The sequence below is a fragment of the Manduca sexta genome, chromosome 6 (genome assembly GCF_014839805.1).
Source record: "Manduca sexta isolate Smith_Timp_Sample1 chromosome 6, JHU_Msex_v1.0, whole genome shotgun sequence".
Taxonomy (NCBI): Eukaryota; Metazoa; Arthropoda; class Insecta; order Lepidoptera; family Sphingidae; genus Manduca; species Manduca sexta.
This window is the reverse complement of record NC_051120.1, coordinates 11,201,378-11,345,556: the sequence shown is the minus strand read 5'-3', so window position 1 is coordinate 11,345,556 and position 144,179 is coordinate 11,201,378. Positions and strand designations below refer to the sequence as shown.

Below are 144,179 nucleotides of genomic sequence, written 5' to 3'. Positions count from 1 at the left end.
GTCTGGAGCTCTAAACTTACTATACGGTGCGGCGGCGTCACTTTGACTTGCCCTTGTAATCAAAGTTATACAGGGTGTTTTAAATTACGTAAACAAATTAATCTACATATTCGTCTTTACCTCTGTTAATATTGTGCCGAAAATTTTGTTCGAATCTTGTTTTTTTTTATTTTACGTTTCGAATAACTTATTGTAAAGTTTTATTTTCAAGATAAGTATGGGGTTTTATTAAGCAATGCAATGACCAAAATGACCCTGTATATGAGTAGTTCTACTATTTACACATTTGCCACCAGGAGAGCGTCTTGCTCTCATCTATTAAAAACTATTCATTTTTAGACTCTATGAGTAGTTAATAAATTCCCACCAAATACAAGAAAGTGAAAAGGAAAAGGAACCGTAAATTAAAATACTTTTTCAAATAACAATACAATTAAGTATAATTGCTGTCAGTTTACTAAGAAACAAACCGTTCCGTGACTTGACATCGCGTGCTCAAACATTACCGAATTGACTTATTATTTTGATACGCATATAAATTATTCAATATATACATTTTGGTAACATGAAATCTCGTGGAGCTGTGTGTGAAGGATATAAATAATATGTGAATAAAGCTTTGGATGTTGCGCACAGAAGCGTGTGAGATTTTGCATAATTAAAGTTCATATAGAGGAGGGCAGTAAGTCGACTCGTCGTTTAAAAAAAAAAGAAAAAAAATTGAATGTCGACTAGTCTAGTAAGGGTGCTGTTGGATGAGTTGATGTTGATTTATTTAATTCGTTTTTCTGGAAAGTATTAATTTTCTCGTCGTATTGAATTGACAATAGTTTAAGGAGCATTAAATAAGCTCTTTGGATTTATAACAGACTTCGTAATCGTGAAAATTTCGTTTATAAAACTAGATTAAAACTTCTGAATTTTCAATCGGATTAAAGTAAACATCCATTTTTATAGTTCCTGTTTAAGAAGAAATTCAAGGTATATTCACTGCCAGTCTCAAAAGAAAGGTGATAAGATTGGAAGATCAATATCTGAGCCTCCGGATATTATCAGTAAAATATTTTACATATAAAGCAAAAGTAAAAATTGAACATGTCACCCAACGATTCCAAGAAATCATTTAATAGTGAAAGCGCTATTATGAAACGCGTTGAGACACTGTAAGTCATCACAATCTTCCTTACTCACGAGGCTCTGAAGATGACGGATATCACAAGTGACTCAACGGTAGAATTTAACTATATTATTGTATAAGCGTCTCTTCATATTATTTGAGTAAATCTTAATCGTAAAATATAATAAAGGGCGACCATTTGATCAATAAATACAAATGTGAAGCTCCTAAATAAATGGGAAACAAAATAGCACATTCAGTATGTCTTATACGTGTAGGACAATATTGTATTTTCTAAAACATTCGAAAACAGGCCCGTAGACATACTAACAGTATCAACGAATATTCACAATACCAAAGGAATAAATACATTAAAAAAATATATCATAATAATATTTACTAGAACATTCTGAAACAGGCCTGTAGTGATACTAACAATATCAATGAATATCCACAATGCCGAAGGAAGAAATCCATAAAAAATATATATCAGAAGTTCGGTAGATAGGCTATCTTTTGTGCAAGAAATAATCAAATTAGCTGAAGGGTCTGATCTAATTCTAAACGACTAAAATCACCTGGGAAGCATACTAAGCGAAATAAGGTGTTGCTTATTCAATGTGGTATAAAGTGGTTTGGGAGTTGAAGGGAGCTGTTGCGAAATACGTGACGTCATCTTGGCTTGGCTAGAAAATTAGGATGAACTGCCAATGTTCTTTGGCAAGTGAACAAGAAGCCTTCATCATTTTAAATGAACCAATATAAGCCATTAAATGTCTAGTAAAGTAGTTTTATCGCTAACTTGAGAGGTCGCAATGCGTGTTGTTTAGAAAAAAAATACCTTTTCGTATACTTTAGTTGCAGCTTTTCTTACCGCATTTTTTTGCCATAATTGGTTACATTATTATCCGAAAAGTCTGCCATTCGAAGTCCACTCGGAATTAAATAATTGATTACCTCCTCGTATATTTTAATTGCAGCTTTGCCTACTGCATCTTTTTGCCAAAATTGGTTGCATTATTATGCAAAAATTCTGCCATTCCAAATCTTCTAAAATTGATTGATTTCGATAATCGGTGGAAACAATTTTTAAAACTCATTTGGTAAACCCCTTTTTATGTAAACACATATCAAATTGTAGGCTAAGTTATGTCTTACGAAAACAATCAGAGCCGAGAGCGAAATCAACTTATATTTCGCGTGCAAAAAATTACCTAAACACCTATCGATAACAGGTAATAACTAACAATTTACATGAAATGAGTCGCGTCCACTTTCGAGCGGGCATTGACCCGATGAGAAAGTCGCGCGGCTGTCCCTGACCGACGCGGGTTGTCATTGTTTCTGAGGTCGTAGTCAATGAAATTCGGACTCTATATAATAGTAATCATAAAGTCTGTGTTCCTGAAAGGGATAGGGGTGTAAAGTATCCCGAAATTATTTGGGTGGCTATAATATTCATAGTCAATGAAGTTCAAACTGATGATGATGTTTTCCTAGCCTGTAGAACCTGGACAGGCATATTTAACTAACACTAAGACTGGGTACCCTTTAGTCGTGCTTCTGCTGTTTGATTCGCTCTTACGTGACTTATATAGCCATATTTTGATTTCTGATATACAGGTAATGCTCTACGGTTTTATTTTGCGACTTGAAGTAACACTTATATTGGACAGATCACGTGTTTTAAAAAAAATATTAAAAGTAGTTTGTAACTATCTAAATTCCCTGTAAAAGTTTCAAACTCACCGCGGTATAAATTAACGGTAAAACATAAACATATTATGATTTCCTTCCTCAGCAAATAAGAGTTAGAGATTTATTAAAACAGTTGCAACATTTTCTTCCTTACATCAACTGAATCTATCAGTGTTACAACCGTAAACAACATAAAGGATCTACTAATATGTATAGATGCGGTCTGCAAATCGTATAACATTAGATTTTACATAAGTTACAAAAGGGAAGCCGGCAGGCATCGGGCTATATGGACCTTTATCCACTGGTCTATAGGGATATTTAAACTGTGATTCAAATAAAAGATTTAAAACTTAATATATTGAAGAATTTTGTAACAATTGCCATGTCTATACCTTGATAAAGATTCTTCAACAATGCAGGTGCGCGGACACCAGTCGCGTGCTCGTCCTACTATTCCGTTTGCTGCCCAAATTCGACCGCATTGGATCACACGATCGACTCCGATAACAATAAACTAGTTTTTTTAAACGTTAATATTAATGTTCGGATGTAAAAGACTTCTTATTACATTTAGAATATGTGTATTCGTATTTAGAAGTGAGTCTTTAGTAACAGGATACGTTAATTTCAAATGGTCTTTCTATTCTTTAGAATTAGAAAAGCCAAATAATTAATGTTTACATATTTGAAAGCCAAAAATAAGTTATCGTAATTGGATCGACAGCAAAATTATTCGAATCATAACTAAGATATATGATATTTTTAAAGGTCTGGTTATAAGTACTCTGAACGGGCGGGATTGCATGAGGATATCGATAAAGGTGGAGGAAGCGATGTGTGCGAGAACGAGCAAAGTAGCAATCATTGATCTCTGTCTACCCCTATGGGATAAAGATACTATGAATGTATATAAAAGTAAGATTTGACTTCGTAGTTAGGGATTAGAATCATGTATCGGAATCGGTCGGTGGGTCTCGTCCTTAGCCAGTTCGGGCGCTGAGTGCGGGGCGCGGTGTCGGCCGCCGTTTCGGGCTCACGCACGCATGGACTTTCGTTTTCGGCGCGGCGCGATTTCACCGACACTCGCCACTACTCGCATTAGGTCATCGGGTAACGGTTGTACGCTTGTACTGCATGCAGGCCACGTCATGAGCGAAAGCGATTGGAATTTTACTAGTCATGTTTTTTAAAATTTTGTGTCCAGTTTTCATGGCTTGGGTAAGTTCGGAGTGTTACGTCTGCAAAAATATGTGTAACAAAATATTAATGGAAAACTTGAAAAAAAAATTTATAAGAAAAAAAATTTCCGCTCAGTCCTTAAAGTCAACTCACTAATTCGATTGCTGAATAGTAACCGTCTAATGACCGCAAGAAACAGTTCTTCTAGATTTCTTATGTTACAGCGAATGTTAGACATTAAAATAAAAAATAGACAATCACATGAATCTCTAGAAGAACTTTGAAATAAAACTATTAAACGGATTTTATCGCGGTTAATTATATTATTATCTTCAAATTGCAATCAATTTGAAATCTGTCTTTTAATATCACACGCCATCTCTCACAACTTACGCTCAAATCTGTTTTCCTTTCATTTGTCTCAGACTAATTCTGTGTCAGTGGTGTGAGGTCGCCTGAGGGGCCGTGCGGGAGCGGGAGGGGCACCGGAGGGCCGCGCGCTAACGGCACTCCGAGTTTTAGACCAGGGAGGAATGCCGTCGCACCACTTCGGGATGTTGAATAACAGTGTTGTTCATTATAATCCTAATGAGTTTGAATAATTTTGTATTAGAGCGGACTCTTTATAAGGATGATTTTGTACAAGGTTTTTAATTTTTGTGGTGTTCCATTCATGTTGCATTGGATAATTTGAGTTAGGTATATTGTACGTAATGCAAATCATTCTGCTTAATCTATGTTCCGTGGATAAGACTAGACTAGGGTTAAATTAGCTATTTTGAGTACCAAATTTGTCGTAATGCAAATCCATGTCTTCTTGTTATTATGTTAGGTGGATGCTGAGAGAGTTGTCCACTCGTATAGGAATTTAAAGAAATATTTATGGTACTCATTTATTTTGTTAGCATTAGAGCATCTAAACAATAATTACGAACTAATTGTCTTTTTTCTATGTCATGCACTGTAGTTAAACCCTAAACTCATTTTGAAAAGAGCAACTTGACTACTACACTATAGAGTTTCTTGCCCGTTCTTCTCTGGCGAGAACTGCTTTTCGAAGTGATGGTGACTGCCTCGGTGGCGTAGTTGTACTGCATGCGCGGTACTGCTGCGATCTATGGTCTTGGGTGCGATACCGGGTCGGGCAAAATGATGTTTGGGCTTTTCTGCTTAATATCAGCCCGGAGTCTGGAATTTGTGCCCAACATGGCGATAGGCTCGCGCTGTCACATTATGGGACAGAACACACTTGGTTGCGTTATAGCATACTCTTTCGGTGATAAATGCGTGATGTGTGCTAGAGTTTATATTGATGGATTCTAAATTATGAATTTTTCGGAATTGTATTTTGATTATTAAAAAGGCAAAATGAACCATGGCTTAACTATGGTATTCGACAATTCCATTAAATAACAGTATTTCGCAAGATTCGTGTACAAGGTACCTAACTCCACGCCGCGTCGCTCGTCTAGCGAACAAAATGAATGTCGAATGTAAATAAGCCGATACATTCCTACGCGCTCGTGTGAGGAAGTACTTTCTTTCCGATATTTTACTACAAATAGTTTGTGACTGTCATTGTTATGCTGCGTACGTATGCGAGAAGGTAGAAAAGATTTTGATTTGTTAGCGTTGTCTTCATTATTTATTGTATATTTAGCTATAATAACAGTAATTAGAATCATTATATTCTCAAACATACGTTAAAAAGGTGTTTGACAATATTGATTGAATGTCGTCGCATGATGCAGTCTCTTATTAATTAGTCAGTATTATTTTGCTGGCGGTAGGATATATTTTATATCCGCCCGGATAGCGACCATCGTACACAAGGTGTTAAAACCCGTCATAGTAGCCTACGTAAGCGTGTCGCGTTTCGGGATCAACCTGTGTATATCCTGTGCCAACAGGCCGGCATATTTGAGTCGACTGCCGAGAAGTAATGACCTCTTGTCAATCGACTTACTACACTGTCATCAACTTAGAACATTCATTTATGAAACTCATCGCTCTTAAATATCATTTGTTTTTATAAAATCCATTAAGTGTATACTTGGCAATGATGTCCTTCAACCTAGAACAATAATGCTCGCTATGCTATTTTAGGACAAAAAAATGTAGATAACCTTATTTAGACGAAATATATTATTAATTTTACGAATTAATGATTACGGTTTAATCCGATTTTAGGCTGAAAGGCCTTTGTCCCTTAATATTCCAGTGATTCATTGAGACTTTCTTCAATTCATAGCTTAAATGCTAATTTGTCTTACGTAGACATTATTGATATATCATCTTAAACCTTATATATTTTTTTTTTAGAATATTATATAAAGTAGTATCCATCCTTGTTTCTATCCAAGCATCCTTGTTTAATTCAACCTCATCTAAAATTATAAAAGTTTTAATTAACTTTGACGCTAATTATAATGTTTCTTGTTTCAGTCATTTTATAAGTAGGTACTTGAATGAAATAAAATAATAATTTTCAACAATTTTTCCCACATCTTGTTAGCCCTTGCAAGTCATTAGATTAACATAATTTGATAACTTTTTGGCTACAGAATGGTTTTGTCTCGTTGCTTTTGGCGTCGTAGCCAAAATAATATTACTCTGTGCCAAATTTGTATTTATCGAATATGGAATGGCGCCATCATTCTGCTGAAGCGGTTTCAATTGACCGGTGTACACAAATTTAAAATATATTCCGTAAATCTAACCAAAGTTAGGATATGGATACAAAAAAAAATAATTTGTATTAAACGATTACATGTCAGCTTTTGGGAGACAATGTGGCCAGATTTTATAATAAACCAAATATAATGAGTATACTTTTAAATAAGGACATAGAATTAGTGATAGCCTAATTTGAAGTTGAATGGACTGCCATGACGAATTTCCGCAGGTTCAAAACCTAAGAGCACACACTTCTGACTTTTAAACTTATGTGTATTATTTGTGAATTATTGCTTGCTTTAACTGTAAAGGAAAACATTGTGAGGAAACCTGTAAACCTGAGAAGTTCTTTATAAGAATTTCGAAGGTATATAAGTCTGTTAACCCGCACTACGCCAGTAAGAGTGTGTTAATTAATCGTTCTCGCTTCAGGTCTGCTGGACAGCATGTCGGACCAGGTGGTGACGAAGGAGTGTCCCGGGGTGTGCGTGCATCCACTCACATCCTTCGTGTGCACCAACGTCATAGCCGAGGGGAAATGCCCCACTGAGATGGTGTGCTGTGGTATGTACACATACTTTGTTGTTTGTATAGCAGTGGCGGAGGGTGAAATCTTTTAAAAGGTAACCCGAGGCAAAAAAAAAATGTTTTAGATCGTATCTATCGCGGCCAATTTAACTATAAAACTAAGCCAACTTAAATAAAGCTAAATGGGAAGCTGGTGGGAATCTGGTTGTATAGACGCTTCGCCACTGTTGTATAGAAAGATGTAGACTTGACTTGTTTTTTCGGCAAAGGAAACTCACCCTTATAGTAAGGTTTAATATAATATCGACGGTAGAAAAGCTAATCGACTTAAGCGACATTTTTTTCGAAATATTTTAATCAGATTAAAAAAACAGAAAAAAGTGCTGATTTCAAATATGTATAACTTAGTGCCGCAATAAAATGCCGCTTATGTCAGTAAGCCTTTTAACCGTTGTTATCTTTGGAGAAGTAAGGACGGTGTATTCCAAACTTAAATTAATGTTTCCCTGAACGGCCGCTAAAATGATGCTGGTTTGTATTAGATTGGAGTATAGTTTTTTGATACGGGCACGGAGAGTGACCACACTGCACCTGATGCTAAACGGAGTGGCGTCCAAATAGAATGTCAACTGACGAGAGATGATTACCCCGTCAGTTAATACAATTACCTATGCCGGCCTGTTTGAACCGCATATTAACTCTGTAAGTCAAAATATAGATATCTGGTTATCGCTATACAGGGTTATGTCGACATTGCGTTACCAACATCGATATATGTGTACTGTTACTAAATGAAACCACATACTTATCTTTTGGAAAATAAAATTTTACTGTTACTTAAACCATAGATATAAATTAAAATATTCGCGCTAAAGAACGAAATGACCTAAAAATCTAAAAAGTAAAACTGGGATTTTTATAGAAATATTCATTATTCATGACTTTCGGTACAATGTTAGCAGAGGTAAAGATGAGTAAGTGGTTTAATTTATTAACTCGCTGTAAACATGACTTTGTATAGTCGGGAACAACAGTATACTAATGTATTACGTACAGTATGTGGTACAATATACTATTTATTACCAGACCACAGCCTAGAGCATAGTTAAAAATGGAACGAAAATAATATTGTGAATTAAGTAACACGGTTTTCAATTTGAAAACAAGGCAGTGGGCTATTTAAGTCCGGAACAAATTGCTCAAATGACACATGCGCATTACGGACACGCCTTTTCGATGTTTCTTTTTTAAATAAGCCGTTTAAAAACTGAGACGGATGCTGCTAAACTTGATTGCTGAGAAAAATCTTTAGACGGTACTAAATATTTTTATGTATGGATTTAGGCCGCTAAGTATGGACGAGAAGAGCATGTAGCTCGTTTGATGTATCTAGTATCTACTATGCTTAGTGTTTGTGAGTTATTGCCTACAATAAAACCGTATCTATTTGTTAAAATATTATAGTGTTACATGTGATTTCTTATTACAATATTTATAAAAGGTCATAGAAAAGATATGTCAATAACAATTACTGGTGGTAGGTCTCTCATATGTGAGAGTCCGCCTGGGTAGTTACCACTGCAATATCTATTTCTGCTGCCAAGCAGCAGTGTGTAGTCACTGTTGTGTTCCGAATTAAACGAAATTTTAGCTAGTGTAAATACTAAACATAATAAGACTTAACATTTCATATCTCAGGATGGCGAGCGCAGTGGAATGCCAAACAATACTTTGTAATTCAAAGTGTTGAATGGTATTTCTACTGTTTATGGGCGGTCGTATCTCTTATCCTCAGGCGAATGTCAAGCGCGTCTCGTCATTCAAAGCAATAAGAAAAAAAACTTACTTATGTTCTGTTCCAAAAGAACTTGCATAAAAATACAAGATTATATTCAGTATTATTTAATTTCCAGGCAACGACACACTCCCCACCACTGAGGAGCCGACCACCACGGACTCGTACGAGGAGGAGGACGAGGAGCCCACCACAAATACCCTCGACTACCCATATCACAAAAACAGTGGTAATTATTAGGTATACCCTTGTAAATATTAGGATAATGTTACCGATTTTGGTTTAATGTGACAGGCAGTTGGTAGAGCGTTTATATGAAATGTGTGAATTTGAATGATGCTTCTCATATAAGTAGGAATCAAAACAAAACAGCGAATTCAACACAGCGTTATATGAGGCTGAATGAAGTTTTGAAGTCTATTAAGGATTAGGGAAGGAAATTTAGACCTAAAATTTTGTGAGATTTAAGAGAGTACACGAAAAGAAATGCATTAATAATACTTTGGCTTCATTTCACTTTTATGGCGTTGCATTACTTTTATTATGTATTAGATGAATAATAATATGTTGCCGCATATTAACTATATGAAAATAAGCATAAATATAGTACCTACCGTATTCGTTGCCAATTTTAACTAAATTATATTTCAACTCCTACGGACATGTTATTAACTATTGCAACTTAAATTAAGAGTGCTAGGCATACCGAGCTTCAAAAACCCCTACAATGTACCTCTCGCCCGTTCTAGGAATTGTTTCCAGGCCCTCCCAACTCACTTCCATACGTAGCCACTAATCCAGAAATACCTCAAACCTTAAGGTATTAAAATAATTTTAATAAATTGTATGAACACTATACCATTCCAGGGTACAAGAACTGCACCGGCGTGTGCGTGAAGCCGCAACACGCTCAGTATTGTCAGGCGTATCTGACCAGCTCCAACCTGTGCCCCGGCGACATGCGCTGCTGCGTCACCGAGGAGGGGTACGGGAACAGACGCCCGCCCGACCTGGTCGTGCCGAACGAGCTCAAGAATGCTACCAAGAGCCCCAGTCATAGTAATAAGGTATACAGGCTCATTTTGAGAGAATGTTGATTCTAAGTCTGAATGAAAATTAAAAATTATAGTTTCATTCACATTTTTTTAACATAACTAATAAAACTAAGTATGAAAATGCTACATATAAATAAAATGGATATGTGTGTATGTATTTCGAAATACAAGTTTTTGTCTAAGCTCCTGTAGGCGTAATAAATCCTAGGTTAGTTGTTACGAAAATCTAAATGCAGTTGTTAAAAATTTTCTGTTTTGTCCATTTGTCTAAATCGGTTGTACCACTATTTAAACTATTTTTGGTGGCAGTTTAAAAAAAAAAACTTCCACATTTTTTTTTACTTAAAAGGTTCTTTTTATACGTGCATGGCAATGTGACCCCACTACACCTGATGGTAAGTGGAGTGAGGTCCAATAGAATAACTAATAAAGCGATTAACGAGAGTTGATTACCCCTCGACAGTCGACACAATTATGCCGGCCTGTTGGAACCAGATATACACAGGCTGATCCCGGAACGCGACACACTTACGTGGGCTACACTACGGGTTTTAACACCTTGAGTACAGTGGTCGCTATCCAGGCGGATATAAAGTATATCCTACCACCAAAATGACGCGAACCGAACTATGAATCAAACCTACTGTGTTTAAGACATAGCAGGTAGGTTAGCTAGGTTAGGGCTCATGTCCTCGCCGGTGAGGATCGCGACGCGTTATCCTTCTATTTCTCCCTACCTGCCAGCCCGAGCTGGTTACTTCAGTTTGTACCTTGTTTTCATTATAAATGTTATCCCTAATTTAAAATGTCCATAGTTATATAAGTAATTTTAATAGTTGTTTAGAAATAATAATAATTATTCTTATGCTTTGTTTTGACGTATCATAAGTGCAACTTTGTTCGCCTACGTGATAAATAAAGTATTTTATTTTATTTTTATTTTTATACGCCCATTTATGCTAATTTAATATATTTCCAGCAACACAAACATAAGTGCAAGGGCCACTGCGCCAGCCAGTACATGTGGCTGATGTGCTCGTCCGTGGACCACGACGCGTACTGCCCCAAGGGCAAGACGTGCTGCAACGACACCCAGTTCACCACCGCACGGCCCACCACGCCGCGACCCACCACGCAACGACCTACCACTTATGTAAGTGCTATAGGTGTCCAAGTATTCAGTAAGCCTTCCTGACATGGTGGGTTTGGTTTCAGTTATAGTTGCCGACTAGATGTCAATATTTTGTTCCATGTTATAACTCACAAATAACAGTACAGTAAGAGTGATTAAAGTAATAACAACTACAGTAAGAGCAATTCAATTTTGGGTGTTTTCGTTTTCTATAGGAATCATTTGTAAAAATACTTTATTTATAGTGGAAAAAATGTAGAAGTAACTTAATAGTTGATCACGAGTCTGATAGATTTTGTTCAGTTACAAAAAATGTCGACGAATTATTGTAGAGAGCGAATACTACAGTACTCATGCTATTAGTTAAGTATATAATAACTTAGTCGAAAACAACACGGTTTTACTCACGTTAAAAAGTAGTCGGAATCGCCGACCAGTTTCGACCTATTAAGTAGGTCATCCTCAGGGGCGAGTGCTAAGAGGACGTCGCGGAGGCCTCTGGATCACTGACTTGCTTACTTACTTTACTTTTTAACGTGAGTAAAACCGTGTTGTTTTCGACTAATTTAATGTCTCGCGTGTTTTAATAATATTATATAAAACTAGTTGTGCGATCATCAATAATTGAATTGTGTGTTGCACAGGCGCCGCTGCCGCGGTGTCCAGGGCGGTGCGTGATGCCCACTTTCGCGGTGTTCACCTGCTCGGCGCCTATCCTGGAGCGCACGCAGTGCAACCGAGAGGGATACGTGTGTTGCGACGAATCCAGGTACAATACATTATAGTAGAAACTTGACAGTCTTGACGAAGTTGTTCATTGAAGTCCAATGCTGACCAGAGATAGCACCTGATCAGTTCGTAACATTAATTATTTATATCACATTTTATTTTATGTTTTGTCACTTCTTATTATGTTTTATCCCTTTTGTTTGTTATTCTAAATAATATTAGTTACAAATATTATTATTTTTGCCACTAAAATTAATTTATATTTGCCTTAAAATAGACGTTCTATACTTATTTAAGTAACATCTCGTAAAAAAAATCATTTGTTTTATTTTTATCCCTAGCATTAAATTAAATGTTTGGGCAGGGAGGTTACATTGAAAAAGTATTTAGCGTTGAATATCCTATTGATCTATTTTATGATATATTATGTAATTTGTGTTTAAAAATAGTAGAAAACAAAGCTACACTTGTTCTAGATATAACACATATTTATGTTTGTCCAGGATGCCCCCACCAGTAGTGCACCGCCCCCCTCCCACCACGACCACGACCACCACCACGACAACGACGACGCCCGCGCCGGTCGACCCTCGGCCGGACTGTCCCGGCTCGTGCATCGTCTCAATATTATCCTTTACTTGTTTCCGTAAGTAGTCGCCATTTGCTTCTTTTGTGTTTTTATTAGTTCGACAGAACTTAAGATATTGTACAATATGGAGAAAATAAAGTGGGTGATGTAGATGTCGGATACAGTAAGGAAGCTTATCTGATTCAACTGATCTTCCATAAGTAAATATCTAGCGAAATAATTTACGTTGAACGAAAAATTCATGAAGCAAAAAAACTTCTGTTTCTTGCTAAGTACAAATTGATTCCGTAAAGAAACCTTTTGGAAGGAACTATTAGTTTTAATTGAACTCCAACGTCTACGTCATAAACAAGTCAGATCTTAAACTTATCAGGTAACGCGGAGATGACAGACGTGTTCAAGTGCAAAAAGACCGGCACCCAGTGCTGCGCGCCCAAGTCCAAGGTGCAGGAGATCCTCGGGCGCGTGGAGCGCAACGACACGTACCCGCTCGCGCCGCACGCGCCGCCGCCGCACCAGCTGCCGCACCACGCGCACCCCGCGCACTACACGCACTACGCGCCCGCCGCCGCGCCCGCCACCGGCCCCGCGCACACCACGCCTCTATGTGAGTTTCTTTAAAGATTGTTAATCAGATTTGGACCTTCAGTCTTCAATTCAGAGGATAAGTTCAGCACGAGGTCTTACTGGTGGTAGTTCTCTCATATGTCAGAGTCCGTTTGTGTAGGTACCACCGCAAAGTCTTTTTTTCTCGCCAAGCAGCAGTACACACTGCTAGTCAGTCTAGTAACTAGTCACTGTTGTGTTCCAGTTTGAAGGACGTTATAGCCAGTGTAACTACTGGACATAATAAGATTTAAAATCTCATGTCTCAGGATGGCAAGCGCAGTGGAATATCACACAATACTTTTTAATTCAAGGTGTTGGATGGTGTTTGTAATGTTAATGACCGGTCGAATCTCTTACCATCAGGCGAATGGCAAGTTCGTCTAGTGAATTAAAGCAATAAAAAATAACAGATTTCCTATATAACACATGAATTTACTTTGTAGAAATAGTAATGAGGCGTGGCGTAAAGTTATGTGATGTAATTTAATTAACATCTTCAATTTTATTTAAACTGTATTATATCGTTCCAGCACCCTACGAGCCTAACTATGTGTCTACATTAAAATCAACTGAAAAACACAACAAATACGTGTGTGGTGTCAAAGGTAAGATAACAAAACTATAACTTGAAATTAAACATCAATCGAGTCATTTGTACGAATAGACCTTCTAATCGTGTAATCTGTAACTTCCGACCGTAATAAAAACTGTTCTTACACTATTATCTCCGCATTGTCTGTCTAATCATGTGGGATTGCCGTTTAAACGAACTATGAGAGTGAAGGAACAGAGAAGCACCTGTATTTCGCACACACTTGTGCACTATAACGTCTCCTGTATACCTGGTTGATTTCCGTTAAGATTGGACGTCGTGGCCGAAATTCAGTTAGGAAAGAAGCAATCAACCACCTCAGCAGTACTTGAAAGATGCTGATCAGCCATCAGTCTTTTAAGGGACTCGGTACAATGCTCGCTTGGATGATGCAATACTCCCGAATGTCGACATTGGGCCGTAAGACCGGTGAAACCAACATAACCGTTCCACTCACTCTCCAAGTGATGGTAGCGATAACGCGTTTTTTTCCCGCGAGAAAAAAAGCTGTACATTCTCCTTACTTATTCCTCAGGCACATCAGCACGTTCTGCGCGGCGCATGGGTCGCGTGATGGGCGGCGAGGACGGCGAGCGCGGCGAGTGGTGCTGGCAGGTGGCGCTCATCAACTCGCTCAACCAGTACCTGTGCGGCGCCGCGCTCATCGGCACGCAGTGGGTCCTCACCGCCGCGCACTGCGTCACCAAGTACGAACTCTACACTATTATGCAGATATCAACAGAACTTTATTCTAGTACTAGCTGACCCGACAGACGCTGTTCTCTCTTAGCTATGAATATTCGATACGAACTGCTTTTGGTTTCTACTCAAAAGCATTTTTGGAACTGCACATTGCAATTTGCTGAGCAGTTTTCTTAATTTGGTTTTTTTATAAGAACTTTCTACAAAGTAATAGAAAACTTATAAATATATAAATTAAATTTAAGTCGTTCTCAAGTTATGGAGTGACGAAGGGAAAAGATTCGTATACAGGTGTATAACTACACCAACAGATCAAAGTATGGCATAAACTGAACAAATTATACCAACGGCGGTTTGGGTTACTTGATAGTCTATGGTCGCCAAATGTTTTACTAATATTATTTACTCATGTTTTTGCTGAGTACTAAACACGGCTTGTCCTATCGACCTACTATAGTTTAGTTCTATCAGGAGTAAAACGTCCAGTCAACAATGCCCTAGTTTTAATGTCATATATAACCTGATCTTTTAGTTCAACAACTGCATCGCTTATTACATAGTCTAGTTAAAGAAAAATATGGTTTTTCATATTTCTAATGCATCCGATTTTATTTCTCTCCAGTATCGTGCGATCAGGCGACGCGATGTACGTGCGAGTAGGCGACCACGACCTCACCAGGAAATATGGCTCGCCGGGCGCACAGACTCTGCGAGTCGCCACCACCTACATACACCACAACCACAACAGCCAGACCCTGGACAATGATATAGCGTTACTCAAGCTTCATGGCAAGGCGGAGCTTAAGGAAGGTTGGTATCAGATGAATATGAGATTTTAATATATCCCATATCAGGCTTATTACTTTTCCCGTATTTCTTACACTTAGGATAATAGTATAAATGGTGTAAGTTATTAGGTATAGAAAAACATTTTATATAATATCAAGTAACGTTGCATTTTTATTCACTTTTTTACCAGTTACTCCTATTGTCTTATAATTTTAGACAAAGAATACTTACCTAACACAAATTTTTTAGTCTGTTTATGAACAAAGTTTGGTTTAAAAACCTTTTGCAAATTAATGTTGCGTTTTACTGTCTCATTTAATACATCTTGAATATTTTTGGTCCTTCAAGCCGGATTTTACTTTTCCAGGTGTTTGCCTGGTGTGTCTTCCCGCGCGAGGAGTCAGCCATGCAGCTGGTAAGAGGTGTACTGTCACCGGATACGGATACATGGGAGAAAGTAAGTACCTATTTTATATTTATTGTTTTAAAGTCAAACCAGGTCTGGTTTTGTATAAAATGTTGCCAAGCTATCATCAACTGTTATATAGAATTGTATTTATGTATGAGTACATTAGTTCAATATTATATTGGGTTTAAACAAATATACTGACAATTCTATGGTGTTTCAGTTTTTTTTCAAACCCTCATAAGACAAACTATTTCTTCCATTTCCAGCGGGCCCAATCCCCCTCCGAGTACGGGAGGCCGAGCTACCAATAGTAAGCGACGCGGAGTGCATCCGGAAAGTGAACACCGTCACCGACAAGATCTTCATCCTGCCCGCCAGCTCCTTCTGCGCCGGAGGAGAGGAGGGGAACGATGCTTGCCAGGTTTGATACTTTATTATGGTAGAATGTTAGAAATGAGCTGGTAATTTAACAGCATCCATAAACAGGTAGAAATAGTAAGAGTGTTGGTAGGCGAAGTTTAGAAGAGATGTTTTTTTTAATTTTCAGTAATCCCTAGTAGGCATGCGGTGGATGATTCAACTCAAAGATAATATATTTATTCAGCGCTATTTGTTTTGAGATAATTTTTGAGTTAAATATTTGGGGAAATTATACTTGTCACCAGATCCAGTGTAGTCTTTTTGATAAACCAAATAAACTTCGAAATTTTGTTTACATTTAAATATTTTTTTCTTTATAATATATTAAACATAATGTAAGATTAAATTGAGGGAAACGAGACACAGAATTCCTCCAAATAACTATAGAGTTACATGGTCGTTTTATTAAATTGAATTCCATATTCCAGGGTGATGGTGGAGGTCCACTAGTATGCCAGGACGACGGTTTCTACGAGCTGGCGGGGCTGGTGTCCTGGGGCTTCGGCTGCGGGCGGCGCGACGTGCCCGGGGTCTACGTCAAGGTGTCCTCCTTCATCGGATGGATCAACCAAATCATATCCGTCAATAACCAATAACAATAGCTCTAAAGGAGGATATTGGGTTGAGATATTTTTGTGGAAATAGATAAAAATGAAAAAATTTAATCAGTCGACAGCTAAATGCAAAAGATAATTTTGAAGCTGTTCGTCTTTATCTATCGAAACGGTTTGTGTGGTGTGACGTCACCGTTCACGATTCGTTCGAAATTCAAATTCCCCTAATTGAGTAATTTAAAAAATAGCCTCATAATTGTTGGGCATTTATTTGCACAAATCAATATCCCTATTTAGGTATAAAATATTGTCCTGAGTTATGTGAATTGACAGCCAAATTTAAAGGATTTTAAAATTTACTACACATATTATTTTGTGTAAATTTTGGAGTCAGGTTGACCTTGATAAGTTATTTCTAACCAGTTTATGGTTGATAATAATGTCATAAGATGATATTTATTGTTAATAGCAATGTTAGGTGGTGTGTTTCAGGTGCTATGAAAACAATAATTTTACAGTAAATGACATTTTTAAATTCCTTTATAATCTCAATAACATTACAACCATTTTGACATACTAGAAAAAAAATGCAAGTATTTCTTGCAATATTTTTATATGAATAACTATAGGATTCTGTAAATATTACATATTATCATGTATTCCATGTAATATTTTTTAAGGTTAGCTCAAAATTACCTATTTTTTCTTTAATTCTTTATTAGCCAGATAATAAAATGTAAATAAAATATTTATTTTTAGCCTAGATCTAAGTTATTTATTCTAGTTTTTTTCATTAATTTATTAATTTATGACGGCATTTATATTCTCCCACCATTTTTATTTGCTTTTTTTTAATCTGACGATTTGACTACAGTTAATTTGTTTATTTTTGTTTAGATTTAAATATTTCTTATTGCTCAAGTATGATCTGTTTTAAAGGTTTTATTTCATATATTAAATAATGCGTACGGCCAGAAATTTCTTCGCATTTATATTATTTGTATTTAAATTATCATATTCATAAGAAAAAGCAGCTATTTAGTTTTAGAGTGAAAACCAAACAACTATTATATTTTTATTTATTTTCTCAACGTGTCATTGTCGTACTGACTTATTTCAGATAGTAGAACTATGGATTTGTGAGATTTGGCATGTGTTTGTGACAATTTTATAAACATCAAGCGAAAACTTAAGGCTGTATGTAGGTACGTCAAAAATGTCCATGTTGAGAATTTATTTGTAAATTATTTATTGTAGTATTAAATATTTTGATATGTCCATCTCAGAACTTAATGAATGTTCGCAAATTAATTGGAATATTTTCGATTTATGACATAATGAATCGTTAAATTAAAAGAAATATTAACGATTTTACGGATTACACGTGGGACATATCTTAACGTTTAAATCTATTTTATTTATTAATGAAGGCTATGTTTTGAGGACACTGAAGAGTTTATCGTCAAGTTTCAAGCCATAATTATGACGACAGTTGACATTAGAACATTCTAGTATGTTGCTCTCTTTGTGGAGAGATGTAAATAGACCATGAGCTTACCAGACTGACTTCTGTAGTGTCCTTTTACTAGAAAAAAATTATACAAATTTTTACACTTTTTTGTTTTATTTTGAATTTTTAAAGTTGAACATGAGAACATTTCTTTTGCATTTTTTGGTATTCTTTAATAAAAATGTAGGCGTTTTTTATATTTGTCGACTACGGAAGTCAGTATGTGTAATATTCTATGTAAATGTAAGTATATTTTATCTGTTTTTATAATAAAATTTTAAAATATATTTTTATTTTATTTATAGTTAGATATAATAAAAAATATACATATAAACGAGTGAAGTGAGAGATCAATAAATAAACGTTATTAATATTTCAAAATTAATCATTAGACAGCACTACTTTTGTGAGTAGCACTAAAAATTTCAATTTTAAGTAAGGCTGTATTGAATTTAGCACCTTTTTTTTTTAAAGAAACGACTCAACTCAACACATATAGTAGACGTTATAATCTATTTTCTTCTAGTCTAGTACTTAACAAATGTAAACAAAAATCGAATATAAAAGGGGCCTAAATTTTGAAATTATAACTCTTTTTTTTATATTAGTCTGGGAATTTTGAACACAAAGAATAATAATATAAGCCAATCATATAAATATTATGTAAGCTTTGATATGATAACACGATATCTTTCTTAGTTCTTGTTGCAAATCTATCTTTTGAATTTTGTAATGGAAGGATCATTCGTGCAATTTCTTTCGCGAATTTCCGACCACCCTACAAATTTTTTAGTCTCAAAATCATTTGGAACACCTTTCGTGACTGGCGTTGGCCATGTTTTGCGTGATTTGTAGGATTTTCAAATAAAATATGGTTAAGGGATGAAAATGAAACGTAACATAGTGCTATAAGTATGTTTATTAAACTAACATATCAATATGAACAATACATAATGCAACATACAAAACTTATAAAACTATAAAATAATTCGAATTAGTTTAGACCTCTAGGGTCAAATAGGTCGAAAATTGTTAATTAAGGTTTATGATACCTAGTGTAAAGGTCAAGATTTTAGGCGACCTAAAGTTTTTGTTGTAATTTTTTTCTTAAATGGGGCATGTTTAAATTTTTTATAATTCGCACCGGGAAATACCAAGCAGAGATAGCGTCATGTGGTGTTAAGAGATTTCTACTACAAACATCACAATAATGGAAGAATCATGGATGCACTATCAGTATAGGAAAGGTACAAGGAATTAAAAGGGGTTTTTGGACTTTTATTGGCATCTTTTAGAATGATAATGACCAAATTGAATTGGAGAAAGCAGACCTTAGAATGTATAGAAATAGACTAAGCACACACTTGTCATTCTTATTTTTATACACACTCTATGATTACATTAGCTTTATTAGGATACAATACACAAATTTAGATTACAAAAAGTAAATGTTACAATTTAAACTAATTGTGTGGAGATATTTAATGGTTTGTATTTCATATACAAATATCTCTTAATATTTTAGTGCAGGTTAAATTATTATGCCAAAATTTGGCAGTAAATATTATTATAAGTTTATAATTAACTATTATTTATGTGATGATTACTCATACTTATTTATGAACATACACTCTGAACTAATCTTGAAATCTGAATTTCAAATGAGATAAAAAATAATGCAAATTTTTTAAAAATATACAAACAAGTTATAAAAATTCATAATACTATGCTAGAAAAATAGGTGTTGCATCCCTTAAAATATAAAAAATCAGTTTAATTATACTATCACTATCTACATCCTAAATAACATATTTTTTTATCAGTGGCCAATCATCTTTATGAATGAATTATTTTTGAGAAAATGTCTTCTTAGTCATTATCAATGTAGATAATAAAATTTAAATATTTCAAATCAATTAAGCATTGGTTTTAAATATTATTGAAATACTTTATGCTATTAATTTTAAATTTAAAAAAATCTGTGAACATGCCTTTTCCTACTTTTATAAACATCTTATAAAGTCCTTTAGAAACGCCTTATCATTTACATTTACTCAATATTTGCACCTTTTGAAGTTTCATGAATAAATCCTGAAAACGTTTGGTTTGTATTCTACATAAATACTATTGAAATAGTTAGTAATGTCGCGATCAACGCTCGAAACACAACACTTTTCAAGTGCATTTGAATTTAAACCATCACACTCTGAAATAAAGATTTTTGTCACATAATTCCTATACCAACACGGCGTTCTATCTACTGTTCAACTATCATCTATAGTTATTTATACTCTACTGGCTGACCGTCGGTTATTCGAAGACCGTGCTACCGCCAGTGGATGGTCAGTTGATGGTACCGTTCCGTTCTACGAGCGGTTTCTTGTGTGACGCTGGCGCGGGCAGTTTCGACGGTTTCTTGTACGACATCGTTCGATCCAGGTTCTCTTTACCTCGCATATCTTGTTGCTGAATAAAAAATATATTTATTAATATTTTTTTAAACATTACTTGTAATAACTCACCATTATAGGACTTAAAATTTAACTTGTACAGCTGTATTTGCTACGATCCCAATCTCAATCTTCAATCCGATCCGAGAATGAACCGATCAAAATAACTTGTTTGTCGGCATGTCAAAAAGACTGCCCTGATTGGTCAAGAGCGATTGCGATAGTTTAATGAAAACGGTGGTTAGTAAGCGAAGGTTCGATAGCTTATTCTCACCAAGCTTTATTATAATAACAGTACTATGTTCAGTTTTGAAGGACATTGTTATCAATGTTATTACCAGGCATTATGAGATATTAAATCCACAAATTCCTGTATTTTGATGTTTGATATTTTGTTGCTATTCTTTACGAGCAGGCGCTATTTAACAAGCAAGAGACATGCCCACTGTATATAGCTTAATGAAAAAGCTTTATTATTTTTGGGCAGTCGAATAAGATCTGTATTACCTTTTTAATGGCGTAGATGTCAGTCTCGGAGGTGCACTTGACGATGGGCGCGTGTTCCTTGGCGTCCGGCGGCGAGGGTGACGTGAAGGCGCTCTCGTCTGCTGTGGAGCTCTCCGAGTCGCTCGCTGCACGACTGTTCGATTCGCTCTCCACCAGGATCACGTCCTGTGGGACAATATTTGGTAGTATTTAAAACGGGATCAAACGGTACAAATAGAGTAGGGATTTGCAAGAGATGATTACCCCTCGCCAGACGACGCAATTATACTAGCTTATATTATTCTACCACATGCATAACACAATATTTGCTATTAGTTGAATATCAGAAATACAGAAAACTTCTAGCAAATTTTGCTGGAGATTTAAATAATAGTCGATATTTATAACACAGATGTTAAAAATATCAATCCCTTCCTCAAAAACCGACTTATGTACTATATTTGTAATTATAAGTATGCGCCATTACACATAAAAAAGTGCCCTTCCTAATTTATTTTAACGAACAGCCTTTTGCTGCTATTTCGGCATGTGGTTGTAAAATATACTCACATCATCTTGACTGTTTTGTCGCATAGCTCTGAATCGTTTGAGGATCCTGTCGTGTGGCGAGGTGGCCACTAAGGTCCGCGGGTAGCGGTAGTCCATGCGGGACGGTGTTTTACCTGTATGAAAGAACATTTGTTAGCAAACACAGTTTATATGATAACGGTAGCCCAAGCATATAAAGATTATATCGTCTTCATGGACTTTACTGCAACTTCTATAATTGATTGATAGGTGGATGTTTGTAAAAACCAATCTACTATGTTCTAAAAAATGTTTTAAGGAGTGGAATGAAGGCAAAGGAAAAAGGTGAATATGTGACTAACCAGAAGGTTCGTAGCGTGCGTATCGGCTCGCCAGGTACTGCCGCTGCAGGTCGGCGAGGCGCTGCAGCGCGCCGTGCAGCCGCTCGCGCAGCTGTCGCGCGGCGCCGCGCGTGTCGCCGGCCGCGCCGCGCTGCCGCTCGCGGGTGAGGGACCAGCGCGCGACCTCCTCTGATGTCGACGATGACACTTCCGACAGGCGCTCGATCGTTGATGTGTTGTTCATCTGAGGAATATTTATTTATGTATATTATACTTTTTAGGTATATATAGATAAGAAAATACAAACTACTAGGGAACTAAATCTAACATCCACATTATTGACTGGTAACATTATCGACATATGAAAAATATTTAAAATTGGGTAACTAACCCAATAACTAACAATTCACTGCGTAAGTATGTGTCATATATACATTAAGGCAGTGTAAAAATGTTTGAAATACTCGAAGTACGTACCTCGATCTTACCGACTGCCGTCTCCAATATCTGTTCGGTGGACTTGACCACGTCAGTGAGCACCGCGTCCACGTCGTCAGTCAGACGTTTGCTGTTCTCGGCGTCTGTCTCCATGACGTCATTCAGTTCTTTCTACAATACATAACATTAAAATAAGACTCAAGGTACTGGACATAGCGCCTGTTTCACAACTTCTCAATAAATGCTATAATTACGACATAAATGTGTAAGCCGACCATGTTACACTCTAATCTATGCTCTCAAGTAAATGGCAATAAAATTTGCTGTTTCAAATGGAAACAGTACAATTAAATTGACTTGTAACTTATGAAACAGGACCATAGAGTGCAAAATTGTAGTTTCATTAATAAAACCTCTACTATAAATAACTCTATGTAATGGTTTTCAGGGACATCTACATATTTTTATGTTTTAATACAATTCAATGATTAGACAAATAACTTAGAAATTACTAAGAATACAAAAATTTAAGAATAACTAAGAATTGTAATTCTCACTAACTCTAATATTGTACTATTTATAATTTTATTTATTTATAACAATATACATGAAAATCAGAAAACAGTTTAGATGTTCTTTGAAACCAAACTTACTGATAAGCAGTAGATATATTATCTCATTCAAAATACCTATCGCGTGCAATAATGACTAGTAAAACTTTTAATTTTGTTGATGTCAAAGGATATGTGTCTGACCTTGTTCTGTTCCCTGGCTTGTCTCAGAGCGTTGAGCAGCTCGTTGTTGATGTGCTCCACCACTTCCACCACATTGCGGCTGAAGATCTCCATGTCAGTGCTGATGGCGCTGGCGCCTAGCATTACATAATTAGTGATTAACACGTCCAACAATAATAGTGGCGAAAACTTGGATGGATAAGTCACATCTTGGTGGTGGTAGGATATTTTGCTGAATTACTACTACAAAGTCCATGTTAACTTGTGTTATTTAGATCACTTGTGGCTTGGTCGACTATCACTACAAACCTTCCGCATAAGACATCAGGAAGTTTATGAAAACCAGTACTGCTCAGAACTACTCTCCTGGTCAGCATGAGCCGATCCACTTCATTTTGCCTTTATAATTGTACAATTTTACTGTGCTTTATAAGGGGCCGTTCAAGTATTAAATAACGCTATTTTTAAAGATTTTTGACCCCCAACGTAGTAACGTTCTGCACGCCGCCCGTCCATCCACAAGTTATGCAACTCTAAAGTTAATTTTTTTTTTCTAATATTCACAATTATTTTACGCAAACTACCGGAAAATCGCTGAAATACCATTGTTTTAAAATAAAAAAAATCAATGTTACATAACGCTTTGTACGAAACATCCCACACGCCCCTGTAACGCATCGTAACGTTTTACAAGACCCCTCTCCAAAATTGCGTTACATAATACTTCAACGGCCCCTAATAGATGTAAATAGATAATAACGCAAAACGGTCTTTTTTTAAACTCACCTTCTTCAAATTGTTTGCCATATTTATTAAAGCTGGCATCACACTCCTCGCTGTACTGTTCAAACTCCTCCAGATCCTTGTCAGCGATCTCCATCTCTTGCGTGTTCGCAGCGAGCTGGTCTTGCTGCCACTGAACATGCCGCGCCATCCTCTCTTCTAGTAGCTTGCGTTCTTCTTCTACTTCTGTCGATAAAAATTACAAAAATATTGTTAGTAATATCTTTTTATTGTGTATTAACTTTTTTCTGAATAAATAAAAAGTCTGCTTATGAATACAAGTGCCAATTAATATATATATTTTTTTGTCTATATTTCTGAATAAGTAAATTGTTGTTTACCTCTTAAAGAAACTTAATTCGAAACAGATTCAGCTGTTCCGAAGATTAATAGAGAAGTTAAACGGATAACCTATTAACTAGATTCTAATACAAATTGCCTATGTAAATAAGCTTAGACCCCAAGAAGGAACATAGATTTTATTTTTAAGTCATTATTATTTTACTAACAGTACGGATCTGTGTTGTCTGAAATAAAGAATTATTATTATTATTATTTTCCACAAGCCGAATTCTAATCCTCTCAAGCCGCAAGTATAAACTAGTACAAAAATATATGGCATTTATGATTCTTTTACCATCCACTTTCTTCTTCAATCTCTCCTCAAGCGCGTTCTTCTCCGCCGCAACATGTCGCTGCAGTCTCTCCTCCAGGAGTCTTCTCTCCTCTTCCATCCAGTCTTGTAATCTCTGTTCCGTCGCCCGTCTCTCTGTTTCGATGTCTTCCACCAGCTGGCGGGAGAGACGGCTCTCTATTTCGGACTTTTCTGTTTCTATTTGCTGTTTGGAAGATATTTTTATTAGTCAGTGTGTTTATTTTGTAAAGACTAGAGTGGAATGAAAGTCAAGATTCTCGTAGATATTTCTTTGTATATATTTGAGTAATTAAATATTTTTATAGGGCCTGTTATCATTATTTTAGTGGTGTTGATATTAACTATGCAGATATTTTTGTTTTTATCTGCTGAGCATAATATTATAAAGCCTTATTTAGACAGACTGCCTCGGTGGCGTTGTTGTACTGCATGCGTGGTACGGCAGCGCTCTGAGGTCCTGGGTTCGAATCCCGGGTCGGGCAAAGTGATATTTGGGTTTTTCTGCTCAGTATCAGCCCGGAGTCTGGAATTTGTGCCCAATATGGCGATAGGCTCGCCCCCTATCACATCATGGGACGGAACACACTTGGCGAAAAGTGGGTGCCATGGTTGCGCCTCTGCATACCCCTTCGGGGATGAAATGCGTGATGTTGTGTGTGTGTGTATTTAGACAGAGAAATGATTGGTAGTAATAATTGATCGGTATGAATGAGGTTTAACGGTAGGGTTTAAGGTATGCAGAGACCTGTATGCAGTGCAGCGCGGCGGTGCGGCGCGAGTCGAGTCGCGCGCGGCGCGCGTGGCGGCGGCGGCGGTCGGCGCTGGCGGCGCGCTGTGCGAGCGCGCGCGCGCCCGCGCCGTGCGCCGCGTGGAGTCGCCGCAGAGACTGCACGCGCGCCTCCGCGCCCGACCACTGACGACACATTATTATGTTATTCGCACATCTTTTCATTATACCAATATTTGCATAACACAGTCGTGCTTTTATCAAATAAAAAACAACTAAAGCTATGATAAAAATTACAAACATACATTATGTTACTGTTATATATGTGACTGGCAGGTTTAGACCTGTCACAATAAAGACGTCAGTGCGTTATTGACTGTCAACGAGTTTGCATTTAATAATTACATATTTAACATTGGCGACGAGGATTTTACTCAATATTCTCGTAAAAAAGTGTATTTACGAAAATATGGCTCAAACATTTGGTATTCTTACGACCTTCGACCACAATTTGCAAACTTGGCCAGAATACAAGGGACGGTTGCTACAATGGTTCGTCGCAAATGACGTCTCTGAAGCTACCGATGCTTCAGGATCCAAACGGCGTGCTATTTTATTAAGCGCACTCAAGGAATCCACGTACAAGCTTGCTGCGAATTTGGCTTTGCCGAAAGAACTCATTTCCATCCCGTTCGATGACATATTGGGTCTTCTGGACGGGCATTTTGTGCCCCAAGTGTGTGGTTTTCACGAGAGGTATAAATTTTATTCAGCAATCCAAGTCGAGGGAGAAACCTATCACCAATGGGCGGCGAGATTGCGTGGACTATCGGCAAACTGTGGATTTTTAAACGTGGAGGAAGCATTACGGGACCATTTTGTAATGGCAATGCTACCTGGAACGGAGCGTGAAAAACTATTTGCTCAAGATCCAAAGAGTTTAACGCTAGGAAAAGCGGTGGAGTTAGCAGAGAGGATGCGGTGTGCGCGTGCAGGCGCCTTAGCATCAACGGTCCGGGAAAGGCACCGTCTAACAACGATCAAATACTCAAGATCGACGCCAAAAATAATTCTAGTGTTAAACTGTTGTGTTCGGTTTGCGGTTTTAAAAACCATTCTTCAGCTCAATGTAGATTCGCTAGCTATAAATGTAAAAAGTGCAACGTTAAGGGGCATTTGCGTCGCATGTGTAAAAAAAATAATTTCTTGGAACATGAGATCACTAGCGGTGATGACGGTGAGTTGTATAATATTCGCACCTATAATGGTGAACCAATGACAGAGGTTGTCACTGTTCTAGGGAAACGGATCAGGTTTCAGGTTGATAGTGGGTCAGCTGTTACTGCGATTTCCGAGCGAACGTATTTTAAATATTTTAAGGAAGTAGTGTTGTCCAAAACAACTAAGTATTTAATGTCTTATACTGGTCGACGTATTGAATGCGTAGGTATTGCAAAATTGCCGTTCACATATACTGGGAAAATATGTACGTTAAATGTGTTTATAATTCGTGATGGCGGTCCGCCACTTTTAGGGAGGGACTTTATATCTTTCTTCCGATTAGAATTACTTCCCGTCAATTTTTGTGAGAAAACCTCAGATTTAATAGAGCGCCTAAAGAATGAATTTCCTCGAGTATTCAGTGATGAGTTAGGGAAATTTACTAAATATAAAGCAAAACTTAAATTGAAAAATGACGCAAAGCCAATTTTTTTTAAGCCGCGTCCCGTAGCCTTTGCTTTACGTGATAAGCTAGACAAAGAGATAGAGCGTCTAGTGTGCGTTGGCATATTGAAGCCCGTAGAGCATTCCGAGTATGCTTCGCCCGTGGTGCCCGTGTTAAAGCGCGACGGTTCTATCCGGTTGTGTGCTGATTATTCAATCACAATTAATAAACAACTATTGGTCGATCAATACCCTTTACCCACCGCGCATGAACTTTTTACAAAGTTACAGGGGGGTCAACAGTTCTCTAAGTTGGATCTTTCACAAGCCTACGCACAATGTGTATTAGATGAAGAGTCTCAAAAGTATACAGTTATCAATACTCATAAAGGGTTGTTTAAGTATACGCGCTTAGTATTTGGGTTGTCCAGCGCCCCGGCTATTTTCCAACGCCTCATGGAAAATGTTTTATCAGGTTTGGACGGTGTATTGTGCATGCTCGATGATATTTTGGTGACGGGAGTGGATAGGGCGCAACATCTAAGTAGATTGCGCACTGTACTTGGTCGACTACAGGATGCTGGCCTAACGCTCCAAAATGCCAAATGTGAGTTTTTTAAAGAGGAGCTAGAATATTTAGGTTATGTAGTTGATAAGCACGGGTTGAAAAAGTCACCCAAAAAGGTTTCAGCAATATTAAACGCTCCAGTTCCAAAAGACGTTGCTAAGCTACAATCGTTTTTAGGTCTTGTAAATTACTATCGTAATTTTGTACCTAATGCTTCATCAATTCTCAGTCCTCTATACGCATTGCTACAAAAAAATTGTAAATGGTGTTGGACTCCAGAGCATAATGCCGCTTTTAAGAAAATAAAAAACATGTTAGTATCGGAACAAGTTTTAGCTCATTTTGATACAAACGCAAAAGTAATTTTGACTGTAGATGCTTCTCCGACCGGATTAGGTGCCATTCTGTCACAAGAAGATGCTACAGGGTTGGAGCGGCCAGTATCATTTGCGTCGCGCACGCTGAATGTTGCGGAGCGCAGATACTCGCAAATACAGAAAGAAGCGACAGCCATCATATTTGGGGTTCGTCGTTTCCATCAGTATCTTTACGGCAGATCTACTCCTTTTGTTCTTCGAACTGATCACAAGCCCTTAATTTCTATATTCGGGCCACATCGCGGAATTCCCGAGATTTCTGCAAATAGATTACAAAGATATGCACTTTTTTTGAGTGGTTATAATTTTATAATAGAGTATGTCAAAAGTGCTAATAATAGCGCAGATTATTTTTCTCGCGCAAGTTTAGATGATTGTGAGTCATGCGAGATGGATGATCACGTAGCGCACGGATTTTCAAGATACGTTGAGGATAAGGCAACTTATGTTAATTTTGTTGTAGACTCTAGCTTACCTGTAACGCTACAGAGGCTACGCGAAGAAACTCAAAAAGATGTGATTTTATCTAAAGTGGTAAAATATATTTTGAATGGCTGGCCGAAAAAAGTTACAGACGAAAATATACGTAAATTTTTTCTTTGTAGAGACCAACTTTCATTTGAAAATGGTGTGATCATGCGAGGTTTTAAGGTTGTAATTCCTAACGTGTTACAAGCAAGTTTATTGTCAGAGCTTCATAAATCACACTTAGGCATTGTAAAGTCTAAAGCTGAAGCTCGTAGTAGACTTTGGTTTCCGGGTATCGATAAAGCGATAGAATCTATGATCGCTGGCTGTGAAATTTGTACACAGCTAAGACCGTCACCGGCGCGGGCACCGCTTGCCGTGTGGCCACACCCGTTACAACCATTTTATAGAGTTCATGTAGATTTCTTAGGTCCTGTTAATGGTGAGTTATTTTTGTCATTGTGGATGCACATTCCAAATGGGTGGAAGTGTACAGAGTGAATTATACTTCTTCGGCCACAGTGATAGCAAAATTATACGATTTCATGTCACGATTCGGGTTGATTCACACGTTGGTTAGTGATAATGCTACATGTTTTGTTTCTGAAGAATTTACGAAATTTTGTTTAGCGAATGGAATATCGCATGTAACGTCGCCCGCCTATCATCCAGCTAGCAATGGCCAGGCGGAGAGCTATGTAAAAATTATCAAAAAAGGTATTAAATCCTGTTTGTTATCTAGTACTAATTTAAAAGAACGTTACGAAAAGTTATTAAAATACCTTTTCGATTATAGAAATTCGGTTCATTCTACAACTGGGTCTTCGCCTGCGCAGTTGGTATTTGGGCGAAAACTTCGTTCGCGCCTAGATTTGATTAATCCTATTTCACCGCCATCCCCTTCTGAATCTCTTACCAAATTTGTGAAACGACAACAGTGTTCACAGAGTAGGGCCTATGGAGGTTCCAACAGGCAAAGTTTTAAAGCGGGTGATGTTGTTATGTTCAAGAAATATCAAGGAAATAAACAATTTACTTGGAATCGTGGCATTGTTACCAAACGAATAGGCAAATTAACATATTTAGTCACGGACTGTACGACCTTAGTGCAAGTGAAAAAGCATAAAAATCAACTCGTAGGAAAGTCTCTTCCTCCTATCTCTAATACCGGTGACGTCCTGGATTTTACGCCTGAACTTTACGAGACAGATACGTCTCTAAGGGAGGACCAAGCGATTGTGTCGCAAAGTTGCACCAGAGAGGGAGATGGAGATAACGAAGTGGCACTAGTCGAGGCTCCAGCTGGAGATAATGCAGTGGCACTAGCCGAGGCTCCAGCCGAATTACCGCTTCAGCCAAACCTGAGCTCTGATGATGAGTTTTTTGAGGCTGTGACATCAGATTCGGAAAACCAGTGCGTTGAAGATGTGACGTCAGGTTCAGAATGTCATGTTGCTCACGAAACTGAGAATCAACAAGATGTGACGTCAGGTTCAGAATGTCAGGTTGCTCACGAAACTGAGAATCAACTTTCCTCGGAGCAAAGGCCAGGTCAATCGGAGAGATTATTACGCCAAAAACAAAGAGTTGACTATAGAGCTTTCTTTTGTATGGACTTGTAATTTGTTATTTTAGTTATGTTCTGTTATTTAGTTGTACCTTAATAATTCTTATGTTATGGGGGAGAAATGTTATATATGTGACTGGCAGGTTTAGACCTGTCACAATAAAGACGTCAGTGCGTTATTGACTGTCAACGAGTTTGCATTTAATAATTACATATTTAACAGTTACATTCTGATCTCAAACAACTCCTACTAATTATACAAAGACATTGAAGAGACCACCGAATCTAAACCTTTTATCCAATTGGCGTTAAAAATGCTCTTTTCATATACATTTATAATAGTTAGCCATTCATTCGACTTAACCAATGCGTAACTATAAACGGAGTCTATCTAGTTGCTAACGTATAAATATTTACTCACCCACTGCTGCACAAATTTAGCAACGTTTCCCTTGACATCAGTATCTTCAGCCCGCTGCACGCAGGAGTCGACGCTGCGCATGAGTCCGGTGAGTGCGTCGCAGACGGCGCGCTGGTGAGAGGAGACGGCCGCCTGCAGCCGCGAGCGGTGGGACGACGTGTCTTCTACGAGACGGGACTGCGAGCTTGTTGATAACGATTTTATCTGGAAGTTATGTAATTTATAAAGAATCATTGATATCCTATTGGAATTTGAGGATTTCTTTGCTTCAATCTGACGAAAGTTTATTAAAAATGTAATTGTAATGGTAGCTATGCAAGATGCAAAAAGAATTTAAATCGGACAATGGATTAATGAATTATTACAAATCACACAATATTCGCCTATTATTCATTAATCATGTTATAAATTGGCCATCCAAGCTAGGCATCTTGAAGTTAGGCACAAATCTCACCCTATGCATCTCACATCTATAGTTAAGCCAGTTATACAAATATAATCGGTTCACGCACCTCATCCATGGTTTCCATGATGGTCTTGGCTAGGGTTTCCAATTTCTGTCTATTTTCGTCATGTGTCTGCGTGCTGGACGTCGTGTACTCATCTGTGAAATATTTATTATACAGTTAAATTGATTTTCAAATCAATCTGAGAGAATTAACAATAAGAGTAAAAGTTTTAACCAGTTCGTCCCTGAGACACTTTGGAGTATTTTGGGTTATATCATATAGTTACAGATTTAAAAAAAAATCTTCGTATATGGCATTATAAATCTTTTAACGCTTACATTTATTATTAAAAACGATAAACACCAAAGTTGATTAGATTAATAACTTTACTAGAAAACTATATTAGAAGAGTTTGGAGCCACAACAACAAACTAATCTCCCTATATGGTAATGCCTTTTAGCACTTAAATTTGTCATTAAAAACGATATTTATGATGCAAAACTTAATTAGATCAATAGCTTGACTAGAAAACTATATTAGTAGAGTTTGAAGGCATATCAACACACCTAACACTGCGTCCATGTTTTCTAGAGCGCTGGCGATGGCTTGCACACAGGTCTCCACATTCTCAGCGATCTGCTCGCGATGCTGCGCCGACTCCTCTTGATACAGCTTCGTTGTCTCCAAGTTGTTTGATTCCAACGATCTGGAAATAATGTTTGAATAAAACCTTGTTATTATATAGGCTAAAGTCATCAATATTACTTACAAGTAATGTTGTAATAGTATAATTTTGTTAAATTGTTGGTTTGTTATAGCAAACATATGGGTGGTTTATATTATAATTTGAGTTAAACAGGCGAAATCTTGTATTAACATTACGAAAAGACCATACAATACGGGACCCTAATTTACTTATTTATTTAAAACACTTAGTACACGTAGTATATATGTGGACTTAATGCCAAAGACATTTTCTACCAGTTAAGCTTAGGAGCAGAGTTAGGTAGAGGGAGGTGTATGATAAAAAATCAAAGTAAGCTATTTTTAGCAGAAAAAGACGGTAGCAAAAGCTTTAATATAGTCATTGAATTAAAGAAATTTTGCTACAAGCCTGGTATTGAGTTATTGCTGGTGGTAGCAATCACTATAAATGAGGTGTAAACCCTATATTGTGGCCGAAGTAAGTGTGTTGCGTCCCGGGATAAGCTTATTTATTTGGTTCAACCAGGCCGTCATAATCGTAGCAAATGAATATATATCGATATAAATATATATATATAAATCGTACCTGGAACCCACTGCATTTACCATCAGGTACAGTGGGGTTACTTTGTCGTGCCTATAGAAAAAAAAATAGACCAAGTATTGTTAGACATACCTGCGCTTGTCAAGCGAGTCGTGTAAATGCGTGACATGCGTAGTGGCGGTATCTGCCACGGAGAGCAGGTCGCGAGCCTGCGCTCCTAGGTTCACCTCCGTCTTCTGGTGATGCTGCACCAACTCGCGCTGCTCCTCGCATTGCAGCCGAGTGGCGCGGAGTAGCTGTATAGTAAAAGAAAATACATCTCTGGATGTAGGTTGAGCCATTTTTTTACGAAAAATCCATTTACGAATTTTTGCCAGTTTCACTGATCTAAAGCATCCTAATGATTAAACTCCCGCCAAACTACTTTCTATCCCTTATATGGATGGTCGTCGGGTGCGCACGAGCATACGACTGCAACCATCGCTGAGGTTCATTTGAGGCTAAGGGAACTTTATGATTGTAAAGCATGTTGATCTCTGTATACAGGACCATTGAGTATTAACATATTTTTGTGATTATAAGGCTGATTGTTTAAAAGTGAAAAATTGCTACACTATTATTTTTTTTATCTTACGGTTCTGGATAGTAGTTCTTTGAGCTGTCATTTCAATACTCACATTATTAGTATTAGCTAGTTTCGCTTTAGTCGTGTTCAGGTTATTCTTAGTAACATTCAGCTCTGTGTCTCTAATCTCTAGTTTCTGATTGAGGTCTGCAAACACTCCCTCCATTCTGTCCCTCTCTTCTTCCATAGCTCTTTTCTTGAGCAGGAGTTCTTGTATCTCTTTTTTCTGTTCCTCTTGCTTTAACGTCATCTCTGCGAATGTGTCACTGGCTAGGTAGACACCTGGAGACAGTTATTCATTTTTTTTAAACTGGATCCTATAGTAGATGGTAGAATCACACTTGTCCATGAACTATTCAAATAAAATATAGAATAAAAAATGCTATGCTATACATTATTAATCTAGTTGAGATATTAAACATAAATCTACAAATAATCACAGCTGCCTTAATACTATTTAAACTAAAATACATTACAGTGGTCACACATTGTTTGGTGGAAAAACATCAAAGAGTTTGTCCAAGATGCATTTTTCAATTGTTAATGCTACTAGACAACAGAAGAATGTTTGGGAATGACATCCTATCAAAAAGTCTATCTTGCTAGGATTTTATTTATACATAATGTTAGATCATAGAAAAGCATTTTAGCTACAGCCCCTGGCATAGAATAGTATTCTAAATAATAATGGATGCGTAAATGCACGTAACATTTTACAAGCTAAATATAAAACTTAGTATAAGTTCTGTGAGTGCTTATGTGCAGGTACTGTAGACAACATTATAGTTAATTAGTACGGCTGGTGACAATTATACATCCTATTACCCACGATTAAATTCGCACCACACAACTCACCATTCTTGTCCCTAGCAGCTTGCAGGTCTCTCTTCAGCCTGTCAATCTCCTCAGCATACTCTTTAAGGATGGCCTTCTTCGTCATCTTCTGATTCACCTCTGGTTTGTTCTGTATATTCTTGGCTCTGTGCGCGTACTCCAGGGTCGACATGGTCTCCTCGAGGTCCTTGTGGCCCGGCGATATTGTTGCTATTATTGACGTCTTGGTTCTACCACCAAGTGATTCTTGGAGGATACGAGTTAGTTTCGATTCCCTGAGTAATAAATATTAATTGATAATATTTTTGACAGTTTATTGATAATCATACATAGTCATTAGGTGGAATGTGGAGATGGAGTAAGGCTGAATTCCTGAATTTTCTGTTCATAAAAACTATAATATTGCTTGCTGGTCGACATTTACCATGAACATCATTTAATTACATCACGTAATTGCTATGATAAAAAAACATCACTCTTGCAGAGACTGTGGAGTGTTCTGTGTCCTTTCATCTTAGTTATATGGAAGACAATGGAATGTTGAAGTCTTACATAGAATAGCTCAAATCAGTCTGACAGAAAGCACACCTTGTAAACTGACGTAAAATGTTCTCTATACTTGTGTAGCCACACTAACCTGTACGGAACATGAGGATGTCGCTCCACCAGCGCCGTGATGACCCTGCCCAGGGTCAGCAGCGACTGGTTGATGTTGACGCACTCGCGCGCTCTCTCCCGCTTGGCCGGGTTGTCTGAACCCGCCTTGCTGATGTTCTCCGAGCCGGCCAAGTCCACCAGGTTGAGTTTCCCGATCTTAACTAGTTCTTCGCCTTCCGGGCTGTTCTCTTTCATGTGCACTACGATTGTGAATACCGTGTGCGAGCGACTGTGGGAGGGAAAATGTTAAGGTAGCTTTCGCCTAATGTGTTACTTCTCACGATCTGGTGCGGTGGCGAGCTTATCAAACTATCGAAAATAAATCTAGCCTAAGTATTTTGTTTGCTTGTGTGGGAATGATACCATAACCTACACTACACAGTGAAAGTATGCTAGTGTAAAATCCATCAAAATAACTTATTACAACTATCTACTGCATGAACTTATTTATTCTCACTAGCTAAACATTGAGCAAGCAGCCTCGCGAGAACTGTTCGTTGTTTTCTCCACTTTAAGCTATTTTGTTTGAAATTTGTTGATGTGTAACATTCTAATGTAAGTAGTAATATAAACTATGGTAAAAATAAATCATTGTGTGACAATTACTAAAGATTTCTACATGAGGCTGCTCACTCCATCAATCCAATATTTGTTATATTATAATGATTACCAAATAAACTTTCTATCAAATACTACACTCGATTATGCTTCCCCGTATTGCAGAAACCATACCCAAAAGCTCATAAACAAATTTTGTAATTTACGCGAGGAAACACAAACGATTTTGTTAATAAAGTTAACTTACACACGGTTCTCTTTGCCATTGGGATGGTTACTGCAAGAATTAACTCCAAGTTAAATATTATGAAAGTGAATTGTTTTTATAATAAAATATGTGTTAATGTATGATCATAATATAAGTTTGTCAGTAGGTTTGTAGGAATAATCTCTACTATTAATAAATATTTATTTAACTAACTAAAACCTGAAATATTCCTGACGAATTTGCTTTATTTTTACACTAATTTGACTATTTTTATTTCAGGTAAAATCTCCGATGGGAGCAGAGAACAATTCTGCTTCAAATTATAATACTGTACCTTGACTGCGCATTCATTAGTGTGGAGGCGACCCGCTTCCTTTCTTGTCCTTGCGCCATTATTTTGTATACTTCTTTTTTGTTGTATACCTGTGTGAAACAAATACTGTAAACTGAAATATAGCTAATGGGTATTCTTTACTGCCCTCCTATGAACATAATTAATCCGCATTTTAAATCACTATATCAATAATCTGAGAAACAATAATAAAATAATTAATGACCCAACTTGGTTTTCTAACAAAAAAAGAAATTCCCAACTTGTTTTCCTCCCAATAAACCCAACACTCACAACTTAAACTCACCGTAATCTCCTCAAGTCCATTGACAATATTGGAGCCCTTTCTAGTAACATCTTCATATATCCTGAGCTTCGAGTTGTCCTCAGAGGTGGACAACAGGTCAAAGAGTTCCTCATTGTACAACTCAAGGTACGACACGCGGACGGTATACTCCGTGTTAGAGATGCGCAGCTCGTCGAAGAGTTGACTGAGGGCGCGCGGAATGATGCCCGCTAGTGGGTCCTGGAAATTTTTAAGTTAAGTTTAGTGAAAATTCTAACTTTGTTTAGATTATATATTTATTTATTTATTTGCAAGAATCATTGTAACAGTTACAGGTTACGCTGTTTTCACGGCATGAAAATTTATTTGTAGATACTAATAATATTGAAAACAAAAAAAAAATATATTTGGGATTAAAAATTGTGTGGAATGTGATAATTTTGCTATAAATGATAAAAGACTTATTGCTTGTGGGCTCCATTTCCCATATATAGTGCACCCATCAGAATTCCCATTTTGTCAATATCATGCGTCATATAGACATCTGCCAATACATGAGACAGGCAATTAAAATAAGTCATAACTGATACAATATAACTTACCTTCTGCCAAGTAGTCTCATCGCCAGTATTCTCTCCCACCATGGTGTGGGTTTTACCTGTGCCGGTCTGCCCATAAGCAAACACTGTACAGTTGTATCCCGCCAGCACCTCCTCAATGAGAGGGCTGACCACCTCCTGGTATATTTCCACCTGGGAAAAGGCAATTTTGCTTTGTTACTGTTGAATAAGCTATAAAATGTATACTTGGTACATATTATTAACTATAAAATAATTATAAATCTTTATTTTTACTTAAATTAGTTGCAAACATTGTTTTAAATAGAACAAAAATGCTGTATACATTGTTCTAAATCTTCAACAAGATTGTGCGTTGAGTCTTAAAACAGTAATAATAAAATATATCATTATCATAACTTCTAGCTTCTGAACCCAATTTTGTCAAAAGTAACATTTCATTCAGATGTTGTATTATGTTACTAAAGTTTATGGTCAGCTGTATCGTTTATTATCAGGCAGTTGGCTTGCATGTTTTAACATCTAGTTATATAAAAAAAAGTATCTAAAAAATATGTCAAAATGAGGAAAATTTTAACAAACCTGGCTAGCATTTGGAGCAAATGCCCTGTCAAATGTGAACTTCTTGGTGAGGTTTGTTTGTTGCGTGAACCGCACAACCACCTCCTTGTTGTGGTGGACTTCCACCACACCCAGAGACTTGAGGTCCCGCTCCCGCTGGTTCAGGGGCCTGTGGGGTTTATTTATTGTTGTGATTGTAATGTTGCTTTTTAAATGTACATGTTGTATTTGCATTCTGTTGTGTCATTGCATAACTTAATTCATAATTTTACATAGATTCAATGCAATTGAGTATTTATCTAGAGGGAATGTACTTTTATTACTAAATGTGGGTTGTGTTTGTGTTATGAACCCCAATATTAACATGGTCTGAAGTTAGTAAGTTAAAAATACTAAAAAGCTCTATAAATTCTGTGAATCTTATCATAAGATTCACAGAATTGTAGGTAGGTAGGTAGGTAGGTGTGTAGACATTGATCTAAATTCCCAAGACAACCTGACAAACAAAATATCCAAACAATCATAAATTATATATAATTCATTAGAATGCCTGCATACCTATACCTATATTGTAATAACCTGTAACAATTTCTTAACAATTTAAAACTGTATTGAAAGTTTTAATTTGGGTTAGTTAGAGATATGGTCATATAATTGTGCAATCACTACATAGTATAAAACAAAGTCGCTTTCTCTGTCCCTACCTTTGTATGCTTAAATCTTTAAAACTACGCAATGGATTTTGATGCGGTTTTTTTTTAATAGAGAGAGTGATTCAAGAGGAAGGTTTAGATGTATAATAACATCCATTAAATAGTGGAGAAATATTGCACCCGTGCGAAGCTGGGGCGGGTCGCTAGTTTAGTATATAGAGTTAAAATTTACAAGTAAATAACTTAATAACCTAATGTTAAAGTTAAGGTAAAATTATTTGTTTACATTATAAGCTTATATTGAGAAATACATTATATCACTACTTCAGTTATTTACAGTTGATATTCAAACTTATTTGGATCTTATGTATTCAAATTTGGTTTGAGAGAAGCTAAGTGGATATTAAATCATAACCTTTATTTAGAAATCTTATTTCACTGATTACAGAATCTATTATGTAGAAAATCATAATTTTAACGGTTATTCGGGATGTTTGGTCTTAAAATGACGCATCAGAATAAAATTGAAGGGTGTGGTGATATTGGATAAAGACCATATTGATCTCAAACATTAAAGCTACAATTACTATTTTATATTACATATCTTGCGTGGCATGAAATAGTTAATATCTACGTGAGAAGTAGATTCCTTAATTTTGAACAGATATCTAGTAAGACATGCTAGAAAATCGTAATTGATTTGAAGCTCATTTCCACTTAAAAGGTATATAAATGATATGGGTCAGATAATTACAAGCCAAGAAAGTTTGTTTTAAATAAAATGAAGGCGGTTAAACTAAAGTTATGAGTGGTATTAATAAAATTTTACCTCAATCTCACAAACACTTGAATATTCTGATTTTTGTCCTTCCGGCATCCTTTTTCGGACGTCATCTCGACACAACACACATAAAACGATTCACAAATAAACTTATCACTGCAATTGTGCTGTTTTTCTGAATAAATACACCAAAAAACAAATTAATATTTCAAAATCGTAAAGAATACGTTGAATTGTCGTTGAACCAAACAAAATTTAAATTTCGGTTAGTGTCAGTGTTGCTAGTGCAAACAGGTTGAGTAGTTAACGGTATTTTTAATTGACCGAGGTTATGAATGTGTTCTAGATCCACTAATGAACATCTTAATTTATTCATATTTTTTTTGTCAGTTAAAAAAATATTTCAGCTCTTACAAAATCAAATATTATTATTGTCCGTTTATTCACAAATTAAAAATCATAATTAAATAGGTACGTACATATACCACTAGAATCAATAAAATAATTGCGAAGTAAATATGATACGAGATGGATCGGACTTAATTTTTATTTAACAATTACCATTAGGTTATATTTTACAATGTCTGTGAACAGCATCACTATTTATCACATAAAACTGTATTTGCATAAATACAAGGTCATTTTATAATAAACAATTATTTAATAATATATCTCTAATAGCACGTTTTTTTTTTCTATTTTTGATTCAAAATTATGAATTAAATTTAGAAAACAGTGGTACTTACGTGTACTATTACTAGAAAGTGAATTGTATACGAATCTTTATAATTAATCATGCTATTAGTATAGAAAATTCTTATTTTTTTACTATGTCAGATGACAAAAAACGAAAAAAACTGAGATTTATTTTTATTCATTTTGTGGTAGATATTTTTACAAGATCTAGCAACACTCAAATAACGTTCCAATTCACGTATTTATAATAATCTTGAGATTGTGATAATATTTATAATATAATTCTTTGATAGGTTTTGTATCAGTTAGATAATAATATAAATTATTATATAATTTCGTAAATAATTTTAAAGTTGTTATTTTATTAAATCAGTAATAATTTGTTTTTATTTTTATTTCTATGTGAACGCTGAGGAAAGCTATGGAGGTAATTGATGAAGGTATTATCGGCATACCTATTTTAAATATCGACTTAGTTGTATTATGATAAGTTTATATACTAGCAAAGTTATCGCAGCAATATATCGCGCAAGAATTTCTAGACACATTTACATTAGCGGCAGTACCTATTCATTCAATAGTTGCATTAGCATAATATGCATCTTACTTCAAGTCTTTCAAGCTTCAATTCTTTTTTAAAATGCAGCTTGTGATTGTTTTTGCATGATAGAAAATACTTCAAGAAAACTATTTCAACAAGTTTACTCGCTAACCTAAACCCACTTTTATACTACGGCATTATTATATTTTTTATTGCCCCAGTATCTACATTATAAGAAACACATATTACCTACAATATGACATATTGCGTAGGTAGTAGGTAGGCAGCTAATGTCATCTCTATAATGATATCCACTTTGTGAATGTTAAGAATAAGATAGTGATGCTGTGGCGTTATCAAAACACAAGCACGTAGTTAGTAAATATCTACTTATGTAGTAATAGGTACCTACCTACTTTTCTGTGATTATCAGACTAATTAAATAGCACGTAGTGGCAGTGCGCTAACAATAGTGTGCTTGCTATAAACTTTTTTTGGTCTCGTCTTTTTACACCCTCTCGGCCTTGCATTCTGACCCTGGGCACCATTGTCCCCGCTCTACTAATGCCACTATGGCATTACCACGACCTAGTATCTACTGTAATTAGATTTCGATGACATTTTGTATGGAGATAGTTTGATACCCCGGAAACGACATATATTACATATACATTTTTATTCCGAAAAAAAAAATATAGCGAGGATATCCCGGAAAATCTTTATCACGTGGGGGAAGTTACGAACAAAAGTTCGTTATCTATAAATGCCAATGTAACTCTCTGTATGTTACCTAAACTCTCTCTCTAAACCATAGAACTGATTTTGATGTAATTTGGTACGAAATAAGCTTTACCCATAAGAACCAACATAGGCTACTTTTTATCCCGGCAAAAAAAAATATACGGGAAATGTCGCGACCAACACTTAGTACAGAAATTTCTCCAACTTTAAGCGATATAGTGAGATACTTATAATGAACTTAAGTAGGGACTTTATTAAGGCTAATCACTCGCTTTAACGATCAAGGAAAACATCGCAAGAGCCCTTACATATTTAAAAATTTTGAAGATAATGAACAATGCTAACCTGCACTGAGCCATTGTAGTGACACAGAATAAAATAATTTATTTGAACCTGTAAAATTAAATATATTATTTAGATTCCGTCAATATTAACTCTACCACCAGTTCAGAAAGCAGTTCTCACCAGAGAAGAATGGGTAACAAACTCTGGACTAAAAGGACTATGGCCTACACCTCCTCAGTAGTAGAGAAGGCCCGTGTCTAGTTGGACGGTATATGGTGCAGGACTGATGCAATTATCGGTGTAGTGAAATTATCTTTGGTAGAGCACATGATTGGTTGTTAGTTAAATGTAATTTATGCACATATTAAACGTACAATGCAACAGTGAGTTTTGTCAATTGCAAAAAGTTTATTTTTTACAGTACAGGGGTGGTAAAGTTATATTTGCATTATGCATGTTATAGTTACTTATATTTTGAGAACAGGCGCATACATTTTTTAATAAAAGTGCAAATCACCACGTAATTCTCCTTCCTTTAGTATTTGGGTCGGCCAGCACAATTATATCGATTAACGCGGGTTGCAATGTTCTTTGTTGATCGACATTTTTAAATATTTTTTCATAACATATAAAAAAAAGAAAAAATAAATTCACCCGATTCTAATAATTACAGGAAATCATAATGTTATAAGTGTAAGTGTTTATGTGAAACAGCTATTTAGGGGGTACCTACATATTTTTCATATTCCATTATCTCTCAAGATATATTCCTATAAAAGCATATAAATATTTTCATGACATCGTATATTGTGGAATGGAACCTAAAACGCCATGGAGCGTAGACTAAATGTGCAAGCATTAAACCCATCACGATACTTCATAGCTAAAGCTAGTCGATTGGTAAGGAACAGGACTGCCCATAAACAAAAGGTGATGGTGGTAGGATTTCTGTATCCAAGTAATGATCATTGTACACAAGTACAACTCGCTATTGTGACCTACGTGTCGTGTTCCGGGATCAGCATTTGTATATCCGGTTTCAAACAGACCGGAACAATTGTGTCAACTGACAAGGGATAACCATTTCTCGTCAGTCGGCCGGGAATAGATATATTAACTGATACTTGAACACAATAATATTGTTTCCCACATAATATTCGAAACTTATTTAGTTAGGTCCAAAATGTAGTCTGAATTAAATATAATTTTATAATAATCTTATTAGATATAATATGCATGTAAGTTCAAAAAGTATTTAATACACAATGATTCCTACACTATCGCGGGTCTGTGTGGTAAGCTATAACAATCTATTGACATTATGCTAAAGTTATCTGTTAGACTATAGTAGAGGAGAGTCGTATTCAGCTTTGGTATTTACTCCCAACTAAATTAGTACATTTACAAGCACAAAGTCTTCTACTCTATGAATATTAATGACAATCTCATTCTAATAAACATTATTAGTAGATAAATGTAACGCGCATTTCATTATCTTACATGGCTATAACGAAAAACCACCATAGATCCTCCATATTATACAGCAATAATCTTATTGGCATGAGATAAAACATTCTTCAATCGCGTCTAATAAGAATGTACTACTTAAAACATTCCGCGGCACACTTTTTGCCGCCTCTCTTGCAAGAACAGAAAAATGAACTTATTAATGAGCAACATCGTTATACAAATAGTTTTTGCGTCTGGCAACACTCATTACCTACACCATTTCCTCCCGCGCTTTCTTGAAGAAAATTAAAGAGTCGCCGCATTAATTCTATCCGTATGTCGCGGGGTTTTTGCGTCGGTTAACAGCGTTATGGCGGCCCTCGGTCGGTTTTTGCACCAGAGCCGCCGCCGACCGCTTCCCAGACTCCCGAACCGACAAAAAGTAGCCGTGCCGCGAGCGCGGGAATCTGTACAAAAACGCTAAGCCTCGCTCAATAACCGGCGAACTCGATGAAATACTATGAGTTCCTTTGGCTTTTTACGTATCGTATGCTTTTTCCGTGGGTAATTTGCATCGGCCGCTCGTCGGCGGCCATTTTATAGTTTTTCCCGCGCGCGATTCGAAATGACGGCCGCGTTCCGAAAATTGCTCACTGATAAAAAGTTACCGATGAAATTCTTGTTTGGAGAATGGCCGTTTATGTATAATGACATTTTTTATCGTATGGCTGAGAGCTAATATTATAAATATTTCATTGGGTGTTTGGGTCTAACCCTCTCAAGGAAGGAGGTAAAAACGGTAATGGAGATAAGCGCCCTCTATCGTATTGAATGTTGTATAAAATTGATCATGATACAATTTTCTTTCATAAAATATGGAATTGAAAATTATATGAAACGAGTATAAAACCACTTTTGTAAGTAGAGCAATATTGTAGAGAGTTATTGCTGACACGACCGGAGTATTATTCCTAACTCATAGAAAATCGAAGGAAAAGAGCCGCTTTTCTTCAGTTATTAGAAAGCTGTGGTGAAAGAAAGACAGAATTTATGTATAAACGTAATTTATACTTACTAATTTCTATGTATCTAATCAAAAGTAATTGGAGCGTGACTCTACCAATTAAAATTTACGAAAGTCAACATATTGTACCAATTTTTTTTCTTCACTACCAAGAAGCTAACTAAAAGAGCGAAGTGGAGAAGACAAACGAGGAAAGTTGACCCACCACCCTGTGGGATCCATAGCTTGGAAGAGAGAGAGAGAGATACCAAATAAGCTAAAAGAAAAATATATTTTGATATAAATTATGAAAAATAACAGCTGCTAAATACACGGCGGTCCGCGAGCTCTTTACACACTTTTCATTCTCACACAACTAGAAAACAAGGAAAGTAATTCCTACGAAGGGAATTTTTCGCGTGGCCTCGGCTAGGACCGGAATAATTAATGGATAATAACATGTATGGGATTAACTGGTACGGGGGAGGTGAGAGGCTGGCCGCCGTGGGAAAATGCTCGGCCGAGAGAGTCTTTAGATCATGCGAACGGCCACTGAGCCAGCGGGGTTGTATGAGCGATGTGATTATCTGCTTGGCGTTAATGTGATGTTCTATCTTGTTAAATCTGGGTTAGCTAGGTTTCTGTTATATTAATCCTTGGATACAATGCTTGCATTGCTGACTATTATAAAGTACTAGCAGCTGACCCGACAGACGATGTCCTGTCAACTATGAATTTGCAGCGCGCATTCTGTCAATCGCTCAAATTAACATTTCTTAAATTTTCTAACGTTCCGCTCAACTTCCTTAATTTTTTCTTTCATAAAATCCTTCTCCTGACAATAACAAGCGCAACAAAAAAAAATAGTGAAATCGGTCCAGCCGCTCACGCGTGATGGCGTGACTAAGGGAAATAGGGATTCATTTTTATTGGTATATATAGATATGTATCTAAGTATGTAATCTGATTCTTATTGGAGCTGTCATTCATTGTTTTAATGGGTATTTGAATATGTAAATTTTCCTATTAGTCTATAGATTGGAGTTTGTATGCAGCTTTAACTGCGAATCACGTTCTGTCATATTCGAATTATTTCATGCGTCGCATTTATCTTGTTGTAGTTGCTAGTTGTAATAATAAAATAAGTAATATTTCTTTAAATGATACTTATATTAAGTCAACAACTAAATATAATATGATCAAATTGAAGTATTTGATTTGATTTAATAATCGCTAATAGTTCGCTTTGCAACGTAAACATGCCTCCGCGAGTTCCGTGGCCTAACTTTTTCTGTAAATATTGTACGAGTGACGTTTAAGGCAGTGTAGGTTTTTCCAGCGGTGCAGTGAAAGGCTGTCGCCACGGCCAGCTAGAAATATGCCGATATGATAAACTAACGGGCGCACTGTGGGAAAATTATACGTTTTTTTTATTCATTGCAGTGCAGCGAGAAAAACAACCTGCTTTCCTTGAGCGGAGCGGGAAGTGTCCCGCGGAAAATGGCGGCTGCTTTGTGGTAGGATGTTTGGTAGATTATTGGGTGGTGGTCTTGGTGTAGACTGTAGTTTGTGATGTTGTGGGTTCTAGGTTGAATAATGTTTTGAGGAATTTCAGGACTTCATAGACCTTAGTTTTTATTGAATAATCTGATTTTTACGTTCACAGCAAAACCTAATCTATTTTTATCTTTCGTAACTTCGATACTGGCAAAACATAGATTAGGTCAAATCCCAAGACTATTTCGTAGTTATTATAAAAAAGTCCTTAACTACTATTAATAATTATTTGGAAGTCAGAAGACCTCTCAATATATTTTTTTAATAAAGTAGACTAGTTTAGTCTCTTCTTACACTAAAATTAGTGAGAGAATAACTAATTTTCATCAATGTTATTCACATCGAAAGATGACAAACAATCGTGGCAATGCATATTACATACATAGTTAAACAATTGAAATATGCAACCCGTCTCATTAGCATAGTCCAGCCGCTTTATGTTAACATCAGCTGCACTGTAGACAAACATCGTGCTAGATTAAAAAATATACAAAAGCAACGAAAGACCTACAGCCTAATTATCTCAGCCAATTTATTTCTTAGCTAATAAGGACATTGTTTAATTAAAATAGGTCTAAACTGCCCATTCTAAGAAAATTAAAGGGCTGGTAACAAAAAACTAAATGGTCGCCGCTATCGATACGCAAAAAGCGCGCCTTCGTGATTCGAAATTTAAAAAATATAATAATTCGCTAACTTTGAAATCGAAAGGAGGTCGGTTCTTGGAAATAATAAAAAGGTTTTATATCGCCCGAACTATAGTGTTACTATAATTTAGGCTAACAAGATTCTGTTATTTTGTTTGCATTCTTACTTTCTTATAAGACTGTTGGTTAGTACCATTTTATGGGAATCTATGGACAGTCGCGGTTGTTATTAGACAAGTAGCTAGACTTGTCATTTAGCTGTGTAAAAAGTATTTGTATTTTAATTAAGCAGTAAAGGGTATAGATTTTATTTTTTAACGAGTACTAACATTGTTGTATTTTCTTTTTTGGTAGTGATAGTACATTTTGGATAGTTTTGTAAGGTACGGAAAATCCGACTCGACTGCAATGAAACCATTATGTAACAGAAAAAATACTAATGATTTTGCTGCGGCGCTTGCCAGAGGATTTAGAAAGACATTCGGTAGAGTGGTAAAGGCACGTTATAGACATAATTACCTACAACATAAACAGTCTGTACGGCCGGGTTGATACCACTATCACACAAAAAATAAGGTAAAATAACAGATTGCTATTGTTTCGTTTTAAGTTACATTCTTTCCCTATGTTCTATGTTGAGGGGCTCCTTTTTCTGCACTTAGCCTGTAGTAGGTCGAGCGGTTATGCGTTAAATTCTTTCCCTATTTCCTATTCATTTACTTTAACCAAGGCACTCAGTTTATGTGAAGTGTGTTCCGTCCCGTCCCGTCGCCTTGTAGGTATATAATATGTGCGATGGAAATCAGTTAACATCAGGTGATTTGTCTTTTTACCCACTTAGAGATTTGCCGATTTTCAGAGCTGTTTGACATGAAATGCGCACTTTGGGAGATGATATGCCAGAGTAGTAGGAGCGGCGAACGGCGAGGTCGTGTTTATATTTAACAAAAAATTGTGGTGATATATTGGACTGTCGAGACGAATGTCCGCGGGTCTAAATCCCAAGGGCGCATATCTCTGACTTTTTTAAAATTATATGTGTATTATCGCTTGCTTTAACTGTGAAGGAAAACATCATGAGGAAACCTACATACCTGAGAAGTTTTCTATAGGAATTTTGAGGGTCTGTGAAATTTACTAATCCGCACTAGGCCAGCGTAGTCAACTAAGGCCTACTCTCTCAGACAGACATTCGTCTCGCCAGTTCGTTGCACAACCACCTAGGCTATCGCAGCTATCGAATAATTATGTCTTATAACAATAATGTTATATTTTTTTTAACAAACTTGATTACTCTAGAAAAAGAGAATACCGAACAGCTTATACTTATCACTCTTTTATATGGTTGTAGAGTACACTCGCTCTATGCCTAAGTTCCGCACGATCGTTTTATCTCCCACATTTTGCCTGCATTTCATTTAACAGCTCATCTAAGAGCATGCGTGGATATGTGATGTTAAACGGGCTTAGAAGTCACAGCAAAATTACTTTGTCATCTTATTGATTGTATATTTACCTTTTTAAATCTATGTTTCTTAATCTTAGGTTATTAATCTATAGTGTCCAAGACATGTGTCATTTAAAATTTTCCGTTTGCTTTTTGAATCTTGTTTGTGTTCGTTGCGATGAAACGATTTCCTTCTTTTTTGACTAACATAAGACAGGCATTACACACGCAAATTTTATAGTTGTAAGATGAGAAAAATAAGTATAGTCAGATATAAGGTAAAAATGTTATAAATTCCCTCTCTACCTATATGGCTATCAAAGATGCCATTCGATTAGGCTCGTAGTTGCAAAAATACAGATTCGTAGACAGAATTGGGTCCCTTACCATATTAGTATATTAATATATAATTATGACCATCTTACAAAGTTATTTGGGAGGTAAATATGTATTTTTTTTTTATCAAAGACTAACAAATATAATGCCCGTTTTAGTTTGATTCTGGTTTTTAACAAACCTATCCTATCTTTTTCCGATTTTTACTTCGTAGCATCACAATGGTGTTACACATAATTTATAAAGTATACTAAGGCGCAGATTGAAGTGAAACTATCGAGATTGTAAGGAATATTCGTTTGATCTTGAATATGATTTGACTATGTTCAACATAAGATATACTTACTATCCTAAAATTTCAAACGATTTCAATGAGTATATACTTTCAAAGCGGTGTTTTAAACGTGTAGTTTTCCTTATACTGCAGTTTTGTAACGTACCTACAAGTGCAAAAAAACATAATGCCTGGTATTATTCATAAAAATATTCTCACCATGACCGACAATACTAAAATAGCTGTGTTCGCCGCGTACAAGACCGATTTAAAATTAATAAAAACTACTAACCCGTCGGCCCTCAAGTCTACCCTTTCGAACCCTTCACACAAGCACACGCGCAACACTCACACACAGAAGGAAACTCCTAATAGGAACGTGCTTTATGTTTTTTTTATGTATAAGCCGAGGGCAAGGAAAGCGGTCGTGGGGCCACATGGAGGGGTCGCGTGGGGTGCTGGGCGGGGCGATGCAGCTGCACGCCGCCGTAGGGCTCCGCTGGCGGCCGGCAGTCGAGACGCGCGCGTCACACCGCACACGTCACGGCCACCCTTCGAATTTTGGCGCCAAATATTACGCGGTTTCGTAGAACGTGTTTAAAATTAATCGCGTTCATCAAATAAATTAAATTAATTATTTATAGACTGTGTTTTATAATTAAATTAAATAAAGTTATGTAATAATTTTTATGCGAGTTATTTAAAAATCTTGTGAAGTTTTTTGAATTGGCGGGTGTCGGGTTGATGTGTGCGAGCGAGAGGGGCGACATGGAGAGCCCGGGCGAGGAAGCGGGACGGAGCGCGCCCCCCGCGCCGCACCCGCCCGCCGCGCCGCAACCCAACGGCGCCAATAAGATCATCGGACGCAACGTGAATGGCACCAGTAAGTCACTTCATGCAATTTTTTTTGGCGATTGTGTATAACAAAATAGCGGGTTAGAGCGCGTGGGGTACCGCGCACTCTGCTGTAAATTGTGTGATCTTTGATCCGAGAACTTATAATTAAATCCGAGAAAACTAAGTAATTGTATATAAGAATTATAAGCATAAGTTTCCACAAAGTTGGCATTAAAAATATTTTAAGAGCCCATTTTGTGGTTAAGGGCACCAGAAGTGGTTCAATTTGCGCTTTGAGACTGTTCTTACATTCGTAGTTAATCATCCGTCCTGAGTAAGAACATACTGGTATATAAAATTGCTAGCTTACAATCTAAACCTACTTATAGATTTTGAACTCTTCTTAAAACTCTACAGTGGCTAAATATAATTATTTATACAAAGTACGCTTTAGTGAAAAACGAAATACATAGTAAAATATATATAGTCAATCTTACTTACATGATAGATAGAGGTACAGGAAACACTTTATTTCACACCAATTAATACACACAGACATATAAATAACTAATTTATCTTTAATCTTATTACTGAGAGTAATCTTAGTCAACTGAGTATATGACAATATCCCTTCTTACTAATAAACTATAATTAAACACAGTTATTAGTTAATTATAGTATCATAACAAAATAATTATTAAGTAAACATTACTTTCAAAATAACATTCTTGTTGGCAAGTTTTTGTGTTTACAAATCTTACTATAGTTATTTTTTAAATAGGAAAACTTGCAAAGATATTTGGATGTTGATTGGATATAAATAAATATTTATATACTGGTGGTAGGTCACTCATATGTGAGAGTTCGCATGGGTAGGTACCACCGCATTATCTAATTCTGCCGGTAAGCAGCAGTGTGTAGCCACTGTTGTGTTCCAGTTTGATAGATATTATAGTCCGTGTAACTACTAGACATAATAAGACTTAACATCTCATGTCTAAGGATGGCGAGTACAGTGGAATACCACACAATACTTTGTAATTTACGGTGTTAGATGGTGTTTCTACTGTTTATCGGTCGTATCACTACGATAACCGTCATCTAACTAACTAACCGTCAGGCGAACGACAAGCTCGTCTCTTCATACAAAGCAATAAAAAAAATTTGCTAACAAAATTCGCAACACAAAATAACACTCAGGAATAAAAAATGAGAACTTTATTATCATCAAACATTATTATTTTCGAATATTAATGTTTATTTTATTTATTTATTTTTAGGAAACCTATCATATTTCAAACATTATACAACTACATAAATATACATATTGCTTATAGTCTCCGTACATATGTTCATTGTAACATATATGCGGAGAGCCTAATATTTTGTAACGTATCTCACATGGTATGGCACCTTACAACATAATGGGCAGAACATAATTTTAATATAAAAGAATAAATTTTTTTTATAAAATACTTTATTTATGACGTAGGCGAACAAAGTTGCACTTATGATACGTCAAAACAAAGCATAAGAATAATTATTATTATTTCTAAACAACTATTAAAATTACTTATATAACTATGGACATTTTAAATTAGGGATAAAATTTGTAATAAAGACAAGGTACAAACCGAAGTAACCAGCTCGGGCTGGCAAGTAGGGGGAAATAGAAGGGTAACGTGTCGGAAAAGAATAAGAAGAAAAGAAACTATCATGTTCTTAAAAAGCTATATACATACATTTAAATATACAAAATAGTTGAACGAAACGTTTACAAGTAAAATTCTGCTACTAAAGCACTGAACTCAAATCCTCGTCTCTTTCTCCGGTTACCTATCTTACTAGCTCTACAGTTCTTAAAAACAGTTACGTTGCTCGTTACTATCTTGGATCTAGTTAAACAGATTTGGGATGACTTATATATAGGTAGATAGGTATTTATTATTAATATACTTTTGATTTCGATTATAAAGTAACCATATTTAAACTTTAAATTGAGAAAATATTTACTGAATATTATGTTTCTTACAATAAATACATATTTACTTAATATTCGTATATTATGTACAGTTAGCTACAAAACTGTACAATTTCAAAATTTTGAACTGCTTCTACACATTAACTTCAATATTTTTCTTTATCCAATATTAAGTTAAGTTTTTGGAGTTTATGTTACTAAAAGAAAATCATTATTGATAAGCTATTTAAACTTTAAAATTTGTTATATACCGTATATTAAATAATTTGGTATTATTTTACTAATTAAAAAAACAACTATTATCAAGGTATAAGTACCTTAATAATCTTAATCTATGTAATTGGCATAAGTGCCAATTACATAGATTACCAAATTACCGACATACTATATCTTTTGAATTTAAATAATGAACTCGCAATTTCCCTACCAACAAAACATATGCAATATTTTTTACAAAATACAAACGCTATTAATACAAACAAAAACGGATTCAAAGAAAAGTGCATATGATGGGAGTCGAACCCGTTACCGGTGGTGCAATTTGCGTTTTTCTGCCCACCCGCCCGCGCTCCACGTCTCTTTGTCTCGAGATGACGTTTTTGCTCGCTGCTCTGCTTCTTGATGGTGTAGCGTGATGGTTGAGTTTTGATCATTTGCATTTTTTTTAGTTATGACTAAATACTATGTAGATTTATTTCAGACTATGCTTTGTAAGAGGAGTTGATAATGTGGACGGAATTTAAAATCAAATGTGGAGCAACTATTCCATACCTAAATGTAAACAATGATTACTTTGTTTTTCAAAACAATATGAGTTTAAAAATACTTGTCCCTTACATTTTGCAAGATACTTAGTAGAGGTGTCTTTTAAGGAAAACTAACTTCACAAAGATTTTTTCTAAAAAAAATTAACAAAAACATGTTTACTATACTCTTGTAAAGAAAGGAAAAAAATATTTGACTACCTATTTGGTTGTGCGTATCAATACATATTCTAAGGTTAAAGTAAATGTTTCTTTAAGTACAAAATCACAAGCAAACTTAAAATTATTGAATCTACCCATTCAAGTATCAAATCACGTAACACCGACTACACAGCGTTGAACAAAAACAATCAATTCTACGTACGGAGGTCGGAAAAACCGTGGAAAACGTGGAAAAAGTACACTCACACTGCACGCGCAAAAAATACAATGCACTCTTTGTAACTATTATTTATAATGAGTTTAATTAGAATAGACAGCGCAGTTGTTTCATGAGTAGAAACAAACATCATGCCACTACCCCTGAAGGAGTAGACAGAAATGTAAACAATTTACTGATGATTCAAGTTTTTGTCTGACACCGCAAAGTAGCGACCTTGGGTCTAAAGTATAACGTAGTATTTTCTTAATATACTAGATACTCAGTAAAAGTACAACACTAAGGGTCTGTATCAAGTTTCAAGTAAATTTTATTTGATATAAAATGAAACTATTTTTCGGACTTTTATCGCAGCTTTTCATATTATAATTTTCTCCTTTGAAGACTTTGCAGCCTTCACGGTCACGGGAGAGACTGTGGTGTTGGTCATCCAAAACGTCAAATTAACAATATCCACCTACATTTAATAATAAAATATATTTGACAGTTATCATATTAAGCTAAATATGGTACTAATTTTGATACCATTTTGGGAGCATAGTTTCAATGACTTCTGTATTTGGTCGGCTTATACATTAATGTCACGAGTATTTACTCTGGAGTTGTGAAGCAGTTACTGAATATGATATCGACAAATACACATATGATAATATGCCGAAAATAAGTTGTGTAGCCAGTTGCGTAGCGAGGCGTCTCTGCTCACACCTTTCAGGATAAAAGCGCGAGCTTATGTTTGTATATGAGCTCTACCATATACCATACATAACTCTACCACTATACATATGTATGGAAATCTGTTATCTCGTTAATACTTCATTTACATGACATATTTATGCTTAATAGTTCCGTAGTGCCTTCGTAGTAAAATAGCTCTACATTAGAGAGTACACAGTTACAGTATAGAGTTAGATCTTTTATGATTATATTCTCAAATAATTCTTCTAAAATGCTATTTAAGCAACGCTGTATTTTTTTTATTATTTAATATTCAGACGATAACGACGAACTTAGGCACTCGTTAATCGTGAAAATTATGCCAAGTGCCGGCGTAATAGCCAAACAACACAATCGCGTAATGAAGGATTTATTTAACGTACGTCTATATGTACAGTCAGCCACAAAATTCGTTGAACAAATTCAAAACTTCAAATTGCCTAACACACTATAACATTAGTTGTTTTTTCCGTTGTGCGAAAAATTATTTTTTTTTATTTTATTTTAAGAAAGAAGAAAAAAGTATTAGTAAGAACACAAAAGTGTAAAGGCGATTTAAAATTGACTGTAAGTACCCGAGATAAGTAAGTATGTACCCGAACAACTTTACTACAAACTTATAAACTTTGCGTATAGGGACTGAACCGTTCCATATACTGATCTCAATGAAAAATTACCCTATCTTAATAAGACAATATGAGTCTATAGACTGCCATCCCGAAGGTTGTACTAGGATATTTTTTATTTCACCATTTAGCGTCATTGGTTGAGTCGTGTCACCACTGCCTCCTACTAAATCCAAGCTCTTAACTAAAACAACTAAAATTTAATTTTCGCGTGTTAGCAAAACGAAAATAGTTTGATAAAAAACGACATTATGTAAACTAAGCTGCAATAAAATGCATGTGATAAAAACACGTACCGTTTCATTTAATCTATGTAATAATACTGCGAACTGTTTAAAAAATGTAGCAAAACGAAACAAAATGGTGGATGACGAAAAAATACGGCAAGCGTGTTACGTCGTGTCGGACGGTTCAGTATATTTTAAACTTACGTAGTAGTGGCGTAGGGCATGTAACCCGATTATTAAAGGCTTCCCTTTATGTAGTTTAACTATCATTAAAACAATTGCAGAACGCATTTACTCATATTAGTATCTATGTGTTGTGTCGAATTCCCTTTCAGAAAATTCCGCCTTTCGCCACTGCTACGTAGTCACGTGATTGTGTTATTAGATAGGTTAATGTTTTATTAATAACTTTATTGGCCAACTACAAATATAAATTTAAGGAGTACTGTAACAATAATTGGCATAATGATTTCTTATGTTTACGCGAATGTTAGACGTTGAAATAAAAATATTTTGCGGATTTTATCGCGGCTTTATATTATAATTTTTTTCCGACGACCGCCTCGTGACGACGAAGGCTGCAAAGTCTTCGAAACGTCGGGAGAAATTTGTAATATAAATTCCGCAAAATAGTTTTATTTCAATAATAAACTCAGTTGAGCATAACAATATTGTCAGGGGTCCCCAAACTAGGCCATTCCTGTATCTTGAGGTAGAATAGTTGATTTTATCTGACACTCTGATCAATATTTGTATATTCCCATCGGGATATAATAATAATAATAATATCAGCCCTGTATTATATACTTGCCCACTGCTGAGCACGGGCCTCCTCTACTACTGAGAGGGATTAGGCCTTAGTCCACCACGCTGGCCTAGTGCGGATTGGTAGACTTCACACACCTTCGAAATTCCTATAGAGAACTTCTCAGATGTGCACGTTTCCTCACGATGTTTTCCTTCACCGTTAAAGCGAACGATAAGTTCACAAAGAATACACACATGATTTTTTAGAAAAGTCAGAGGTGTGTGCCCTTGGGATTTGTACCTGCGGACATTCGTCTCGGCAGTCCGTCCCACAACACACATCGGGATATATCATAATGTAATGTGGGTTTGCTTTTGCTTAGTATTTACGATTGTTCTCCTATCATTATCCACCTCTAGGAGGTCGAAATCTGAGGTAAATGTATTGGAAATGAAACCCTTGTTTCTCCGGATGGGCTACAACATATTAACATAGACCAAGAAGGCATGTGGGGTTTAGGGGAACATATTTTATTCAAGGTAAGAATTATGCTTTGTGATCAATAGAGTATTTATTGCGTCTCGTGAATTACGTTGACGTTTCCGTTTTTTAATAAGTAATACTTACTTGTTAATTACTTTTCTGTTTCTGTGAAATAACACTGCAAACTTGTTATAAACAAGTCTAGTATAACTAGTATGATAATAAAGTAGTATAGTTAATAACTATATGCCATTGTGTTAAGATGACTGTCTATCCCACACTTGCCTAGCACAAACATATAGTATAGAACAAATTATAAAACGGAATCCCTTTTTCCGTCTGTCTGTATGTTATCGATTTTCTCAAAATCTACTGAACGGATTTTTATGAAATTTGGTGTGGAGATAGTTTAAGACATTGGAAAGGTTATAAACTATCTATCCCGGGAAAAAATATAGCGGGACTTTTATCCCGGAAAACTCAGTCACGCGGGCAAAGTCGCACAAAAGCTAGGACATGTACTTAATATAACATTCTGATATTATAAAAAAACCTTTTCCCTGACTTTCGGAATAAATTAATATAATATCAGAATACGAACTAAAGGTATTAGATATTGTTATTATAAATAACCAATCAGTAACTTAGAATTAATCAGTGGGTTAAATAACTCCATTTATTAGCTCTATCAAAATCAAAGTTAAAATGAATATGCCTAATACCATTGTCCAATTAAGCCGTAAATAACATTACACGTTAATCAACCTTAGCATTAAAGATTTAAAAACTAATCTTGGATTACAGACGGAACCCTACCAAGGCTCGGTGCGATATTTTTATTTTTAAGTGGAGTTTTTACGACAGCAGACGGCTCGGAGCCGCGGAGCGTTGCGCAAAGAAATATACTGGCTAAGGGGACCACTGGTTTGTTTTGTATATTTAAGCTAGATTTTTTAACTGTTCAGATAAAATTAAGAAAAGTTATTTTTATCTGGCTGGCTTAATGGTAATGTTTGTAAGAGTAATGCAGAGTAATATATTGACGATATCATAGTGGGTAATGAAGTGGTCTATTTCGTTGGTGGCTGTTAATGTAATTCCTGGACGGTTTGGGTCTATGATTTATTGATTTTACGTGTGTTGTTAAGTATTTGTAGCTGTAATGATAAAAAAAACATAGTGAGATAGCTATAATTTTAAGTATGTTACAGTGGCGAAGGGTGAAATTTTTCAAAAGGTAAGCCGGTGTAAAAAAAATTGGCGTCAGTTAAGATATCGGGGCAATTTATCGGCAAACAAAAACTAAGACAACGGATTAGTCTTGATTCGAAATCAACAAACGTTGACATACATACTAAATTACCTATTATGCGTAAATAATTGAAACATTCATAAAATCGAACAATAAACGAAGATAATTCTCGATCCATTAATCAAAATATAAGTACTTACCTATTAATTAGTTATAACAGCAACAAAAGTAAGTATTAAAATTATAACCATACAACATTAAAAGTATTTGTTTATTTTCAAAATAAAACTATAAATGTAATAGAAATAGGTATCACGATCGCCAAACAGACCAACAGTTTAAGTCTTCCTACATGATAAACTTATATAATTATCAATTTAAATTATAATCAAGAAAGGTTATTCGTTAACTTTTGATTGTATCGTGGTGCTACTTTTAATTCAGTATAATATCATATTTATTTTCTTCTAACAAACATTTTGTGTCTAAAATCAAAAACTTTCAGATCTTCTTCAAATATTTTACCATCTAAATGTGAAATCACCGACTAATAATATACTTACATAAAGGTAGAAATTAAACTGATCACAGGTACTTATTTCCATTATAATACACTTTTATTTGTAGTTTCTAAATAAACAAAGCGCTGATAACTAAATATCACACAACTATCAAAAAATAAAATGAATATGACAATTTACAAACACCGCAACTTGGTAGCATAATAAATTATGACGTTTGAGGGACGTAAAAAGCGACAACTATACAAAGTCGGTTAACGTGAAGCCGAACTAGCTCGGGTTACCTTTGCCCATATCTTCCGCGCGATTTCGACAAACACTGGCATAGAAAGTCATAGAAAGTGCTGCCATCTATATTAAAAAACATACTACGACATTAAGCCGCTTGACAGCGGGTTACCTTTGCTTGTGGCGTCACAATTTCACTTAGGTAACGGAATTTCTGGGGAACTAAATACAAGGTGCGCCATCTAACGTCATTTAAAATAAGTAATTGATATCGATTAAATTAACAAACAACGGGCTAATGGCCGATAGATGTCATTATTAAGTTATCAATTATAATTAATAAGTTAAGCTATTATAATTATTGTCCATTGTCTGATATGTTGTAAATTTATATTTGCCTATTAAATATATTGTTTAGTATCACCGAAAACCTAAAAGGGAAGCCGGTGGGAATCGGCTTGTATGGACGCTTCGCCACTGGTATGTTATATGGTTTTATGTTTTGTTAGACCACTGTGATGAACAAACGCTGAAGCCTACTTCTTAGTAGAGGCATGTCAAACAATGGAACTGTATTATTACAATGATATCAAAGTTAAGACCTCGGTCGATAGTTTGTAATTGCATTTAGAACAGCGATTGACAATAGTAGTTCAATGCGGACGGGTTAAAAACTTAAGTAAAAAGCCGTTTATAAAATCGTAGCCAATATTGGATCTATAATAGAGTTGGCTACAAATATACGTGTTTAAAAAGTTTTACCAAAAATCCTTCGTAATTCTTAATATCCTAAACTAGTTTTTTATTGAAATATACAATAGACTGTGTGTGGTATATTTAATAATCTTTATAAGCAAGCGAACCCTAGCTTCCATTAACGTCCAGTGGAACCCAAATAAAAAATATAGCTTAACAAAGTCGGTAATCTACATAATATGGAGATGCAGCGGAGTTTATGCGTCCCGGCCGTCATGTAAAAATACTTTAATATACACAAATGTATTCTTTATGATCTTTTATCGTGATGCATGGACGGCACTCTACTTTGTAAGCCTTGAAATTCATTTTTAGTTTTTGCAGCTCAGATTGTTTGTCCTAGGAAATTTCATTTAGTTATTAGTAATAATTGTTAAGGGTTTTTTTAACTGTCGCAAAGTACCGCTAATCTAGGAATTGATTTGATAATAAATATTTTTAAAAATTATTAATACGCTACTAAACAATGAATATTGTTATTACTTACCGCAATCAATTTTGTTAATATGAACAGGCCGTAATTAGGCTGGTGGCAAGTTCAGGTACAGGATGCAGATCCATCAGGCGAGGCTGAAATTTCAAGACCAGGACCACGTTTTCGGTCATGCATAACCGTAGCTACAAAAGTTCGCACTGGGCGCATAAAGGACTACTTACTGTACTGAAACTGAACGTTCCTTCTTATACTGATAGATTTTCTTAGATGTTTCACACCAAAACTCGTAAATAGTAATATTTCTTACCCGCTGTAAAGATTTTAATAATTTACTGCAAATTACAACATATTATTAGTCCCTTTTGTAGATCTAAGGTAAAGTTAAGTACAAGCCTCTTCGAATATCTGACAGCTTTATGACTACTCAATATGTGACTTGATTTTAGATAATATTTTTAATAATTTTGTAAGTAAAAGAGCGTTGCCCCTAATTTTCTGTATATTGTGTGAAAGCAGTAGGACAGTCAGTATGACAGGGGTAGTGTTGTTATGATGATAAAAACAGGCCTAAAATATATTTTTTCAATTATAATGTAAAGTAAATTAAGGATGGGCAAACATAATAATTATTGAAGAACAATTCATTTTCTAAATCGTAACAACATTGCTTTTGCGTTTCGCACGGTTAGTTTGTTTAAGAGACCAAAAGATTTTGAATATTTGTAAGAGTTATTCTAGGTCACATTGGTAATATTATTAGCTCTAAGTTTGCATTTAATTTACTCTTGATTACGCATCAAATATTTGATATCTCCTCCCTCGTCCGAACAATACCTTTTAACTCATTCAATTCAAATAAAGAACGGTTACGCAAAGATGCGTTCGAAAACGCAAAACGTTCCGTCTTCAAACAAACCTTTTTTGCCGTTCCTTTCATACGCTCCTTTCTTCAATCAGCTTATTTTTAATGCCGCTGTGTGAATATGCAAATCGGTTTAATTGTTTTTTTTTTTTAATTTTTTGTCTGTGGGCACGCTGTCCGAACGGGTCGAGGTGGAATGACGCATCTGTCATTTCTGATATTACGCGCGGGAAACGTATAATAATGACTGTTTTTTTCATGTGCGCCTGTGTTTGTGTGCATAAAAATACATTAACTCGCAACTGCGGTGATGATGCACGTTTTTATGGTACGTCTAAGTTGTGATGAAATATCTCGCGTGGAATGAGGTTCGGTGTTTTTCAGGTGAGCGTCGGCCGCCATAATGTGTCACTGAATTTTCATGAGGTGTATTTATCGTGTTTGACGCCATTACGGCGAGCTGTGCTGCTGTGCCCTTCGGAGGCAGTCGCAAAAACGTTTGTGTATATCGTTGGTTAAGAAAAGTTGCTGGAATTATTTTAGTTGACTTTCAGGAAATCGTTTTTATTCGAGTCGTCTGTCCTTTATAACATGGGTGAAGAGTGGGAACAGATTAAAAAATATGATAATCGTGTATTCTAATTTTAAATTATTGTCAAGCTGATTAGCATTATCGTCAATTGATTTATAATTAAACTTTTATACTCAAATACTCCTTTTACTTCCTACATTTCTGTTCAGTTCGAACATGTTCCGCTATCCCGGTACGCATGTAGCCGATGTTTAGTGGTATTGGTATTTTTTCCCGCCGTTAATTCCTCAGATAATGGCGGGAGTCAAATGACCGGCCGGTCGGTGAGAAGAAACGGGAATTTCAGCAATGCCCGCGCACTCTTTTAACTGTATTTTTTGCGCGGGACGGGTTCGGACGGCGGCGGTTTTCGATGTTTTTTGCAAGTCCTCGATGAAAACCGTAATGGCATTTTATCGTGCATAAGAGCTGGGGAATCATTAATTATTTATAATAAGTGGCTAGCGATGAAACGCGCCAACGTCTGTTTTTTGGTGACCGGCCGACGATGCAAGGAGCCGCGTTCGGTTCCCGTGTTGAGATATTTACATTGGTTATTTTGTTTATATCTGTCATTATACGCTTCAGTGGGGCATTATGATGGATCGTCGGGTGAGGTTATTGAAAAATGTATACCCTGTTGAACAAGTTGTTTGTCGGAAAAACATCGGAGTACTTTGCAATATTTTTATAATGGTTTTCTTTTTTGAATTTGATCTTTATAACCTTCTTTAGCAGTCAAGGAAAAGCCAACAAATTACTTTATGTAGATTAGAAACATTATTGATTTAAAATCATACGATAATATTGTTAGGTATGAGAGGCTCTAATTTATAGCATTGAGCAAAATGACGCAATACGATACCTTTACGTCGAAGATGTAGTACTTTATGCAATCAATTTCAGCTTAACTGTTGAATGAATGTAAGATACCTTCACCTAGCTATAAGAAGAAACGTCAATTATTATTGTATTTATTATAGTGCTTTGTTTATTACTAGCTTTTACCCACGGCTTTGCCTGTGTGAAAAACTATTTCCGGGATAAATATTTTACTGAGATGAAAGTAGCCTATAGCATTCAGAAATATGTAGGTTCTTAATAGAAAAATATCAGTAGGAGTTCCTGAGATTAGCACGTTCAAACAAACTCTTCAGTTTTATATATTAGTATAGACTTAAGTTTCATTCAGACGAATATAATATTGCATTGAACGTGTTCCTGAATTAGATTCTCGCGCCCTACATAGTGATACTACGTTCTTAACATTAAAGGCTTGATGGTTTAAAAGATCTTATATTGACAATTTAAATAAAGATATTATTCCGTTATAAAAAATTATAGTCAGAAGAAATTACAAGATAGATAGGATAATTGGAGCAAGCGGATAAAAACCTGCCTACCTTCGAGGAGTAGTAGTGATATGGTACGATTGCAATGCTGAGGTCTTTGGTTCAATCCTGGGTCGGGCAAAATATATTGGGTTTGTCTACTCAGTATCAGGCCAAGTCTGGCGTTTATGCCCGATATGGCGATAGGTTCGCCCTTATCATATCATGGGACGAAATACACACGGTGAAAAGTGGGTCCCAACCAGTTACCTACTCCTCTGGTGATTAAAGACGTGAGTGTGTGTATGTTTATGTAAAAGAAAATCTATGACTGGATAAAACATGTAGCCTAATTTTACTTACTTCATATATTTTTTTGTTCTTATTTATGTCACAGTATTTACTTGTGAAATACAAGGCCATTGAAATAAAACTATTTTACTAATTTCATCGTGGATGAAGGACCTAACCATTCTCTATGCAGATAAAGGGAATACGACAATAGTAATGGATACGTCAGACTACAATGAAATAGAACTAGTTTTATCGGATGAAAGCACGTATAAAATAGTCAAAACTCGACTACCAAAGTATTAAAGGTTACTAGCTCTTTAATAAAAAATTACTCTGAGTAGTTAAATCTCGACTAAAACTTACTCGTTCCTTCATGCACCCGCCTAAGCTGAATGGGTTAAAAAACCGCAATAAAATCTGAAAAATACTTTTATATTATTAATGTCTTAACGAAAACATAAAGATAAAGATATATTTATTCTGCAAATATAGATAAATAACGATGATCAAACATGAGATTCTTCAGAGAAACCATATTTAACCAAAAGATGGTATGCAAATGACATTTTCCTCAAGAGTAAGAAGATATTAGAAATCATAAGAAATCATGAAATATATGTCCAACAAAACCATCCGATCTTAAAGCAGTTGTCACTATGTCGGCCAGTTTGCAAGGACAGAACACATATTAAAAGCAAATAATTAGTTTCTTAAGTCTCAACCGTTGATGGTTTTTGTATGCTCGCACGAGATCGCCGATTGTTAGCTTTTTGCCGTACGAAAGTGGGTTATGAGTCTGCGAACGATCATTAAGGTGTGCCAACAACCGCTGTTTTAAAGTTTTTACAGCAAAAACTCCAATGTGTTTCTTGTACGCAATGTGCAATTGTGGAGTGTAATGGATGTTCGAAACTTGATGCCGATTGTAATATAAATAAAACTGTGCGTTTTTAATTAGGTTTTTAATGGTAGAGCTGTTGTGTGTAACGAGTTTTATTTTGGTAAATTGTTGGATGATTTAATTACTCCTGTTTCTTTATTCTAAATAATATTTAAACTCTGGAATTATAGTCGAGAAAGCTTGAAAATTCTTTGAAAGAGATTAATACAATGTAGAGTCAAAACTTAAAAATCAATCAGACTAATCCAATCATTATATACTAATTAAAGTTATCTCAATTTGTAGCTTCTACAAGTTGCGAAATAATTCAAATGCAAGAGACCATATGGATAGACATGACCGTACTACATTTGTCAGCGAGAAACTGTACAGGCATACTTGGACTACAGTTCGAAGGACATTATAGCTAATGTAATTACTGGTCCTTGATCTTATACCCCATGATGAGCAACACTTAGAATTTAGTAATTCAACATTCGAGTGACGTGGCTGTTTAAGAGCAACACTCAGAACTTTGTAACTTAGCATTCGACTGAAGTTGCTGTTTAAGTAGTCGTGTCATCAGTCGAGTGGTTGGCTCATCTCTCAGTTATACAAACCTTTTTATATCTCGGATGCAATGGTCACAACAGGCTTAACCCTTCAGTCAGCCCTGATTTGCCGCCGCGATGAGCAGGTCCGATATGATCTAACAGCTGTCGACAGATGTTACCTTTGAAGGGACGGAGCGAGGCGACGTTGCCTCTGCCCTATGAGGAAGTTATTTTGTTACACGACAAATATTATTCTAAATAGAGTATTGGTAAATTAAATATCATTTACTGTTGTTACATCGAGTGGTAAATAAAAAACGATAGTAACAATTATTATATATATAGTAGTGAATTAAAAGTTTAAAGTTAGTTTTAGTTTGTAAATTGAATATCATTTACTGTTGTTACATTCAGTGGTAAAAAAAACAATTCTATTATAACTATTAATCTATAGTCTATATATCTGTAGTAAAGAAAACAAAATAAATTGACAAAGCTTAACATAATAATAATAATAAACGGCAAAAGTATAAGTCCAATTTATGATTAATCTATGTACTATGAGATTGCAGAGATTTCATCATTTATTCTGATTCATGAAATGAAAACATATCCAAAACTAAAAACATCTTAACCTCTAAATACCAACTCAAACAAAAAGGACAATACAAAAAGCTTATTACATAATTAAACACTATTAAGATATACCGAGGAAGTATTTAACCAGTTAATTGCGGTTGCATTCCGATAACCGTTTCTATTTATATCCGAGTGGGATGAGCTATTTTTGCAAAACGAGCTCTCAATTACGGTCAAGGTGTTGTGTTTTCTACGAATTGTACTGTAATTGGATTATTGGCACCAGTGCTCTGTTATTAAGGATCAGAATGGCTGATTTTTTTAAAAGGCCAGCATTTGGGTCACGTGATAGTGATCAGGTTATCGATGGACACCCACAGCGATTAGTAAGGAATTGTGAAATTTTACATTTGTGCATTTATTTGAAAATAGGAATGAAGTTTCTAATATAATCTGTGGGTTAGTAATACCAACCTAAACGAACCTATACTGTAATCAAGACTTCAGATGTCAGCATTACCGTAGAATGAATTTGATAAGTTACAATACGTAAGACTAGGCAGTAAGGTCATAAGACTAGGCAGTATAGCCTGTCCTCTAAGGACGAATAAAAAAAAAAATACCGTAGAATGATTTATTGGTAATCAAGTTTAATCTTACTATAATTCATATATTGGTTTAAATAAATTAATACCCGAGGTAACCAAATCATTGTCAATTTCGCCCCCTACGATAACATCCTAATACGTACCAAAAGTCGACGCAACGTTCACTTATCTAAATACGGTCTAAACTCAAGGCAATAAGGTTCATTTTCGTTCGAAAGTTAGAACTAAGTTTAGCAGAGGTCATAGATCTTTTGATTTGAACCCATATCCCCAATTTATTTTGACGATGGACAGGTGCTGAAATACTGTAATGTATATTGACGAGTCTATTTTCGTGCCGTCATTATATCAAGGTGTTTAGATAAAGTTTATACAGTGCCTCTTAGTGTAGACTGCCGGTGCTGTAGTTGTATTGTAGCGCGGTACTAGTACGCTTGGATCTTGGGTTCGAATCCCAGCAATGTGATATTGGATTTTTGTGCTCAGTATTACCCCGGAATGTTGAATGTAATCTAGACATGGCGATAGGCTCTCTTCCTATCATGTCATGGGACGGAACACATATGGCGAAAAATAGGTGCCTTGGTTGCACCTCTGCCTACACTTTTGGAGATAAAGAGTGATGTGTGTTTTTCTCATCTTACTTTACTCGGATCAATTGTTGCGCCATCGTACTTGAGCTTTGAACGGTGTTCCAAGTTCGGTTCTCGAGTTGAGCAACTTAAAATATGCTATTTGATAGGATTGAATTTGTCGATACGACGATGGCTTCACCTGTCGGTATTTAACTATACTGTTTAATAACGTTGCTATAAACGGATATAGTAAAACAAAAACACGATTAAAACTATTGTTGTTTGAAAATATATCCTGGTAACGAAATAGTTTATTAAAAAAGGATAGCTCACTTTAAGTTTGTACTAACCCAATAGAACTTATCGTCGCGTCCTTGTAGACTACAACTTTCTAGTTTGGCCGAACACTAATTATTTCTAGGAAAAATATCGGAAAACCATGAGTAACATTTGGCGCTAAATCGAAGTGAATGGGATTTGAGGCCTTAAAACTTTTTTTTAAAGACTAACTGTGCCCGCGACTTCGCCCCTGTGGTAATCAGTGTGTCGCAAAGTTTTCCCGCGTAAATCTCGAGCCACGAGATTTTTTACAACCACGCAAACTTTTCAACAGTAATCGCTATATTTTACTCAATTTATATAAAATCGTAATGTACTATTAACCTAAAACTTCCTCAAGAACTGTTCTATCTATACAGGCAGCTTAAGGGGACTTTGTTTTATAATATGAATAGATATCATAGTGACGCACGCAGAGCAATACTATCAGCTATGCAGTACTTGATAATTTAAATTGTTTAACGGTGAAGGAAAACATCGTGAGGAAACCTGCACATCTGAGAAGTTCTCTATAGGAATTTCGAAGGTGTGTGAAGTCTACCAATCCGCACTAGGCCAGCGTGGTGGACTAAGGCCTAATCCCTCTCAGTAGTAAAGGAGGCCCGTGCTCAGCAGTGGGCAAGTAATAATACAGGGCTGATATTATTATATTATTATGCAGATGAGTTACTAAAAAATGCACGTTTCTAAAAAAACTAGAATGTCATATTCCCTAATCGACCTTCACCGATACACATCAAAGAGTATTTATAATTAAAATGTGACAATTCAACCCTTAATTAACGTCGGGTCGAATCGACCCAAAGATATCTACATCTCAAACAATCATTAAGAAACCTATAACTTTAGCTCTAGTTAAATATGAATAACACATAACCCGTTTTATTTCGCGCCTGTCGCAATAAATTGCGAGTTCGGACGACGCAAATTTATTGCCCTGTCCTAGTGCATAAAATAATTGGCTTTGAAATAAGTGGAATTTTACGCCAATACATAAAAATATGTGCATTCTTCAATTAATTATGTTAAATGTCCCTGAGGTGAGGTATTTTAGATTAACCTATGTTGTATTTTTTATGAAATATGCGGTATATCGCTCGACTGTTGGTATAAGATAGGGTTCCACACAGCCTTCTTGTTAATTAGATCTTTATTTTTTAATAGTTAAACTTTATACAACAGAACATAACAGTTCTTAGCTACTGACTGTTGGTGGCAGAAACAAACTTATTCACAATTGTGTTCGTGTATATTTTATTCATTTTAAAAACTCCTCTTGTAAGTTAAGGAAGCATTATTGTAATTCCTAAGTACTTCTTAACCTCAAAAAGTAATTAACACGGCTTCTACCAATAACTCATTTACAAAACGAAAAAATAAAAAAACCGAATGAATGAAATCACAACCAACTGTCGTTTGACCCAAATGACATGTCTGGCCTATACAGGCGTAAATGATGAGCAGTATGTTGAAATTTAAACCATACTGCTTATGGCATAAGGTATGTAATAAATAGGTAAATATGACCCTGATGACAGGATGTGAGCGGTGGATCAACAGTTTTGTAAATAATAACTTACATTACAATTATCTATTATAACATTTTGAAGGTAAATTGATTTCTGCGTACTCTATTCCAAATATTCTGTAACAAATGGGTTATTTCCACATTTAAATATTTTTTTAGATCAATATGTTCTTACACTATGAAGACGGCGATACATCTAAAAAAATATAGTCGATACAGTTGACCCATTTTGTTTGTTACTTTATTGCATATCAGTACAAATGGCGACCTCATTTCTATTAAATTACCTACAATTTGCCATACAGCAAGGACATAAATTAGTAGTGCACGTTTCATCATGTTTCATATCCTTAACATTAATCCTTTTAAGAAATTATCATTATTTCTTTCTAAGGAGTTAATACAATTCAACGAACGAAAACAAATTACTTCCTCTAAGATTAATTTCAATAGGAAGACGGTCTTAACCCCGAGGGGTCACAATTCACAAAAGGGTTAACTTTCAATTTCTCAACTAATTAATTAACGCTCCTAACACATGTTTGTCCGCGTTTTTCACGCTTTCTCCATTCGTAATAAATTCGAAGGTAACAGCCGCGCCACCTGTTGGTCCGCGGATGACAGTTGTCCGAAATCCGGCCACGGATTTGTTTTATTCGATTTTAATTGTTTGATTCCGATCGGGGACGTTTTGGCCGGCGCGTTGTGAAGGGTTAACAGATTCCCGCGCGTCGGAAGTGACATGTGCTGTCATTATATTTAATTTTATTTTTATTGGGCACAGACACTTGATGTGCGCTTTTTGGGATGTTTTTTGCTGAAAGGCGTAAAAGTTTTGGTCATAAATGTCGAGTCAGAATTGCTTCCTGATTTTAATAACATACACCTACGCCTTTGTTTGTCGTCTTTTTTCTTTTTTGTAGCTGGCTTGAACAACGATAGAATGAAAATGGAAGATGCCGCAAAGATGAATGTGTGGATCGATCCTTCGACTCTAGCCTCTAACATTTATTTTTGAGTAAATTCAATATGAATTATTATTTTCTGCAATGACGAGGAAAACATCGTGAAGAAATGTGCAGAGTTCGATAGACCCGTTCTAATCGTAAAGACCAGCGTATGTAGATAGACAGACAGTGAATTATAAGGCTAATGTTACAAATGTATGCGAGTTTTACGTCTTATTCTCTGTCGAATTACCCAATACTAAACATTAACATCATTTATAATAATTACAATTAAGATAGTTATATTTTTTTTTTTTTTTTTTTTTTTTTTTGTTGAAGAAGGCTTACAGACTAATAAACAAAGTAAATATATAATATCAAACATAACAACTATTGCTAATAACAAGCCTCCGCATTTAAATACAAATCAGATATGCACAAAGATTGTTGAATATCTTATCTAGTTAAATATAATATATGTATATATATATTTATTTTTTATTTTTTTTTTTTTTTTTTTTTTTTTTTTTTTTTACTTAATTAAAGAATAAAACAAAATTAAAACACAATAAACAAACGTCAACAAAAATGCTGTGTCCGATGCGAACCAATGTCCTCAAGGTAATATTTCGCGTTAAACTTTCTCCTCACTGTGCTAGCGTTGGTGCAAAACAAGTCAATATTCAATTCAGGTGGAATATTATTGAAAGTCGTGGCGCTTCGTAAGGTAAATGCGTTACGCCTATAGTTTGTACTAGTTATCGGTACTTGCAACAAGGTTCGTTGCCTTAGGCCAATTTGATTAGTGCGTAAGGATATCAACTTTAGGAGTTCAGGACAATCAATCGAGCCGTTAGCCAAGTTTACTAAAAAACATATATCACTTACATTACGTCTATGTTCTAGTGGTAGGAAGTGATATTTGTTGCAACGATGTAAGTAATCTACTGACTGTTGTTGTACTTTGTAATCTAGGTATCTCAAAAATTTTTTCTGTACTGCCTCCAGTCGAGATTTGTAAATTCTGTATTGTGGATTCCAAACTTGTGATGCGTATTCGAGGTGACTTCGTACGTAGGAGCAATAAAGAATTTTTATAGGTTTAATTGAACGAAAGCAAGCGGATGATCTTATTATAAACCCTAATGCCTTTGTAGCTTTATTTACTATATAGTGGATGTGCTCGTCAAATAGAAGTTTACTATCCTGGATTACCCCTAGATCCCTTATACTACTAACAGTACGTATATCGTGATTGTCAAGTTTGTATCCACGCTTAAATATAGTTTTTTGTCGAGTAAATCGAATATGAAAACATTTTTTAACATTTAGGTCCAGACGGTTAATATGGCAATAAAGAACAAATTTATCAAGATCAGATTGTAATTTATCAATATCTGATGAGTACCGTATGAGTTTGTGTATTTTCATATCATCAGCATATAATAAAGGATATGAATGTTCAAAACACTGTTTTATGTCGGAAATAAATAAATTAAAGAGAAGTGGACCTAAAATAGATCCTTGGGGCACACCGGAAGGGATAGAGCACCATCCAGAAGTGTATCCATGTAATACCACTGCTTGAGTTCGATTTTCAATATACGACGTAAACCATCGAAGCAAGTCACCATGTATTCCAACTGATTCTAATTTTTTAAGTAATATTTTGTGATTGATACGGTCGAAACACTTGCTGTAATCAGTGTATATTACGTCTACTTGCGCACCCTTCTCCATACCGTGGGATATAAATTCGTTGGATAGAATAAGGTTAGTAGTAGTAGATCGATTTCTTATAAAACCATGCTGTTCCGCACCAAGATCACATGTTACCGCATAAACCTCGGAATAAACAATTCGCTCGAGAATTTTAGAAAAAAGACACACCTTTGATATAGGACGATAATTTTCAATATTGGACTTATCTCCCGTTTTGTAAATGGGCGTGATAAAAGCGGATTTCCATACCTTAGGCATTATACCTAGTGCTAACGACCCCCGGAAGAGTATACATATGGGCTTTACCAAACTATCTGCACAGTTAACTATGAATGCTGGTGATATCATATCTGGACCACCCGATTTAGACAAGTCAAGTGATTTAAGTAGTTTTAATACTTTGTCTGGTACAACTGAAATGGAACTCAAACAAACGATATTACTGCTAATAAATTTAGAAGGTACCACTTGATGAATGTCATCAGGACTTTGAAATGTGGATTGGAAGTACGTGCTAAAAAGGTTGCTGATTTGTTCACCAGTATCAGCTATGGTACCTTGATATGTCATTACGCTGGGATAGGTATTGTTAGCCCTTTTACTTTTAACATATGACCAGAATGACTTTGGATTATGTATAATGGACTCTTCAATTTTTTTTATATATGAATTGTGACATTCATCCTCCAGTTTTGTTGCCCTGTTACGTAATAATGAAAAGGAAAGATAGTCAGCTGTGTTGCCATAAATTTTATATTTACGATGATATTTGTGCTTTTCTTTTAGTACTTTAATTAGTGATGAACTATACCACGGAGGATAAAGTGACTTTCTTATTGATTTTCGCGATAATGATGATAATGATGCCAACTTATTTATATACCTACATTATATAAATAAGTTGGCATCATTATCTTGTAAAAGACCACTGGTTATGGTATAATTATTTAATGCAATATCATATTTCTACACCCTCTTTTAAAGAGTTCACCCTAAACTAGAACAATATGCAAACAGATAATCGTAACCCAACACCCGTGGTCCAGCGTATGTTCAAACTTTTTGTCCACACTCATTAACCCTAAACATCTTCCCGGATGTTTAAAAAATTAAAAATAAAGGGGTCATTTCTTCCCACAGACAGCACCTTACGGGCCAGTGAAAACAAACTAATAATTTTTAATGCTAGCAACCCTTCCGTGTACTCCTCCGACACCAGTCCATTCATCCTCTTCCGTGAGAACCTCAAATATGACCATAGAGAAAAAGACTAAGAAAAAATAACGTAGGGGCGCTGGACAGTTGTCGACTAGAAAAGAGAGTTATTGCTAAGGAATGAATAATAAACGGCCATGTATGGGATTATCTTGATTTGAATGTAAAGGTGGTATTTTATACGAGGTTTATAGTTTTAACTGCTGTTGATTTTGGTTTTATTATTGACTATTAAGCAATTATTGGCGCGTAGTTTTATTGGATTTAATGAGACTGCATTAATGCAATTGCCTTCTTTTTAGCGAACTGGTGCATTAAGTTATAATTTAGATTTATCGTTCTGATATGTCAACCAAGCTTTGCGAGGTGATAACAAGCACTCTATTATTTAACGTTTATTAATATTGTATTCATATTACCACGATGTCGTTGAATTGCAAACGTAGTATGTCACTGAGACATGTATATTGTACAGGGTTCAGTGCCCTGATAGAGATAAATCATTCAGACTATCAGTATCATCCTGGCGATTACTATTCCTGACTCCGCGGGATCAGGAACTATCCTCAATCCATGTAGATGTATAATGAGTGATAGATTGATAGAGCCAGTACTTGAAGAGTAATATTAATGTGATCTTTTGTGTAAATATATTCTGTAGAATCTATGTACGTTAAATCTTCGTTTGATGATCGGTAGTTTCGTTTTTTCTCTATGGATCTGGGGACATGTCAATATTTAACGTCAAAAGAGATTTCAAACTGTCTATAAGAAGAGCTCATGTTGCGAAAGAAGTTCGACGTGTGGGGCATAATCAATCAAGACAGTCCTCTAGGTAAAGAAAACAAGTTTTATTTTTTATATGATAATAAGAAATGGCGCTAAATGGGTATCCACGTTGCACCTCTGCATATGCCTTCGGGTCTAAGCGTGATGTGTGTATACAAAAATGACGGGCGTTGTAACATCAATATATTGACTCAACTTATACTACTGTAATAAAGACATGTTTGAAGCATTCTGACAAATTCATGTATTTTAATGAATATGAAAATAAAAAGCTCATTAAAATAAATCCAAGACGCATATTTAATCAAATAACATCATTCCCACGTTTGATTAATTTTTTTAAGCCCTCCCGACCTCTCCCTCGGGTACAGGTGCCTTCGTAAAAAATCTAACCACAGACTATAGAGTTGGATGTGTTCCCGCGTTTTTGTGATTAGTGTGTTTTTGTGGCGCGCTAATTAAAAAAAGGGTTGCCATACAAAAACATGGAATGTAAGTGTGATGTAATTTAACTTGATTTTGATATTTGATAAAAACTAGAATCGCTCCCTTTGTTCTGTCAAATATATAATCGCGGGTAATAAGTGTAATATTTCGAAAAAGTATTTTATTTCAATTTATCATATTGATATCAAGTTATAAAACAATTGAAAATATTACATAATATAATTTTTACAGTTAACACGATAGCTAATGACGGCAAAATTCTTAACATATCCTAAAAATGCGAACACAAATTAACCATACCACAAACTCTGCAAAATTAACGTACGACACTATGTGGGGTGTATAGGGTTTGAATAGGCCAATAATGGCCAATGTAAACATTTGTACAAGCGATGGGTCACGCCGCGCTGCGCCGTTGACTGACAGATGGTCGGCCGACCGCGAAACGGCTAAGGTAGGGCTGACGCTACATCGTATGTTTTTATTATTGCTTTACCAAAGTGTGTTTCTAGATATTTTTAAGGGTATAAAAAGTATTTAAAACTCCGTTTTTATATAAGTATTTATAAATATATCTTATCTTGATAATATTATTGGGAACATCTGATATTTTTTTTCGACGGAAATAAAGGTACCAAATATGTATACGTGATTATTAGAATTTGCAAGGCGCTACAGTAAGTAAAATTATAATTGTCTAAATCATGTTTTAAGTAAAAATAAAGAAAACAATATTCTAGTTTGTCATGATATACATTGTAACATTAATTTTAACCTTTGGCGCCCCTAATATTAACCCTACCGCTGCATATTGACGGTCAAAAAAGCCCCAGTCAATAATTTTCCTTTTTTCAAGTTTGTAATAAAAAACGGCTGCGTAGGAGGTGTTAAGTGTGAGTCCCTCGGGCGTTCGAAAGTATCAATTAAACATTCGCGTTATAAATGCAACACGTGTAAATGACGTAAGTGGCGCTCCGGGCCGAATAGACCCCTGTGGCATTTCAATTTGAACAGTTATTATTTTTATGGTAATGACTAATGAGTTATTGGTAAAAAAAATATTGAAAACATCCCTGCAGCCCTTTACCTATTGATTTTTATTTAAATAAATGATGAGGCAAGCTATCTGCTCGTCAAAATACCTACAGGAGCCAGCGGCACACTTTAAAACGAGATGACTACCCCGTACTGATACGATTTATAGTAAGTATGCAACTTATGATCGACAGATAATTTTCTATAGGACCGAAAAACTAGAGTAATTCTTATTTAATTTCTTATTGCCGTGACTTAGTGTGGTTAAAAAGACAATATTATATTGGTAATATTTTAATTTATTTCCTAATAGAACGAGAACTCCTAAATTACAATATTTATTAATTCACAAACAGCGTAATTGAATAGCATAAAAATAGCGTATGTAGAGATATATACTTCTTTGCTAATATTTTTTAATAGCTTTATTATCCGAGTTTTAATGTTTTTGGAATTATGCGTGTTGGGTATGTTATCCAGTTCCATTCGAAAACATAATATGCAATGTGAAAAGTAGATACCTACCTGAAGCATCTATCCTTAGTAATAGGAAATAAACTCGAGGCACCTTGAGTGAAAAATATCCCCTCTGCCTACCTCTTCCAGAACACAAGTTTCCGTTTATGATCTAGTTATATATTCATGTTTTTACATTCGTCTGATTAAATGGTATTTTTCGTACAATCCAAAATAATCATAATTCGAATCTAAGAAACAAAAACCCCATCACATGTCCGTCGTATTCTAATTTCTTTATCGTATTTGATTAACCCTTCAAACGCGGCCGGCGGGTCGTAATTACCGAACAGATGTAACTCTGATTAATTACTAGAAAAAGGGCCGCAGTGACCGGCACCTGCTCGACAAATCTCACTTTCGATCGGCGAAAAAACCATTCACAGTGTACATCGGTCGTTTTTTCCATCCTCATCTCGTATGTAAATCGACCAGTCATTGTCTTTTGTCGGGTTTTTTCTGCGGAAGTCATGTGGGATTTGGATTTTTATAATCGACTTTTTTTTGATAATTTATTTGAGGGTTTAAGACAAAGGAAGATACAAATTGGTGGACAGGGTTTGTAAATTACGTGTTGAAGTAAACGTTGAGTTAGTGTCTCCTTAAAAAAAATATAAAATTATAATATTAAGTTATAGTACTTAATACCTAACTACGTTTAAATGGGTAGGTACATTTAGTACAATGCAATTCAAGCAATTCATAATTTCATTGATATCGAATTTTAATTTATCCATTAAAAAAATATATCGTGACTGTGCATCAAATATTCTACGTTATAAAAAAAATCTTTGTTTTTTTCTAACAAGACAAAGGTGAAATTCCTTTCAATCATTGCGTTGTTAGCAATGATATGCGGCCACACGTATTTCACACGGAAGTCTCAAGAAAAAAAACAACGCAAAACTGTCGTTGCTAACTTGCATAATAAATCCCTATTCACAGAGCATACATTAAGCATATCAATCACACGTTGCAAGTGCTAAAAACGGCTAATCGAATGCGCGCGCGTACCCCGCCATCTCTGTCTTCGCGCCTCGCACTGTCATTAACGCCTTTTCACTGCAACTCTTTGGTTATTCAAATTTGGAACGACAATAGAATGTTTTTGTTTATCCGCCACAGACAAGCGGGATTCTTTTTTTAATTTAAATTATGCGGAGGCATAGGGTACTTTTGGATGATGGTTTAGGATGGCTAATTAGCTTCGTATTTAAAGCCATGAGATTATTTTCGCACGGTAATATGAACTGTTTGCGTTTGGCGGTAAGCTAGTAAGTAATTAGGCGGGATGTTATTTGTCATGTTAATTTAAATATTAGTTGCGATAAATATTTTTGACGTGCAGTGATGAGGTTATTTGCAAAAAGTTTTGCTTATAATATGAGTTAGTACATATTATTTGTACATTCTTAGAAATTGCTTTTGTGTGGTTGTATTGTTGTTGTGCCTACAACTGAGTGTTGAGGTCATGGATCGATCCCCGGCTCGGGTAAAATGATAGGATTTCTGCTCAGTATCGCTTCGAAGTCTGGTATTATGCCTAGTAAACAATAAAAGACTCGACTCTTCGGAACTGAACATAACTGACTAAATGTGTATGTGATAACTCTATAAAATAAATATAAAATAGCCTTTATGTCTGTTTCTCTGTATATTTTACATATTTTCTTTAAGTATGTTCCGCCCAGGGATTCTTAGCCCTTGTCTCATCAAAGAGACGCTGAGCACTCGGGGTCATGGCTCTGAATGACTTTTCCATTGTAGAACTATCCTTAGTTAGTTTTAGTAGTAGTCCTTAGTTAGTTTTCCTTAGTAGTGTTTTTTTTACTAGGGAATATAGTGCTTTACATATTTGCTAAGTTTTAAATAATAATAATAATATCAGCCCTGTATTATAATATACTTGCCCACTGCTGAGCGCGGGCCTCCTCTACTACTGAGAGGGATTAGGCCTTAGTCCACCACGCTGGCCTAGTGCGGATTGGTAGACTTCACACACCTTCGAAACTCCTATAGAGAACTTCTCGGATGTGCAGGTTTCCTCACGATGTTTTCCTTCACCGTTAAAGCGAACGATAAATTCACAAAGAATACACACATGATTTTTTAGAAAAGTCAGAGGTGTGTGCCCTTGGGATTTGAACCTGCGGACATTCGTCTTGGCAGACCGTTCCACACCCAACTAGGCTATCGTCGTTTGCGTAGTTTTAATATTCAATAATTATACTCAAATCTGTTTCATAGGTACACGTAGTCAATCGTGGAGTGCTTAAATGTAATCACTTAAAACCACTCTTCAAATGTAAACCGTGCTTTTATATATTATATATATAATTTAGCTTCCATACAATTTATGTTTATATAACTCAAGTATAAGCAGATGTTTATATTGTTAATTGTTTTTTGTAGAGTTGTTCCCGTAGTATAATTTAATTAGGGCATAGGTTTAAGGAATACAATCTAGTCTTGATGTAATTTAGTGCTTAGTATTATTTATAATGATTGTGTTCTGTGTTATGCCTTTTGTTAAATAATAATAATAATATGAAATCTAAGTACTATATTAATGTCTACCTATAAGTTATAAAGATTTACTTAAGATTTTCGAAGAGGACGCAAAAGCTGCCTAATGCCTATGGGAATAGTGTCAATTTGGGTGTAGGCTTGCCCGCATCACACGCAGAGACAAAAATAAGATCACTTGTACGGGAAATAAATGATGCAGCTCTTCCTATCCTATCCTCTTTGATAAGTTATGTTCATAAAACTTAAATTCTTCTCGCAGTCTTTTAAAGTCTTGATCTCTCGTAATATAGAAAAATTGTGTAAAATTATTAGCTATTTCAGTACCTATGGCATTTTCACAATAAACAAAGCTTCGTTAAATAAAAAAAATCCGTAAATATTTAAATGAACCAGGTCTTAACGCTAACAAAGTGTAACTACTTATCTTCTCATAATTAATATTCGCGTTTACCAGATGCCGAAACAAAAAAAATAATTTCTCAAGCCCAGTACCTTAGTTCTACTTTTTCTAGGCTGCAAAAAATAAAGATATCGTGAGACGCGCATAAAATTAACTCCGAACAAATGTATGTATGCAAATACATACGTGACCACGTTTTAAAAAGAAACTTAAAGAAAAAACAGATAAAAAAGTAAAAAAAGACAAAGGCCTGCGCGGCCGCCACCCTTCCGTGTGGTAAAAAATTACATTTGCATACAGTGTGGCGATTTTTTTATGCATAAAAAGATTATGCTAATGTGTTTTTTCGGACATTCGCACTCTTATAAGAACGATTTTGTTTACTTTTTTCGATCGAAAAAAGTTTCGAGACGGGGTTGGAGAAATAATGAACGATATCTCACGGCATTTATAATAATGGAGACTTAATGTTTGATCGTAAGTAATTATGGGAACTGTTCACAAACATGAAGTACAGATATAATCTTTCGTAAATTTTAATGTTAATGATAAATAGCACCTTACATTAAATTAATAAAAGATAGACATTAGTAAAATACACTATTAATACATTTTAAAGTATTGTAATACCCAACTCCTATCAAATATTCTTGGTTTCATTAGGTATTAGATATTCGGTCCATAATTCCCATAACAAAACAAAGATTCGTTGATCACACAATTTGTGTTGGTGTGGCATTGAGTTTGTTTTAACTATCACTTATTTTTCTTCCTTGTCGTTTTCTTCATGACTGAAGGTCGTGACCGGTGAGGCTTGGTCTAGGCGCCGACAAACTGTTTCCACTCCATCGTATCGCAGAGCAAAGTAGAGTAAGTATCACAGATGCCGACAAATATTTATTTATTGCCAGCATTTCCAACTCAATTCCATTTCATACATAAACTCCAAATTTACACATTATGTACTAAATATGTACTAAGCACATACGACCCCAAACCAAAACATAAATACACCCAAAGTTTTTGCTTCATTTTTTCTCTCTACCTGAATTAGGGGTGGAGTTACGACCACCCCACGTTTTTTTTCAACATTAAACAGCACAGGGTGGTAACTTTTTCATCCCCAATCGATATTACCTAGCCAACCCGTTTCGGGACAAAGAATTTACCCCCTTATATAAAATGCATTCATCTATTATATTTTTTATTTCGCTAACGGTCGCCCGTGAAGCGGTGGAAGAGGGGTTGTTATAAAGGGTTCTGGTTTTTGTGCCGCCTCACGCTACCGCCGAAATTGTTTGGCTCACGCGATCGTCGAACTTTCGAGAAATTTGTTTCCGTTTTTGGCGATTTTTGGCGGTTTTGTGCGGTCACGGAATGGTTAAGTAGTCGATCCATGTGCTTAATTTGATTGATAACGTTTCGCGTGATCCGATTTGCATAAATTGTATCACGAATTACTGGATGTAGCTAACTTAGTATATTCTTAATACATTAGTGGCAAAGTCCTATATAACCCAATTCCTGTCAGCTTCCCTTTCGTAATTTATGTAAAATTTAATTATCATAAGGACGATTTCTAGGCCGATTTAAAACATATTTTTAGTAACTATAGTGTCGAGTTTCCTTTTAAAATAATTCATCCTTCGCTGCTGTAATACATACATGCATAACATCTGAAATGGTATAATACCACGGAGCTAGCATTGGTAAACACCGTGTAAGTGACAACAATAGCCTAAAATTAGTACATAAAATACAAAGTAAATATCGACACATTAACATTTAACTGTCATCTGATTTTTATTTTTTCTGTATCTCAATTTTATTCTTTCGTTACTTACGCAGTATTTACCAATGCTAGTTACGACGTATTGTTTTATTCCGACGCTAAACGTAGTACATTAGGTCACGTTTCTTTCACTGATAGGATAAGCAGTCTCTATTACGCTCAGATACCTGATAAGGTTGGTTAAACGCTCATCAGGCCTCGGGAGTTAACTCAAATAAACTCTACAAACGGCGTCTCTACAATTTTGCAAGATGCGCTTTATTTTATATAAAAAAAAATGTTTATATTGTTGCATATTCATCGATGATGAAAGAGTTTTGTGATATTATTACGCATAAACTATTATTTTGTTCAAAAGAATGCAATGCATAAGTTTATACATTCATAATTAAAAAATATTAATGCTTGTAAGTATAGGATGATATAAAACCAAACTATTGAATCGATTTTCAAAATATTTCTATAGGACCAATTTGGAAGTATAATATTTTCAATAAAAAAATTAATATCCAAATCGGTTATTTGGATATAAATTTTTTTATTGAAAATACATTTTGTGTTTTGAGGTAACAAACATAAATGTAATACACAGACGTCGAAACGAACAAGTCCTCCTTCTTATGAAGTCTTTTATAAATATACAACAGTAACAATTAATTATTCCTATATAACATAAAATATTCTTGTTCCAGTGGTGGTAACGTCTGCACCAGCAAACGAAGCAGAGCTGCAGCTGTACCGAGTGATGCAGAGAGCAAGCTTGCTTGCATACTACGACACGCTCCTCGAAATGGGTAAGTTAATACACGCTAATTTTCATTTATATAAGGCAGCGTGGTAGAATTAGGCCTAACACTTTTAGTAGAATGGCGGCCCGTGCCCAGCAGTGAAAACTATCCCACTAAAATTGTACATAAATTGATTTGTTGCTTTAATAGATATCCCAGCTCTGAATTATATTTACGTTGAAACAGTGCCGTAAATTCTGGCGAATAAGAACGAAAATGCTTGTGTTAAATTAGCAATATAAATAAATTCACATTACTTTCTGATTGATAAATGAATTTATATAAAATGTTAGCTATAATCAAAGTTTACATTATGATCCGATTGACTTATCAGTGAAATCACAATAGTCCACAACTAACAAAATCATTAATGATTAAACTGTCGCATAGTTGTTATTGCCAAAAAAACACGCGACAAACATTAGTAAACTACTGTCAAAGGGATAGTTGCTTCAACAAATTCTATAACTGTAAATTTTATAAAAGTAATGATAAATGCTTAGGATGACAATGGTTATCCGGGCTTAATACCTAACTTTCTATTTCTAACACGTCAGTATTTCATTAAAAGACGTGAGAAACTAAGAAGAAACAAAAAAATAAAAAAGAACATTGATAATTAACTCAGTTTTACATGCAGAAATACCGTGTTAGTCACTTAATAAGAAGCTATAAATGTTAAAGAGATGCTATCAAGATCTCGAAGTTTAATGCTACTTGCATATTCCTCGCAGAACGCCTTTTAATTACAGTAATTTTCATTATATTTAAAAAATGCTTTACATGTTATAAAAATATGTTCTTAAAAAAATAACTAAATGCGAAGCTAATAGCTCAAGGAACACATGAAAAAACACTTTCTCAAAATAAAAAACAAATCTCCATACATACCATAGACAAGATGCAAATAACTTTTTTCAATTTCGCCGATTAAATTCTCCTTGTCCGCGTCTCCTTTGTTTTTTTTCTAACCCCCTTCGCAAAATGGTCACGTAGGTTATTTGCATATTTGCCTAAATTAAACATGTGAGTTGTAATTTTTTTAGATCGTCACACGTTTTTGTAACAATAAGATAAATGAACTTGCATGGCGAGATAATTTCGTATTTTAATGCAAGGATTATGAGATCGGGTCCAGTTTTTTTCGTTGTCTTTGTTAGCATCTTTATTTCTTTTCCCGTTTTAAGATGCGTGAAGGAAATGTAAGAATATGAAATATAAGTATAATGCGTATGTTTATGGTTTGCAGTCGTTAATTTTAGTAGACTTTAATTAATATTATAATTATTTTTAATCACTCCTTTTTTATTCATGAAATATAGGTATTCTAATTGGGATATTTGATTTATTAAGTATTTAAGCCATGTTACATTATCAAAACTGTATTACTTTGATATAAACAAACTAACCGATTGATTTGAAAAGAATAAAACAATTATATTCTATGTGATCTACATTTCACCATTTCTAATTTCAGGCGGAGATGACGTCCAGCAGCTTTGCGACGCTGGCGAGGAGGAATTCCTCGAAATCATGGCTCTGGTCGGCATGGCCTCAAAGCCACTTCACGTGCGTCGCCTCCAAAAGGCCCTCCAAGAATGGGTTAACAATCCCGCCCTCTTCCAAATACCCATCGTCCCAAACATTTGCCCCACCGAAAACCCATTCATACAATGCAACCAAAGACTATTAAATATGCCTCCGACCATTCCCAATGTTTTACCAAGGTCCGTAGCTTCTCCTGAGAGCAGTAGACCCATGTACAGCCCGTCTCCTGGAGCTCCTGATAACAGCTGTGGTTCCACCACATCGCAACCCAACGCGAGTCCAACCAACACCTTTGCCAAAATCGTATTACCACCGTCCCCAGCCCCAGCGGCTCCCATCACCTCTACAGCCTCTAGATCCTTCTCTCCTCAAAGCGCGTGCCCTCCAGCATCAGCCGGGTCTAGTCCAAGTTCAGTCACATCACCGGTCCAACTCACTCCTGTTCTTCTTGACGTCCATGTGCAAAAACTGTCGGCCGCTGCGGAAAAATTAAGCAAACATTTGCCCCAACTGGAGCCAAAGCCGCAGAACGCGAAGAAGAAGATGTGCAAGGATTTGGAGCTGGTGATGATGATGCCGGAGTCGGACCCACGGCGGATGGAGGAGATCAGGAAGTATGCCGCGATATACGGGAGGTTTGATTGTAAGAGAAAGCCAGAGAAACCACTGACATTGCATGAGGTAAGTTATTACATAATGAATTTATTACTTTCAAATATTCACGAAATATTGCTACTAAAGAAAGGTCACTATACTCAAAATTACTCATAGCTTATGGTGGAGCAATTTATGACAGACGATTGAGATTCAAATCTGTTGGAAACAGTTTTGTTTTAAATATCGTTTAACGGCCCAAAATTTCAAGATCACCTACTTAATTGAAATATAAAGTGCTTATAACAAACAACGTCATTTTTAGGTGATGGTAAACGAGGCTGCAGCTCAGATCTGCCGGTGTGTGCCGGCGCTGCTGACGAGGCGGGACGAGCTGTTCCCGCTGGCCAGACAGCTCGTCAGGAGGGCTGGCCTGCATTACTCCAAACACGGGTAGGTTTTAATACGTGAAAATTATATTGAGTTTTATGTTATTTATGATTTCGCGGTTTTTGTTAAATGGACTTAAAACAAATTGGAACCCAATTGAATTTAAAATAACCTACTCAATTGGATTCTAATAGGAATAAAAGTGTAAAAAATTCATTGATCTATATTGAAATTAGACATATAGGATAGAAGTACAAAAATTCAAATATTTTTTATATCAATTAAGTAACCTGAAATATAATAGTGTTCACAACATTTCCACTTCGTTCATAGATTCAATTAGCAAAATATTCTTGAAAATATGTTATTAATTGCCTGGCCTAACGCCCGGTGCGTTGGTCTTGACACTCGTACCAATAATTCCCAGTTTTCTTATATTATGCCCCCTTTTGGAAGCCGATAATACATGACGCCTCCAAGTCTGTTAGTATTTAGTTTTCCATAGCTTAATCACCTAATTAGAGATTCTACAAATTGTAAAATGCAACTTCTTCATTTCCAGTCTCCCACCAACAGCATCCACTGGCGAGGACCGCGAGAGGGACGAGGACGACCCTCCAAGCAAGCGTCCGCGACAGGTCCACACCACGCACGTAGACCTCACCGACTAGCGCTAAACTAATAAAACTAATGACACTAATACAATTAACATAGCCTCGTTATACTGACGCTAGGCGTTTAGAACTAACAAAATTAGGCTACTAGAAGTTACGATAATATTAGTTATAGCATTAATTTAGAATAGGAATGGTGCTAAGTTAACAGAACACATGATATTACAAGAACTAACCACACTAATAAGGTTAGGGTGTTGGAAAAAACGTGGCTAGAGGACTAGAATTGAAAACATTTAAGAAGTTGATGGCAAAGCAAATAAATGTTGAAAGATAGGTAGATGAAACACTATAGAAGGTAGACGGTCTGCCTTCACCATTTTTTGCGGGGTTATCATTAAGAGCACGCAGTCGCCTAGGGTATTGAAGCGGATATATCGGAGTTAACGGATGTCCAGCTTCTCCTAGGATTAAAGAATAGCAATAATTTCTATATTTCTGTAGCACAACCATCAAATCACAATCTGCCTAGTACTCAATACTGTTTTATTCTTATGAGAATTGGACCGTGTATAGTTGAGAATGATAAGAATATGTGAGATGAAGGTTCAGATTAAAAAATATACTTATATCTTATATTGGGTGTGGAAGGTATAAGTGATATAGAAAAAGCAAAGCAAATCAAATTGTCTTTCGTATTATGATATAAATAAAGTTGGAAGCTATCACGACTCATATAGTCAAATTTGTCGTGATAGATGATTTTATTAGAATAGTAGACAATCTTTCAAAACAAAAATCGGCAGGCATTTATAATTATAACCTACAAAAATCTTAATTCTTTACCAAAGATAGTAAGACCATCTCATCTTCATCCTTTACCAAAGTATTTAAACCAAAGTCCATCCAAAACAGACATGATAGGTGTCGTACAGACATGGTACTAAATAAAATCAACCAGACTTCGACGCACACAGTATGTAGTTTTAGAAGGAGGTAAGCATGGTACACACAAGCCTTTTATGTTGCACAAGCTTCTTACTCTCAGTTGCTTTAGACTAACAAGACGGGCGGACGGTGAGTACTTCTTTATTGCATTTATATCTTGCATGACCACAGCTTTTTCCGAATTATTTTGCATAAATTTACATATCAGAAAAAGAAAAAGTCTGAAGCTAAATTTGGATTACCAAGTTGTTGCAGCAATATGTTGCGTAGGAACTTCCATATGAAATTACGATAGCAGCAATATTTCAACAATTCTTTAAATATGCAACTCGCCCCAAGTCCAGTAAGCTTCAAAAGTGGCAGAAGATAAAATTGTTGTGGAAGTCAACTTTGCAAATTTCTTTGCTAATATTAACCTTACTTAGGAAACGTAATATGGTTCCTTTTGTAATGTGCATTATCTTTGTTTGGATTTGTCAATAATAAACAGAATTAGGGGCAAATGGTGCTTGAAAATACTTTTCCTTTCCTAAATTAATCAGACCATTCTAAAAAAAATATCGATATCCAGAGGGAATGTTATTAGACTTATTTCGAAGTCGACAACTTATAAATTCAAATCTACTTTGATTAAAATGATGGATGGAAACATGATGATAGTAATTGGACTATGTCCAATAGGATATCCTTGTTTGCATTTGATGTGACCACAAATGACAATATTACGTTTCTATCATCCGAAGTTGTGAAATTGACAGTTTTATCACGTTGACTCTTAATTTTTCCATTCTAAGCTTTGTTTAACCATTAAATCTATGCTTTCTCCTATTAGATTCTCTCAGTAAGGTGGAAAAATGAATTAGGCAAACCGGCATTTAATCGTGTCTTATAGAAATACAATTATTCTTGCTGGTAGATAGTGGCAGCCCTCGGGGAAGAGAACCAGGCAGCTGCACGGCGCCTCCTTACCTAAGGACCTTCTTTTATGTCAGCCCCCTGCTAATTAACAAAGTATCTTTACCTACGAAATTGTCGAAATCATGGATCTTTTCTCGCCTCCAATTAGGGCTGTCACTGCTGATCAGAATTTTACTTCCATTTGGCTGCTATACTTACAATCAGGTACATAATAGTCATTTGTCGCTATGCTTGTTCTCGATGAATAAACGAACTTTCCTTATAGGACGCAGACGAAAACAACGCCGTCCGAGCCAGTCCTGACGTCACAAGAAATTCAAACCACGGGTAAGCAACCATTATTCATAGTCCCGCAAACCATACTTAGGATATCCATCGATGCACTAACCACCTATACATAGTTTAGTCATAAACAGATTTCAGAATAAGGAATATTAAAAAAATATTACCAGTATTCATATTTGTCACAGTAAAGTATAGAGCAACCTGAATTATAATGCAACACTGCATATGACCACTTCAAAACTCAAGTACCTATATATAAATGAACATTTTTGACTCTACCAACTTCCTAAAAATTCGGAAATAAATAATATTAAATAGCATTAGTATATACCATGACAGAACTCGTTATCTAAATGAAATGTTTGATTCCCAGGTGGTGGGGAGTAAAGGCTGAGAGCGATGACGCTGACTCCAGGTGTTCTTACTCCAGCACCAGCACTCCTCCGCCGGTGAGGTCTTACTTCTCTTATCATTGCCTCAAATAATCTTTATGTTGACTTATGGGACCATAATACAAAACCACAAATTTTGGGGAAAAACTTTGATTCTCTTTGTCATATCTTTAAACGTGAAAGGAACTCAGTAAATCATAATAAATGAAAAGGGTTTCGGACTTTACTGCATTCACCATTGGAATGGATATCTTTTCTAAACATCTATCTTTCTTTGAATTTAACCACCAATATAAATTTAAAAAAGCGGCGATAGCCTAGTTGGGTGTGGAACGGTCTGCCAAGACGAATGTCCGCAGGTTCAAATCCCAAGGGCACACACCTCTGACTTTTCTAAAAAATCATGTGTGTATTCTTTGTGAATTTATCGTTCGCTTTAACGGTGAAGGGAAACATCGTGAGGAAACCTGCACATCCGAGAAGTTCTCTATAGGAATTTTGAAGGTGTGTGAAGTCTACCAATCCGCACTAGGCCAGCGTGGTGGACTAAGGCCTAATCCCTCTCAGTAGTTAGAGGAGGCCCGTGCTCAGCAGTGGGCAAGTATATAATACAGGGCTGATATTATTATTATTATTATTATTTTTTTTATCAACATTATTCTCCCATGAGTATGGGGTAAAGCCATTTAATGCGGGCTATTAAGCCAAGCGAAAAATGGTTGTGTGTTAATTACTGATGAATAATCTACGTAGACAGAAATTTTCTTACAATTCTGCAAGTATTAAGAATTGTAGCTTTTTGGAGGAGTATGTACGAGAGCTTATGCATTCCCAGAGACTGGAGACTGGTGTGTAGGGAGTGAGGTATGACACCTGTAGAAGAAAGAATAACAGGAACAGTTTTAACTGTGTGTACTTTCCACTGGTTTTTGAGTTCTATGGATAAGTCGGCATATTTGGCTATTTTTTCAGTGAATGTAGATGCGAGGTTGTGGGTGTTAGGAATAGCAATGTCTATCAAGTATATGGTGCTATTAGTTTTATCGTAGAATAAGATATCCGGTCTGTTATAGTGTATTGTTTTATCGGTAATAATAGTTCGATCCCAGTATAACTTATGATTTGCAGATTCTAATATTGATGTGGGTTTATATTTATAATACGCGGTTTTGTGTGTGATAAGTGAGTGGTTGAATGCTAAATGTTGGTGAATGATAGCGGCAACTTGATCATGCCGGTGCTTATAATCAGTCTGTGCGATTGATTTACAAGCACCGGTTATATGCTGTATCGTCTCCGAGGCACTGTAGCAACGTCGACACTGTTCAGATGTTAGGTTAGGAATTCGGAGGATATGTTTCTGATAATTGCGTGTGTTTATAATTTGGTCCTGAATGGCACACATAAAAGCTTCGGTCTCTGGAAAAAGTTCTCCACGCCGCAGCCACTCGTTCGACGCTACTTTGTCGACGTGTGTTTGGCTTAGATCGGCTGGGTGTCTTCCGTGTAGGGATTTTTGAAGCCATATGTCTACCTTGTGTTGTGCAGTGGTGATGTGATGATGGGATTCAGTGTTTTTATCATGTAAGTTAAGTGGAGTTAGTTTCTTATCTATATCGGTTATGTATTTATGAAGTTGTGTATGCTCAGCTTTCCAGTGGAAATAGTGTCGTAGTTTAGTAATAAGGCTATTGTGTAGGTTGCGTATATCAATTACTCCTCTGCCGCCGTTTCTGCGTGGCAAAGTAAGTCGTTGGATACAGGATTTGGGGTGATGTTTTCTATGGGTGGTCAGGTGTGTATTAATAGTTCGTTGTAACTTTGTGAGATCAGATTGGGACCAGCTAATAATTCCGAATGAATAAGTAAGAGTCGGGATAGCGTAAGTGTTAATAGCCTTAATAATGTTGCCAGAATTTAATTGTGTTCTTAAAATTTGATTTAGTCTATGTTTAAATTTCTTAGTTATTTCCATTTTAGCTCTTTTCTGAAGTATATGTTTAGACTGGTGGAAACCTAAATATTTATATGTAACGTGTTCATCCATAGGTTCAATTGTTTCACCTGTATCTAGAATGTAAGTATTTTGAATTGTTTTACCCCGATCGATTGAATGGACTTTACATTTATCAACCCCGAACCGCATTTGTATGTCAGCAGAGAATAATTGTGTGATATCCGCTAGTTTCGTAAGTTCGCTGTTGTTGGAAGCATAGATTTTAATATCGTCCATATACATTAAATGGGAGATAATATAGTGTGAGTCTTCGTGTTTTAATTTAAATCCTATACCGGTATTATTGAGTAATTCAGACAAGGGGTTGAGGGCTATACAGAACCACAAGGGACTGAGCGCATCTCCTTGGAAAATACCTCTCTGTATTTTAATCGGATGGGTAGTTGTAGTAATATTTTTTACATTTAGTTTTAGTTTTGTTGTCCAGTGAGCTATAATCGATTTGAGGAATTCTATTATTTGAGGATGAATTCTGTAATGTTCTAACACGTGAATCAACCAACTATGAGGTACTGAATCAAACGCCTTCTGGTAGTCGATGTACATTGTGTGAATGTTTCTATTTTTTATTTGTGCTTGTTTCATTATAACTGAATCTATCGTTAACTGTTCTTTACATCCTTGGCTATTTTTTTTACAACCTTTCTGTTGTTCTGCTAGTATTTGGTGTTCATCTAGGTGTTGATAAATAATGTCACTAATGCATCCGGTTATGATTTTGTATATGGTTGGTAAACATGTAATAGGTCGGTAATTAGCTGGGTTTTTTAAGTCTGGGCCTTTCGGCAACATATACGTAATTCCATGGGTTATGAATGTTGGTATAGTATGTGGTGCATGTATAAATTGAGTAATATGATAGTGTATGAATGGGTGAATGCATGTCAGTTTTTTGTACCAATAATTGTGTATATTATCAGTCCCTGGTGCTTTCCAATTATGTGTGCGGTTTATTATTTTAGTCAAAGCTTCTAGAGAAATAATTTCAAATATCATTTGATTTATACTTGTTCTATTTGGTAGACTATATAACCAATCAGCATTTGCATTGTGTTGTACGGGATCTTCCCATATATTTGCCCAAAATTGTTGTAAATCCTCTGGTAACGGATATTTTGTAGAGTCCCCTGAATTATTTTTGTTCGTTTTTACCTAAGATTCTATAAAAAGATTTTTCATTATTTTTAAAATTTGAGTTTTGTTGTTTACGTTTTGTGCAGGTAAGATATCTTTTTAGCCGAGTTGAAGCTGCGTTTAATTTCTGTTTTAATGTATCCAAAAATGTTGTGGTTCAGTATTGGGTTCTTCGTGTTGTGAGTGGTTTTTATATTTAGTTTTAATTTCCTCTACAGTTTTTATGATTTTTCGTGTCCTATTTCCTAACATGTATTGAGTAAGTCTACCTATTTCTACCCTGTATTTCTCTATTCGAAGTTCAATTCTTCTTTGCTACCTAGGCTTTTTATAACCTCTCTTCTCTATGTTGGTATCCGAATAAATCTTGGTACCATTGCAAACAGCTGCTGTGAAAGCTGCCGCATAAATAATTGTATGCAATGATATAAAATCTAAATCGCGGTTAAGGTGTTTCGGCAGCACTGTACTATTAAGGTATTGGATTGTCTGGGATAATTTGCGTGATGTTTTCTGTTTCGGGATGTAAGGCCTTTTCTTCTGGATCAGTGGCGGTGAATCGTGATAATGCTGTGGTGAATTCTGTTTCAATTAAATGAAAATCTATCTCGTGTCCTAGTGTTCGATATGAACTATTTTGATTATTTATAGGTAAATTGTCTACAAGTTGAGTATCTGGTTGTGTTAATGTTGAGTCTATTGTGACTTCAGTTTCAGTGGCTGTAATTAAGATTTGATTTAAGTTTTCAGATGTAACCAAATTTTGCTCTACAGGAGTTCGATATATATTGCTGTTACCACCAAGTTTCAGTTCTACTTGTCTTTTTAATTCCTGAATTCTATTCGCATGTATCTTATTATTAAATAACAATCTTCGTTGGTCTGCGATTCTTTGTTGTGTAAGATGTGAGAGATGTGGGTGCCTTTCTTTAAATAGGTCATAAAGTTTTTGTCTATAGCCGGTTTTATTTGATTCCAGTTCGGTAACTTCAAAATAACAAATTATGATTTCGTCGTTAATATCATTTGACCATTTCATTCTAGAATGTTTATGTTGTGAGTGTGGTAAAGCTTCGCTCGAATTGTGTGTAAATGATTGTCTGTTCATTTGTGTACGTTCGCTTACTTCCCTACGTATATCATCGAGAATATCTTGTGATAGTAGTTTTCTTCTTAAGATTGCTCGCCTTTGGTCGCCTATACGTTGTCAAGACACTTGCATTTCTGGGTATTTAAGATCAAATTGACAACGAAGTGGTTCAAGGTAATTATTCATCAGGACTGTCTCACACTTTGTGATTGTTAAGTATGTGTGCCATATATATCGGTTCATGTCTTCAGTCCATTTTTTTCGCACACAATATGACGGGCCAGCAGTGGGTACAGGATTGGCGGCGTATGCCTCCTGCACAACAGTTGTTGACCGTTTTGATCTGGTTGAATAGGTTGAAGATGGTGATGAATTAGGAGATCGGAATAAACTATGAGTTGATGATGGTGATGGGATGTTTGAAAAGAGTGAATGGTCAGAGGGTGAAATGGATGGAGGTGAAGAAGGTGATGAGTCGGCTGTAGTACATTTTTCGAGGGGAACCCGCCTGTTCAGTCCCCCGTCGCCAACGGTTCGCATACTGTGGCATCCAGCGTTGGCCCCAGATGCGCCCCGGCGACCCCCGGGCAGCGGCCGTAAATTATATCTTTTAGTTTGACTCTCCATAATTTTTCTCCACAGAGTGGGGTTGGGATCGTTGGTTGGATAGGTGTGTATTGTAAGTGGTAAGATGTTAAACCATTGTAGAAGCCAGTACCCAGTACCCGTAAGCCCCCCCACCGCGACAAGGTGATCCCTTGGGGGGGTTATTATTATTATTATTAACCACCAATAACAATAACGTCTATGGATTTTACTATAAAGAAGTCTACCCACATAGCCGGAACATATCATGACCGTGCTATGAACGTATCAGACACGAAATAAAACAATACGGTCTTCTATTGCCACCTAAAATATCAACGGCTTATCATACCCATGCATAACAAACCAGCAAAATATTCTCACTATTGTCAGGGAGAATATTTTGCTGGTTTGTTATACATGGACCATCAACAATAGTCGATGGTCCGTGACACGCAACTATTGGTCGGTGACGGAACAGTCCAGTAGGCAGCCTCATACTTTTCAATACAAAGAATACTTTTTTGTCTGACACGATCATAGCGTAAAACGCTGTAGTGAAACACCTAAAACTAAAAATACTGTCTAAATTATATCCATTTGATTCTAATTCCCTTCTTCCAATAACTTGAGGTCAATTATACAAGCTGGCATAACTGTGCCGACCGTCTAGCGATGCTTGTAACTTTCTTTGTACCTAGGCTTCACTTCGCTTAACATCAGGTGCAGTGAAGTCACTTTGTCGAGCTACTGTAAAAAACAAATTCCAGGAGACAGAAGAGTCCCGCCCGCAAGTGGTGGCGGCCCGCGGCGACAGCATCATCGCGGTGGCCAACCCCGCGCTCCACGCGCCCCACGCGCACCTCGCGCCGCACCCCGCGCGGAACCACTCCAACTGACACCACTTCATCATACACCACTGCTGGTCGAACCAGGCCGTCCAAGCCAACTAGGAGAACCATCTTGTCACGAACATCAACTACATTATCATCCAAGCAGCCCAGTATTGGAAGAACCAGATTATTCAAGCAAACTAGAAGAACTATCTTGACACGAACATCAACTGGGAGACCATTATCATTCAAATAAGTCAGTGTTGGAAGACCCAGATTATTCGAGCAAACTAGAAGAAGCATCTTGTCAAAAATATAAATTGATAGAGTACTATCTAAACAACCCAGTGAAAGAAATATGTTATTAGGGAAATCAACTGATAAAACACTACCATCTAAGTAGACCACCGAAGAAGCGTCTTGTCAGGAATATCAACTGACAGTTCGTCATCCAAAAAGCCTAATGATAGAAGAAGTAGACCATCATCTAAGCCAACAAGCATAAGAATCTTGTCAAGAATATCAACTTAAAATCATAATTGCAGTCATAGCGAATTTTTCTCGCCGTGATTTTCGAGACTGATACGTACAAATGAGACGCAGAGGCAAAACCCAAAGTCGCTCGTCAAAGATTGCAACATTAATCATGAACCGACATTGTATTTGAAGTTTTGAATACGCTGTTTTTACATCAGATTCAGTGTAGACACTATATCGTGCGATTACATAACAATGAAGAGATTTTAAATCACATTTTTTGACGAGCTAACAACTCGCTTCATACGCTACTAAGACGCGGTGAAAACGCATGCACCCTGAGAAAGGGCAAAGAGTACGCGTATCAAAAACGCGCTTTAAAAACGTTATAACATTTAGTCTATAATTTCGTCGAAAACGTGTTAAATTTAAGAAACAAAAATTACATTCCACCAAATGATAAACGTATATGTAAGTGTGTAAATAAATTATTTTTATAATGAAGCCATAATGCCTTGTAGTGTAGGGATGAATTGCATTAAATTTAATCCAAACATAGGGAATCGGTGTACTTAGTTAATTTTGTATGAAGAGTAAAATTTAAAAACGATCTTGAACTTCAGATCGATTCCGAAAATAAACCAATCAAAATAGGTAAAATTAATTATGTGAATTTTGATTGGTGCCTGATGTCTTCTAGATATGTGAGTGTCGTTATCAAGCTTTATTGTGATTGGTCCATTTTCGGGATCGATCCAGAGCTATATATAATATAATATAATATCAGCCCTGTATTATATACTTGCCCACTGCTGAACACGGGCCTACTCTACTACTGAGAGGGATTAGGCCTTAGTCCACCACGCTGGCCTAGTGCGGATTGGTAGACTTCACACACCTTCGAAATTCCTATAGAGAACTTCTCGGATGTGCAGGTTTCCTCACGATGTTTTCCTTCACCGTTAAAGCGAACGATAAATTCACAAAGAATACACACATGATTTTTTTAGAAAAGTCAGAGGTGTGTGCCCTTGGGATTTGAACCTGCGGACATTCGTCTTGGCAGACCGTTCCACACCCAACTAGGCTATCGCCGCTGCCCAGAGCTATGGATAACAGAAAATTTATGTGAAGTATTAGATTAGACTCTGAAGCGGCGATAGCCTAGTTCAGAGTGGAATGGACTGCCGAGACGAATGTCCGCAGGCTTAAAACCCATGGGCACGCACCTCTGACTTTTCTATAGTTATGTGTGTCTTCTTTGTGAATTATCGCTTGCTTTAACGGTGCAGGAAAACATCGCGAGGAAACCTGCATACCTGAGAGGTTCTCCATAATATTTTCGAAGGTATTAGAAGTCTACCAATCCGCACTAAGCCAGCCTAATCCCTCTCAGTAATAGAGGAGGCTCGTGCAGCAGTGAGACAGTATATAATACAGGGCTGATATTATTATATTGGATGGTATCGCATATTGTCTGTGAGATTGTCGAACGTCATATCATTCTTTTAATCTAATTTGCCATCATAATATGCAGTACCTAGTGTTAGTAGATTGAAAAACATAAGGAAAACGTTTATTTTTCAACAAGGTTTAATTTCGTAAAACTGTTTTAAATTTACGAGCATGTTTGTTTACAATGAACAATTTGATAACAAATTGCGACTTAAGTAAACATAGCAATTATTATTGTAATTAAAAGGATTTATGAGAAATAATACTTACAACGACTTAAAGGTTCAAGGAATCTGAATTGATATCTAGATTTATTAAGTCGTAATGAATTTTATTTATTCCAAGAAGAAATATATTTTAATATTATAAAGTTTCATACTTATTTTATAAATTATCACTTATTAAGGAACATAAGTAATACTCGGGTGAGAGCTTACTCCTCAGGAAGGCCGATATACCGTTTTGCATCGTATCTATAAGAACAGTGACCAATATTTTTTATTTACCACAGATATCAGTAAACAATCCCAATCGCTTTTACGATTGATCCCGAAAATTACAGATCGATAAGAAGTTTTATTGACAAGCATACAAATGGCTTATGTTGATCGGTTTATTTAAGAGATCCGATTAAAGATTAGAAGCCGTATTAATAAAAGTAATCACACTTAAGAGGGATCTTAAGTAGACATTTAATGTATTGGACTATATAAACAAAGCTTAAGTTATCATTTAAGAGCCTGTTCTCAATTGAGTCGGCGTTGTTTAATCAACAAAACTTAGCTGTCAAGATCCGTCATAATTGATGACTTAAGATATAATTTGAGATGTTGATATCTGTTCAAAATAGCGACGACTTTAATTAAGATGGTGACTTTATTTGACAGCGTTTCAGCTGATGTTATACTTCAGAGCGGAACCGAGTTGTATCTATTAGTATAGACTTAAGATTGGGATCGGTTATTAATATCAGCCGATAGTATATTATCAATTGAGATCTAAGACCTTATCACCTTTGGATATAGTATGGAGCGATATGAACTATGTACTAGATTTCGGATGAGTGAACATCCAATTTTTTTTTTGCAATCCATCCCAAATGTAATGTAAATATTTCACTATTTAATATTTCTAAGCAAATGGACAAATAGTTATATATAGTTGTATATAAATGTATATGCCATGAACAGTAGCAATGAATAATAAAGATGTTTTAAATTATTCAGTTTATTTTTTTCCCTTCCATTAGAAGGGTATGCGTTACTGTTGCTTCAAAACTCGATCAAACCAAGACAATTTACTATTTATCTTGATAAAGAGCATAATCAGATTTTTATTGGGAAGATGCCTTTCATACGGGTGAAACTGAGAACTAAAGTTATAAGATAATAGTTCCCACTCTATACTATTTTATTAATATTTTAAATACGGAGTTCGTGAAAATGTTTTAATGTTTATGTTAAAAAAATATAAAAAAATAATAAACGCAGATACAATTGAACGGGTTTCGGTAAAATTGGCAACGAATAAACATATAGGCAACTTTTTATCCCGAAAATTTGTTCTGACGAGAATTTATGTTAATTTTCTGAATTTTAAATAGATGGCGCTAGTGTCGTTAGGGCTTAAGGTGCCTTTGTAGCGGGAAAGGTAGCACGCAGACGAAACCGCGAGAAACACCGAGTAGATCATATCATGTCTGTACAAACTGGTTTTCATATTAAAATTACCATCTGAAGAGGAAAGGAGCAGATGATCGCATTACTTACACAAACGGCATACTAATGGTTGCAAAATTCCAGCCGACAATATGTGATATATTTTATTTTTATTTTATTGTCAATTCTGGGTATTAAGGAAAACAAAAAGAGATGTTTTTGATAAAATCTGTTGTGTTTTTCCTGATCATAGTCACATGACACTTTTAATCCAGATTATGGTTAGTTCTGTCAAGTTTCTTCAAAGTCCGTGCTACTGTTTTTCCATTTACTTCTAATAACACTACCAACCTTTTGCATTTACTAGTCTAGTAGATTTTTTGTATGCGAAGGGCTATCTGGGTACCACTGTAATGTCTATTACTGTCGCCAAGTAATAGACTCTATGCACTGTTGTGTTCCGGCTTGAAGGACATTGTAGCCAGGGTAATTTGTGTTCTAATTTGAAGAAGACTGTAATTACTGTACATTATGAGACTTAACATCTCATGTGTCAGGATGATGAGTTTGCTGGTGGTAAGATATATATTATGTCGACCCGCGTAGTGGAGACCGTACACAAGGTGCAAAAACCATAGTGGCCCACGTAAGTGTGTCGCATTCCGGGACCAGCCTGTGTATATCCGGTTTCAAAGGCTGGCATAAGTATGTCGACTGCCGAGGAGTAATCATTGACATTCTTTTGTACGCCAATCCACTTACTATCAGGTGTAGTCACTTTTCTATGCACGTTTAAAAAATAGTTTTGTATGGTATAGCCCAGGAGCGTAGTTACTACCGTCTCAGCAATATTAATGATACAGGTCCTTGAGCATTACGGACCCCTCCTAACCCATACCTATGTTAAACCCTATTATTTGACTGTCCACTAATAAGATGTGAGAAGCACTGCGAGGGTGACTTTAATGGACATCAAATAAAGTCTAGTTTTGCTAAGCAATTTTTGGGGACCTATGCAATCCATGAGGCGAGCGACTACAAGTTCGCACTGCTTTGCATAACCCTTAACAAATGTCGATATAGTGCTCCTCAGTGGCATGTCACACTACTAGTGTTCCTACTGTTTATGGGCAGTCGTATTGCTTACCATCAGGCGAGCGGCATGCTGGTTTCATCATTTAACTGCCATAAAAACTATTAAGATCTAAAGACATACCTACTAAAAATTCGCCGACTACAGTAATTAGTCTACCACGAACATCATTCAAAACACGTGCATAATTAATATATATTCAATATGCAAATAAGTAATTAACAATAATACCGGTTTACCTACATGCGAATGTAATATTTATGTTAAATTTGATAATACTGCAATTTGTATAACTGCATGGTAACATTAAATACAAGGATAATACTTAAAATGTATCCTTTATATCTCATAGGTAGAAGTATGAAGAGTACATGGAATGGATTTCAATGATATTGCTGTCATTATTACCTACATTAGAAGAAAAGAATAAAGTACGGACAAGATTCCAAAGAAATAAGAATTTGTGTACATTTTCGAAGCAAAGTTGTCTTTGTAGCCTCTTAGACATTAGTATACCTATTACGTGCCATGGCACCGGTGGGCAATATTGACATAAGGTTGTAACGCTAAAGTAAATAATAAATGTAACGCTGAGCAGTGCAGGTCAGTGAGGTCCTGGAAGCACTAATTCGACTTTAACCATAGTTTTTTGCTTGTCAGTCGGAATTGAACCTCAAATATTTTTACAAAATTCAGAGGTATACCCTTAGGATTTGAACTTGCGGACATTCGTCTCGGCAGTCCGTTCCACGCCCAACTAGGCTATCGCCGCTTCTCCGTTTAATATCGAGACTCAATCCTACTAATATTATAAATGCGATAGTTTGTGAGGATGGGTGTATGGGATGTATGTTTGTTCCTCTTTCACGAAAAAACCACTGAACGGATTTGGATGAAACTTTACAGCAATATTGTTTATACATCAGAATAATACATAGGCTACAATTTATAACGATTTTGTGTAATTCGGTCATAATATAACGATACACATAAAGTAAGTCCAAAAAAAATTATCCCGGTAAACTCCTTCACGCGGGCGAAGCCGCGAGCAAAAGCTAGTAATTCTTAAGTATATTAAAATACGATACTACAGATTTTATGCGACATTCATAAATATGCTAATGTACGTACATATGTATATATATCAGTGGTTAATAACTACTAATTAAATGCAAAATTTATAAAATAATTAATAATCCTATATTGCTAGGTCTAATAATTGCGATAGTTTGTATATATGTCTGAATATTTTAATGTTTTTATGATGTATACACGAAACCTCTGAATAGATTTGTATGAAAAAAAATTAAAAGGTTTTTGTATTAACATACAACTAATTCTTATTCCAAAAAGTGCACAATGAGTCTATTATCCTAGAAAAGAGCTACAATGGCCAGAGTTGGAGACTTTCCCGCCCTCACCTACCACACTACAACTCCGGTAACCAGGAACAGCAGTGGCACGCATTTAACACCGAGCAGTGAAGCTCGGCGAGTCTCAGGGAAAACTAATTTGTCATTATCCCGCAACTAAATTAATCAAATAGAAAGATGGGCCAATGGCCAGAATTGCGGGCAAAACCTAGTTATTACGAGGTCCTTGGTAAAAATAAAATAGTGGTCAGCAGGCAGCCCACGCTTTGTCACGTTTAATTGCACAACCCACGTTCAAATGAATACATTCTGAACATACCTACAGTAGAAACCGGTTATAACGACTTCGGTTATAGCGACGGACCGGATATAACGAATAAATTGTAAGGACTCTTTAACCAAATGCATATAAAAAGCGTATTGTTTATAAGGACTATCGGATACAGCGTCCAGATTCGGTGATTCCTTCGATGTCGCTATAACCGGTTTTCACTGTATATCTGTCTGTATTGTACATGTCCGGCTCTAGTGTCCGTCGTCCGAGCACTAGCCGTAAAGGGCAAAACCCAACCGGACACGGCGAGCCTGATTCACAATGATAGGGTTATCGCTTTCGGGAAGAAAGTCGAGCATATTATGTTAAAAAGTAATGCTTGTGTACTATGTTGTAGAGATTGTATCGGTGAAGTACTTAGTTGTGCAAGCACGGTATGATCATTGCTCTGAGGTCCCATATTCAAATCCCGGTTCGGGTAAAATGATATTTGGGTTTTTTGCTCGCATCAGCCCGGAGTGTTAAATTTCTACCCGATATGCTATCTAATCTGCCCGCTTTAATTTCCATCCTCAGGTTAAAAAGGTGCTAATGGCAAAGAAGCCAGAAACAGTCTGATTAGTAGCTTCCTACTAGTAAAATAATTTATGGAATCGATTCAGTAGTTGAAGGTTTTGTTCCTAATACCTCTTTGTAACTTTACAATCTTGTCAAGGGCTCATATATAGGGCAAAGACGCAACCCCGACACCGCCATGCGTAACCATGTAAACTGAATTCTAAATCGCCGCCGCCGCGCCTACACCTCTAGTTTCATAAAATATAAACATCTGAGTATACTGAAAAATTGAAATGTTGTCAATTCCGGAAATCGATATGTTTTATAAAACTCATTCTATTCATATTATAATTTCAGTATGTAATTTCATTGTTTTTTTTTTAATCTATATGGTAAATGAAACCTATTTTGTTGTATTATTATTAAGTATAGAAAGGCAAATTGAACTGAATCCATAAACTGAAATAAATACAAAATCATACCGGATTTCGGCAACAATGCGTGATTGACTGTATAAAATTTGATAGAAACAGGAAAAAAAGTCTCACGCACGTATGCCTTAGATGTCCTTGGTGAGTCAATTGAGGCTGATTTAACTCCCAAATGTTTACCTAATTTGTGTGAATGTGAAGGTAATGATAATTGTAAAGTCACATTCACTGCTCGGAATCTTACGACTTCAACTTATGGGCGTACTTTAATTGATGTGGTTCGGCGTGTAAATAGCCCAACTAACGAGAAAAAAAAAATAAAAAAGCGGTGAAGGACCAAAAGTATGGTTGTGCGTGTAATTAATCCAAGCAACGAGAAAAAAAATGAGAAAGGGGTAGAAGGCCAAGGAACAGCAAGGCCGAGCAGGCACTACCTACTAAGTCATCTCAAGGGAGGACAGCAAGGGTTAATAGGTAATGCAAAATTACTCCCTGATCTTGCAGCCAAAGTCACGAGGAACACACTGCAGAGGAGGTCCGGGATCTCAGACGATGCTCCGGTTGCCGTCCACGGGTGATGCGGCAGGATGAGGTGCGAGGATTGGTGAGGGAGGGATGAAAAAAATTAAGAGGAAATTAGGATTAATGTGAATTATAGGAATGTGGAAAAAATTAGTGACGTAAAGAATCAAAGAAAATTATAATATATATGGAAATAAAGAATCTTTATGTAATAATGACATTCGTATGCCCGTTGCAAACAATCGGAGCATAACCGCCAGTATTATGTCCAAAGAGGCGGCATCTCCTAACTAAGCCAAAAAGGTCGGATGAGTAATCCTACGCAGAGCTTACCCTTGACTATAGCTCGCATTGAGGAGACATCAAGCGGCTCAACCATGACGATAACTTTTAATTCATTTTTTATCAGCAGCCGACGATTAATTTTGACATTAAAAAAATTCAGAAACGCAAAACTTTAATTTTGATGTCAAATACATAAATTATTAGTTATTTTTACTGTCTGTGTTATTTTGTGATGGATAAACACTAGAATTATTTTGCTCATTTGAAAATTCATCCCTAATAGGAAGCTACATTATTCCCGAGTAAGTACTATAGACTTTATACCTTAGGGATGGGTGTTAATACGAGCAAAGCCACGAGCAAAAACTTGGTCAGAAAGAAAAGGCCGACATAGTTCTGGCAACCAGCCAGTATACATGTTTTGTTTGTCGACAATATAGCTGGATTACTATTCCAAGGTATCTCGGAAATGCAAATACAAATAAAATAATAAAATACACCGTTCTAAAACATATAATTTTAACTTTCAATTAACCATAAAGGCAAACCGTTTCCATTTATCCAACAAGTTCGTCTCGTCATTCATAGCAATAAAAAAAAGGTTATTCTAATCATGATTATGGGTACCCACCCTTAATGTCGCTGCAGTTAAACGTTCAGCAATGTCTCCATTTCAATCAACCGCAAATAAATAAAAAAAAAACATTCCAGCTACTGCGGTCACCAACCCGTCTGCCAAGCGTGGTGACTATGGCAAATCCCCCAATGTTAAAGCAGCCAAAGTTTTATTTTTTATTGTTTTCACAGAGCGTATCTCTCTTATAAATACAGATAAATACATTGAACTCTAGGATTTATATCATAATAGAAGTTTCATCTATTATGATATAAATCCTAGAGTTCACGGGCGTTAAGTCTGATACTGCCCTACACTATTATTGGTCTTTACTTTAAACATAAAATTTAGCAGAAAAAATTAACATTTGCAAAATAAAATTGTCAACGTCGCGTAATTTTTTAGGTTTTATATTCATATCTACTAGTAATGGCAATTAATGCTATTTTGAATTAATTTAATTAGCATGCTATTTTTCATGTATTAGCATGCTAAATAAGCATGCTAATGTTAATTGCTAGTGTGACGCATGAATTACAATTGTATGGATTAAAATGCATAATGAAGAATTAGGTATTTGCGTGCAATCAACGGACTAAATTCAAGGCACAATTTTTATTTTACCTCCTATACATTTTACTAAAATTTTAAGATAATATTGTAGAATATAGAATGAGTATTATATCTATTAAAATGTGTTTTTCATAAAATTTCTTTTAATTCTCTATTTAATCATAATAGATATTTTAGTGTGCAATATTATCCGGTATAATATTCGGTATATTTCCCAAAATATAAACAATTCAATGAGTCACTACGCGCGATGTATCCCTCGCGTCTCCTTTCTCTCTCTCCTCCAGTCAAAACGCGTTAGCATTAGCATTTAGCACGGAGTTTATCATTATTCCTAGGGGCCCTAAGGAAAGCGCGCGCTTGCGCTGCTATTGCGAAGCGCGTTAACGCAGCAATTAATAAACATTTCACGAAATTTAGCAACTGTATTTTATTTGTCAAATACTAAATGTGATTTACCGTGGTAACAATTAATGTTAATGCTAATTAATCCAACACTAATCCCTATCCTGCCTATGTATGGGATATCCCTTACTGAGTATACTGTACTGTGACGTCATCAATCACCTAGAGACCAGCTTTATATCACCCGCCGACCAACATCTGACAACAGTCGTGCCTTGATACTGTCCGAGTGGAAGGCGCGCCATTTTCGGTGCATTTAGTTTACGAACGAAACTTGTGGACTGCGTTTAAAAATGAAGGTGTTTGGTTGGCTTTTATGTTTATCTGTGTGCGTGTATTCAGGGTGGGGACAAAACGGTGAGATACACCTATTTTGTTTTTTTTGTTAAATTTTATTAAAAACTAGGAATATTCTGTTAAAATTTTGTATTATAAGAAATATATTTTAAACCAAAAAAAATCATAATAGGTTGAATTAAAAAGGACTCGCGTCTTTAACAATAATAATATTTTCGTATGTTACGTTAACTTCGAAAAACTTTATAAAAAAATTAAAAATGCGAATGAATTTATCATTACAAATAATTGCTTTGACTTATCTTATAATAATAATAATAATAAGCCCCTTACAACTAACTTCAAGTCCGGCACGAACATCTGATGCCACGCGGGGTGCAGACATTGGCAGCTTTTAGCTACATACTTACCAATGAGTAACGAAGCACTAGTATTAAAAAAATAAACAAGCGTTGCGCATAAGGAACAGGACAATACCCGAAGCGGGCACCGGAGATAATCACGATGGAGAATCCCTGCCTGGCTTGCCTGCCAGAATATCCTGCCCTGTGTATTCTGGAGAGGGCACCGTATCGCACCAATCTGCCTGGTTTCAAACTGTTGCAGCCCAACATGACCAACTATCATCGTCACGTTCCTCACCAACTTCATTATTTTCATCCATCCCTTCATCACCATCGTCGTATTTTGAAGAGTCTCATTCGTCGAATTCTTTACCTACACCCTCATCATTACTTTAATCTGGTTAGAATGTTGAGCAGGAGGCTACTCTAACCAAAATGACTGCAGTCGCCAATGACGGAAGGCGCACTCACAAAAAATGGACTAAGGAAATGAACATTTTTATAATGCGCCACTATTCCGTTCTCACTGAATATGGTGGACCAACGATTTAAATGAAACTATAATACGTAGTTATTATAGATTAACAAAGCTCGAAATTGACCTAACTACATACAGTACTCCTACACCAAGACATCATTAGTAAATACTCTTCAATTTCCCACCCCTCTACACAAAGAATTGCTGATCAGCGTAGGTCTACTATAAATAACCGATTACTATAAAGTGATGGACGAAATACAATTCGACAAGAAGTTTAAACAAACTAATCTTAAACACTGCACGCGCTCTCGAGGACTCAGCACAGCTTGCAAAAAACACCTCAGCAATCTCAACAGACCTTATGGAAACAATAGCCTATCAGATAGAGTCTTTGGCTTTTCACATTATATACAGCGGATTTGTGTAAACAAATAAAGCATTGTAAAGATCATCTTTACGCTGACGACACTTAGATTTATTTCTCTTGTTCACCTAACATTAGGAAACCGTCTGATTTAATAAATCAAGACTTAAATGCGATTTATAATTGGGCAAAGTATAATAATTTAGTATTAAGTTTTTGATTATGGGCAACAAACACCAACGTTTAATAGCTAAAAAAACCCAGGCGAAGATACTTATCGATGGACAGGCTGTTAAGGAAGTAGATACTGCGCGAAACGTGCCGTTTTAGAACAAAAAGCATATTCTCAAGATAGCAGCACGTAGATAACTACACTTGGCAAGTGTTGTCCATAAAGACGTTTCCTGACGAAAACCTGTATATTTAAAAAAAAAAATTGAATGGGAGAGTGAACATCCCAAATTGTTTACTTGCAGTAAAGTTTCTCATAAACAGGCCTCATTGCCTCATCGTACTACCACCTTCAGAGAATGTTTTAAGTTCGCAGCCGCCAAGATTTGGAACGATTTACCCCCACATTTCCGTCAAAGTTTGTCGCATTCTTTAAGTAAAAAGTAAAATCTTATTTGAGAGATACACAAAAAAAATGGTTAAATGTGATCTGAGAAGCACTTTAGTAGCCGATGTATAAAATCGTTCTCCGAAAGCAAATGGACCAGGAATACTTAATTTAAATTCGAATAGCGTTCGTAGCTTGGTCAGGCGTACGGTCATCAGTTCATGACGTCAGTCTGTCGGTGTGTCACAATATATCACTTATGTCTCCTTCGTCTCTGTTAACCCTGAACTCTGATTTAGCATGTTGCCTATTTAATGCATCTATTGCCATGCACATGCGTTCAAGCTTTAAATCCCGTTGTTTCGTTTATATAGATTATCAGCAGTTTTCAAAGATCCCGTTCTTTATAGATATCGTATATTTGACCTGACATGACTTATTTTGAATAAAAGCTTTATGTTGAATGGTTGATATTCGCGATGTATAGGGATCCTTTATTGTAAACTGTGCTATGCCACACTATTCAGCTGTTAAGTACACATTGGTAAATATTAAGAGATACCAATCGTGCAACCAATTGTTTTATTTTTCTAGAATTCTGGTTCGACTTCGTCTGTACTGACCGATAGAAAAGTGATGAACTGCACTGTATTTTTTCTCAGTCTCTCTCATTTTTGTACACCTCTGTTTATTTTAACATCTGTTTCCGTTAATGCCTTTTTTTATAAAGAACTAGCTTCCGCCCGCAGCTTCGCCCGCGTGGATTTCGGGTTTCAAAAATGGAGAAGGTGCTCAATTTGTCGGGATGTTTTTTTAATTTATGGTGGTATGCAGGTGGTCCGATTGTCCGGTCAGGGTCTGATGATGGGATCCTGGTGAAATCGAAGGAACTTTTAACCATTAAGGTTGCACACGAAATGACGGAAGCTTAAAAAATGGAGTAACTTCTCCCGTTTTCCCAACATTTTCCATCACTGCTATGCTCCTATTAATTGTAGCGTGATGAAAAGTATACTATAACCAGCTCAGGAGTATGAAAAATAATTGTACCAAGTTAAGTTAAAATCCGTCGAGTAGTTTTTGTTTCTATAACGGTTATACAGACAGACAGACAAAAATTTTACTAATTGCATTTTTGGCATCAGTATCCATCCCTAATCACCCCCAGTTATTTTGGAAATATATTTCATGTACAGAATTGACCTCTCTACAGATTTATTATAAGTATAGATATGCAAAAGTAGATCAAAAATTGTCCATAACGAAAACATGCATTTTAAAGTAAAACAAAAGAAATAATATCGTGAAGCCAACCAAATAACTAATGATATATTAAATTTTGTGACTGTTCAATTTAGTCGGGTCCGCGATATCACTTTTGTTGAGTTTCAGAACGCGACATTACATTATTATATTCTGTGCTCCAACGCACACTGCTTTGATGTTAGGAACACACCTACATTGCGTAGACAACAGTGAACTTTATACAATAGCAATAAAGCTCAAATTGACTCTACGTATTAGTTAGAAAACGTTTGCATGGGAAATAGAAAAATGCTGTTTTGAGGATATTCCCGGCAATTATTCGAATTTCCTCACCTTTTAAACCTTCCCTAGACCTCCACGAATAATTCAAGACCAAGATAAGATAAATCCGTTCAGCCGTTCTCGAGTTTTAGCGAGACTAACGAAGAGCAATTCATTTTTATATATATAGATTTGATGTTTTGTTTTATTAATTCTATTATTATTGTTATTAGAGTTTTGTCTTTAAATGATCTTTGTGAGGCTATTTCTCATTCCATTCTCAACTACTATTCTACTGATTAAATTATCTTACGAATTCTTAATATAACCCTCTCCCTTCAGGTGAAACATGCCAAACTGTGGAGAATGAACAAGGAAGCTGTATCAACCTGAAGCAGTGTGCGCCGTACCTCAAGCTGGTCGCCAAGCAAAAGTCTAACCCTGACAGGGTGCAGTTGGTGCGACGCGCTCATTGTGGTTTCGAAGACAATGATCTTAAGGTATACAAGAAAGATGATTGTATCTTAACGGCAAGAAGCTTTCGGAGAAATGCTAGATTGGCCCTATCGGTGGCGTAGTACGGTACGACTGCAGTGCCGAGGTCTCGGGTTCGATCCCCGGAACAAGTTAAGTGATAGGGATTTTCTACTCAGTATCAGCCCAGAGTCTAACATTTACACCCGATATGGCGGTAGACTCACACCCATCACATCATGGGACGAAACACACATGCCGGAAAATGGATGCACCGGTTGCTCCTCTGCCTACCCCTTCGGGGATAAATGGTATAAGCATGTGCATATGTACTAGATTTATTTTTAGAGTCAAGACTATTAATGCCCTCAAGTGGTCAAAAGAAAAGGATTCTGAACGTTAAGCCTTTCACCAGCGGCATTTGGTATGCTATGCTTATCTACTTGATCTGTGCTCTTTAGTGAGCGCTTCACGCTTTTAAATTTTTAAAAATGATTCGATTAGAGTTTACGACTTCCGTCATGACGATATCCATCTCTGCGAGTGAAAAAAGAGCATTTTACATTAAACTGATAAAACCTCAAATCACGTCTACCAGGTCTGCTGTCCGCGACCAGACGTCCCGACTGCTGCACCACAAACAACCACTACAACTACCACAACTCCTACCATTACTACTACTATCACGCCAAACCCACCAACAGAGCCAGCGGGCGAGAGCATCGGCCCTGAAGACTTCGTGGCGGAGTTTCCTGATCCACCGGTGTGTGGACTCAGTAACGCATCATTCAAGAGAGTTATTAATGGCGATAATGCTAAACTTGGTAAGGCATGTTTCAGTTTTTAGGTCGACCAAAATGTTGAGCCATTAATATAATTAAATCGGATACTTTTTTTTGCGGTACTTTTATCCTCGAAAACACACTCACGCGGGCGAAGCCGCGAGCAAAAGCTAGTTACTTATAAATAAGAAATTTCCTAATTTGCCAAATATTCGTATAATTATTTTTTTTATTGCAAAGCAAAATGAGAAAAGTATGCAACGTGAAAAATCATGCACATGTACTAGATGCATCAAATAAATGCATTTGTTAGTTCTTCTATACAATCCACAAGTGACTAATGACATTTGAATATATCTGTTTAAACAGGTGACTTCCCCTGGATGGCCGCGTTGGGGATCGATATGAACCCGACGCAGTGGCTGTGCGGCGGCTCGCTGATCTCCTCGAAGCACGTGTTGACAGTTGCACACTGCGTCCAACGCAGGTTAAAGTCAATGTAAGCCTAAACCTTTATCCTGACCTACAGTCTTTTATTTGAATGGCTTTACCACCGCAATACTGGTGGTCGATCTCTCATATGTGAGAGTCCGCCTGGGTAGGTACCACCGCAATGTCTATTTCTGTCGCCACGCAGCAGTGTGTAGTCACTGTTGTGTTCCGGTTTGAAGGACATTGTAGCCAGTGTAACTACTGGACATAATAAGACTTAAGCCTTAACATCAATACAAAAAAGTATTTTAAAATAAAATACAGCCTCTACTATACACAGATGTTCCACGATTGGAATCATTTTGCGTGTTTAAATAGCGCGTGTTAATGATATATCTATTTTGTAACTATTTATATTAAAAATCATTAGAGACTTTCTGCCCTCACACCCACCACTACAACTCCTGTAAGCCAGGATCGGCAGTGGCACGCATTTTATGACACCGAGCAGTGAAGCTCGGCGAGTCTCAGGGTAAACTAATATGTCATTATCCCGCAACGAAATTAATCAAATAAAAAGATAGGGAGGAGTTGGAAATATTAATTGTCCACTTCCCTCCAGAGCAGTCATTAGGGATAGTGTCACTTTATTTAAATACTAGAGACTGATTAGGGACTGAGGTGTTGCTCATCCGAAGAGTCAAAGTTACAATATTTCCCTACATATTACAATTATATAAAATTTCTTTTTTTACATTTTTAACACCGCAATAAAACCCGAAAAATTTATTTATTTTAATGTTACAATACACTTTTCAAAATCACATCAAACAATGCTTGTTTCAGGTACATAGTACGTTTAGGAGAGCTGGACTTCGTGCGAGATGACGACGGTGCAACTCCAATCGATTTCTCCATCAAGCATATAATAAGGCACGAGCAATACGACTACATAATTAAAGACAATGACATCGCCATCCTCGTTTTAGAGAAAGAAGTTGAATTCTCAGGTATGTTAGGTCTTTTTTCCGTATGTTGATTATTCCCTTGCCATAAACAGTTTTACTATCTGAATGAGAGAAAGAAAGTGAGAAAAAAGGTTTATTGTCTTATTTGGTGCATGCAAAACATTATACATGTGGGTAAGATCACACTGATTAATTATTGCACCGTTACATGCCTGCGATGTGACAATTAGGTGTCCAGCTCATAATAATGCTGCGTTGCGACATAATATGTACTCGTTGAGTTATAGAATACTGCTCCTACTTCGTTATCATTATTTTGTATAAAATTATTGTAATACGAAGTCGATGTTTCATTTAAGAAATGTATTCTTTCAGTTTATGTTGGAAATCCTTGTAACTAGCTGTTAATTGGCTTCTCGTCTAAAGGCAAATGTCACTCTTCATAAACAATAGTAAAATCCAAACTTTGGACTACGTGTGACTTTAAATAGGACTCATTATCTTGACACGTTAGTATTATCATGCCATTACCGTGTAATGCGTACACGGTGTAAGAATATCATGCTGAGGTCACGAGTTTGAATCTCGAGTCGAACCAAAAATAATTGTCTAGGTTTTTGGATTTTAAAAATTATTCATTTGTAGTTCGGAGTCAGGAAGTTGGCGGTACGATAAACCCGCACCTCGGAAAGCGCGTAAAGCTGTTGGTCCTGCGCTTGATTTCTCTCTGATCATGTCAGATTGCCGTCTCAGCGGACTATGAGAGTGAAGGAACAGAGAGTGCACCGGTGTATAATATCTCCTGCGTACCTGGTTGATCTCCGTTGAGATTGGCTGCCGTGACCCAAATTCAGCTATGAGGAATTCAGAATTTATTATAATTACATTGAATATAAATCCCTTCAATCTGGACCATAAAACAAGGAAAGCGAAAATGTAGTGAAATCTTCAAACATGGCTATTTTGTTGGATAACGGACCCCGCAATAACACCGGGGGAAACATACGAATGGCACACTGGAATCCCTCAGCTTAGCGACTACAAGGAGCTGATGGAGAGTTGAGAGGGGATATCTGGGGAAGGAAGTGTGGGAGAAAAAGAAGGAACACTCTTAGAATGGGAGAAAAGGAGACAGCCAGGAAATGTTTGCGACACCTGATAGGCCTCAATGTAAGTTGGCTGCGATAGATGTCCCCCCCGTGCATGGGCATTCGTGTGGAGACCGAGCCCACAAGACTTGCATCCAGGAGAGAACATGCCTACTTGAAACAATCATTAAATACTTGATTCTTAGGGGCGAGTGGGCAACGTATCTAATAGCGGACCCTGCTCGCCTCCATACCACCATTCTCAAAAAATCAATTCTAAATCAATTCTGGGGCGGGGGACAGCACCCCCCCCCCCCCCAAACGGAATCGAATCACAATAGTGACCACACTGAATAACATATAAACTTTTGAAATAATAAGACCTTCAGTCGAACCACTAGAAAAAAAAAAAAAAACTTGATTCTGTTACTATCAGAACGTAAGTACATGACTACCCCTTGTTACAGATTTAATTCGGCCGATCTGTTTGCCGAAGACTTCTGAATTGAGGTCAATGACATTCGAGGACTACAACCCGTTGGTTGCCGGTTGGGGTGCTCTTCAAGTGGGTAAGTAACACTCAGACTTTTATCACTTGCAGTCTAGGAAATATTTAAGCTGTGACTATTGTTTTACAGAACTGTATAAAGTAATCAACTGATGGTAGTACTCATGCTGGTGGTAGGATATTTATAACAAGATGTTAAAACCCGTCATTGCGGCCCACGAAATTGTGTAGCGTTTCCGGATGAACCTGTATATATCCGGTTCCAACAGGCCGGCATAATCTTATCGACTGTCGAGGATTAAACTTTATTTTATTTTATATTCGTTACTTAGCCGTGCCCGTCTATAAAAAAATACTGTAAATGGCCTCAAAACTATTGACAGTGTCACTGTTATTTACAATCAAGAGAGCTACAGGCTAAAACAGTGTGTGAAGCGTCAATTTATGCAGTATATCGTAGCACTGCTCTGTTAAAATGAAAATCTAAAACCCTTTTTTTAGTTGGCCCCTCAGCAACTCATCTCCAAGTGGTGCAGTTGCCAGTGGTGAGCAACGACTACTGCAGGCAGGCGTATCAAGACTCGGTGCATAAGATCGACGAGAGAGTCATCTGCGCCGGCTACAAGGATGGCGGCAAGGACTCCTGCAGGGGAGATAGTGGTGGACCCCTCATGCAGCCTATTGTACGTATTTTAATCATGATAAGTGGTGAAAAAGAGTTCTAGAATGAAGACTACGTGCTGGCAAGAACAGGATGCCGTTTTGTATTATGTAAAGTGGACATAAGAATTGTTACAGGTTGATTTAGGCATGCTGACTCTTACAGATTAATCGAGAAATCTTTGGGAAGGTCTATATTCACGAGACACCTGTAGACCATCATAACAATTGTTAAAGACCACGTCATAAATTGAAATCAGAAATAACCATATTTTTTCGATTCTAGATCATATTTCAATTTACCCAAATTTCTCTTCCATTTTTTTTTTGTTTTCAGACGAACAACCAGAGCTACAAAACGTATTACTTCCAAATTGGAATTGTCTCCATCGGCCATAGCTGTGCGAAGCCTGGATTCCCAGGAGTGTATTCCAGGGTCACGCACTTCATGCCCTGGCTGCAGGAGAAAGTGCTCGGGCACGCTGACAACCTATAAAATAATACCTACTTCTGTATCATAAGAACAAACTAAGCAACTTAGGGGCCGTTCAAAAATACGTAACGCAATTTTTTAAGATTATTGACCCCACCCCACTATGTAACGCGCTGTAACATTTTCCTGTACGCCCCCCCTCCAAAGGTTATGTAACTCTAAAGTTACATTTTTATTCTAATTTTCACAATTATTTTACGCAAAATACCGGAAAGTCGCTTAAATAACGTTGTTTTCGTTTTAAAGTAAAAAAAAAACAATGTTACATAACGCTTTGCACGAGAAGCCCCCTCCCACCCTGAACCGCATTATACCGTTTTACAAGAAATACCCCCAAATTGCTTTACATGTAACACTTGAACGGTCCCTTACAAGACACTGAAAAATAATCACTTGTGTTACACATACTAAAAAAGGTGTTACCAACATAGGAGCTTAAATATACTATCGTAAATATTATTTTTATTCAACAGGACGAAATAATAAAGACTATACCTTATTGTTACTAAATGAATATATATTTTCTATAACGGTAATTGTTTTTTATATTGCTGTGATGAAGATTGCGCTGAATGGTACACTTTAGCCCAAATTTAAAGAGAGAATGGTAACCTTCTTTGGACTCCAGTTGACCCTAAAAGGTAACTCGTTGTATAGACCCATGGAGTTATTTCCAAATTTACGATGCCCACAATTCAATCAAATATTCTTCATTTCATTATTAGTTTTATTAACACCTGTATTTTTGTTAATCATTTAAATAAATCCTATATAATCTTTTCTTTATTGTGCGTGCTTCTTTAAGGTATTATTATATTTTGAGTTATAATCATAATTGTAGGTTGCCTTCATGCGGTACAACTTATTATCTACTAGCGACCCGCCCCGGCTTCGCACGGGTGCAATATTTCTCCACTATTTAATGGATGTTATTATACACATAAACCTTCCTCTTGAATCACTCTATCTATTAAAAAAATCGCATGAAAATCCGTTGCTTAGTTTTAAAGATTTAAGCACACATAGGGACAGAGAAAGCGACTTTGTTTTATACTAAGTAGTGATATGCATTTAGCGCCTATCAAATTAGTTTCCGCAAAATGCGAACTAAACACGATATCGATACGAGATAATTTATTAAAAATCTTTTTTTACGAGCATGGCAAATTGATCCCACTCATGCCACTGCACTTAATAGTAAGCAAAAAGCGGACAAGATAAAATGTCTACTGACGAGAGATGATTACCCCTCGCCAGTCGACACAGTTATGCCGGCGTGTTGGGACCGGATATACACAGACTTCTACCGGAACTAAATACATGTACTACGTTGGCCACTATGATGAATTTTAAAAAACTTAATCTAAACTACTTTCTTTTTGTTTTTTCGTAGTATTAACAACGTGATTTCTTTTTATTTGAGGGTAAGGGGTAATATGAATTACATTTCTCCCAATAATACAATTAATTCACGATCTGTTAACAAACGCCCAAAGATTCAATAAAATAAGTTTCTAAAATAGAAGATACTAAATAAGAAATTGGTTATACACACATGAAGTCTTTTACTAAATTATTTGTACAACATTAATCTTAATGCTAAGTTATACAATTGGTGTTGATTTTCTATCTTAATAGTTGGGATTAAAATTATTAATCACAGGGCAGTGATTGTGTGATATATTGTAATGTCCGGCTCTAGTGTCCGTCGTCCGAACACTAGCCGTAAAGGGCAAAACCCAACCGGACACGGCGAGCCTGATTCACAATGATAGGGTTGTCGCTTTTGGGAAGAAAATCGAACATATTATGTTAAAAAGTAATGCTTGTGTACTGTGTTATAGAGGTTGTATCGGTGAAGTAGTTGTGCAAGCTCGGAGCGACCACTGCTCCGAAGTCCCAGGTTCAAATCCCGGTTCGGGTAAAGTGATATTTGGGTTTTTTGGTCACTATCAGCCCGGAATGTTGAATTCTGCCCGATATGCAATCTAATCGGCCCGCTTTAATTTCCATCCTCGGGTTAAAAAGAGTCAATGGCAAAAAAGTCAAAGACAGTGTGCTTGGTAGCTTTCTTACTATGAACAGAATTTTCAATAGCTCAAAGATTACATTTTATTCCTAATACCTTTTTGTATTTATAACCTTATTAAGGGCTCATATATACGGCAAAGACACGCCGACACCGCCATTCGTAACCATTTAAACTGAATTCTAAAGCGCCGCCGCCGCGCCGACACCGCGCTACCACAATGAAATAATCAAATAAATTTTATGAATATTATTAGCAGGGTGGTGGCGCGGCCCTTATCATTTATATTATATACGTATTAATTCTTTGGCAACCCTATCTATATCTCAGCACTCGGCCTTGTGTCTACGTATCGGTACTGAGAAAAAGTGTCTCAATTCAACACTATTCGACTTATTTAGGTCGAACAGGTTTTCCTGGTATTAAAATACTCACTACAAGCGTAGTAACATACATTAATTACTATGGTATGAATTGTGTAACATTAGTCATTTGAATGATTTATAACATAACTAGTCGACTCGACAGACGTTGTCCCGTCTTAACTATGAATTTGCAGCGCGCATTCTGTCAATCACTAAAATTAACTTTTCTTAAAATTTCTAACGTTCCGCTCAACCTCCTTAATTTTTTCTTTCATAAGAACCTTTTGACAATAACAAACACAACAAAAAAAAATAGTGAAATCGGTCCAGTCGTTCACGCGTGATGGCGTGACCAAGGGAAATAGGGATTCATTTTTATATATATACAGATTTCGGAAGTATGTTTCACAAATCTGAGATTAACTTATGTCTTTATTGATTTGTGTCGAAGTCGAATTTGTATATTTTTTTAATCTATATTGTAAATGAAACCTATTTTGTTGTTATTAATCATAGGACTGTATACTTAATAAGTTGACAATATAGTTAACAGTCAAATTGCAGTACATGCAAATATTCTCTTACTGGTCTCCTTAGAAGAAGCGTAGTCTGGTTGCGCCTCTGCATACCCCTTCGGGGATAAATGCGTGATATTATGTGTTACTATATGACAACAAACGAAGTCTATACATAAGCTGAAATAAATACAAAATCATATCGGATCTCGGCAACAATCCGCGGATGATTGTATAAAATTTGATAGAAACAGGAAAATAAGTCTCACGTTCGAATGCCTTAGATGTCCTTGGTGAGTCAATTGAGGCTGATTTAGCTCCCAAATATTTACCTAATGTGTGTGAATGCGAAGGTAATGATTGTAAGGTCACATCCACTGCTCGCAATCTTACGACTTTAACTTATTGACGTACTTTTATTGAAGACTAGCTTCCGCCCGCAGCTTCGCCCGCGTGGATTTCGGGTTTCAAAAATGGAGAAGGTGCTCAATTTATCGGGATGTTTTTTTAATTTATGGTGGTATGCAGGTGGTCCGATTGTCCGGTCATGGTCAGATGATGGGATCCTGGTGAAATCGAAGGAACTTTTAACCATTAAGGTTGCACACGAAATGACGGAAGCTTAAAAAATGGAGTAACTTCTCCCGTTTTCCCAACATTTTCCATCACTGCTATGCTCCTATTCATTGTAGCGTGATAAAAAGTATACTATAACCAGCTCAGGAGTATGAAAAATAATTGTACCAAGTTAAGTTAAAATCCGTCGAGTAGTTTTTGTTTCTATAACGGTTATACAGACAGACAGACAAAAATTTTACTAATTGCATTTTTGGCATCAGTATCGATCCCTAATCACCCCCAATTATTTTGGAAATATATTTCATGTACAGAATTGACCTCTCTACAGATTTATTATAAGTATAGATATTCAAAAGTAGCTCAAAAATTGTCCATAACGAAAACATGCATTTTAAAGTAAAACAAAAGAAATAATATCGTGAAGCCAACCAAATAACTAATGATATATTAAATTTTGTGACTGTTCAATTTAGTCGGGTCCGCGATATCAATTTGTTGAGTTTCAGAACGCGACATTACATTATTATATTCTGTGCTCCAACGCACACTGCTTTGATGTTAGGAACACACCTACATTGCTTAGACAACAGTGAACTTTATACAATAGCAATAAAGCTCAAATTGACTCTACGTATTAGTTAGAAAACGTTTGTATGGGAAATAGAAAAATGCTGTTTTGAGGATTTTCCCGGCAATTATTCGAATTTTTCTCACCTTTTAAACCTTCCCTAGACCTCCACGAATAATTCAAGACCAAGATAAGATAAATCCGTTCAGCCGTTCTCGAGTTTTAGCGAGACTAACGAACAGCAATTCATTTTTATATATATAGATAACTTTTAATTCACATTTTATCTGCAGTCGGCGGTTAATTTTGACACGACAAAAATTCACGAATGCCAATAATTAATTATGCTGTCAAATTTATAAATTGCTTATTTTATTTATTGGTGTTGGATTTGTCTAAACTAATACTATAAAGAAAAAATACATTTGTTTGTATATTATTTTGTGATGGATAAACACTAAAATTACTTAACTGGTTTTTAAATTTAATCCCTAATAGAAAGCTACGTTATCCCTGTGTACGTACATGCTTTATATTTCAGGAATTGTTAACGCAAGCCAAGGTTCGAAAAATCTTGTTCAAAAAGAAAAGGCCGACATAGTTCTGGCGACCGTCCAGTATATATGTTTTGTTGGACGACAATGCAGGATTACTATTCTAAGGATATTTTTTATTGCTTTGAATGACGAGAAGAGCTTGCGGTTCGCTTGATGGCTAGCGATACGACGGCCCATAGACAGTAGAAACACCATCCAACACCTTGAAATACAAAATATGGTTTGGTATTCCACTGCACTCGCCATCCTGAGATATGAGATGTTAAGTCTTATTATGTCCAGTAGTTACATTAGCTACAATGCCCTTCAAACCGGGACACAACAGTGACCACACACTGCTGCTTGACGGCAATAGGCATTGTGGTGGCACCTACCCAGGTGGACTCTCATATACGACAGACCTACCACCAGTATTTCAGAAATGCAAACACTGTACAGCGTTTCAAGGTTTGTAATTTCAACATCCAATGAGCCATAAAACCATACAATTTCCTTTTAATTAATAATCGTTTAAGAGTTTAGTCAATAAACTCAACTAAGTACCAAGTCGTCCTCTCAAGGCTATAACATCCAAACTGAAGCCCCGTCCGTTGCCACTTGGTTTCTCGACACTGGCTGTTTCCCTCCATCCCCTTCACATTACTTGCCAGCAAAGGACACGACTAATTTGACTTTCACATTAAATTTTATAAAACAAAATGTCCAGTACTGTCCCTAAACCTTGCAGTTTTTCTACAAATCCAAGAAGGAAATGAATAACCCATATTTTCTGGGAGAATTATTATTTTAAATTCCATATTAATTACACATATTGGTCAGCATTGGAAGAATTATAATTAACTAATTCTAAGAACCGTGGGCGAGAGTCACTCGTGAGTTCCGGCATTTTTAAATTGAAGTGATCGGTGTTTTTTACGTCACTTCCCGGAACTGATAGCTTGTTTTTTTTTATAATTTTACGTTTAAAGACCCAAAAGTAGATTTTTTCTGGTGGTATGAGCAAGTCAGCCAGGGTAGGTACCACCGCAATGTCTATTTCTGCCGCCAAGCAGCACTGTGCAGTCATTGTTGTGTTCCGGTTTTAAGGACATTGTAGCCAGTGTAATTACTGGACATAATAAGACTTAAGCCTTAACATCTCATATCTCAGGATGGCGAGCGCAGTGGAATACCAAACAATACTTTGTAATTCAAGGTGTTGGATGGTGTTTCTGCTGTTTATGGACGGTAGTTTCACTTACCATTAGGCGAACGGCAAGCTCGCCTCGACTTCATAGCAATAAAAAAAAAAAATATTCTAACCATGATTATATGTACCGGCCAATAATGTCGCCGCAGTTAGACATTCAGCAATGTCTCCGTTTGTATCAACCGCAATGACTCAGCCAACAAATACGTTGTTTTAAAGTTTTAAATAGTATAATAGTTTTTATTGCGGTTCTGCCCGTGTCCACAAAATTATATTAGTATGTTTAATTTCTTTAATAATGCAAATAGCTTTCGCTCGCAGCCTCGCCCTAGAGAGTGTTTTCCCGGATAAAAGTCTCGGTATATTTCCAGGGATTAAAAGTTGCATACGTGTTTTCCAGGTCTCAAACCTTACTAAAATTCATTGAAATCCGTTCAGTAGATTTTGCGTTTATTGCGTTTAGACAAACAGGGCGGGGTCTTTGTTTTATAAAATGTAACGGCATTCGTTTTGATTATGGAATGCAAACAAACAAAAAAACCTCAGCTTTTTAATAGTATCGAATAATAATACTATTAAATACAAAACGTATGGCGTACGTGATTGAACTTTTGAATATAAATAACTAAGTATTGGTTTCGACTTCGCCTGCGTGAAAAGCTTTTTCCGCTACAAAACTCTAAATCACGGTAGCGGTAGTCAGCGCCATTTACTTAAAAAATCATATATTTTTCAAAATTATATTTCACGTGAGCAAATTACCGGGATAAAAGTATCCCATGTGTTAATCCAGAACATGGTCTAGGTGTGTGCAAAATTTGACCCAAATCCGTTCAGCTATTACTGCGATTACTTCTTACAAACATCTAAACATACAAACATTGTTACAAACACTCGCGTTTATAATATTAGCAAGAAGTAAGATAAGATTCATGATTCATAAAGTTGGGTTTACCTGGATGCATCTATCCTGTGACGTATAACAGGGAAAATTTGCTCGCCAGTTAACATTAATAATCATAAAGTATGAATTTACTAAGATCTGCAATATAACTGGTTTGCAGCGACGCCGTTTCTATACTATTACATAAAGTTGAAGAGTTTGTTTGAACGCGATAATCTCAAGAACTACCGATTCGAATTGAAAAATTATTTAATGTTGGATAGCCCATTCATCGAGGATGGCTATAGGCTATATATCACGCTATGACCAACGGAAGCGGAGCAGTGATGACTAATGTTGCAAAAACGGGATTTTTTTTTTACTTTGAGAGCTTCCATTGCGAGCGCTGCGTAAACGGTTAAAGTTATGTAACAATTACGGACGACGGGATTATTCCGCTTAAAAAAATATATTATTAAACAAAGTCCCCCGCTGTATATGTCTGTCTGTCTGACGAGATAAAACTCAAAAACTTCCCAACGGATTTAGATGACATTCGGTATGGAAATAGTTTTGAACCCTGCGAAGAACATTGACAATTTTCTATCCCGGGAAAATATATAACGTGACGTTTATAACAGAAAACTTTAGCCCGGAAAAACTTCATCACGCGGGCAGAGACAAGGCAAAAGCTAGTTGAATTGTAAAAGGGCATGTGGCAAAAAATAAAAGCTATAAAGCATATCTATAACCTAATGTTACAAGTCAGCTCATTACTCACAAATGATCAAATGTGTCACAACATTAAATTGGAAAGCGGGTAAACCCATGATCAACATTATTTTATAGGTTGGAGCTGTTGCAATGTTATTGCAAGCGGATAATATTAAGGTCATTGTACTGGCCTCACAATCAGAGACATAATTATTCACAATAGGCAAACACCTCTTAGGCACTCACTTACTGTAATTAAATATAAGTACCTACGTAATGTTTTGCATTCGCTAAACGTAATAATTGAAGTATGTTCTAATTTCAAATACAATTTAAGCGGGAAAATTTTATCTATGGCACTAACCAAAAATGGTTTTATGCTGCCAGTACGTAATAAAAATATTTAAAAACCTAATCAGCTGCAGAAGAATGTGCGTAAATATTGAACATAATCAAAGATAATCTGGTGGTATTCTCAGAACCATAGACTTTTAAAACCTTTGCTCAAAACGGACGGTTATTTAGCTAGTTATAAACATTGATCAACAAGCATTGATTGGTTAAAAATTATTGCAACAAACATAGCTTACTTTGATTGTCAGCAAAACCTACTAATGCATTCAAAGGTTCATGACATTTCTGATATGTATCTCAATTGATATTTTAGAAATGTCAACTGTGGAACTGGCTCGCATTGTTTTCGTTTTATTCTGCAGCAAAAGTAGTGCAAAATATTAGCACTATAGAATTTTAAAATGAAGGCAAATACATGACTAGGTTACCATTTATCAGCAGAATTAGTGGGATGATGGTCAAAGTAAAATAAAATTAGCATTTGCCTTTATCTCCGCAGTTAGCTAACTATTAGACCCAAATATATACGGCATGTATACGACCATCCTACGATGCGGTAGAAGGCGTCTATGGCTATCCATAGACCATATCGGCACTGGCAGAACGTCGTCACAAATGAATCGAATATGGCCACTCTTAAATTGAAAAGTTTTCGGCGTACTTTGTTTAAGATCCCAATACACAAAAAACGTATTTTATTTTACAATTTTTAGGGCCCACTGATGCCGGGGCCCGTGACGTTATTGTGGACCGATTTTTTACGCCTAAGTATACAGGACACAAATTTAAATACCGGCCGAGATCAGTGTTTTTCAAACCTAAAATATCAATTTCAAACAAACAAAACATCCTTAAGAACCTCATGTACATTGCCACTTAACGAATATGATTATTATCTTGAGCAGAGGTAAAAATCTGAAATAAAAGGAGTAGGTAGGTACGTATTTATGATATGATAATTCTTAAAATGATCAATCACCTTTATTTATTACTGAATATGGAAATAATATTTTATCATATGACAGTAACTAATTGATCAGTACATATGTACCAATACTAACCACGTATTACAATACCGCATTGCTCACCAAAATTACAAACGATTTCGATTAGATCATTTCGATAAAATTCAAAATATTTCCCAACAACGCTATTAAGTTTCAAAACGGAAACTGATCTACGATAACCCAATTTCCAAACGAGAAACCACACCAATTCAAATCAGTTTACTTCCATATTTCCAAAACGACGGTCACCAAACAGTTATAAAAATCAGAACATATACGGTATGACGATACAAGAAAGCACGATATGCAGTTTGATCCAAAGCTTCCCAGTGCTAATCATTTTGGCGCAAAACAATAATAAATGTTTGAAAACGCCGTTCATTTATAAACCACCAACTCCAACACAACCTCCAGAATATTACCATGCTTTAGACGCCTTGTTCCAATCTATTTACGGACACGAACATGGTAGTGGTCACGCTTATCAAGGGGATAGTCATGGCAGCTATGGTGGCAGCTACTATCCCCAAACGAACCCTTGTCCCTATGGTATGTATGGGAAGAAATACTACGACAGTTCCCATAAAACGTGTTACCAATACTTCTATCCTTCTGGCAGTCATTATCAAGGAGCAGTATACAATAGCTACCCGAATTACGGATATAAGAAGGCGAATTTGTACAATGCCAGTAACCAGAGCTATACGTATGTTAACTACGCAGCAGACCAAGTATATAATGCTAACAATAGATACAAAGTTGTGGTGAAGAGGACCAGAATTGGGAACGGAGGGAAGAAAAAATCTGAGAAATTAAAAGGTAAGAAGATTTATTTACACTTATTATTTGCTTTAAAAGCCGATTGTGAATTGTTCTTGGAGGAAAAGTAATCTTAATTTGAATTTAGTAGATACGTAATATATCTGAACTCATCCAATCACGTCTAAAATGAAAACATATTCTAAAATGCTAAATATAAAAATAGTAACATTCTTACTATCCTATAAAATATGATTCCAGTAATTTGATGACGGGGTGTTTAGACCTTGAATGCCGGAATTGTGTTGTTGATGCCGAGTCACCTGTATTATTAGTATTGAAACACCTGAATTACCTATTGGCTTTTCCATATAATCTGCGGATAAATTTGGTCCTATTACTACATACTGCAGATATAAGCTCTGTGAAGTTTGGATACACTGGTTGCGTGTCTATCTACCCCTTCGGAGATAAATGCTTGAGCTTCTTCCAAACTAATGGATAAAAGATTCATTCATATTAATATTTATCCAATAATTGCATAAGATTTGCATTCCATTTCATTATCATATTTAAAAAAAGAAAAAAATATATTGGCCACACGTTGGGTGGTAAACATAATTGATAATAAATTTAATTTCTTATGAGGTAGGGAAAAACATACAATTTTATAATTAGACGGAGACATAAATACTTACATACTCACTCAGTATGGATGGTAAGTATATGTCCCACCACATCAATGCCAATAGAATCTAGATCAGCATATGCCAAACAGGAAATGTTTGACGCTGATTTTTATCTAAACTCAAGAGCTACATGAAACAAACAAAACAATATTATACTATCACAGAAAAACGTCCGATTACCCACAGCGCGTCACAGATTATAAAATCATGGAGGTCAAGTTCAAGTGTTTAACGCCTCAGAATATTGACGGAGAACTAAAAAACAAAAATTTCATAGTTTAGAAAAAATTGCGATTTATTGTGTTTTTGTAAAATTTTTGCACATTATAAGCAAATGGGAGATAGTTTTACTAATCATTTTATATTTTACTAGCTTTTACTCGCGACTCCACCCGCGTGAAATAGTTTTTCCCGGATAAAAAGTTGAATAGTTCCTGGGATTAACGCGTTCAAACAATCAAACAAACTGTTCAGTTTGTATGTTAGTTAGTATAACTACTTTAACAAATCATATGGTGCATTATAAAAAAATCAAGTAATCTAATTTTACCTCAACTATTTTATAACCTATACATTACAATTAGCTATTTTACTAATAGTTACACCTGAAGATAAGTTGTTATTTTTAATTACTCAACATCAGTCATCAAAATTATACCTGTGTTACTTCACACCGGTTGACCTCCGAAGTAGGGCCGCCATCACCTATATTCCGGATGAATGGCAGCCCTAGTCCGAAGCCAAGACGCCGCATCTTGACTGACATAGTGGCTTGCCACTATGTCGGGTTTTACGCCTCATGTACTAAATATAATAATTTCTTACAATATTCTCAACCTTGTTACTTGATTAGGGAATTCCGTAGTAGAATTATTTGCAGTAAATAACGGATATATACACCGCGATATGATCTTGACCAAAGTCTTTTTACTTACTAAGTTAGACAATAAAATGTATATCGAAGACAATTTAGTTAATGTTTCCTACACTATTAGGTATAATATTAACTATTGTAGAGCATAATATTATCTAATGTAATAAGTGATTATAACAGAATAATATAATATAACGTAAAACGTTATATTTTCTTGGCGTAACAAGATAAAAATCTTTCTAAACTTTTTATCCTTCGCGTTATTTTAGAGAAAACGACACTAATAATAGAAAAAAGATATTTATTACATTGAAAGGAAGGTTTATTATAACGCTTAATATAGTTAAATAAATTTTATTTAAATATCATAAGATAATTTAATCCGGACTTTAATAATAATTATTTGTATCTATTATTAATTTATGTTTACACTTACTTATTATATATAAAATATTAATGAAATAATTTGACTAATAACTAGCTAATTTCATAGTGTCGGTTTTTAGTAGCAGTGTGCGCGCGCATCCTAAAAATTTACTCTCATCATTTTTCCCTAACGCGCCAAAAGAAGTATAATTTCAAAAATATCCCAGTTTATCATATAAAAAACGCACTGAAGTTTTATCTTTTTTAGGAAATCGCTTGTTATGAACATACCTTTTTAAGGCATTATTACTATAAACAGAACGAATTGAGATATAATCTTTACTAAAACAAAATACGACGTAAAAAGGAACGACGTTTAAAAAAAATATTTAAAATTCGAATAAAATACCTACGTAAAAACTAAATTGTACTCCAGCCACTTGACGATGTAAATACAATTTTATGGTATAGTATAATAAGTGTAAATTAGAAAAACCGCAATGTCGTGACACATTCGTTTCACGGTCGGCCTGAGTTAATGCTATATTGTTTTGTTACACATTGGAAAAGATGTGCTCTCTGACAATAGATGTTATGGGAAGGGGAATTAAACTCCTATAGTGTCATTTTTTGGTGATAATAGGTCTTTATAGTAATCATACTTATTCTCTCGGTGGCGTAGTCCTATTATGGTAGGACTGCAGTGCTGAGGTTTCGGGTTCGACACCCAGGTCGAGCAGTGTCATTTGGTTTTTCTACACAGTATCAGCCCGGAGTCGGGAATCTGTGCCCGGTATGGCGATAAGCTCCCTATCACATCATAGGACGGAATACATAAAGTGGAAAAGTGGGTGCAATAGTTGTGCCTCTGCCTACACATTTGAGGATAAAAGTCATGAGTGTGTGTACAAATTTAGCGACCAAGTGTGAGATTTAACAATTAGTAATACCATTACAATAATTACCCAAAAACAGGATGACTCATGACGTCATAGATTAACACGTACGCAAAATACGATTCTACGCACATTTTTTTATTATACTTTTTTCCGCAGCAGGCCAAATAGCCATTATAATTAATTTAAAAAAGATAAAATAGGAATATCCTTATGACGTTACTAAGAGGTTATACGAGTACAAACAATATGACCCTGGAAATAATTACTAGAAATAATTATCCGACTTCAAAAAAAGGAGGAGGGTTTCGATTCGCCTTTTATTTCTTGACTCCAAAATTGGTATTTTTTTATTTTTGAAGGCAGTGTAATGTTTTAGTAACCTAGAAGGGTCTAACAACCCCAAACCCCATTACTTTTCTTAAATTTCTAAAACGTATGAAACGTATTGTATTATAGAAATGAGACTATAAATCTAATTTTCTCGCCTGCCAGTTAGGCAAAAAAAGAAAAAACAACTTCCTTATAAAAAAACCTTTGTATTGTTCTCACAGAGCGTATCTCTCATAAATACCGATAAATACGTTCAGTTTCATCTATTACGTTATAAATTAGATATCTAGAGTTCACGGTCGATAAAATCTAATACTTCCCGACAATATTATCGGTATTTACTAAACCAACAAATTAACAAAAAAAAAATTGCAAAAAAAAATGTCAATGAATGTCGCGTAATTCTTTAGGTTTTATATTTATCCCTACCCTATGTATGGGATATCCCTCACTGGGTATTACTGTACTGTGACGTCATCGTTCACCTAGAGTCCAGCGTTATATTACCCGCCGACCAACATCTGACAACAGTCGTGTCTTGATACTGTCCGAGTGGAAGGCGCGCCATTTTCGGTGCATTTAGTTTACGAACGAAACTTGTGGATTGTGGTTGACAATGAAGGTGTTTTGTGTGCTTTTATGTTTGTCTGTGTGCGTGTATTCCGGGTTGGGACAGAATGGTGAGTAATCTATTTTGAAAATTAGGTGTTTTAGGTTTTCTTTATTACATTTTATTAAAAAAAAAAAGGAATATTATGTTAAAATTGTGTATTTTAAAAATGAAGTTTTTAAACCAAAAAAAATCATAATAGGTTTATTTAATAAAGACTTGCATCTTTAACAATTATGTTTTCGTATTGCTCGTTAAGGTCGAAAAACTTTATAAAAAACGTTAAAAAAACTAATGAATTCATCGTTACAAATAATTGCTTTGACTTATGATGTCTTATGAAATCAATTTTTAATTATGTTTATTATAAATTGAAATGTGATGTTTTTTATTCACACGTTTGAATCCGTGAGCTAATCAGAATGAGACTTCAATGCAGATTGAATATGCAAAAAGCGCTTGTTTTTGTCTAATGCAGCCGCGCCGCTCTGACAGTTTTTATTTACTTTTTTAAGCAAAATTTACGACTATAGCGCATATTCATTCAATTTAGCTCAAAGAGTGGCACAAATCTTCTTTACACTCTTTTCTTTTGCTCAATTCCCCCCCAATCAATTTGTTTATGGTTGCCTTTACCATCAGCATTAAAACAAGAAACCTCCAAAATGTCTCTGTCTAGTGCCTACGTGCTTTAGGTGTAATTAAATCATCGGATCCGGTTTTTTACCAAACTGCAAAAAGTCTCAATCAAATGAGCGACTGCCTAGACCGTTTGTTGTTTCCAAGTTTGTGAGAATTCAACATTTAAATCGAGTGAAACAACCTACATTTAAACGTGATTAATATTTATGATTAACTGAGATTAATAAACTAGATATATAAATTTGTTAATGAATTTTAATGACATAATTATTTTTTTTGTTTTGTATCGTGTTTTGTTTTGAAAATTATTTTTTTTCAAAGTATTATTCGCTCTATTATTACTTATTGCTTGTTTTTGGTACTTTAGGAAAAAGTTAAGCTTATACTATATTATCGGATCCAAAATATATTCGATACATTGTCATCTATATACGTGTTTCAAAACGATTTATTTTTTACTGCAGAATCAGTTTTTATACATAAACAATTGAACGTCTGTCAGTCAGGCAAAACTACTAATATTGTAGAATTCCAGAAATAACTCCTTAAAATAAAAATATACGCCCACACAAATGTAGTTTCTTATTACTACAATTACAAAAAAGGCTAAAGTTTACGAAAATATTTGGTTTGTGAGTGAACGAAGAAACTCTTTGACAAAGATTGAAACCTTGAACACGAATAGATCATTTCCTGGATTACTTAATATATTTTTTTGACGGAAATGTACTTACTCGGTGAGAATTCTATCTCGCGAAAGTTCTTCGCGCAAGCAAAGTAACAAGAAGAATCTAATGAAGATGCTAGAACTTATAACTTTGCTAGGTTATGCTGGCTTTACCCGCGTGACGATCTTTCTCAATATGAAATTGATATTTGTATCGAGTATGTAGTCATTCCCTTCTACGTACTAATATTTACGCTTATTATTATATTTATTGTGTTTGAGATTATGATATGAAAGAAATATTTTATGCATAGTTGTCTATAATGAATATGTAAATGATTAAAAAAATCGAATACTTGTAGTATATAAAATTCAAGGAAATCAGGAAATGTCCAATGTTGTGTTGATACCAACTAATGAATAGTAAGTTTGAAACATAATGGAATTTTTCTTTTATTATTAGGGTAAGTTGGGGTAATACCGGATGACGGGGTAGTCCCGTCGCTTCAACATTATTGCTAAACTGAAACTAGAATACAGGTGCGAAGAATTTTGGTACAATAAAATATTGCACATCAGACTGCATTTCCATATAATCAGTATAATGTTGGGTTTAGTAGTAATATTGTAATAACGGGAATAGACTGTATTGTACAACTACAGTGCTGATGTTTCGGGTTCATTCCTAGGTTGGGCAAAGTAATATTATGTTTTTCTACTCAATATTAGGCAGGATTATTGAATTTGTGCTCGATATGGCACGAGGCTCTCCGCTAACACATCATGGGACGGAATATGGGCGTCGGAATCGGAGACAAAAAGCATATGTTTGTATTTTGTATAATGTGTTTAAAGAAAAAATAAAACTCTCTCAACGTTTTTTTATTATAATCTGACACAGCATATTTCAAGTATTTTATTTTAAACCAAAAAGGTAACAATAGATACAATAATTATCGATTACTTTTTTGCGAACAGTTATTAGTAATATTGAAATGAGAAAATCATCAATGGCGATTGATTTTTTATCGTCTAGTGATCTTGACTTTGTACGTATGTATTGCCAGAGACTTCGCACTCAAGTGATAATAACATTCGTTATGGCAAAAAATGTTCTTGAGGCAAAGTCGTAAAAAACTCACATTTTTATTGAAATGAATTATTAAAATTAGGTAATAAAATATGAAAGATGGTGTAGGATTATCGTGCTAAAAATGTGGTGGGTTTTAATATAATATATTTCTAAGAATATTTGTATATAACTTAAATATACTACAAGGTCCTTCATCTAGTGAAAGCAAACTAAGAACACTAATATAAAATTATTACGTTTGTATGTTTATTGGAATTAAATAACCAGGGTTGCCAGCATTCAAGGGAAGGCATAGGGTAGTCCTTCCCTTCCCTTCCCTTGGATGGCTAGGCTATCAAGGTAATGTCTTATACCTTTCACAGTTTAATGTTATATAAATAAGGTTTATAATTGGAGTAGTGGCAGGGTCCTGCTCCATTTGAACGTTTAATAATTCGTATTTATTTAAATATTTATGGCATATTCTGATGAAAAACCAGTTACTGTTTACTGATTAGTTTGATTCATGATTAAAACATCACATGCACAGTCGTTTAATTAATTATTTGAGCTATATGTGACGATAATTGTGAAGTCGCAAATAGTTTGCTAAAACTGGTACACTGACGCGCTACCGGTTTTTATACGCCTCCTTTACTTACAGTTTACGGTTTACATCTTGCGGTTTACCTCGACCGCGAAAAATGAATGCTGTTATATCACAAGGTAGTCTGTTATTCATTAAATATTATATATTTTGCCCTATAACGTATAGGCAGAGAAGTCATACAGTTTTGGGAGTTCCTCTTGTAATTACTATTTTTTTATGAGTAGGGAAAGTGACTCCATTGCCTTGTTGATGGCAAGTCGACATAAATATGCCGGCCTGTTTGAAATGGGATATACATAGACTGATCTCGGAATGCGACATACTTTATTTATTTACATATTTTTTTATACATTCGTGTATAACAGCGGACTTAATGCTGAAGGCATTCTCTACCAGTCAACCTTTGGATGATGCAGAAATGAAACAATATATGTAGGTGTACTAAATAATATTATGATAAAATATAAAAATGAAAAATACTATTATAAAATGCATAATATAAATATATATACCTTATAGATACTGAGATGATGATTTTACCAGCCCCAATGTGGAGTCGGCGAAAAATACTTTTTAGCATATTCAAAAAGTGTTTACCTTAATTTTAATTTAACCTGTCAAGTCATGGACATAACCTATAAAAAGGAAAGTATTAAAGATAAATGCCAACTAATAATCGGAAGAGGAAGTTAATCGACCTTGCCTGATTGCGCGTGCGCATGACGTGTTCGAATGAGAATGAACTTTATATCGACCACTAGTATATCCTCGCGAAAATACCTGAAAGTTTTTATTGAGCTAAATGACACTAGTTGTGCCCCTGCATGTGTGCAGCCCAATTAGTACCTATTCATTTGTGTAATATTATGTGTAAATATTTATCGTTATATCATATTAACTTTTGACTGGATCCCGGACCGCATGATAAAGTTTTACCGGGATAAATAGTAAACTATAGCATTCAGGAGTTATGTAGCTTCATATTAGGGAAAAAACCCCTAATTGATTTAGTAGTTCCTGTGATAAGCGCGTTCAAACAAACAAAAGAGTTTAGCTTTATATATTAGTATGGATTATGAATTTCGTAATTATATTTTTCGACAGCCTATGTACTTGACGTCATAGATTCATAATACTTTTGTCACAGAGGCAACTCGGTATGAATTATAAGAAATATTATAAAAATAATTAAAATCATTATCTTCATGAGAGTGACTTACAATCAGTTCATTGCGTAATTCTAATCATTAGACGATTGACTCAACTCTTATCACGTCTCGGGTCGGGGAGTCCAGGAAATAAACATACTAATTTATAATGAATAATAATTATGTTTATAAACTTATTTTGCTGACTTTTTGCAGCAACTAGCAACGCACCTTTTTTATCAAATAGCAACTAGTAGCGTGTATCGTTGTGAACTGGGAGACGTTGGTTTGAGTCCCAGGTTGGGTAACTTGTAAGGATTTTGATTTCTTATGTTTACACGAATGTTAGACATTAAAATTAAAATGTTTTTAGTCCCCTCGTTGACCACGAAGGCTGCCAAGTCTTCTAAACGTTGGGAGAACATTAAAATATAAAAACGACGATAAAATCGGAAAAATAGTTTAATTTTAATGTAAGAATTTGTTTATAACTAGTATTGGATCTCTAAGAAGGTTGATGGTAGAAAGACGATTCATCGTAATACTAATCCAGATCTATTTGCAACTTGTGTGGTAAGTCGATCTCACATTAGAGTGGGGTAAGCAGAGGAAAAAGAAAAAGAATTACTTATTGATAACAATTAACACAGTCTGAATGGCGAAGTGGATGTTCAACGGGAATTCGGTGATCAGGGTTCAATTCCCGCATTGAAAAATATATTTTGTGCTCTATAAAATATATCTTATGTACTTAAGCTATCTATAGCTGTGATTGTAATGATCTATCATTTTACAGTGGCGTCATTAAAGTGGTAACGTCGGTAATTGTGCTGTAACTTTTTTTTAGTGTTGTCCATCCTATTTAAAAAATATATTTATTTTCCTCAAACATTGCCATGAACAAGGCAACAAGAATTGAATTTTTAGTAGTATTACCGGGCTACAAAAACTATGGAATTCGAAGAAGCATTCAAATGAAATAACACATATCATGCGTTTATACAAAACCGGTTAAACAACTTTTGTCAAATGAAAATATGGTGAATTAATTTATTCGTCTTATTATTTTATCGTCGTGGCTGGTGACATTATATTAAAGTATTATTTTTGGAAATGAACCTTTCACAGGCACGGCAAATAGACTCCACTTGTATATCCACGCGAAAATACCTGGTGATAAGTATCTGGGGGTCCAGGTAGAGTATCGACTGACGAGAGATGTTGATCTCTCCCTTTCGTTTTTGCTGGTGGTAGGATATATTTTATATCCGCCCGGATAGCGACCACCGTACACAAGCTGTTACAACCCACCATAGTAGCCTACGTAAGTGTCGCTTTCCGGGATCAGCCTTGTTATATTCGGTTCCAACAGGCCGGCATAATTGCGTCTATCGAGAGGTAATCATCTCTCGTCAGTCGACATTCTATCGGACTCCACTTCACTTACCATCAGGTGTAGCGGGGTCACTTTGTCGTGCTAGTATTAAAAAAAAATCTCTCACTGTGCACTGGCATAATCATGCCGGCCTGTTTGATTTTTTGACTCAGCGAACAGTGATTAAAATAGACACGAAGTGACGCGCGGTCTTTACCATATACCACACAAAAATTAAGACTCCGCATTGCTACTAAAAACATTCTAATATTGCTTTACCCTACGCGGGAAGCGAACATAAGACCTCAGTAGCTATATTACTCCCACTATGCAACTACGCCTCCTGGTCCGCCACCACCGCCTTTCTATAAGGCAAAGTTTAAACCTATCGGAATCTAAGTAATATATCGCTGGCTTATACTAAGAAGGTTGACGCCACTGAGGCTTGCAAAACCTACCTAGTCCATTCATACATACTAAGGCTATAACAGTACAAAGCAAGTCTAATTACACTGCATGTGGTCTATTATAATTAACTCCACTGTGAAGATGGAGGTCATTATAAGAAGCTATATTATAAACGTAACTATTACAATACTTTATGTTTTCAATAGTGATTGCATAAATAACAGAATGATTATTTCAAGGGAGAGTGGTTAGTATTAAGCGACGAATGAAAGATGATACGAGCTGCTCGGTTGACTGCTCGTGTTAATATAAATTACTATATGCAGGGTTATAAGGTTGACATCGCACTAAACTTCTATATTCTTGAACATAAAGCATTAAGCCGCAGTGGTATATCTTTATATCTATATATTTTATATATAAAAAGGTAAAAGAACATGATGAACGACAGATGCATTTTAATATTTTAATGTAGAATAAATGTTATTTTGCCTTTTCTCAGTAATACCTACTTCTATCAACAAATAAACGACATCTGGGAATATCCATCCAATTTAATGTTGTGATTATGAGTTTACAATAAATACAATTTCAACAGATACGGGGGATTACCTACAAGTGGCCGCTACTAGTTTTTATACCCGTTTATTTTATGGATGTATACTACGAGTGATTTTCGGTGAATTTGCATATTTGTCGTTTGATATCTAATACCGGATTTCGGTTCTTTATTTAAATATTAATTTGATTACTTTTTGAAAAAAGAATCCGTATAAATTGCCATCGAGCATAATATACTTTTTTATTTAATCTCTATGGCAGTTACTCCAAGGTCAAACTAAATTAAATGTCATCACACAATAATTTAAATTAGCTCCATCTGTAATAGACTAATGTGTCTGTCTATGTCATTTCATCGAATGCAGTATGCTCTTCATTGTTCAGTAAATCACCTACTTTAGGAATCTCAGGGTCACGACATCAACCAAAAAGTTCTTAATTACTTATATAAAAATATACATATATGTGTGCTAATGGACCGTATGGCTCATTGTGTACGTGTTGGTCTCACAGTTAGTTAGTGACAACGAAACTGGGTTCCTAGAGAGTAGGTTTTAGTTCTTTTGGTGTGAGACACCAGGCTCGATAATCATCAGCCACATAAAGTCCACTGCTGAACATAGGTTTTCCCTAGAGATTTTCTGACGGACCTGTTAGGAGCGGCCTGCATCCAGCCCATTCCTGCAACCTTTATCAAATCAGGCTTAATTATATTATGGAATTTATGAATAAATAAACATGAGTTGGGAATTTTTGCATTTGGTATAGATTTTTATTTTGGATTTAGTTTTTGAGTACGTAGTTTTTAATTTGATTTGAATATGAATAATTTTAACCTACCGAACCTCTAATGGATTTCGTTCGCTCTGTGAGTGTGTATAACTGGAACTTTATTACCTGCAATTTTCATGCCGGACACTGATTATACTAAATAATCTGTTTTTCTCACAATAAGTCATTGACAAAATTTTTGGAAACCTACGCAGTGTCCTTCAACCACTAATGTTTTGTTATAATAATAAAAGCCTTTATTCACTAAATGATATTGTACAATTTTAACTTATGTATGTTACTTTAAATCTAATTAGACAAGAGACAATTAATTCAAAAGGTGTCTACGTATTCTTCAGCAACCAGTTTGTTAACAGGTTATCCTTCGACATCGGCGACATATGGCCAAACAATACACTTAGAACAAAACAACCAAGAGAATGTTGTTTTATATCTTTGTTTAAATAATTATGATGAAGTTAAGTTAAAACACTACATAGTCAAAGTCAGGGGGCCCTATTCTGTCCACGGGTAAATCCGTTTTTTTGCAAATACCGGCGGTAATCGCCGCGAAGCTTTGATAACCGTACGGAGTGAAGGTATTTTTTATTTTTACTTTTATGGCTATCAAAACTGTCCTCTGATTAGAAAGCAAGTAATTGCAAAATTACGAATATGACCTCCAGACGGAATAGGGCTCACTGACCTTATATAACATTTCTCATTTTTCCACGATTTCAAAAAAACAGCTAATTTAAACAGGCCAAATTAGAAATAAAGACATTATATTCGACAGAATTCTGAAAACAACGTATCTAAACTTAAAACGTAAAATATGCAGTGTTTGTCAATCTCTTCATAGTTAACGCAAAAGCGGATAATCACTAAAGCCGCTTCAAATAAATCAAAACAGTGTATTGTAACACAAACAGATGCAGGAACACGTGACATACAATAAAATTATGTACAGCATTTTGTAGTTTTATTGAAATACCGGCGTGGTTTTTTTTTGGAGATCTACCGCGGTTATTACGGGGGGTACCCTGGTAACGGTGTAAAAGCGATCCCCTGGCTTAGCAACCAAGGCAGTCCCTGTGAGGATTTGGTGGGCCCTACCGTTATCGCCGATGGTGCCAGCGGACGGTACGCTGGCGACCCACGGTTATCCGGTCACAGTGCCCGAGAGGAAGAAGGGAGGGGATAAAGGGAAGGAAGAGAAAAGGCAGGAGAAGGAGCTTTCTTAGGATGGTTGGAAGGGAGAGGGAGGGGAAGTGTTCGCGAACCCTTATTACCGGCGTGGTTGGAATAGACTAAACTTTATTTTTTATATGACCAAAATAGATAGGCAATAGACAATTAAATTAAATTGTGTACGCACAATAAAATGGCGAAATTTACATATTTTTGTACAACAGGTTTACATGTTTTATTCTTTTCGTGCAAAACAAGTATTATCTTTACCAAAAATCTGAAGCGTTCTAACCTCCAAGAACAATTTTATTTATGAGACCATCTTTACATATTTCGTATACCTAATACCTATTTAGTTGTTTTCTTCAATATTTAAATGACTATTAACTTTTTATTGCTTTTAATTATCAATATTATACCAATAACCTCGATATTTTGCCATTTACAGTATTGTTGCTTTGTATTTATTATTTATTTATTAATATATGCTTCTTATCCTAGGTTTCTTCCCACGAAGAGATGACCAATCACCGTTCGGTTTTGCTCAGAGTTTTCTTCAAACCCCAAACAGGCTACGGGACAGGCTAAACGGCTTTTTCAACATAAGAGGGAGACCTAGGCCTATCATTCACGAACAGCAAGGCGAAGAAACTTACTACCAAAACCAGAATAACTATAACAGGCCGGTCGTCTTCCCGTCCACAAACCCTGAGGAGCAGCCGTTCAATTACCCAAGCCAAGATCAGTACAATTTTGAGCAGCCTAGTTCATACCCAAACCAACCAAACGAGGGCTACATACAGCCGGAATACACTGAACAACCAGTGTCCTTCCCTATACAAGATAATCCCAACACTGGCAATTACTTCCCGAACTACGAAAACAATCAGAACCAAGTACAGACTCAAGAAGAGAATGTAGGTCAAGAAGGTTTCAATCAAAATACAAATGATGGGTCAGCAGCACCTAATAATTTTAGTCAGACAACTAAACTGCCGAGTTTGGAGCAAACGGAGGCGCCGAAGGATGAGGATAGGTTTGGGAGTGTGGATGAGACGACTTCGCCGAAAGTTACCGACGCGCCGCCAAAGTTCGAGTCTCGGAGCGTCGACTTCGGCTCTTCAGGGTTTTTCAGTAATATATTTTTATATTTTGTATCTATGTAACTAGCATACTAATATAATATTTGGTGTGTACTAACTCTTTTAACAAATAACAATCGTTTTTGAATTCTAAATACCTATACCTCTACATATCATATTACTATATACATATCATATACCAGCATACAATTAATTAATACATATTATTCGATGGTGTATTATTATCAAATTTTATTACGTGTCTATTCATTTTCATTTTGACACTTAAAAGATTGAATGCAATCCATAAACATGAAAGTAACTGTCCGTCTGTTACGTCACAATTGAACCAATGAATCGATTTCGATAAAAATGTATTATAGAAATATTTGAAGACCCTGGGAAGGTTACAGACTACATTTTATCCCGGGATATGTACAACAAGAGCCGCGATCAACAGCTTGTGTATAATACGCAAGGAATTGAACAGCAATACCATCCAGAACTAATATTGACTCATTTTATAACGTTAACTGCCATATAAAGTCCGGAAACAAAGGAGACAAAAAAATATGTGATAGACGTAAATTCCTAAATGACGCATTCTCTTCCCATTCATAATGTCATTCATGTCTATCTATTTACATTGTGGTTAGCATTTTTACACGAAAACTGATCAGAGTATATTTATTCGTTCAATTTGCCGAGCGGTTTCTCGCAACAGTCGAATTAGACGGGGCCCGGAAAAGCCCTGCTTAATAATAATGGAAAAGGAAATAGGTATCCTAGAATATAAAATTGATACCTATTATTTCGCAAACGAAGTAAATAATTTTAGTACTAAAGCACACCAATAAGATATCCACGCAGATAAGAACCTTATATGTTTAGCGGATTAAGAAAAGGAATTTAAAATTATAGATGGATTTAAACGTATTGAAGCATGAGGCCAGAATTGTGAACAAAGGTCTAATTAAAGGAGGCCCGTATCTAATAATGAATTCAACTTAGGGCTATTAAAAATACATAATTAAACCAATATCGTGCGTAACGAACTGAGATAAGATCTTATCCACACTGAATTAGAGAAATAACAAATTTTGCGTATAACAAAACGAATCAATTCGCAACACACATTCATTATTTTTGATTCCGTTAATTGCCTTTAGGAAATGATTTTATGAGCTTTATTTTGTTAAAATTGAGTCGAGATTTTTTCTCATCGTCTAATAACTTATAAGCTTGAAGCCAATGACAATATCATATCGTAGATTTAGCCTGGATATTGAATATTTTTTTTAAAAAATACATCAAATTTATAACTTTCCTAAAAAGAGGTTAGGAACACTCAAAGGATTCTCAATGCCAGTGTACTTTTTAATTCATAATAATATGTCGTGTTTTTTTAGTATAAACAACCACGGTGACCATCACACGAAAAATTTACCAGACACTCAGATGAATAAAAACGGAATTTAATTTTGATATTAAACGCAAAAAGTACTATAAGATGTTCATACATTTTCCTCTTCATTTAAATTCGTATAGCGTTCGTAGCTTGGTCGAACGCATGGTCATCAGTTCATGACGTCACTCTGTCGCTGTGTCACGATATATATCTCTCCATCGTCTCCGTTAACCGTGAACTCTGGTTTAGCATGTTGCCTACCTAATGCGTCTATTGCCATGCACTTGCGTACTTTAAATCCCATTGTTTCATATATATAGCTAATTATCAGCAGTTTTCTATGAAGGATTCCGTCTTTTTTTGCTATCGTATCTTTGACCTGACATGACTTATTTCAAATAAAACACTGAATATAAGTCAATTGTAAGCTTGAAGTAGACATTAAATATTGTGAGATACTAATCGTGCAGCCAATTTCTTTCTTTTTCTAGAATTCTGATTCGTCGGCATAAAATGACTTCGTCTCTCGTTTTTGTACACCTCTATATATTTTAACATGTATTTTTGGCCATCCAAAGGTCTGGAACAAATAGCTTTTAGCGATAAGACTGCCTATTATCGATCGATTTCTTCTATTTTTTTTATTTTTATAAAGAATTTTATGTTTTGTTGGTTATACAATAAAGAATTCTATTATTATTGTTATTAAAGCTTTATCTTTGAATGATCATTGTGAAGGTATTCTCATTCCATTTTCATCTATACTTTCATTCTACAGGGAATAAATTATCTTACTTATTCTTAACGTAACTCTCTTCCTTCAGGTGAAACATGCCAAACTGTGGAGAATGAGCCGGGAAGCTGTATCAACCTGAAGCAGTGTGCGCCGTACCTCAAGCTGGTCACCGAGCACAAGTCTAACCCTGGCGCGGTGCAGTTGTTACGACGCGCTCATTGTGGATTCGAAGGCAATGACCCTAAGGTATACATGATTCTATCTTAGTTTTGCAAGAAGTTTTTGGAGAAATACTAGATGTGTCGCCTCGGTGACGTAGTTGTATTATGGTACGACTGCAATGTCAAGGTCTCGGATTTGATCCACGGGTCAGGTTAAGTAATATTGGGTTTTTCTTACTTGCTCAGAGCTTAAATTTCCTTACTCAGTATTAGCCCTGAGGCTGGAATTTATGTCCAATATAAAATATAATAAAATAATGATTCGATTTAGTGTTCACGACCACCGCCATGACGATAACCGTCTTTAGGGGAAGAAAAAAGAGCCTTTTATATTCAACTGATTGAAACCTCAAATCACATCTATCAGGTCTGCTGCCCGCGGCCAGGCATCCCGACTGCTGCACCACAAACAACCACCACAACTACCACAACTCCTGCCATTACCACTACTACCACGCCAAACCCCCCAGCACAGCCAGCGGGCAAGAGCATCGGCCCTGAGGACTTCGTGGCGGAGTTCCCTGATCCACCAGTGTGTGGACTCAGTAGCGCATCATTCAGCAGAGTTGTTGGTGGTGTTGATGCTAAACTTGGTAAGGCAATGTCAAATCACTTATAAAAAGAAATTTCCTAATTCGACAGCTACTTGTGTGAATGAATTTTTCTATCGAAAAGCTAAGTTAGAAAGTACTTATATTATCTGAAACTACTTAATACAAACATCTAATGAATCCATTTGTTAGTTCTTCTATACAATCCACAAGTGACTAATGAAATATGAAAATGTCTGTTCAAACAGGTGACTTCCCCTGGATGGCCCTGTTGGGGTACAGGAAGCGAACGAACCCGACGCAGTGGCTGTGCGGCGGCTCGCTGATCTCCTCGAAGCACGTGTTGACAGCCTCCCACTGCATCCACACCAAGGAGCAGGAACTGTAAGCCTAAACCTTAATCCTGACCTACAATCTTATGTTTGACTGACTTGTGCAAGTTCCTTAAATGAAACTTATTAAAATAAAATACAGCCTCTATACAGGGATGGTCAATGATTGGAATAATTTTGAGTCTTTAAATAGCATCTTTTAATACATCTACTCCATAAAAAACTGTTTTAAAAATCATATCAGCGGGATACTATCACTTTTTTAAATATAAAATATGTATAATTCAAAAAATTTTCCTAATACGTAGAAGCTTACGACATTGCCAACATAGCTATTTATTTTTAGTATTATGTGTTTACGAATATAAATACTTAACATAAGGTTACCCACTCGATTGCCGGCTTAACAACAAATATCTCAGATGCGCAATATAGTACTACTTAATATAAATGAAGAAACTGGCTGGCTGACTGATCGATGAATACAGCAGCAACGTACCTTATAAGTGAGCACTAAGAAGAATTTTTTTGAAATTCATCTTTTAACGGGTTAAAATAAATTATAAAACGGACAGAACCGTGAACAAAAGCGCATCAGCACTGATGTGCTGGTATGCTGGTGGTATGATATATTTTATATCCGTCCGGATAGAAATCACCGTACACAAGATTTTTTAACTCGCTAAAGTAGCCCACGAAAGTGTGTCGCGTTCCGGGATCAGCCTGTGTATCTCCAGTTCCAACAGGCCGGCATAATTGTGTCGACTGCCGAAGTGTAATCATCTCTCATCAGTCGACATTCAATTGGACCCCACTCCACATACCATCACGTACAGTGGGGTCACTTTCCCCTTTGGTAAAAAAGCACGTTGCACTTTTAAAGACATTTTTTAACGCACACATGCAAACTATGAAATGAACTTCTCGTATTAGCATTCCCTTAGCGCTGTAACTTGTTCTTCTTTAAACAGGACTTAATTAAAAAGAGTGTTCACCTCGTAAAAGTCGTTAGCCTCCTAGGCAGGGGCTTGGCTGTACCTCTAGCATTGCATAAATCCGTTGGCAGAGTGTACCGCTTATCATTAGCAGGACCGCATGCTTGTTTGCCTACTTATGCAATAAAAAAATTATAATATTATATAAATCGATTTATAATTCGTGTTTCTAGGTAATGTTATTCTTGAGCCAATATTGTAGCGCTTACCATCCTCACCTTTCGTCACCTCGCTGCAAAATATTATTAACTTGTCACTAGGTTTTGCGTCATTGGCATCACATCTATTGATTTTACTGAGTTAAGTGTAAGTAAATATGAACTAACATCTTTATTAACCGGTTGGTGTTAGCTCTGCGTTACACAAATAGCATCTGTTTGAATTCAATATTATATCTAAGGAATATTACTGCAATTAGTTTCTAAAAATCAGCAACGTTATTCCAAAAAGTATTTACGTAAACAGAAGATCGTTAAAACTAATCTACCTCTTTTTTATTGCAATTAAATGACGAGATGAGAGAGATCGCCTGATCGTAAACGATACGACCACAACACACAATAGCAAAACCATAGAGAACATTAAATAAAAAGTAATGCGTGGCACTCCATTCGTCACCCCGAGTCAAGAGATGTTGAGTCTCATAATCCTTTCTGCAAGATGCATGAAAAGTGTTATTATGCTGACCTCACATTCGAATGATGCAAGAAGAATCGTTACGCAAGTACCTAGCAAACTCTATTAAATAGCTCATAATAATAATCTATACTAAATACTTATACAGGGTGATTTTGACATTGCGTTACTAAATGAACCACATACTCGTCTTCACCTTTGCCGACATTGTGCCGAAAATCATTCAAATATTTTCACGAAAAATTCTGGCTTTAATTTTCAGATTTTTTGATCGTGTGCGTGGGATGTATTTCTGACTGAAAGTATGATGTTGCCACTGCAACGAATTTTCTTAGAGTAGTAGTAGTGGCTTTAGGGCGCGTAAAATTAAAATTACTTTATATATAAAGTTAAAATTATTTTGTTCGAAACTTAGACTTTTTATTTTACATCTACAGCTCAAGTAACTTATTGTAAAGTGTTATTTCCAAGTAGATAAATATGTGGTTTCATTTAGTAACGCAATGTCAAAATGACCCTGTATAAAGCTGAAGAATTTGTTTGTTTGAACGCACTAATCTCAGGATCTACTAAACCCATTTTTTATTTATTTATTTTTTTGCTAATTTTCAAGAATAGGAAGTCCTGCGTGGTCTAGGCTACTTTTTGTTCGGGAAAATATTTGTCCCGTAATAACTTTGTACCGCGGGCGGAGCCGCAGATAAAAGTTAATAGCTATTAAAGTTACTTTAACGCTGTACAAATTGTTTGACTATGGACATAAAACATTTATGATTGTTCCGCGCAAGGTTTTCCTGCTTCTCTATTTATTGTACACGCGTTTGTTGACTCTCAAACGAATGGATTATCAAATACCTAGTAGATATGAATCTTTAGCTGTCACAGAGTAGGAATCTGTTACTCGATAGATTCTAATAAACTAATAATAAGCGGCCATACTTCAACATTGTCAAACAATGCCTAGTGAATTGACATTATATATTATTTGTGTGCTAGCCATTTGCAATGATACTTAACTCCTGAAGCGATAAATTTCGAATAATCCTTTGCTAATTTACAACAACTCTTAATTCATGGTACTAAGGTTTAAGTTGTGACGTTGTCAGTCAGGATCGTATTCAAAATTGGTCTAAAACCAGAAGACTATACGTTTTTTTGTATACAATCACGGCAGAATAACCCACTGCACCTGATGGTAAGTGGAGTGTGGTCCAATAGAATGTTGACTGACGGGAGATGATTACGCCTCGACAGTCGACACAATTATGCCGGCCTGTTAGAACCAGATATACACAGGCTGATCCCGGAACGTGATATACTTACGTGGGCCAATATAGCGGGTTTTAACAACTTGTGTACGGTGCTCTCTATCCGAATATAAAATATACCCTACCACCAGCAAAAGTTACCCGAACTAAAAATAATATTTAGATTAGTATCAGTACTTCCGAGGCAAATACAATGAATACGTATTTACACTTGTTTGTGTTCAGACAATTGCAGGTACATCTTGAATGAATCAATGTCAAATGTAATTACTGGGCAACGCGTGCTCGGAACCGGTTTCAGTAAAACATTTGCGATCATTATATTTAAACATGATGAGTTAGAATACAACTCAATTCACACCTGCGTCTGATCATGACCCTGTATTAATAAAACGCAATTCTAATATTGTAGGAACAGGTATTTCATATTATGCTATAACTTACAATACACAATCATCTCTTATGTTTACGCGAATGTTAAACATTAAAATAAAACTATTTCTCGGATTTTATCGCGGTTTTTTATATTTTTTTTCCGACGTGAAGACTTTGCATTCTTCATAGTCACGGGGGGGACTGAGTTGTAGCTATATTTTACAATTATACAAAATTTTAAAAATAGATTCTATTTATTTACAATTTTCTAACATTAATAAAATCCAAAAAATAGTTTTACTTTAAAGTTACATACAATTTTCAAAACTATATCTATAATTTTTGTTTCAGATACATAGTACGTTTAGGAGAGCTGGACTTAGTGCGAGATGACGACGGCGCGGCTCCAATCGATATTTTCATCAAGCATATGATCAAGCACGAGCAATACAACCCCAAGGCCTACACCAACGACATCGGCATCCTCGTTTTAGAGAAAGAAGTTGAATTCTCCGGTACGTTTGATCTTTTTTTCTGTATCTTGATTATTCGCTTGCCGTAAACAGTTTTATTATCTGAATGAGAGAAAGAAAGTAAGAAAAAGGTTTATTGTCTTATCTGGTGCATGCAAAACATTATACATGTGGGCAAGATCAAACTGCTTAATTATTGCAGCGTTACAGGCCTGCGATGTGACGATTTGGTGTCCAGCTTAGCATAATGCTGTGTTGCGACACAATATGTATTCGTTGATTTTATAGAATGCTGCTCCTACTTCGTTATCATTATTTTGTATAAAATTATTATAATACAGATGTGATACGTAGCTTCTAGAAATGTATTGTTTAAGTTTAATAAAATCCTTGTAACTAGCTGTTAGTTAGCTTCTCGTCTAATGGCAAATATCACACCTCGTAAACAATAGTGAAATCCAAACTTTGGACTTCGATCTGCGATTAATATCCTAACATATTAGTATTACTATGCCTTTACAATTTAATAAGTACAGGGTGCGAGTAAGAATATCGCGCTGAGATCGTGGATTCGAAACTCGCATCGGGCTGAAAATAACTGTGACTAGCTTTTACTCAGTCCTAGCTCGGTCCTAGTTAAGAAGTTGGCGGTGTGATACCCCCGTGCCTCAGAAAGCACGTAAAGCCATTGGTCCTACGCCTGATCTTTCTCCGGGCATGTCAGATTGCCATCTCACCGGATGATGAGAGTAAAGAAACAAGGAATGCACTTGTATATTACACACTCACTGATGCACCATATTACCAGCGAAACATAAAACAACAAAAACGAAAATGTAATAAATCATCAAACAAGTCTACTTGAAACAATCATTAAGTATTTGGTTCTGTCAGTAGAACGTAAGCTTATGATTACGCCTTGTTACAGATTTAATTCGGCCGATCTGTTTGCCGAAGACTTCTGAGTTGAGGTCAATGACATTTGAGGACTACAACCCAATGGTTGCCGGTTGGGGTAATCTTGAAGCGCGTAAGTAACACTCAGGTTTTTCAGATTTTTCATAGGAAATTTTTAAGATGTGACTTTTTTTTCATAACTGCATTAAAGTAATCAGCTAATGGTAGAACTGATACACAATCTGGTGGTAGAACATATTTAATATCCGCTCGGATAGCGACCACAGTACACAAGGTGTTAAAACCCGCCATAGTAGCCCACGTAAGTAAGTGTGTCGCGTTCCGGAATCAGCCTGCATATATTCGGTTCCAACAGGCCGGCATAATTGTGTCGACTGCCGAGTGGTAATCATCGCACGTCATTCGACATACTATTGGAGTACACCCCACTTGCTATAAGGTGCTGTGCCCGTATAAAAAGAAACTTACTACTCTTTTTCAGTACAAAAAGTTTACAAATTTAACGCAAATAATTTTCTGTGTACCAATTATCTTAGAGAGACCTGATTCTCTATGACAGCGAAAGCTAGTAACGAGGCCATGTTACTTTGCCTTTGTAAAATTAGCTGGAATAGGATTCTCTATGTCAATTTCTGTTGCTTCAAAACGTGACGCGTTGCGTTACGTGCTTGTTACGTTCTGTCAAAATAACAAAAGTGTAGAGAATAAAATCCCAGAATAGAGTAAATGAACCAATAACTTATGACAGTGTCACTATTATTTACAATAAAGATATCTAGAGACTAAAACAGTGTGTATATCATAGCACTGCTCGAATAGAAAGAAAATCTGTTAATCCCCATTTTATTCACCAGGTGGTCCCGCAGCAACTCATCTCCAAGTGGTACAGTTGCCAGTGGTGAGCAATGATTACTGCAAGCAGGCGTACCGTAACTACACCCAGCAGAAGATCGACGAGAGGGTCCTCTGCGCTGGCTACAAGAATGGCGGCAAGGACTCCTGCAGGGGAGACAGTGGTGGACCCCTCATGCAGCCTATTGTACGTATTTTGATCATGATAAATGGTGAAAGGAAGTTTTTGGAATGAAGACTATGTACTAGCAACAATGGGATGTACTTCTGTCTTATGTATTATGTAAAAGTGGACAACTGATAAAGGTTTCTTTATGCAGGCTAGTTCCAACCGATTAGTCTATATTCACTAGTAAGCACAAGTGGATAATTATGATAATTTTAAAAACTACGTCTTAATTTCATTTCTTTTTTCATTCCATGAGACATGTCAATTTACCCAATTTCATCTTCTATTTATTCATTTTTTTGTTTGCAGTGGAACAGCCAGAGCTACAAAACGTATTTCTTCCAAATTGGCGTTGTCTCCTTCGGCAAGGGCTGTGCGGAGGCCGGATTCCCAGGAGTGTATTCCAGAGTCACCAACTTCATGCCCTGGCTGCAGGAGAAAGTGCTCGGGCACGCGTGACAACCCTAATGACTCGACTGATGTGATTGTAATTTAATACTGAGTGATTAGTACATGAAACTAAATGTGATTTTGAAGTGTGTTTATTGTTACCAACTATGTATTTTAATGAATATTTCTGGACATTTTTATAGAACCAAGTGAGATAGCTAACCGATTATCAAGCGACCGCGAGCGCCATAACTTTCTAACTGACCATGAGTATTACATTTGCATTGTTCCTCATTTACATTGCTCTTTTGGAATGGGTAGGCACACCAAGAAATTTCGCTATTCCAATTTCAAAATCTTTTAATTTTTTTTCTTTTTTTACTTTTTACACTCCAAGATTTAGATGAAGGTTTTTTATTATTTTGTATATTTTGTGTGTGTTTTTTGTTTTGTTACAATTTGTTTTTTATTTTTATTTCAAACCGATAGAATTAACTCCCAGTGTTAGATAATTATATTTAATTAAGTATTTATGTAATCGTCGAAATATTTCGGATCTAACGTATTTTGTCTCTGAGATCATAAAAGCAATGAAATATTCTAGTATAATAAAATAAAAATAAAACAATGGTTTGAACTGTGACGACGATTGTAATATTTATTTACGTTATATTAATTATATTTTAATGTTAATAAATATCATGAACAATCTTTAATAAAATTTTATACCTATTATAAACACTTGTTATTTGTTCTTGGGCTCGTGACCTTTGGCTGAAGGTTCTTGAAATGATAATGATAAAAAGATCAAGAACCTCTCTTGATTGTAGTTGCCACGACTTAAGTTACGACTGTTTTGATTGAAATTACAATGCCTACAACCTTTAAATTACAAAGTACTCTATGCACTACGCCAAAAAGAATTATAATATATATGGAAACACTACGCACTGCATTCGTTACATTAGGATCATAAGATTCCGATTGAGGCCTTCCATTTTAGAATTTGACATTTATTTTTTTAACGGCAAAAATACCAATAGCCAGTAAATTAAAACAATACAGATAGTATCGGTATTGTACTTGATAATTAGTGATTGCTAGCTGATAGCAATTGAGTATTGATAGCAAATCTGGTCACACGCGGTCGCAGCTAATCGATAAACACACGGGAAGTGTATGTCTACGCTAATTATGTGATTTGAAAATGTTTAAAAATAAATCTGGTGAGTGAATTTTATTATCTGGAAACAGTTATTTTTATTTGTGTTTTTAGTTCTCTCTTACAAATCGCGGAACGGTTTTTCAAAATTCGGGAATTTTACATCAAGCCGGGTTTGATTGTGAAAACTGAAGCAAATCAAAAAAGAAAAAGCGTGTTATGCTGCACCCACTTAAAATAAGTTCAGATAAAATAAAACCTTCCTCTATATTAAATGTAGTGTTAATGTCCAAGTCTCGCTTAGTAAATCTGTTATTGAAATTCATTTACGTGTTTTGAGTATTGAAAGTGAGACATATTAATGGAAACGCAGATTTCGCAGCAAAATATGCTTCTGAATCACAAGAGCAATCAAAGCAACAGACAAGGCCCCGAAAACCGTCATTTGTTTTACTAAACATAAATAGAACATAAACTAAAAAGGTGTTATCAACAAAGGAGCTTATATATTATCCTTAATATTACATTCACTCTTCAATGGGGCGAAGAATTGAAAGGGTTTACCATTATTGAATACATGAATACATATTTTTTATTACTGAATTTTTTTATACTGCAGTGATGAAAACTGTCCTAATTGGTTCAGCCCAAATGTAATGGGAGATTTTGTGTCATTAGAATAGTGACCTTCTTTGGAAGGCGATTCATTGTTAAGGTCCATGGAGTTTTCTCCAAAACGATGCTTACAAACAAGTATTCTCCATTTCATTTTTGGTTTTAAAAATAACTTAGTATATTTTTTGTTAATCTAATAAGTAAATCCAATATTGTCTTACTATCATTTTTGGGAAATCTTTCCTTTGTTTGCGTGCTTCTTAAACACATTGTTATGTTTTAAGTTATAATAATTGTAGGTTGCCTTTCTGCGATATAGCTTATAATCTACATGCCTTTTGAGGCAATCAAATAGTTTCCGCAAAATGCGAACTAAACGCCACGTCGATACGAATTAATTTATTAAAAATCTTTTTTTTACATGCACGGCCTACTGACGGTCAAAAGAGAATGTTTGCTGACGAGAGTTGATTAACCCTCGCCAGTCGACACAATTATGCCGGCCTGTTTGAACCATAGACTTATACTCGATACATGTACTACGTGGGCCACAATGACGAGTTTTAACAAAACCTAAACTACTTTCTTTTCTAGGTGTATTAACCACGTGATTTTTTTTTTTTGTTTAAGGAAGGTTAAAGAAACAATAACATTTCTCCCAGTAATATAATTATGTTGACGATTCGCTTATAAACACCTGCAGATTCAATAAGTTAATAAAATATATTACTCAATAAAAATTGGGCATACTTGAAATCTTTTGCTAAATTATTCGAACAACTCTATATTCCATTTATCTTAATGCTAAGTTATGCAATTAGCATTGATTTTGGCAATCTTAATTATTGAGATTAAGATAATTAATCACAGAGCAGTGATTGAGTAAATAATAACTTCGTTATATACTTGAAACAATTATCCGATGTCCTCGAAACATCTAAATAATGTGATGTTCCGAGAAATCAGGACGCGAGGCAACGACAAAGTCACTCGAAACAAAAATAAAGTACCAACTATAGTTCATTAATATACTCTTCACGAAGATCTAGAAATATTTTACTAATCAAGTCAAAATACTGCTTCCTAAATCTGATCTTGTTTGCATATAACAAACAGCAGTCACAAACTGCAGCCTAAGTCAACTTTAATTTTGAAACCTACTAAGAGAGCGTGGATTAAAAAAATTGCCGGGTCCCGCGTGAAATTTTTTCCCACAAAAAAAGTCGCTAAAACTCTTCGTAACCCTCTTTTTGGTTTCGCAGAGAAAGTTCCATATTACTACCGCCTCGCCTTCGTGTTAGGGGTTGGGCGGTTTAGTTGTGTTCAGCGAATTTACGACTCAGCGTCAAACCGCCCGAAAAGATCCGTGAAGACCGCCGGGTCGAGCAGCTAACACTATATACTAATGTCCAACAATATCAACTAAAACTCCGTGGAGGTCATCTGCGGCGCTTTAGGAACATCTGCGGGGTTTCTCTGAAAGCGTCTATTTTCCGTCCGTAATTATGCGGCCCGTCTCCTGTTGCGTGGGGGGGGGGTGGCTCAAATAGCCCCCACACTCCGAAGGACGCCATCAGCGTGTCAACATCACCGCGATACCTACCCACCAACACTGCCGTCCATGCAGTGGGGCACTAGAATGTACTAAACTCTAAAGAATAATACAAACATAAAATAATGCCTGCCCCCTGCCACACGCCCGCGGTACATCCCTGCACCTCGCGTTATCTCTTATTTGTCGCCTCTTTCGACAGGCAGGGGATACCGTGGTGGAATACTCCAAACGCCCCCGAACCACAGGGTGGATACTCTCATAGCCTATCAGCATATCGGTCACTAATTCCAATGCCAAGCAAGGTGTTTCCGAGTTAATGAATACACTAAGTAAATACCCTCTCTAGCAATGCTAAACAACCTACATAAATAATACAATCGCTATCAATCCAATCGATTGATAACACACCAACCAGAGTTTATTGAGCGACATAACCATCCGAACAATAAACACCGAGCCTCATATTTATCAAGGAGTTTGTGGTGACCGAGGGATATCGAACAATCAACCTTTTTATAACATTTATTATAAACAAAGGAGGTAGGATGCAGACAATTTACCTTTTGAAATAAGCAATTCTTTCGTGGCTATTAGTTTTATTGTTCTTCCAACGTTTCGACGACATTTAACAAGTCGCCTTTAGCCTGAAGTGGTAGATGGAGGTACAACAAGAACAGCCACTTTAAGGCCACTACAGCCACTTCAAGGGCAGTGTTTTGTCCTATGATGTGATCGGAGGCCATATAAAGCAGAAAATCCAGACCCCATGCTAATTCAGAGAAAAACCAAATATTTATTTATTTATTAGGTTTTTCAGCAGACTTAACACTACGATTGCAATAATTTAAATATTATAACTTATAGCTATAATGTAAGCCCAAGTTAGGAAAACTCAACATGCACATAATTTAAACTAAAAGTGACTTAAGCGCAGCAAATTAAGCACAATATTGCTTTTCCTAACCCGGACTTCGAACCAGGACGATAGAGCGTTGTTGTACCGGACACGGAATATAAGTACGCCACCGAGGAGTCACTAGATACTAACAGAAACACTACACTATTATGATTATGACTTTAAAAATGTCTGCAGACGGGTTCTATCGTCAGTTCGGTTAAAATAGTAAATACATATTAGCTTTTTTCTGACTGATCATCCTCAGTCTAAAAATTGAGGACGTGCAATGTCCAAATGCTTTACACCTTAGTACATAGAACCTAACTTAACTGGCAAAAGCCATGATATTCCTCTTTCAACCCTTAAACAGAAAAATATATCAATTTGTTTCAGTAATATTTAAGCTATGGCACTTCCTGCGCACCTACATCTTGACGATCAAGCGCTTCGACCTATTCCTGCAGGGCACGCT

General features: G+C 35.9%; 6 protein-coding genes across 7 annotated transcripts in view; 5 read left to right on the top strand and 1 right to left on the bottom strand.

The window, feature by feature from the left end:
- Nucleotides 1-16,710, top strand: part of LOC115444325 (protein masquerade) — a 24,079-nt gene extending 7,369 nt beyond the window's left edge. Inside the window, exons 2-14 of the mRNA XM_030170063.2 lie at nt 7,106-7,237; nt 9,115-9,225; nt 9,864-10,063; nt 11,031-11,204; nt 11,828-11,952; nt 12,416-12,558; nt 12,875-13,108; nt 13,641-13,715; nt 14,238-14,409; nt 15,027-15,214; nt 15,561-15,650; nt 15,869-16,023; nt 16,451-16,710. Coding sequence (XP_030025923.1) covers nt 7,106-7,237; nt 9,115-9,225; nt 9,864-10,063; nt 11,031-11,204; nt 11,828-11,952; nt 12,416-12,558; nt 12,875-13,108; nt 13,641-13,715; nt 14,238-14,409; nt 15,027-15,214; nt 15,561-15,650; nt 15,869-16,023; nt 16,451-16,618 — 1,967 coding nt within the window. The 3' untranslated portion in view covers nt 16,619-16,710. The remainder of the gene's footprint in view (nt 1-7,105; nt 7,238-9,114; nt 9,226-9,863; nt 10,064-11,030; nt 11,205-11,827; nt 11,953-12,415; nt 12,559-12,874; nt 13,109-13,640; nt 13,716-14,237; nt 14,410-15,026; nt 15,215-15,560; nt 15,651-15,868; nt 16,024-16,450) is intronic.
- A 2,277-nt stretch (nt 16,711-18,987) lies between these two features.
- LOC115444324 (kinesin-like protein Klp61F) lies at nt 18,988-38,343 on the bottom strand. Its single transcript, XM_037447518.1, has 23 exons — nt 38,114-38,343; nt 36,653-36,800; nt 36,095-36,244; nt 35,514-35,732; nt 35,210-35,298; nt 34,915-34,944; nt 34,090-34,338; nt 33,474-33,727; nt 32,671-32,900; nt 32,126-32,289; nt 31,311-31,450; nt 30,807-30,898; nt 30,295-30,498; nt 25,358-25,414; nt 25,247-25,312; nt 24,484-24,685; nt 23,850-24,032; nt 23,085-23,200; nt 22,369-22,500; nt 21,913-22,135; nt 21,593-21,705; nt 21,044-21,208; nt 18,988-20,552 (listed from the first exon to the last, which is right to left on the bottom strand). Exons 1-23 carry the CDS (start codon nt 38,176-38,178, stop codon nt 20,430-20,432), a joined length of 3,414 nt encoding a protein of 1,137 aa, XP_037303415.1. The 5' UTR covers nt 38,179-38,343; the 3' UTR covers nt 18,988-20,429.
- Nucleotides 38,344-47,589: 9,246 nt separating this feature from the next.
- Nucleotides 47,590-89,900, top strand: LOC115444330 (NGFI-A-binding protein homolog). Its single transcript, XM_037447476.1, has 8 exons — nt 47,590-47,924; nt 77,199-77,300; nt 78,772-79,523; nt 79,762-79,889; nt 80,389-80,479; nt 82,572-82,633; nt 82,965-83,040; nt 88,580-89,900. The coding sequence occupies exons 1-8, from the start codon at nt 47,786-47,788 to the stop codon at nt 88,706-88,708; spliced, it is 1,479 nt and encodes a 492-aa protein (XP_037303373.1). The 5' UTR covers nt 47,590-47,785; the 3' UTR covers nt 88,709-89,900.
- An 8,656-nt stretch (nt 89,901-98,556) lies between these two features.
- On the top strand, nt 98,557-107,875 carry LOC115444331 (venom protease). Its single transcript, XM_030170073.2, has 8 exons — nt 98,557-98,719; nt 102,277-102,434; nt 103,007-103,232; nt 103,560-103,689; nt 104,469-104,632; nt 106,146-106,247; nt 106,688-106,869; nt 107,184-107,875. Exons 1-8 carry the CDS (start codon nt 98,656-98,658, stop codon nt 107,340-107,342), a joined length of 1,185 nt encoding a protein of 394 aa, XP_030025933.1. The 5' UTR covers nt 98,557-98,655; the 3' UTR covers nt 107,343-107,875.
- Nucleotides 107,876-120,506: 12,631 nt separating this feature from the next.
- LOC115444326 (venom protease) lies at nt 120,507-140,216 on the top strand. 2 transcript variants are annotated; one of them, XM_030170064.2, is made up of 9 exons: nt 120,507-120,696; nt 129,573-130,205; nt 132,386-132,543; nt 132,886-133,111; nt 133,318-133,453; nt 137,027-137,190; nt 138,077-138,178; nt 138,921-139,105; nt 139,397-140,216. In XM_030170064.2, exons 1-9 carry the CDS (start codon nt 120,633-120,635, stop codon nt 139,544-139,546), a joined length of 1,818 nt encoding a protein of 605 aa, XP_030025924.1. In that variant the 5' UTR covers nt 120,507-120,632; the 3' UTR covers nt 139,547-140,216. The 2 variants fall into 2 exon arrangements, with proteins under 2 accessions (XP_030025924.1, XP_030025925.1); XM_030170065.2 differs by lacking the exon at nt 129,573-130,205 and having other exon boundaries at nt 120,516-120,696.
- Nucleotides 140,217-140,554: 338 nt separating this feature from the next.
- The window catches only part of LOC115444327 (solute carrier organic anion transporter family member 2B1), an 11,339-nt gene continuing 7,714 nt past the window's right edge, over nt 140,555-144,179 (top strand). Inside the window, exons 1-2 of the mRNA XM_030170066.2 lie at nt 140,555-140,703; nt 144,101-144,179. The exon at nt 144,101-144,179 is cut by the window's right edge and continues 86 nt beyond it. Of these exons, the coding sequence (XP_030025926.1) occupies nt 140,685-140,703; nt 144,101-144,179 (98 nt within the window). The 5' untranslated portion in view covers nt 140,555-140,684. The remainder of the gene's footprint in view (nt 140,704-144,100) is intronic.

Coding starts and splice junctions, on each gene's coding strand:
- LOC115444324 (XM_037447518.1), bottom strand. CDS start 38,178: ATGACGTCCGAAAAAGGATGCCGGAAGGACAAAAATCAGAATATTCAA. Junction 31,451..32,125: donor GACTCGCTTGACAAGCGCAG/GTATGTCTAACA, acceptor CATTATTTCCAG/ATCGTTGGAATCAAACAACT. Junction 21,706..21,912: donor CGCACGCTACGAACCTTCTG/GTTAGTCACATA, acceptor TCTTTCATACAG/GTAAAACACCGTCCCGCATG.
- LOC115444330 (XM_037447476.1), top strand. CDS start 47,786: ATGTGTGCGAGCGAGAGGGGCGACATGGAGAGCCCGGGCGAGGAAGCG. Junction 79,890..80,388: donor CTGCATTACTCCAAACACGG/GTAGGTTTTAAT, acceptor CTTCATTTCCAG/TCTCCCACCAACAGCATCCA. Junction 80,480..82,571: donor GACAGGTCCACACCACGCAC/GTAGACCTCACC, acceptor CTTTCCTTATAG/GACGCAGACGAAAACAACGC.
- LOC115444331 (XM_030170073.2), top strand. CDS start 98,656: ATGAAGGTGTTTGGTTGGCTTTTATGTTTATCTGTGTGCGTGTATTCA. Junction 103,233..103,559: donor TGGCGATAATGCTAAACTTG/GTAAGGCATGTT, acceptor CTGTTTAAACAG/GTGACTTCCCCTGGATGGCC. Junction 104,633..106,145: donor GAAAGAAGTTGAATTCTCAG/GTATGTTAGGTC, acceptor CCCTTGTTACAG/ATTTAATTCGGCCGATCTGT.
- LOC115444326 (XM_030170064.2), top strand. CDS start 120,633: ATGAAGGTGTTTTGTGTGCTTTTATGTTTGTCTGTGTGCGTGTATTCC. Junction 133,454..137,026: donor CACACCAAGGAGCAGGAACT/GTAAGCCTAAAC, acceptor TTTTTGTTTCAG/ATACATAGTACGTTTAGGAG. Junction 138,179..138,920: donor TTGGGGTAATCTTGAAGCGC/GTAAGTAACACT, acceptor TTTATTCACCAG/GTGGTCCCGCAGCAACTCAT.